General features: G+C 41.1%; 2 long non-coding RNA genes across 2 annotated transcripts, besides 1 other annotated feature; one reads left to right on the top strand and one right to left on the bottom strand.

Moving 5' to 3' along the window:
• Positions 14,253-14,791: an enhancer, noted in NCBI's record as "OCT4-NANOG hESC enhancer chr9:67520664-67521202 (GRCh37/hg19 assembly coordinates)". NCBI's record gives its function as "activates a minimal SCP1, AML or CMV promoter by ChIP-STARR-seq in primed H9 embryonic stem cells {active_cell/tissue: H9 hESC(primed)}" and the evidence as "EXISTENCE:reporter gene assay evidence [ECO:0000049][PMID:30033119]".
• On the top strand, positions 20,526-24,112 carry LOC105379439 (uncharacterized). Its single transcript, XR_950650.2, has 5 exons — positions 20,526-20,614; positions 21,606-21,902; positions 23,066-23,180; positions 23,532-23,739; positions 23,960-24,112. It is a non-coding gene; the product is annotated as an uncharacterized LOC105379439 (long non-coding RNA).
• A 28,072-nt stretch (positions 24,113-52,184) lies between these two features.
• On the bottom strand, positions 52,185-121,363 carry LOC107987008 (uncharacterized). Its single transcript, XR_001746516.1, has 5 exons — positions 121,212-121,363; positions 76,629-76,742; positions 73,988-74,067; positions 67,952-68,000; positions 52,185-53,892 (listed from the first exon to the last, which is right to left on the bottom strand). It is a non-coding gene; the product is annotated as an uncharacterized LOC107987008 (long non-coding RNA).
• Between the last annotated feature and the right edge of the window lie 3,147 nt (positions 121,364-124,510).

The raw sequence follows: 124,510 nt of genomic DNA, 5'->3' as shown, positions 1-124,510 counted from the left end.
TGTTGAGAATTCCTGGTACATTGTATATAGAAAAATAATTAATACTTCCTAGTAGGCATTTAATATCTTATAGATATTATAGTAGAGGTTTTGAATACTCATTTATGTCTCACAATATTCAAATAATATATTTAAAAATAGCAGCTATAATTTATTGCCCGTGTGCCCAGACAGTGGACAGTGTACCAAGAAGCACTGTAATCAATATTTTATATGAATAATCTGATTTATTTTTCTCACTAAACTCCATGAAATATTTTATTCACTTTATTTTGAAGAAGAGGGATGAAACAGTTGCAAAGTAAAACTTTAGGAAGCATCTATTTGTTTATAAATGTATCACAAAGATATTCAGCCCACACTCAGCAGAAGTTTGAACCACTGGGGGACAAGATGAGAAGATCTTTCATTTTGAGACGTGTCCAGGAGCATTTCCCTGGACTGTGAGAAGAACCATGCTGCCTGTCTGTGCTGGGGAGGCCAGAGTTTGTCTGAACCATGAACTTGCCAGGTGCAGGCCTAGGGCTACACTCAGAGCACTCTCCAGACAGGAGAGAGAGCAGCCCTGCTCTGCCTGAACTCTGCCCAGCAGCATAGTCCAGCTGTCCCAAGAGTGCAGCTCTCAACAGTTATTCCTCCTAATGCTGTCACTGCTTTTCCAAGTGTTGGTCCTTTGGAAATTAGTTCCTGCTGTCTTATACACTTGAAGGCACATGATTTTATTTCTATAAAGAGAGGCAAAGTATAGAGTTTATACCTAGTTAAGTTGGCTTTTTCTCCAATTAATTTCACTTAAACTTTATTTTGTACTAGCTTCGTATTAAAATAAATAACTGTTTCTGGAATTTTTCACACTCAGAAAAAAATGGCATTCATATTAGAAATAACATTAGAGTATTTTGATTTAAAATAGTTTGAAACTACATTTTATTAAAATATTTGAATCCTTTAAGGCACAGCCTAGCACCTTAATAAAAAAATTGAATATCTCCCAATATTGCTGGTTATGCAACATAAATGAATAAAAGCTTACTGTAAGAAAAAAAATTCAACTTTTAGATTCAGGGGATACATGTGCAGATTTGTTACATGGGTATATTGTGGGACTCTGAGGTTTGTGTACAAATGATCTTATTACTCAGGTAGTGAGCATAGTACCCAATAGGTAGCTTTTCAACCCTTACCCTCCCTCCTTCTCTCCCCCTTCTAGGAGTCCCAGTGTCTTTTGTTCCCATCTTTATGCTCATGTGCACCCAATGGTTTGCTCCCATTTATATGTGAGAACGTGGTATTTAGTTTTCTGTTGCTTTGTTAATTCACTTAGGGTAATGGCCTCCAGCTGCATCCAGGCAGCTGCAAAAGACATGATTTTTTTTTTTTTTTTTTTTTGGACGGAGTCTTGCTCTGTCGCCCAGGATGGAGTACAGTGGTGTGATCTCAGCTCACTGCAAGCTCTGCCTCCCAGGTTCATGCCATTCTCCTGCCTCAGCCTCCTGAGTAGCTGGGACTACAGGCACCCACCACCATGCCCGGGCTAATTTTTTTGTATTTTTTAGTAGAGACGAGGTTTCACCGTGTTAGCCAGGATGGTCTCGATCTCCTGACCTTGTGATCCACCCGCCTTGGGCTCCCAAAGTGCTGGGACTACAGGTGTGAGCCACCACACCAGGCCGATTTTGTTCTTTTTTATGGTTGCATAATATTCCATGGTGTATATGTACCACATTTTCTTAATTCAATCCACTGTTTATGGGCACCTAGTTTAAACCAAAACAGCATGGTACTGGTACAAAAACAGATACATAGACCAATGGAACCGAAGAGAGAACCTAGAAATAAATCCACATACCTACCACCATCTGATCTTTGACAAAGTTGATGAAAATAAGCAATGAGGAAAAGACTCCCTATTCAATAAATAGTGCTGGGATAACTGGTTAGCCATATGCAGAAGAATGAAACTGGACCCCTACATTTTACCATATACAAAAATTAACTCAAGATGGTTTAAAGATTTAAATGTAAGACCTCAAACTATAAAAATCCTAGAAGAAACTTTAGAAAATATCATCCTGGGCTGGGTGCGGTGGCTCATGCCTGTAATCCCAGCACTTTGGGAGGCCAAGGCGGGCGGATCACGAGGTCAGGAGACCGAGACCATACTGACTAACACGGTGAAACCCCATCTCTACTAAAAACATAAAAACAAAATTAGCCAGGCATGGCGGCGGGCTCCTGTAGTCCCAGCTACTCGGGAGGCTGAGGTGGGAGAATGGCATGAACCCGGGAGGCGGAGCTTGCAGTGAGCCGAGATCGCGCCACTGCACTCCAGCCTGGGTGACAGAGGGAGACTCTGTCTCAAAAAAAAAAAATAAATAAAAAATAAAAATAACTAAAAATAGAACCACCATTGAACTCAGTAGTCTCACTACTGGATGTCTACCCAAAGAAAAAGAAATTGTTTTATAAAAAAGACACCTGCACTGGTTCGTTCATCACAGCACTATTTACAATAGCAAATACATGAAAACCTGCCATGTTTGTTTTATGTTTTTGGAATCAGAAACACCAATCAGTCAGGGCCCTTTCTCTGCACTGTTTCTAATCATCCATCCCCATCATGGCAATACAGCCTCATCTGTCCCCAGTAACCTCCAGTTTTCACAGAGCTTCTTTTCCCATGTATCCCCTCTCATGAGAGGCTCAGCGTTAAATTCAAATGCTCTGTGTTACTGCCCACCTCCTTTGAGAGGGAAGATAGCATGAGCTCATTGAATCCTCTTCTGCGGGGTGGCCCAAAACCTGAAAATATTACGGAATATCCATAATAGGTGATTTATTGATACACCATTCCAGTTCGTGATATTACATGGCATGAGATACGTAATGGTGTTGATCTGCAATAGCAACAAAAAGTCCAAGATACTGTGCAAAACTACAGTCACCATGGTGCCTTAAGACACACCTTCATCAACCCCTCAGATGTTCCCCATTGAGACATTGCCTCAGATGATTGGTGCCTCTGATTTTCATTGAATAAACCCGCACTTTTTGCATATTCCAGAGAAAGTAATCACGAGGGTTCCGAGCTGAGGAGCATGCAGCCCACTCCTCAGGGCTACATTGTCCATCTCAGTTTTGGAAATTACCAACCATCTGGTTCCTCCCTCCCTTGAAGGAACGGGTGGTATATCTTCTGCGGGAAGCACTCCAGGAGGTGTCCCTTAGCTCATCAACAATGAGTGTTATTGCAACTTAATATGTGAAATATATTAAACACTTGTTTATTTTTCCAAACTTTTGTCCACCCTGTGTTAAGTAGAATGCCCATCTGATCAATGAAGTTCAATCATGATTTTCCAAGTAAATGAAAGACTCAGTGAGTTAGTTCAGCAGTCAGCCAATTCATCAGAAGGCAAGGTCTGTGTTTCTTCCATAAAAGTTAGACCTAAGGGGTAACAGAACTGGACCCATTCATTAGTGAGTTTTATGAAACTGTTTTCATTATGTGTGGTGATGACCACCTCACTTGCTACCTCACAGGTTTTACATACGGCAGCAACAAATGCAGCACCACACTTTTCTCTACTGGTTTTTAACGTGGGTTTCCTGAATGAGTAGTGATAGCACCACACGGGAATTTGTTATAAATGTAAATTCTCAGGCTCCCCTGAGACCTACTGAATTAGGAACTCTAGAACTGGGGCCCAGCAATCTGTATTTTAGTAAGTCCTCCTGTTAATTCCGACATACTCTGAAGTTTAAAAGCCATTGTCTCACATCTCCCCTAGACAGATATTAGTGGAGAATCTTAGTTTTACACTTGGCTGCCCTCACACGGAGCTACAGTGTGATGACTGTCATAAGCAGTGGATTCACAGGCTACTGACCCATTAGGAAGTGCTCCATTTAATCTGAAAGCAAAGCTGAATACGTGAGCACACATTACACAGGAATTTATGCCCTGCAGCATGAACAACAACAACCAAAAACAAACCTAACTTCAAATGTTTAAGTCATTGGCAATTTAGCTGACTGTATGTTCTGAGGAATCAGGCCATGAGTGAGTAAAATATAATCATAAAATATTTGATAAAATATCCAATCTCTATCTTAAAAGCAATGAAATTCTGATATTTTAGGGGAGTTTTGTTTGTTTTTTCAAATAACCAAGTATAGATTGTTTGGATACAGACCTTTCGTAATACAAAATAGTTCATTCATTTTTGAATATTTCTGCTTATTTATTGCCAAATAAAAATTGCATACATTTATCATGTAAGACATGTGGTATTGGAATATGTATACATTTTGAAATGGCTAAATTGAGCTAATTGACATATGCATTACATCACATAATTTTCTGTGGTGAGAAGACTTAAAATCTACTGTCTTGGCAATTTTCATCAGTATAATTTTTTATATTAACTATAATATAGTCACCATGTTGTACAACAGATCTCTTGAACTTATTCCTCCTCTCTAACCTAAATTGTGTATCTTTTTTTTTTTTTTTTTTTTTTTTGAGAGAGAGTCTCGCTCTTTCACCCAGGCTGGAGTGCAATGGCGTGATCTCAGCTCACTTCAACCTCTGCCTCCCAAGTTCCCACCATTCTCCCACCTCAGCCTCCCAAGTAGCTGGGACTACAGGCACCTACCACCATGCCTGGCTAATTTTGTTTTTGTATTTTTAGTAGAGACGGGGTTTCACTGTGTTAGCCAGGATGGTCTCGATCTCCTGACCTTATGATCCGCCTGCCTCGGCCTCTCAAAGTGCTAGGATTACAGGCGTGAGCCACCGTGCCCAGCCTAAAATGGCTAAGTCTTTAGGAGAGGAAGAGTGAATAGTCATTCCTCCTTTCATCTCATATTTTAAACAATACTTTCCTTCCTTAAGTTAAAAACAAATCTTTTCCCCCTTAAGTTAAAGATTTAGCAGCTGTCGTGGTTAGGACACAGGGTGATTGATGTGTGAGAGGAGATGAGTGGGAAGACTCAGGGTGGGGCCGACTCTTTTCCAGACTGTGTGCAGGTAGAAATGCCATCAGTCATCGCTTCCTCTGGACAGACTAATTTTTGTCTGTCTCTTCATAGATGCCCATGAGGTTACTCAAAGCCCCATATCGGATTTCCCTGCCCAGGACCTCTGTTTCCAGGACTCTTCAGCCCACATCTCTGACCCACCGTTGCCCTTGCACCGGGTTTGTAATGCTGATCACTTCCAATCAGCAAACTGTAGTGCTTGAGGGCCTCCTGTCCTCTGCCCTTGAGTCAGTCGTTTCCATCTCAAAAATAATCACAAGGGAACTGAGACACACAGCCAGTGTCTTATGACATCATTTTCCCCCTTCCTTCCTGTTTCCCCACCGGGAACAGGCCAATATAGTTGCTGCTTATTAAAAGTTTGTGGGAAGAAAAATAAACGCAGACGGTAGTTTCCCTAAATCCTAAATGTTTCTACAGACTCTCTTTGAATTATCAGTTTGGGAAGAGCGTTTAGAAGCTGGACCTGGAACTTTCCAGGAAGCTGGCTTAAACCATCCTTACCTGTCTGTCCACTACTAGAGCAGCCTCCAGAACATCTGCTTCAGAGGCCAGGAGCGCTCTGCGCAGCGGTGCAATCTTCAGGTTGTTGGCCCAGGAAATCTTCCAGGACTCGCCATTCCCATTCTTCAAACGCCTTCAGGCAGTGGCTGCATATTGTTCCCACTCAACTTGCCCTCCTATCTTGGAAATATATTTTCATTTTCTTATGCTTTTATTTAATTGTCTGTGTTCACGCTGTTTTACCTCAGTACGTAGCTGCAAACCTTGTAGAACGATACCATATAAAATAGTTAACATCCTCTTGGCAGCACTCTCAACCTCTCCATCTCACTGAGAAACAAGTTGACATACCAGGTTGGAGATCAACACAAACTAACCAAGAAGCTACACTGTTCTAAATTAAATGTTCATCACACTTTAACCGAGATTGCTACCTAAGTAACTTTAATTGCTGAAGTTGCCTTCATGGAAAGCCCTCAGGTAACAGCAATTATAAAGGACACATTTATGACCAGGTAAGAGTCTATCCACATCAGCAGAGAACACAATGACTGTTGTTTAAGTACTTCAGTGTAACAGAAACAGGACACACACTGATGCATGCATTAAAATGCTTATCATCCATGACCTGTGACGGTATCTGATTTGGGCAGCTACATTTGGGGATTGGAGGGTAGGTGACTCAACCAATATGTGGCTTAATCGAGGCACGATAGAGTAGAGAAACACCCTGAAAGGCCAGAGTGAAGTGAATCAAAAGACGTTCTGTGATTTTGGGGGCACCAGGATTCTCCCATGGTCCCTGGCTTCACTTTGACACTGAAGTCCAATGGTTCTGATATTCCCAGAACATCTGTTGCAGCAGTTAGAATCACCTATCTTAGTTCTCCCTAATCCACAGCATGTGCCTGCTGAATTAACTGCTGTTGACATCGAAGTGCTTATTTCAAAAGACTCTTCTGTGTGCAAAGTTCAATCAGAAAAACACAGCGTAGACTTCTGCCTTCCTTCACCAACCTCAGTCTAAGGATAGGTTATTTCTGATCGAAAAATCTCCTCAGACTTGTGACTCCTCCAGTGTAAACAAATGTTGCTGTTCCTTTAGGACAAATGATGGATTGACTTTATGTTTGATGCTATCGGGCCAGAAAATACTTGCTTGTAAATGTGACATTCAAGGTGTTATCTTGGTCAGCCTATGGATAAGATGGGGACAGAAGGCGTACCAGGCTTTCCTCTTTTCTACAGATCCTTTTTGCTAGAGCTATTCCTTTTCCTTGGGATCCTGGCAGTTCACCATCACCATTTAGTTTTCTAGAAAATCCATTAATTATCACAAATATTATTTACTTTCTCAGGGTTATGCTAGAATATTGTTTAAATCTGTAACAAAAGAAACTCAGGCTCCTTGTGACGCTTACATGTGTAACAGAGGAGTTTTGTAAAAAAATCAATCTGTAGGCATTGATCAGAAATGCAATATGCTACAAAGTTTACCTCTACTGTCTGATACCCTATCATTAATCTACAACAGGATTGTTTAAAAACTGTTACAAACTATTAGTACCCCATTCTGTAATCTCCCTCTCTCTGTCTCTGTCTCTTTCTCTCTCTCTCTCTCTCCCTGCTAACCCCATGACATTTATTCAGTAATGACAGCCACAATCACCCTTGGTTCTTTTGGCTGCAGTTTAAAATCAACCGTGACTGAAGGCAGGATTATTTAGCAGGAGAAACGTTGGCCTAGAAAATGTGTGTATCCAGATATTTAACTTCCTAATGTTTTCCATTCATTAACAAAACTTATATACATTATTTGCCACAACCTATTAGTTTTTGCAGTCTGAGAAATAGAGACAAGAGTTATATGATCAAATCCCGACTGCCAGGACTTGAATAAGTTATTTAGAACCTCAAGTTAGTTTGTTTCTTTTAAATTTTTGTAGAATTAGCTGACTTTCGGGTTGCCCGTGCACATTAGAACAAAGGAGTATAAAATTGGCAGAGGAAAGAATAGAACATGAGGCAGCACTGTCTCATTCTTATTTACTCAGGGCACAGCCCAGTGACTTTAGGCACTCAATAATCATTTTGTGTATAAATGAATCAATATTTGTGGTTAACACTTTATAAATGTCAACTGTTATTATCGTTTAATACATCATTGAATGTCTTATTACTCTTAATAGAATTTCAAGAAAGATACAATTAAGTTAAATCAGGATTTATTTGGGATAAGCTAAGAATTATTATTATTATTATTTGAGACATAGTCTCGCTCTGTCGCCCAGGCTGGAGTGCAGTGGCACGATCTCAGTTCCCTGCAAGCTCCGTCTCCTGGGTTCATGCCATTCTCCCGCCTCAGCCTCGTGAGGAGCTGGGACTACAGGCACCCGCCAGCACGCCCGGCTAATTTTGTTTTTGTATTTTTAGTAGAGACAGGGTTTCACTGGGTTAGCCAGGATGGTCTTGATCTCCTGACCTTGTGATCCACCCGCCTTGGCCTCCCAAAGTGCTGGGATTACAGGTGTGAGCCACCGCGCCCGGCCATTATTGGCCTTAATTTACAATCATGGATATACCATAAAAAGAGTATTAGTGTTTTAGAAGTACTGTATCCATTTGAAGAATGACGGGTGACTAAATGGTCATGGGTCTTCCTCCTCATGTCTTGCTGTGTGCTGTTCCGACTCTCCTGCAATATGGATCAGACTCTGAGCCTATCGTATGGTGAGACTCCCAGGTGGATGCTATGTCTAAATACGATGGGTGGTTATGTGTGCACAACCTATGGCATGTACACCACCATACAATATCTGTTACCCCTTAGCCTCCACAATGACGTAACCCATCCACATTAAGCAAAAGTCTCTCTTCATCTTTTATTTTTCTAATTTCCCTCTTTCCTATTTCTCTCCTTCAGTACAGCTTTTCCCTTTGATGCATTGTATTTTTCTCCTGCTATACCTTAGGACAGCTAGTGGTATTTTTGGATGCTATTTACCCAAACATGGAGTATCTTAGGGTTAGGAATGTTTTAGGGTCTTGGTCTATATTTAATATAATCATGTGATAAATATATATCTAGTATCAAAATGGGTAGAAGCATTGAGGTTACAAAGCTTGAATCTTACATAGTATTTGATGACCTCAGTGTCGAAGAGAACAGGCAAACGAGTAAGTTGGTGGCCCCAGCATGTCGGGTAAGGGCTGGAATTCTGAGAGTAGTGAGGAAACCCAGAGGAGCAGGTGTGCAGAGTGATGAACCTCAGTAAACATGTGGTTAGCAGCGAGCTAGCACTCATTTTATTTTGAAAGAGATTTTCCTATCATGCCTTTCCCCCAGATAAAATTATTCAATGGCTCCCCACTAGTAAAAGAAAAACTTCAGCCAAATTAAATTTGAAGGAGTTTAATTGAGCAATGAATGATTCTCAAAATTAGGCAGCCTTCCCAGCCAGACTAGGCTCCCAGACTCCAGCTCAGCCACATGTTGGAAGAAGATTTATGGACAGAAAAAGGAAAGTGAAGTACAGAAAATGGAAGTGAGGCATAGAAACAGCCGGATTGGTTACAGCTTGGCATTTACCTTATTTGAACATGGCTCGAACAGTTGGCTACATTTGATTGGCCAAAACTCGTTGATTGGCACTAGGGTAGGCTACATTCTGCTTACACTTCACTTGTTACAGTTCACAATGTACAGAAAAACCTTTAGGCCAAACTTAAATATGTAAGGAGGCAGCTTTAGATGAAACTTGATTTAATACCATGTTCCCTTGAGTAAATTTTAAAATGTATTTCTTTTCAATGTTATCCAATGTCATCTTCCACGTGCTCCCCTTCCCCTGACATCCTCCCAGTCACATCTACTGCCTGCTGCTACCCACAGCCAAATATCCCTCTGTATGGGCCTTCACATATGCTTCTTATCTGCGAGTCCTGACCCTTTAGCTCATACCTAAAGGGACCTTTCCTCACATTTATGTAGATGGAATGCTGCAAATCTCGGGTTAAATGCTACTTCTCCAGGAAGCTGGCTTTTATGCCCCCATAGTGATTTCTCCATAGAGAAATGTTTACTTCTCCTTACCATTTGTGCCAGAAAATGTGAGACTCACTAGAACAACCCTGAAACAATGGGTTTGGAAAGAGGAAGAATTAAATTAAAAGGCCAACAATGAGGAAACTTTGATTTTTGGGGGGCCACAGGGTCACCCCGATATAAAATTGCATCTGCGTTGTGATCAGTTTCTAAAGGTAAAAGCCACCCATGGAATTCGGAAATAGTGATAGACCCAGCCAATGGAATTGAGAAACAGTGATAGACCCAGCCAATGGAATTCAGAAATAGTGATAGACCAGCTTCTAAAGAGTTGATCTATTGGATGTACAGGGAAGTGCAAAAAAAAAAAAAAAAAAAAAAAAGGAAAAAGTGAAATATATAATCCCTTGGTTCTTGTTATAATAGCTAAACTGAGAGAAAAAAAGGGTGCTGACACCAACCTCAGATTTTGGTCAGTCTGAGATATGGCCACTAGTCTCAAAGCCATCCTCGAAGGGAAAAAATATGCTGCAATATGCTCTGAAACATCTGGTCATCGAAAAAAGAGTCCAGGTAAGACAGGAAAAATCAAGAAACCACTGAAACCAGGGGTGCAGCATGACGAAGTTATATCAACAGTTTATGGAAGAACCTTTACTGAAATAAATGTAGGAGTAATTAATTCAGAGTCAAGTTTCTTTGGTTTTTGAATACTGCAGAATAGAAAAGCATGTTTGGGTTGATACAAGATCCACAGCTCACTATGGAACAATCATAGATCACCACACATGATCCAGACACATAGCAGGTTATTCCCTAGGGAACAATTAGCCTACTAGGCTAAATAAAAGACAGTACAAAGTTGTTTACCATGAGGAGGACTATCCTATTTCCCCTATAAATGCCCATTGGAACATCCCAGGTGAAGGGGCTGGTATGTTTTGTGTGCAAGCCATGCTGGATTGGCTTTATGATGCTCAGGATATTCATCCACTGTTTGTTTCCCTTATGCAGGGCATGGTTAATGCTATGGTTAAGGGGCCCCCTTTGTATAATCACTCAGTGTAGCTTTATTGCTGCAAAATCAAGCAACAGTCCAAAGAGCCCTATGGATTTGCTATCTCTGCTTCCCCTTATGTGTCTTAGAGATACACACAACAACAACAAAACATAATTAACAAGAAAATGGAGAGAGAAGAGAATCAAGAGATTCATTTTAGCAGGGTGGAAAACTTTAGATGACAACAAATTGAATAAATAAAGTAAACGTTAATGGTGTTGAAACAAAGGTCTGAATGCAGTGCTATGGAAGGTTGCAGGGACCAGCAGGAACCATTGCTGATCCCCCTTTGGTCGGTTTCCCCATTACAGGGCCCTACACAAGTCTATTTGTGTCAGTTTGGAGTAATTTTAAAGGCCAGAAAACAAAGATTCCAATGAGGAACCCAGCCTGGAATCACCTGGACAATGGTCAGGCAGATTAATCAAGATAAAGTTTATGGAGGGGCCAGAGTCCCATAGCTGAACCCCTTGCCGTTTGAGTGGCAATTACTAGCTTGTGATCAGACTTTAATTGAAATGGACTCTATAACTGAAGGACACAAATTAATCTTGAAACCTAAAATATGATCATGGCTTGAGTGATAGTGAAGAAAGGCTTTAATAGGAAGGACAATAAACAGAAAATTTTCGTAGTCAAATGGAATTGGTTTATGGGGACATGCTACCAGGGTGTTTTAGTCCCTTTCTGCTGCTATAACAAACTACCTGAGACTGGGTAATTTATAAAGAACAGAACGGGCCTTTGCGGCTTTGCCTCGTGGAAATGATTTTTCACAGTTCTGTGGACCAGGAAGTCTAAGATCAAGGCTAGTGGAGTTTGTGCCTGGTGAGGACCCATTCCTCATAGTTGGTGGCATCTAGGTGTCCACACATGGCAGAAGGTGAAAGACCAAAGGCCTCAGCTAGATCCCCCCAGTCCTTTTTGTTCTGTTTTGTTTTTGAGTCTCACTCTGTTGCCCAGGCCGGAGTGCATTGACATGATTTTGGCTCACTGCAAGCTCCGCCTACTGGGTTCACACCATTCTCCTGCCTCAGCCTCCCAAGTAGCTGGGACTACAGGCACCCGCCACCATGCCTGGCTAATTTTTTTGTATTTTTGTAGAGACAGGGTTTCACTGTGTTAGCCAGGTTGGTCTCCATCCCCTGACCTTGTGATCCGCCCGCCTCGGCCTCCTAAAGTGCTGGGATTACAGGTGTGAGCCACTGTGCCTAGACACCCAGCCCTTTTATAAGATGCTAGTCCATTCTTGAGGACAAAGCTCTCATGACTTAGCCACTTTCTAAAAGGTCCCACCTCTTAATACCACCACAATGGGGATTAAATGTCAACATATGAACTTCAAGGGACATCCAGATCATAGCACAGGTCAATGTAAATTTATCCAGCGTGTTCACAGGCAGAGCGACTCTTTTTCCCCTAGGATGGACTTTGGGACCACCTGGGGGTTATGCAGAGGGCAATGGAAAACTGGCCTATGGAGGGCTTGCCTTGTGGAAATGATTACAGGAATTTGAGGGGTGCATTGAAGTGGGACATGCCAATGCCTATCAGAAACCCCCCTTCTAGGATTAGGAGGTACTTGGAGCCAGCAAGAGGATATCCTGGTGTGCTCGCTTGAGATGGCCACTGGGTTCACGTAATGAGTGAATATTGTGAGGCTGCAGCAGCCCAGAGATGGGCTGAATTACATTTATTCCTTTGTACCTTCTGAGGCACAAAATGCTCGTAAAGATTCTTCTTTTTGTTAACAAGAGAGACACAGACTATAGATGGCTATGGAGCAGAGAAGCTGGGAGGAAGGCCCTGTAAGCCGAATGGATGACATTAGTCCTGGGGGGTGGACGAAGGGGTATAGACAGGAACGAGACACTTGCTCGAGACTTGGCTTTGCTTACCAAGAAACAGATGCAAATGATCAGAGACAACGGAACAGATTATTCTGCACCAATTTGAATGAACAAGTCATATTTTCTTAGTTCAGGAAACACTTTTGTCCTAACAGTAATGGTTTGATAGAGAATTGAAATGGACAATTAAAACATTGGTCATCGGCTGGGTGCAGTGGCTCATGCCTATAATCCTGGTACTTTGGGAGGCCAAAGCAGGCGGATCACCTGAGGTCGGGAGTTCGAGACCAGCCTGACCAACATGGAGAAACCCCGTCTCTACGAAAAATACAAAATTAGGGCTGGGCACGGTGGCTCAAGCCTGTAATCCCAGCATTTTGGGAGGCAGAGGCGGGAGGATCACGAGGTCAAGAGATCGAAACCATCCTGGCTAACACAGTGAAACCCCGTCTCTACCAAAAATACAAAAAAATTAGCCAGGCGTGGTGGCGGGCACCTGAAGTCCCAGCTACTCCGGACGTTGAGGCAGGAGAATGGCATGAACCCGGGAGGTGGAGCTTGCAGTGAGCCGAGATCGAGCCACTCTGCACTTCAGCCTGGGCAACAGAGTGAGACTCTATCTCAAAAAAAAAAAAAAAAAAATTAGCTAGATGTGGTGGCACATGCTTGTAATCCCAGCTACTCCGGAGGCTGAGGCAGGAGAATTGCTTGAACCTGGGAGGCAGATGTTGCAGTGAGCCAAGATCGTGCCGTTGCACTCCAGCCTGGGTAACAAGAACAAAACTCCATCTCAAAAAAAAGTAAAATAAAATAAAATAAAAAATTTGGTCATCTAAAATGGGGATAAAAATAGGCATGAAGGGCTGCCTTATATGTTTTCTTGAGTGTGTGCTCACATTCAAAATGAGGGCGCCAAGCGGGTGGTCCCACTAGATAGATTCCTCCACTTTTCTGAGAGTCCTAAGGAAGAGGTAGGGCAAATGTTGTGATGAGTATACAATTCTTCTTACAAAGGAGTTGTGATTACAGCTTTCTTTCTTCCCCACATCACCTCAAATTTCTTTTACCTACCTGCTATGGTGGTCTCGGGCCCAGGGCTGCAAAATACCAGAAGGAGGGATAATTCCTAAGTAAAAGCTGTAACTGTGCTTCCTAAGGACCAGATGGGGTAGATTGTGTCTTTACCCCATCTGGCAAGACTGAGGTTGACAGGAAATGCAGATGTATTGCTTAGTGGTTGACACGCCCCCTAGTTCTGTACCTCATCCTATATGAATGGGAGTCCACTGAGTGGAAGGCACTCGCTAAACTTGTATTGCTGCCAGGAATCTAGACCAGCACAATGGCTGAACCTAATGTGCTTTCTAAATGTGGAAAAGCTTAGAAACTCATAACTGGTGAGAAGAAGAAACACTAGTAGATTATAACAATGAATGTCTGGGTTACACAATGAGGAAAATTCAATATTATATTAATACTTTAAGAGGGGCTGAAGGCAAGAGATGATATTGTCTCTTAGCTCAGCGATTCCAGATGCTGGAAAGAGTGAAGCCATATATTGCTGAAAGCACTCCTGCTTGTGGAACTTGAGAGAATTGAACAGAAGCTGCGAACGTGAGTGATGTCACCCTGGGAGACATTTTGGTTACACCATATGATGATGGGCTGTACTAATTATTAATGACTGAATGAGATTCTAGTAATATGTCAATATTTGTTACTCTTATTTTTCAGATTATTTTACCATATTGAAATATGGTCAAACACTGGCATAATCGGTAAAATTATAATACTGGTAATGACAGTCAAATATACTGGGAAATTGAGTTAAAAGCTTTTTATTCGTACTCTACAGTAGCTCCTCCACATTTTAGACATATAAAAGAACCATAGTCAAAAGCCACAGGGTCACCTGTTGTGTAATGAAGAATTAGACTGGCCTTTGTCCCTGGCCCCTGGAAGACTCTCAAACTCTTGGGAATTCCTGAGTAATAGGAGTGTCATTGTTATTCATGAGCTCCTCGGATCACACCTGAATTTGTGCTTAAGAAAAAGGTAAGCTGTGCCAAAAAGAGCAGCCAAGTGATTGGAGAGTCGGGCTTTGAGACACCAGATGTTAAGTTTGACCTCCAATCTCTGAGGGGTGGGGCTAGAGATTCAGTTAAAATATGTGGCCAATGATTAAGTCAATCCTGCCTTTGTGACACAGTCTCAGTAACAACTGGGGACGCCGAAGCTCAGGGAAGCTTCCTGGCTGGTAAACATGTGGATATCCTGAGAGGATGACAGGTTCAGATTCCGCACGGAGGGGCATGGAGTCTCTGTGTGTGGACCCTCCCAGACTTTGCCAAATGTGTTTCTTCCTTGGCAGGTCCCAATTTTTATTACTTATAATAAAACTAAGCATAAGTATTTCCTGAGTCCTTTGAGTTGTTCTAGCAAATTATCAAACTCGAAAGGGTCATGGTGATGCCCACATTTCTAGCCAGTTGTTCAGCAGTGCAAGAGGACTGGGGACACCAGAAGTATGGCTGGTGTCTGAAGGAAGGTCAGTCCCTTAAATCTGTGGCACCTGTAGCTAACTCCAGGTGGTAAGCATCAGAACTGTGTTGCAGTGTTCGAACTACCATTTGACATAGTTTTCCCATTATGTTACAACTTCTCATTGCAATCCCTGTAAGCTCCTTGAGGGCAGGGATTATATTTTACACTTCTTTGCCTTGAATGTAGTAAAAATTTAACAAGTGGATTAATAGTAGGTTAAAAGGCATTTTCCAAGAAAAAGACTTGTTTTGCTAATTATTTAGTTATAGAATGCTCTTATTTGTTCTAAAGACAAGGAATAGCCAAACTGAGGCCCGGGAGGTAAGGAGATGGGCTTGGAAGGTTGCTAGGCCTCTAGTTCTGGCAACCCAGTGTAAAATCCCAGGTCTAAAATGCGCTAGCTGAAGGACCTTGGGCAGGTTATTGCATCTTTTTACACCTCAGGTTGCTCATTTACAAAATGGAATAAATACTAATTTTAGGCCATTTTGTGGTGACTATGAAATGCAAGTTCTTAACATAATGCCTAGTTTTATGCTGAATAAGGATTAGCTCATACTAATGGTTAAAAGAAAAAATTGACTCAGGGAAATATGAAGATTGATATTTTTTTAAATGGGGGTTGGTGGTTTGGAAACCAATAAGCACTGTTAGTCTTTCTATTTCTTTTTAATTGAATAAGCAGTAAGCCAAAACAACTATGACTTGCTTGATGTTTTAAAATGCTTCTATTATGTAGACCAAACTTAAAACTGTAAGAAAAGCTGTTTGAGACACCATCCTAAAGAATCACACAATTAAAATTCTAGTTTCTCAGATGCTAATGTTTTTTATTATTTTATTATTTTAACCCATCAAGTCTATGAAGAAAGACAAGAAAACTGTAAAACAAATCGAACAGCAAATTAAAAAGAAAGTGGTGAAAATTTACAGTTGAGAAAACAGTGCCCACTCCTGACATATACTCCAGAATAGCTTTATTCTCTCTTCCAATATTTGCATCTTAATTTGTAAACAAAATTATTCATGCAGCTGTCCATTGACATTCCAGAACTTTAAAGGTAGGATGCAAATTAGGATCCAAATTAGGATGTAAAGTCCGTGAACCACTCAAACAAGTTGCAGTGAGATTACACTCCTACCTGGTGATTATTCCTGATTCATCAGAAGAGGCAGTATCTGTTCATTTCAAAACTAACTTGACACTGATTCCTTCCAGGTGCTTAAAAAGTCAGTTTCCAAAGCAATTAAACATGAACAAAGTGCATCAGAACTTCATCTCAGTAATTCATCATAGTAACATAAATTTTTTTCATGCAAAATTATAAAATGGGGATTGGAAATTGGATGCCAAATATTGTTTGAGAAGTCATTTTTGATAGCCACATGAGCAGATGGCTGCTAACAGTTGCAAGCAGGGAACCAGGAGCCAGGCAGTCTGCGTTTAAGTCCAGCTCTGCTGCGTACTAGCCCGGCTCCCTCTGTGTCTGTCTTTCAGTGCCTCAGTGTTCTCACCTGTAAATCAGAATCAAAACAGGACCTCCCGCACAGGGCTGTGGTGAGGATTAAATGGATTATTCCATGTCATCAGTATAATGCATGGCACCAAGGAGGCCTCAGGAGATGTTTTGATCATGATCCTGCATATTTATCTCTAAAAGATGAAGACAACTGTTTCAGAAATTACCATGAGATAGACTATTACATTTTCAAATTCCTAAGGTGAAGAATTGAATAGAAAGGCTAGAAAAGTACAGTGAAGCCTTTGTGGACAGAGAGGGTTTACTTCCTCAAGCATTTGTAGGCCCCCAGTCCTGCTGTCATTCGTTTTTTCCCACAAGCAGAAATGTAATTGCCTATCTCCAGTGATAAATAAAGGGTGCTGAGCACCAACCCACTGTGCAGTCTGAGGACTTTCTTCAATGTCACAGGGCTGAGCTTCTAGGATGTCCATAGGAACGAGGCACACACAGGGCTGGAGGGTGTGATGGCTGACTCCCTGTTTTCATGAGCTGCAGGGAGGGTGGGATCTGGACCTGGGCCTCAGACCCAGCGTCACCCTCTCTGCTGCTTTTGGGGCCCAGAGTGCATCAGAGAGAAGACAAAGTCCTGTCCCTCCCTGAGCGATGTGGATACACCATCCAGAACTTTGTAGTTTTTTGTTGTTTTTGTTTGTTTTGTTTATTTTTTTGAGACAAAGTCTCACTCTGTCACCCAGGCTGGAGAGCAGTGGCACGATCTTGGCTCACTGCAACCGCTGCTTCCTAGGTTCAAGCAATTATCCTGCCTCCATCTCTGGAGTAGTTTGGATTACAGGCACCCACCACCATGCCTAGCTAATTTTTTCTATTTTTAGTAGAAATGGGGTTTTATCATGTTGGCCAGACTGGTCTCGATCTCCTGACCTCAAGTGATCTGCCTGCCTCAGCCTCCCAAAGTGCTGGGATTACAGGCGTGAGCTACCGCGCTCAGCCCTCTCAAGAACTTTTGTAATAAGAATGGGTTGTGCATGAAAATAAGCTCCAGTTGTTTGTATCAGAGACTGACATTCACCTAACATATAATCGTTATACATGTGGATGTAAAAGTTATACTGATTATACTATTCACAATAGCCAAAAGGTGGAAACAACCCAAACTTATCCACTGATGAATAAGTGAACAAAGTGTGGTACATTGGCAAAATGAAATATTCTTCAGTCATTTAAAAAGAATGAAGTGTTGGGCCAGGTGCAGTGGCTCACACCTGTATTCCCAGCACATTGGGAAGCCGAGGTGGCTGGACCACCTAAGGTCAGGCGTTCCAGACCAGCCAGGCCAACATGGCCATACGTCGTCTGTACCAAAAATACAAAAAAAAATTAGCTGGGCGCAGTGGTGTGTACCTGTATTCCCAGCTACTAGGGAGGCTGAGGCAGGAGGATCGCTTGAACCTGGGAGGTGGAAGTTGCAGTGAGCTGAGATCACGCCACTGCACTCCAGCCTGGGCAACAAAGTAAGACTCTGTCTCCAAAATAATAATAATAATAATAATAATAAATAAAAACAAAAGAATGAAGTACTGATACAATGTAGATGAACCTCAGAAACATGATGTTTTATGAAAAAGCCAGGTACTGTATGGCCCCTTTACATGAAATATGCAGAATAGGTAAATGCATAGAGACAAGGGGCAGGCTAGTGGTTTCCCAAGGCTGAGGAAGAGGCAAAGGGAGGGATGGCTTTATGTGTATGGAGTTTCCTTGTAAGCTGATAACCATGTTTTGGAACTAAATAGAGGTAATGGTTGCCCAGCACCATGAATGTAGTAAATGCCACTGAACTGTACATGTTAAAATGGTTAATTTTATGTTGGGTAAATTTTACTTTGATTTTTTTAAAAACTGATTTTTATTTATTATTATTATTATTACTATTATTATTTTTTATTTATTTATTTTATTTTATTTTTTTGAGACGGTGTCTGGATCTGTCGCCCAGGCTGGAGTGCAGTGGTGCAATCTCAGCTCACTGCAAGCTCCGCCTCCTGGGTTCACGCCATTCTCCTGCCTCAGCCTCCCAAGTAGCTGGGACTACAGGCGCCCGCCACCACGCCTGGCTAATTTTTTTGGTATTTTTAGTAGAGACGGGATTTCATCGTGTTAGCCAGGATGGTCTCGATTTCCTGACCTCGTGATTCGCTCGCCTCGGCCTCCCAAAGTGCTGGGATTACAGGCGTGAGCCACCATGCCCGGCCTAAAAACTGATTTTTAAAAAATCAGGCTCGGTCTGTAAGAATGAGTTAATTCTTCCTGTGAGTGTCAAACGTCCCCTATTAGAGATAACAGGAGTCCTGCAGCTGCTTGGTGAGAAGTTAGACCCGCAGCTCTTCACATTCTTGTGCAGTTTTCAGAGGTCAGAAACATCTTTATCGCACCAAGAAGCCCCCTCACCACCACCACGAAAAATAAATATAAATGCCAGATAAAAAACAAAAAGCAGCTACTTGCCGGTGTCAGAGAGTGATCACAAAGGCCAGGAATGGAAGGGCCAAGAATCCAGGGAGAAGGGAAATGCGTTGAATTGTGTCAGCGTTCTCCCTGCACGTATTTGCTGCTTGTTCAGTATTGAAGGTCAGAGAGACCGAGCAGAATGCTTAGAAACTGTTGACAGTTTCCTAGGTCTGGGGAGATAAAAGTGGAGTTCAGGGCTATAGAGGCAGTGAGCGAAGGCTGGAGGCGCTCAGATCCTCCCGCGGGGAAGGGGTTCTGAGCTGCATCCTAAGGCACTCACCGTTGTCAGTCCGACGAAACTGCTGGAGAGAAGGTGAGGACAAGAGTTCTGAGGGTATTAACTGTGGCCCAAGAAAACTCACCAAGATCCTGGGGAAATCAGAACCTCCAAACAAGGAGGGCAGGCCCCGGGCCTCTGGTGTTGCAGTGGTGGGGGTCCCATGTGGGTACAAGGACAGCTGAACGGACCCGCTCTGTAGCCTCTCGGGCACAGGGTATGGTGAAATACACACCTCCCCATGGCACAGTGAACCCTGAGAGCACTATTTCTAGTCCCTAACGTCCACTCACCGCTGCATGGTTTGGGCTTTCACCTGACCACCTGTCCCTACAGCCTGCCTTTGCTCTCTGCCTTCTCCACCCTCTCCCCATAGCATTCCTTTCCCTGGCTTCCTTCCTCTGGGTTCAGGAGTCGCTGAAAGGCCTGGAATCCCACAAAGGGTCAATATCGTCGTGCCCACTTCAGGCAGGAAGAGATCCATGTTCGCTCCCCACATGATGATAGAAACAAAATCTGTCGGCTGGGCACGGTGGCTCACCCCTGTAATCCCAGCACTTTGGGAGGCCGAGGCGAGCGGATCACGAGATCAGGAGATCGAGACCATCCTGGCTAACATGGTGAAACCCCGTCTCTACTAAAAATTACAAAAAATTAGCCGGGCGTGGTGGCGGGCACCTGTAGTCCCAGCTACTCAGGAGGCTGAGGCAGGAGAATGGCCTGAACCCGGGAGGCGGAGCTTACAGTGAGCCGAGATCGCGCCACTGCACTCCAGCCTGGGAGACAGAGGGAGACTCCCTCCCAAAAAGGAAAAAAAAAGAAAGTCTGTCAGGAGGAGAATTCTGTCCCCTCTGAATGAGGGGAGCCTGGCAGGACCCTCTGCTGAACAGATGCCGAGGGCTTTCTAACCGCAGGCGTCTGTAGCAGGGTGGGAGCGTGTAGGTGCTTCGGGAGCACCCGAAGCAGCTACAAAGGCCCTGGCTGGTGGCTGGTGAGAGAATCCTACAACATCCAGGTGTCCTGAGCAAGGGTGTGCAGGCTGCGGGGAGGGAGCTATGAGTGTTGCTGAGGCCAACCTGGAATGTCTTCTTTGTGAGCACAGACTCCCACCTGGCGGTCCCCCAGGTGCCTGGCTGTCTGTTGGGAAGCCGTTCTCTGCCCCTCGCCCCACCCCCACCTCACCAGTTAGGAAACCTGGCAGGAATCTCCCCACGGATCCCTTCACACCTGCTTGGAAGGTTGGGGAGCAGGATGCTGACCCCTTTGTGTGGTTCCAGGCTATAATAGCTAATTAACCTGGTAAATAACAATTAATCTAGTGAACCTAAATTTGAATACCCTTTATATGAGTTTTCTTTTAATGTGTAGTATTTATCAAAAGAAATAATCTTCTTTAAATTGAACTGTGTGGGGTATCTGATATTTGTGCATACACACACACAAACACACACACACACATATATTGCATGTTCCATGGTACAGCATAGTACAGGAAACCAGGTGAATGGAGGGTCTGCTCTCAGCTGATGACTGGCAGACCAGCCACTGAGGAAGTGAGCAGGGCTGCCGGAGAGCCTGGGAAAGCACTGCATATGGGGAGGGGCGGGGAGGGAGAGGGCAAGGGAGGCTTTAGGGACAGGTGGCAGGAGATGGGGTGGGTGATGTGCGTGGAGTTTCCATCCACCTCTACCTATGAGCAAGAGCAGCCAGGAGAATGCCACACATGCCCCATGTCCTGGGCCTTGTGTGAATAACTCTGGATTCTGCTTCTCTGTAGGTTTTTTTTTCTCAGTTGAGTTTCTCACTAATTCTCTACTGTATTAGTCCATTTTCACACTGCTAATAAAGACATACCTGAGACTGGGCAATTTACAAAAGAAAGAGGTTTAATGGACTTATAGTTACAAGTGGCTGAGGAGGCCTTACAATCAGGGTGGAAGGCAAGGAGAAGCAAGTCATGTCTTACATGGATGGCAGCAGGCAGAGAGAGAGAGAGTTTATGGAAGGAAAATCCTCCTTATAAAGTCATCAGATCTCATGAAACTTTTTCACAATCACAAGAACAGCATGGGAAAGACCTGCCCCCATGATTCAATTACCTCCCACTGTGTGCCTCCCGCAACATGTGGGAATTCAAAATAAGATTTGGGTGGGACGAAGCCAAACCATATCATCTACCCCCACAGAAAAAGATGCATGAGGAAGGGAATCTCAGGAACAAGGAATTGATTCCAGTGTGAAACTTCCTCCTGGATGCACATGCAAAATCTTTAGTTTTGTGTTTCTTCAGGACACAGCTTGGGATCATCTGTGATGTCCTCCTTTCCCCGGCAAAGCGGATAATGCTGCCATGGGGCCAGGCCTGCCCTCATGCAGCTAGGGGTCACATCTGCCTGCACACAGCATGGGAGAGTGTGGAGGAGGAGGGACAGGACCCTATTTCCAGACAATTGTCTAACAGGAAGAGGATCATAAAATCCTAAGATTGGCTAATCAACCTCCCTGTTCTACAGATGAAGAAACTCACACTCCCAGGACAAGTGACCTCTCAGGACCACACAGAAAGAGAGTTGATGTAATAATTGTAGTAAGTGTTAGAACTAGCCAACTCTGATTATGGGCTGACTCATTTCATAGCACCTTATATAAATTATGCCTTTTAAATCTAGAAATTGGGTTCTGCTGTCATTATTCAGAATTTTAAAATGACAAAACTGAAGCCAAGTGAGATGAAATAATTTTCCTAATTTTCTGAACTCAGAAGTGGCAGAGCTGAGCGTTCCACCCAGGCAGCCTCGGCACTTTCAGCTTAGGGACCCAGCCATGTATTCAGTGCACCAGCACGCAAAGCCTGCCATTCCTGAAGGCTGTTTTTGAAAATGTGCAGGTTACTTCCTTGAGACCCACATTTGGCAGACCTGACCCTTCTCACCATAGTGTAATCAATGTTCAGCCCCCTTCTCCAATTTAAAGTGACAATTAGTAGGCTCTGTGAAGAATGAGGCATTTTCAGATGTTTTTGGAGAGAGGGGTCGTGATGCACTTATCTGGAGATTACTTGTCTAGGAAACTAACTACTGAAGTGTATGCAAATGAAACTGTTGCAGACACAACAAAACAGTATACAGTCAACAGCTAGACTATACTCAGCAAAGCACAATAAAAATCCAGTACACTTAGATTTGCCTAAACTTTAAATGAGTTTTCTTTGAATACCTAGTATTTATCCAAGGGAATTGTTTTTAAACTTAAATGTGTATACGTATCTTGTGTTTGTGTGCACACACACACAAACACCCCCCCACACACACATATTCCATGTTCCATAGTATAGTATAGGAAACAAGGGAACACATCAGCTTTTGCCATCTTCATGACAAGCCAGGAATTAAAACTAAGTAAATTAAATACTAATGAAATATAATCCTTTAATTTCTAAGCAAACATTACTTTGACTTTAATTTAATCAACAAGATTATTTAACGTTCATTGAAAAATCCATATTCCTGCATTTATACTCATGAAGCTTAACCAATTACAGAAGAATACAATACAAATAGTTTCTAAATGGACATAGAATTTAAATTCAGATTTTAATGAACTAACTTCTGGACATTGTAGAGTAGATAATGTAGTCAGAATTTTGCAAACGTTGGAGTGTATACTTAGTAATGGAGTTGATTAATAAATGTAAATGCAGTAAGATTGAGAATGGAATAGATTAAAACTTTATTTTATTCTTCTTGCCAGCTCTGTGGCTACATGGGTGTGAACCAGAACGAGGCAGAAGGGATCTATTTTTCTATTTAGTGCCAATGAGCCCCCATGGATCTATGCAGGGGCAGGGTGCTTTGTGCAGATGAAGGTAAAATCCCTCCCTGAGAGCAGGTCTGTGCTCAGGGGTGTTGGCTTCTCCATTCACAAGCGTCAGGTGGAGCTTGGGTGGAAACCACCTTGATTCTTCAGGGCAGCTGCTCTGGTTTGTTCCAGTTTTAGAGTTAGATTGTTTCCTTTAAGAGCCCTCTACCTCACAGTAACAGACTCTGGTATGGATTTGCATTAGTTGTTTATTTTGTTTTGTTTTTGCCCAAGTAAGAAATTGCACATTTTTCCTTGCACTCTAAAGTCAAAAAGCCGAAGTGGGAATCATTATAAATGCAACATCTGAGTTTCTGTTATAGCTCCTTGTTCTTGGAAATGTTTCATTTGCATCAAGGTCGTGCCAGACATGGTAATGAAGGCCCTGAACAGAGGGAGAACCATCAGGGACTGCTGTGTGAGCAAAGCGTGGACTTTCATCCTGAAAAATGAGTGCATCCGTAACAACATCCTCAAACATAGACGGCTCTGATTAGCGCTCCAGGAGCCCTCTCTCTAAAAACATCTGAAAATGCCTCCTTCTTCCCGGGGCTCACACGAATGGGGTAAGTCTCACGAAGGAGGGGCCTTGGTGCTCAGGAGGTGAAGCGTGCGCCGTTCTCCAGGTGTGCACGTGGGTCCGAGGAATCAGGAGCTCAGGCCGCACAGCCCCGCTGCTGCCGATCACTGCTCACAGCCCCTGAGCCCTGCTCAGAGGCAGCAGCATTTCCTACAAGGGGCAAGGTGCGGCAGTCACCAGGACACCCTGGCTCTTATTTGCAACAGCTGCTGCATTACCTAATAGCCACCCATGGCTTCACGAGGAGGGATGCTCACAGCCCCCTGCAGAGCAGCCGCCTTGTTCCAGCGCCACAGGGAAGCGTCTGCCTTGACTTCCACCCACGCAGTGTCCGCTTCCACACAATCACCCTGAACGGCAAAGGCTAAACACTTTGGTAATCCAAAACAGTAAACCCCAATTGTGCTACTCATAGTCCAATTTCTAAACTTTTACACTACAGCTGTTGAAAAATTCTAATGTTTATTTCACTGCCAGAATCAGCAGGGTAATGGATGTTTCAGCAATAAACATCATGAGCAACACATGAAATCTAATTAGCATCATTCCAATTTGCAACAGTTAAATAAATTATTACTCTGGGCTTTCTCCCCCCTAGATACCAATGCTTAGATTCCTGTAAAAATGTCAACTCTAGAAAAATCCTCTTTCCACTTCCAATTTTTTCTAATTCAATCTGTTTTCTAGTATTTCTTTAGAAACAAACTAATGAAATTCTCTATCACCCAGCTGTATTTACAACAGAGTAAGCTTTGTGACACCCTATACATGGAGTTTGCACAGCAGCAGTATCCATGGGAAAAAATAGTGGGACTGTGTCCCAGTGATCACAGACGAAGGATGCCAGGACACTCTGTCAAAGGAAACTCAGACCTCCACATAGGATGCTTGACTCAGGTCCCAGGTACTATCACCATGACTGTCCCCCACAATTTTCCCAGGAGGGAGGCACGAGTAGGAGAGAACAGCCCCTGTGATGTCAGGGCCAACCTGTCTCCAGCCTCCGTTCTGCTAAGTGACTCTAGAAGTTCCTCTCCCATCTCTGGCCCAACTGACCATGTGTCGGATGTCTGGGAAAAGGGAACACAGACTTGATGATGATTCCTGGTTCCGAGCTCATGTCACTGTGCTCCCAGGCTGTTGACACAAGCAGGAGCCCTGGGTTTCTTGGATTCTAGCACATAGTTAATAACACAAACCCTGACAGCCTAGGTTTGAGCTGGGGTTGGTTAGGGGTGGGCGGTGGTAGGGGAATAACTTGGGAAAGTTATTTAACCTGCCTGGGTCTAAATTTCCTTGTCGCAAAGTAGGGAAAATAGTTGTATTTACATGGCACGTCTGTGATGTGAATTAAATGTCTGGCACCTAGAACAGTGCCTGGCCCCCAGGATTTGGTGTGTAAAGAGTCCAGGTATTGGTACGAGTCCATGTCAACTGTCTTCCCTGATCCCCAAACCCAGCTGCACCCATTAGTAACTAAAATGAGGCGGGCAAAGGGGATGAGTGGTGAGTGGCAATGATTGCTAAAGATAGGTCCAGAGACTATATTTCTTAAGACATTCTGGGTCAGGAATAATTACATATAATCCAGCCAATAATTCCAAATCTATGTATTTATTTAATAAACTTTTATTTAGGGCACGAAGGTGTCAAATTTTGTCCCAGGCACTTTACATATATTTAATCATTTAGTCTCCTCACAACCCATGAGAAATAACCATACTGTACTATCATTATCTACAAAGAAACATGAAGTAAGACCCTAGAGAGAGCCTCCAGCAAAAGGACATCTGTGGTCATCATACATTTTTCAAAAAAAGTTCAATGACAAAAAACCAGTTTTATAAAGTGTATGTTGAACTGTGATAAACTAGCAGTGCATTTAAGAGTGAAACACTGGCGTTAAAAATGAAAGCATCCTTGGAAAACAATCCAGCCCACCTTTTTGTCTCTGTTTTGGTACAATTGTGTTTTTTGTAAACTTCACAGCAAACAACAATATTTTTACCTTTGCATCCTTCTGTCCTCCCTGAAAGCTAACTCTCTAGAGGGAGAGAAAACAATATGGGGTTTGATGCAAGGCAGTGCCTAGCGCCAGGGCAGAGGGATGCACGTGCCTTATAGGAGCCCTTAGGGGCAGCGGGCGGGGCAGCAGCACAGATGCATACTTGGCGCTGTTCGGAAGGAGGGATGTTCCAGGTGCTGGGCGAAGCAGAGGAGGCGCAGCCGTGGGGCAGGGCACAGTGAGGCTGGGCATGTGGTGGCCCATGGGCACCTTGGTAAACCTGCTTGGGGGCTTCTGAGCCTCCACTTGTTGAAAAACAGAAGAAAGCCAAGGGTTAAGCCAGTAGAGGAAGGAACCACAAAGGTGTTTTTGCATGGTTAAAACAAGGAGATGGTCGAAGTATGATTTCATGGATCTGTGGTTTATCCACATGCAAAGAGAATTTTTTTCTTAGGTTCAGAACACTAAAAGAAGATAACATTGTGAACAAATCTCCCAGGGAATCCACTCGAGAGATGAGGCACACTGACCACAGATGAGTGAGGTCCTCAATTATTAAAGTCTAGTTGCTCCATTAGGATGAAAGTCTCTGTGGGAAGTAACTTCTAATTAAAGCTGGAGGTGTTCCTTTATACTAGCAGTTCTTGAGGGAAACTGGGTTGGCCATCACAGTGGAGACTAGAGAAGGCTGGGGTGGTCCCTGGATACTAGAGGGAAGTTGGGGAGAAGTGGTGGACAGTGCAGCCCTGTCACAGCACAAGCTCCTGGTCATTGGAGAATGGCTGACAGAGGAAACCCTGCCATGACCTAAGCTCTTAAAGTGTCTGTCAAACTCTTAGGTTTATTAGACTTGAAGTCCAGTAGTCAAGCTCAGTAACTCATACCGGGTCTGATAAGCTGTGATGTCACATTCCCGAGGGGAGGAGAAGTAGCTCCAAGTTCTCATGTATGGGGTCTGATAAGACACCTTGTTCTCCAAGGGAGGGGAAAATACACTCCCAGTCCTTACTAAAGCAAGGCATATGTTGTCCAAAGGACCACCAGAATGGCTTGAGAGTAGAAAAAAGAGTTTTATCAGCAATATCAGTTTGCAAACCAGGGAGAGATCATCTCTGGTGAGAACCAACAGAGCTCTTGAGAGGTGAAGCCAGCTGGACTTCCTGGGTTGCGTGGGGACTTGGAGAACTTTTCTGTCTTACAAGAGGATTGTAAAACGCACCAATCAGTGCTCTGTAGCTAGGATTGTAAAACGCACCAATCAGCGCTCTGTGGCTAGCTAGAGGTGTCTAAAATGGACCAATCAGCACACTGTAAAATGGACCAATCTGTGCTCTGTAAAATGGACCAATCAGTTCTCTGTAAAATGGGCCAATCAACAGGACATGGGCGGGGACAAATAAGAGAATAAAAGCTGGTCACCCTAGCCAGCAGTGGCAACCTGATTAGGTCCCCATCCACACTGTGGAAGCTTTGGTCTTTCGCTTTTCACAGTAAATCTTGCTGCTGCTCATTCTTTGGGTCCGTGCCATCTTTAAGAGCTGTAACACTAGGCTGGGCACAGTGGCTCATGCCTGTAATCCCACCACTTTGGGAGGCGGAGGCAGGCGGATCACGACGTCAGGAGATTGAGACCATCCTGGCTAACACTGTGAAACCCCATCTCTACCAAAAATACAAAAAATTAGCCAGATGTGGTGGTGGGCACCTGTAGTCCCAGCTACTTGGGAGGCTGAGCAGGAGAATGGTGTGAACCTGGGAGGTAGAGCTTGCAGTGAGCCGAGATCACGCCAGATCACGCCACTGCACTCCAGCTTGGGCAACAGAGCAAGACTCCATCTCAAAAAAAAAAAAAAAAAAAAAAAAAAAAAACTAACACTCACCAGGAAGGTCCGCACCTTCATTCTTGAAGTCAGCGAAATGACGAACCCACCAGAAGGAACCAACTCCGGACACATCTTGGAGACCACGAAGGGACTATCGCCAAGTGGTGAGTACCACTGGAACCCTTTTGCTTGCTATTCTGTCCTATGTTTCCTTACAATTTGGGGGCTAAACACCAGGCACCTGTTGGCCAGTTAAAAGCGACTAGCACAGCCACCAGACTAAAGACACAGGTGTCAGGCTTTCTGGGAAAGGGCTCTCTAACAATCTCTGACTCTTCAGAGCTGGGAGCATTGGTTTGCCTGGAACCAGCTTCCGCTTTCCCTGTACTTCTGGGCTGAGCTGAGGGTCGATAGAGAGGAAAGCCATTCAGCTCCGGGGTCCCAACAAAAAGTTGGCTGACCCTGCAGCCATGAGCGGAACTCTCAAAGGCATGTCGCCCAAGCAAGACTCACCCATCTACCCTATCTATCCTGACCCTTGTCTCCTGGGTCCTAACGCCTGTCAGACAAACTTCCTCCTGTCTCTCTTCTCCGAGGCTAGTCCTGCTTCTAAAAACCACTCCCTGTCTCTGGTGCTTTTCTAGATTCTCCTATAAGAATGATTTCTAGTATAAATTTTGGGACTCTGTTCCTTTCTTTAGGCACCCAGGCTCACCAATCAGAAAGATATAATCTTTGCCCAAAGTCTTGTTGTGGGGTGGGGGACTATCTGGGATTTTAGGATCCCTCCTCAGACTAGCAGACCTAACAAAGGTGATTCCCGAAGCTAGGATATGGGTAGCCTCAGAAATTATATCCTTCCTATTCATATGATAAGTGAGGACAAAATGTGTTACTCTTCCAACCTGGGAGATTCCTTCCCTCCTTCAGGGTATAGCCCTCCACTCTGTTTTGGGGGCATATCATCTTTATAGGACAGGGGTAAAGTCCCAATACTAACAGGAGAAAACTCTTAGGACTCTAACAGGTTTTCGAGAATGCATCGGTAAGGGCCACTAAATCTGACATTTCTCGGTCCTCTTTGTGGTATAGGAGGAAAACTAGTGTTTCTGCTGCTGCTTCGGTGAGCGCAACTATTCTGGTCAGCAGGGTCCAGGGACCGTTTTGGGTTACGGGGCAGGGCTTTCGCTCTTCACAATAAATCTTGCAGCTGCTCACTCTTTGGGTCCATGCCACCTTTAATAGCTGTAAAACTCACCGTGAAGGTCCATGGCTTCATTCTTGAAGTCAGCGAGACCACAAACCCACTGGAAGGAACCAACCCTGAACACACTCTCTCTGAAGAACGAAGAGAAGGTTAGAGGTTTTATAAAAAGGAGAAATGTTATGTATTCCTCTTTGAGTAAGTTCATTGGCACTAGGAAGGGTTTGGGGAGCTGGCAAGCTCTGAATAATGAGCAAAGGTGGTGCGAAAAAGTAGTCACAGAATTGTAGCAAGTTATCTCAGAAGCTATGGATAAAACTGGTCTCAAAAGCAGTTCCAGTAGTCAGGCTTTCAGAGATTACATTCTTGGAGCAACATTTTGTAACATGAGTGCTTTATCTCCTGGCTTCTCAACTCTGTTTTAGTTGGATGTGATAAGAATCACATGCACATGTATATTTATTGCAGCACTATTTACAATAGCAAAGACTTGGAACCAACCCAAATGCCCATCAATGATAGACTGGATAAAGAAAATGTGGCACAAATACACCATGGAATACTATGCAGCCATAAAAAAATGGGTTCATGTGCTTTGCAGGGACATGGATGAAGCTGGAAGCCATCATTCTCAGCAAACTAACAGAGGAACAGAAAACCATGCTCTCACTCATAAGTGGGAGTTGAACAATGAGAACACATGGACACAGGGAGGGGAACATCACACACCAGGGCCTGTCCGGGGGTAAGGGAAAAAGGGAGGGAGAGCATTAGAACAAATACCTAATGCATGCAGGGCTTAAAACCTAGATGATGTGTTGGTAGGCGCAGCAAACCACCATGGGACATATAAGAAACCTGCACATTCTGCACATGTATACCAGAAGTTAAAGTAAAATTTAAAAAAGAAAAAGCTAGAAACTGATCTCAGGGCATCTAGAAACAAACAGACAAAAAAAGAATAACCCAATTTGTACAATCAACCTTCACACATGTATCATTCAGGTAGCAAACTATGTAAATGTTTGGAGTAATTTCATAGCTGCATAACCAAAGTAGAGCAGGAGGGCCCAGAAGGGCAGAAGACAGGAACAGGTAGGGACATGCCCAGGCAAAGCCCTGTGGCAGCTTAACAAGAGTTGGGGAACTGAATCCATGTGTGATACGCCTCAAGGAGAAACACTTTCTTTCTTTCTTTTCTTCTCTTTTTCTTTTCTTTTCTTTGTTGAGGCAGAGTCTCACTCTGTAGCCCAGACTGAAGTGCAGTGGTGAGATCACAGCTTACTGCAACCTCTGTTTCCTGGGTTCAAGCGATTTCCCTGCCTCAGCCTCCTGAGTAGCTGGGATTGCAGGCACACACCACCATTCCCAGCTAATTTTTTTTTTTTTTTTTTTTTTTTTTTTTTTTGAGACAGAGTCTTGCTCTGTCACCCAGCCTAGAGTGCAGTCACGTGACTTTGGCTCACTGCAACCTCCACCTCCTGGGTTCACGCCATTCTCCTACCTCAGCCTCCCAAGTAGCTGGGACTACAGGCACCCACCACCACACCTGGCTAATTTTTTCTATTTTTAGTAGAGATGGGGTTTCACTGTGTTAGCCAGGATGGTCTTGATCTTCTGACCTCGTGATCCGCCCGCCTCGGCCTCCCAAAGTGCTGGGATTACAGTCTTGAGCCACCGTGCCCAGCCGAAAATCTTCTTTATTAAAGTAGCTGTGTTAGTCTGTTGGGCCGCCTTAACAAACTACCAGAGACTGAGTGACTTAAACATCAGGAATTTATTCTCACATGATTCTGGAGGCCAGAAGTCTGAGACCATGATTTCAGCAAGGATGGTTTCTCCTGAGGCCTCTCTCCTTGGCTGGCAGGTGCCGTCTTCTCCCTGTGTCTTCACACGGGCTTCCCTCTCGGCATGTCTGTATCCTAATCTTTTCTTAGTAGGACACCAGTCCAGTTGGATTAAGGCTCACCAGATGACCTCATTTTAACTTAATTACCACTTCAAAGACCTTATCACCAAATATAGTCATAGTCTAGGGTACTGCAGGTAAGGGTTTCAACAAATGAATTTTGGGGTAGGAAAAAACTCATCCCATAATAGTGAGATAATTTTATTTGTAAAAAGGTAGTTATAGGTCAAGAAATGCACCTGGAAGTTAAACTTTTCTTTGGAAATAAGAACCCATTAAGAACCCAATTAGGCCCATACAGGCTAATTGCCTGATAAAGATCCACAAAATTATTGTCTAAATAAATGCCTTCACACTTCTCCAATGCTTTACCACAAAAACTCAACATTTTGTGAATTTGGAGTGATTGGGTTCACAGCAAACTTTCCAGCTATATGTGAATTTTTTTGTTACTGATGCCTTATTTAGTAGATTGACCCAGCAGGACTTAATCATTGTTTAAAATGCTTTTTAAAAAAGTGATCAAAATGTATGTCATGGTGTTATAGGCGGTCGGGGGAACGCCATCATTATGCTGTTCCCAAGCTTGTGTCTTTTTAAAATTATTATTATTTCAATAGCTTTAGGGGTACAAATGGGTTTTGGCTGCATGGATGAATGGTATAGTGGGTGAAGTCTGAGATTTTAGTGCCCTGGGCACCTGAGTAGTGTTAATTATACCCAATATGTAGTTTTTAAAATCCCACATCCCTCTCCCACCCTTCCTGCTTCTGAGTCTCCAATGTCCATCATAACACTTTATGCCTTTGTCTACCCATAGCCAAGCCTGCAGCTTAAAGGAGTTTCCATGAGATAGGAAAACAGCATGTTCTGATTATTTCTCAAACTCCAAGACAGAGGTACAGATGTGGTAACCTGGATCTGGAGAAAAAATTCCATTAGTTTTGTTCCAGTGGTTTCTGTCCTCTATGCCAGTTGAAATCTAAGAAAAAACAGTTATTCCATCCTAATGAGTTAAGAATGCTTATTAGAAAATGTATTAATGAGCATGGAATTTAGTAAATATTTGGGGTTTGAAAATGATCTTATATATAATGACATTTAAAAGACTTTCCTACCAAAAATAAATCACATGGATGTACTAAGTAATCTGGAATGAAAGTAACACATATTATTTTTCATTTCAATAGATTCGGGTTAACATTTTGGTCACATTTTTCTCTAATTAGCATTTGAGTGTTAATGTGAGCTTTCCATAAATAGGTGCAAGTTACTTTAACTTTTCCATTGGTTCCCCATGAGAGATCATTGTTGTTCTTATATATGGATCTATTGAGCCCTATACTGTATGTGACACTAAAGCCCTGGGTCTCAGACTTCCTGCTCACGTTAAATATTTACTCTTCTTAGTAAGAGGAGTAAACAAAAATCACAGATGAAAAGCACTTTGAAGGACTCAGAAGATGTTAGAGCAAACTTTCTTTCCCTGTCCTCCTGTTTTCCATGTGGACGCTTCCCTAGTGTAATACTGGCCATCCCTTTCCCTCCAATAGGAGTGAATTCTCTGATTAATCAGTAACAAGGATCTGGCATCCATCTGTTGACATACCTTGACTCAGTGCAGTTAAGGATTTATGAATGAAACACCTCATACATGTTTAGTCACCCTCCCTGTTAGCCAGCAAGCAAGGCAGCATCCTCTCTCGAAGCTGGCTGCCTTCAGAGGGTCTGTTCTGTAAACCAAGGCTGTTTCTCGGACCAACTATCCCAAAACTAGGACGTGCCGAATAAGTAGAAAGAAGTATTTGTCTTATGTTTTAGTCAGAAGTTTCAGATACCAGGATAAAATCACTTTTGTCAGACCTGGATAAAATAAAGTCAGGATAGTATGAAGGAGAGATGGCTCATGCTCACATATGGGAGATAAAAACTGCTTTCAGGGACTTTCTAAAAACCCCACAAGAAACCTTTTTGCATCCTTCATGCATCTCCTGTTTTGACAAGGTTTATCACTAGATATTCTTTAGTACTGCAGTAATTCAGATAAGATATCTCAGAACACTCGCCCAGTAATGACATCTCCACCAGTGAACTGACAACAGCTCTCTGGAACCAATGAATTCTATTTCTAAGCTACTTCTATAAAACTCTCTGTTTTTGCTAATGAAAGCTTCCCTTTGCCCTTCTCTCACAGATACATTAGTGGTTTACCATGCCATGCATTCCAGTTATAATAATTGATTCTTACCCCTGAGTAAACTCAATATACCATAGAAATAAATTTTCTCTAGTGTCTTTTTTTAGGTTGACAACAGAGATGTATAGTAAGATATTTATGAGAAATTGGCTCACGTGCTTATGGAGTTTGAGAAGTCTCACCATCTGCTTTCTGTAAGCTGCAGGCCCAGGAAAACTGATGGTCTGGTTGTAGTCCAGACTCAAAACTCTCATAACCTGGGGAGTCAATGATGTAAGTCTCCATCTGAGTCAGAAGCTGGAGAACCAGTAGCACCAATGTCTGAGGGCAGGAGAAGGTGCAGGTGAGAGCAGGAGCTGGTGTCTCAGCTCAGGGAGAGAGCAGATTTTTCCTTCCTCCATCTTTTTGTTCTCTTCAGGATCTCAACAGATTGGATGGTGCCCACACGTATTGCTGAGGGTGATCTTGACTCAGTCTACCTAAACGTTAATATCTTCCAGGAACACCCTCATAGATGCACCCAAAAATAATGTCCTACTAGTTTATCTGGTCATCCGTTGGCCCAGCCAAGTTGATACATAAAATTAACCATCACAACCTAGCATTCCAACCTCATTCTTTCATCCAGCAATACTATCAAAGGTGATAGACTCTCCTACATCTGTTCCATTCCATTAACCCTAAAACCCCAACAGAAGTCTCCATAACTATGATACTGAGTTAGAAGGCAACAGCCTGTGACTTACTGGGCTGTGTCCTTTGGTGCCAATTTGTGCTGTAACCATATCAAGTCATCTGATGCTCAGAAAGAATGCTTTAGGCATACCTCAACTCAAAGTTCAGTTCTGAACATGGGATAAAGCAAGATGAATTAACATAGATTGTAAGAGCACTTCTTTTGAGAGGCCAAGGCAGGCAGATCACGAGATCAGAAGATCGAGACCATCCTGGCTAACACGGTGAAACCCTGTCTCTACTAAAAACACAAAAAATTAGCTGGGTGTGGTGGCGGGCGCCTGTAGTCCCAGCTACTCAGGAGGCCGAAGCAGGAGAATGGCATGAACCCAGGAGGCGGAGGTTGCAGTGAGCCGAGATCACACCGCTGCACTCCAGCCTGGGCGACAGAGAGAGACTCCGTCTCAAAAAAAAAAAAAGAAAGAAAAGAAAATGAGGCTTTAGCCCCGACATTTATTCTTTTTTTTTTTTTAATCATACTTTAAGTTTTAGGGTACATGTGCACATTGTGCAGGTTAGTTACATATGTATACATGTGCCATGCTGGTGCGCTGCACCCACTAACCCGTCATCTAGCATTAGGTATATCTCCCGATGCTATCCCTCCCCCCTCCCCCCACCCCACAACAGTCCCCAGAGTGTGATATTCCCCTTCCTGTGTCCATGTGATCTCATTGTTCAATTCCCACCTATGAGTGAGAATATGCGGTGTTTGGTTTTTTGTTCTTGCGATAGTTTACTGAAAATGATGATTTCCAATTTCATCCATGTCCCTACAAAGGACATGAACTCATCATTTTTTATGGCTGCATAGTATTCCATGGTGTATATGTGCCTGAAAGGTCGGGTTACTCTCTAAGGGTAGCCCATCAGACTAGACATTTATTCTTTCATCTCATTTGCTGAGAATGCACGAAGTCCCAGGTCCTGTCCTAGGTGCTGACATCAAACAGTGAACAAGCAAAAGTCCCTGCATCCATGAGGTTTCCATTCAAGTGAAGGAGTCAGGCAATAAATAAATAAATATGTACAAAATTGTGACAATTTTATGTATTAACCTGACTGGGCCACAGGATGCTCAGATATCTGGTTAAACATTATTTCTGGCTGTGTCTGTGAGGGTGTTTCCGAAAGAGATTTGTATTTAAATTGGCAGACCGAGTAAAGCAGATGGCCTCCCCAATAGTGAGCGGACATCTTCAAACCCATTCAGGGCTGAAAGTGAACAAAAAGGTCGAGGAAGCCTGAATTCTCTCGCTGCCTGATTGCTTAAGCTCAGACATTGTCCTTCCACTGCCCTCAGACTGGGACTTATCATCCCACACCCCTATTTTTTAGGCCTTTGGACTAGGACTAAACTAAGCCACTGGCTTTCCTGGGTCTCCAGCTTGTAGACAGCAGATTGTGGGACTTAGCCTTCATGAGTTCATGAGCCAATGCCTTGTAATAAATCTCATTTTACACACACATGCACACACACACACACACACACACACACACACATCCTTATTGGTTCATTTTCTCTGGAGAAGCCAAATTTAAAAAATAACATCAGACAGTATTAAGTGGGGACAGAAATCCAAATAAAGTGACAGACAGGTCATCATGTGAAATCTGGAGGGAAAGTATTCCCAGCTGAAGAAACACCAAGTACAAAGGCCCTGAGGTACAGGCAAGAGTGGCATGTCTACTGTTTTGCTACCTTGGTAAAACAAAATAAGAAAAAACAACAAAAACAAAATCACACACACACACACACACACACACACACTACAATAATTTGGAATGGAAGAGAAAATATTAGACACCATGAAGGTAACTTTCTACTCTAGCCAAACCCAAGGCTGTCCAGCTACAATTTACCATACTCTAGAACCATTAAGAGGAGAGAAGAAATTGACTTTTAATACTGGTATCTATTAATTAGTGAGCACCTACCATGTACCACAGCGTGAGGCTATTTACATATACAATTGTATATGTACAATACATACGCATATACAATTAGGTCCTTGCGGCCATCAAGTGCCGTAGGAGTTACAATTTCCATTTCATTCTTGAGAATTCCAGAGCTTGTCCTGTTTCCTAATATCAAATTATATACCCTTTGCTGTTTTCAAGGACATATGCTACAGATACATCCTGGCACAATTTGAATTTGGAATAATTATTGTTTTCCTCTTTTATCTAATCTGAGACTAGGCTAAGTGTGACAGAAAGCCATTTCTCTCATACTGCTATAATGTTTGCTTGTATTATAAGTTTTCTGTGTTTTAGTGATGTATTAGAGTGCTGTTCTACAGGGATAGTCAATAAATCCACACATAGTGTGCCATGTGAATCATCATATTGCTTTTTGAAAATCTGTTCTCAAATAGGAGAAAATATAGATATGTGCTAATAATGGTGCATCAATTATTCATTCTTAAAATACACATTAGCTAGGTTTAAAGTTCTATTCTTATGTATAAAATGTCAGAAAGATTAAGAGCTCAGGTTGCAATTCCTGAGAATAACCTCTATTCTAATTTTCCTACACTAAGAAAAATTTTCTCTTAGTGGTTGCATTAGTTTCCTACTCCTGCTGATAAACTACCACAAACTTAATGCGTTAAACAAAAATGTATTATCTTACATTCTGCAAGTTATCAGACCAAAGTAGGTATCACCAGGCTGCAATGAAAGTGTTGGAGGAGCTGCATTTCTTTCTGGAGACTCCAGGGGAGAATGTTGTCTTCCTGACTTTTCCAGATTCTAGAAGCTGCTCACATTTCTATGGCTCATGGCCCTCTGCCATCTTCAAAGCCAGCAATGGCCAACTGAGTCTTTCTAACGTCAACTCCCCCTGACTCTTCCATTTTTCAGGACCCTAGTGATTACATTGGATGCACCTGGGTAACCAAGCTCATTGACCTATTTTAACATTAGTGATTAGCTACCTTTACTCCACCTGCAACCTTACTTCCCCTTGGCCATGTCAGGTAACATTCATAGATCCCAGGGCTTAAGGGCATGGGCATCTTTTGGGGGCCATTATTTTGTCTACCACAGTGATTTTCATTCAAATTTATTCAATTAAATTTTGCTTGTCATCATGGCCTGATTAAACAGAGGTATTTTGATGGACTGCTGTGACTAGAGAGGTGCTATAATCTTCCCCACAAGTTTCCTTTATTTCCAGTATACACAACAGATTTCCATTGATTCTAAGGTAAAAATGCACAATTTGATTTAATTGCTCAGATTTGAACTGTAGCATGGTAGTCTCTTAAAAAGTTTTTTAAATAGCATAGAATTTGGGAGGGGGTTATGCTTGAAGACTGCAATGTCCATATACTTCAGGGTCTCCGAAGAGAATGACTTCACTGCTCATAAATCAGCATCTTTCTATTGATTTAGTATCACTGTGAGTTTGGTAGAGTTGGGCAGCTTGCTGATAGTTATTTGTTTTCAACTTTGCCGAGTATAACAATTTCTTATCTATTTCAGCGGTTCCCAGCAATGCCTAAAACAGCTTTACAGTTTCTAAGTCATGTTTCAATAAAAACAGTCCCAGGGCCCTGAAGTTATAAACTGATTGTAAAAGACAAGCAGTACATGGAAGCAAGAGGAAACATTAACAACAAAAACAACAGCAACAAAACCTGCGTCCTTTCTCCTCTCAATCTTCTGTTCTTTTCTCCCCTCTATGGCATTGTCTCCTATCAAATGGGCCATTGTTGTGGTGGCAAGGTGACCAACTGGTGGCCTAGAAGGCTTCTCGTCCTTTCAGAACCTTTTCACCTTGTGTAGAACCTGGTTGCCTTGATTATCTATGTAGATCTTTGCACAATTTATGCATTCATGGGCCATCTAGAATTAATGACTGACTAGATGCTTTTGTTTTTGAACAAATGTATTAGTCCTTCCACAGCATCGTGTAGTTGTTTCTGCTCCTTGGAAATGATCATAGGCTACTTTCAAATTCTCACAGATTTTTTTTTATTTGTTGTACAAATTTATGGGGCACATCTGCAATTTTGTTACCTGCATAGATTGTGTAGTGGTCAAGTCAGGGCTTTTAGGGTATCCATCAACCAAAATAACGTACATTGTACCCATCAACTAATTTCTCATCATCCACTCCTCTCATTCCACCCTCAGCATTCCAAGCCTCCATTATCTGTCATCCCACTCTCTACATCCATCTATACAGGTTACTTAGCTCCCATTTATGGGTGAGAACATGTGATATTTGACTTTCTTCCCCTGGCTTGTTTCACTTAAGATAATGAACTCTAGTTTCATTCCAGTTGCTACAAAAGACACCTCACAGAATTTTGTTTCTTTGTTTGTTTGTTTTGAGATGGAGTCTCTCCCTGTCGCCCAAGTTGGAGTGCTGTGGCGTGATCTCGGCTCACTGCAACCTCCACCTCCCAGGTTCAAGTGATTCTCCGCCTCAGCCTCCCAAGTAGCTGGGATTACAAGCATGCACCAACATGCCCAGCTAATTTTTGTATTTTTAGTACAGATTCGGTTTCACCATGTTGGCCAGGAGGGACAGAATTTTAAATGCTTATACATACACATATACCTCTTTATATTTGCCTACACAGAACTAACAAACCTTTGTGAAATGTAACCTACAGGAGATATGATCATATCCAATGCTGGACATGATGCAGATGCAATATACAAATCCATGAGGTAGACCCAGGTATTTCAGATCCTGACCTCGATCTCAGGTTTACTTATTAGACCACAGACCAAAGACTCCCACTGATGTCCCCACAGATTTCACCACCTATTTCTCTTGTCCCACACAGTCTACTCCAAAGTCACCCTCCTCTAGTCCTGTAGGGGATATTCACCTGAGATACTTCAGTGACCCTGCTCACCCTGGAAAATCAGGTGACAGGAATCATCAGTTAAGCCTGTGGACAGTGAGCATCTGTTGGCCTGGATGGTGTGGTGGGTGGAAGGCAGGACCTAATAGGGGCTTTTTATGGTTCCAGCTCCAAACCTCTGATCATGCCAGTCCATGCTGCAGGCTCCCATTCTATTTACGGTCAGGGCCACACGATTTACACTTACTGTCTCAGGTGCTTCTTATAACACTGTCTCCTCCAATTTTTGATAAGCCAATGCTTTTTTGATGGCCCCCCAAAATGCCTTTATCCTAGGCATTTTGATGTTCCCCAAAATGCCTAGGATAAAGTAGTACACAGGATATTATTTGACACCTGTTTTAGAATATATGGCATAATTCTGTTTCAACCTTTGCAACTGATATTCACACACACAAGATGAACTGATGAGCGTTTGGCCTCTCTCGAAACTACAGCTTGGACAACTAGGCTCTTCCTATGAGAGACTTTAAAACTCCTCCCGTGGTTAACAGCAGCTATGCTTATTAGGGCCAGAATGACTTATCTTCTTTTGATCACTCATGCTTGGAGCCTCAGCCTTGTCAGGCAAATTGTAGTAGAGCTGCGGGGCTTCCTCTTTTCATAGTAGAGGTTGGAACCCTGCAATCAATTCAGCAACATTTCTGAGATTTAATTTGCTATGTCTCAAGTGAAATCACTGAATCTATTATTACTACAAAGCATTGTAGTCTAGTCTCGCTTTTCAAATGCATTATAAATGTGAACACGGCCATTTAATTCCCATTCTACCTAATATATAATGGTTCTGACTTTTCACTGTTTAGTAGAAACTGATGTCTGTAGTGGTCTCTTCTACAGAAGAGTCTTCATAGTGACTTTAGTTCTCAGATTTCTGGGAAATGCCATGAAAAGACTTCTGAATATGCCACATTATCTTCTTCCTTGGATTTGATGCATTCTATAAAAGATAATTTTTCATATCCTTATAAAACAAGGATTATATATATTATATTCAAATTCATAGCTTTTAGATGTATTATCCAGCAGAAATATATAAAATAACCACCTCTGTCTATAATCAGAATGGTAGGAGCATAATTGATATTTTCTCTAGGTGAAAAATTTCCTGAGAGCACGCCTTTGGAACACTGGCACTGCTAATGCTGTTTGTAGTGGTCGGTCCTTCCCATTAGCTTGTTTTTCCCCTTAATTTATCTTCTCACTCAACCAATTTACATATTTGCAATCTCTATAAATAACTGAGCAGTAGCAATTTTATCAAATTTTTTAATTTAAAAAAGCTTTCACCTCTGTCAGCTTACTTACACTACTGCAGGCTTTTCTAATTCTTGCCCTGTTTTGTAGAAAAATGCATTTAGGCAAAATACCTTTAATCTTCTGATTAGTCATACATTGAATACGCTCAAAAACAAAAGGTAGTGAGACGAAGCATCCTGAAACAGGGTAATTTTCAAAAGTAGAAGAGAAAGCTGCACTTCCTAGACTTTTGTATTATTAGACTATCTCACAGTCTCACCTCCACACAGCAGTGAACAAACTACATTATTGCTTTTAACAAAGAAATGGACTTCTTAAGAGACTTCCAAGAATTTTTTCCTTTGTTAGTGGAAACTCACAGTCAAAATATGAATTAACTTACTCCATTAAATCAAATGACTTGAGTTAATAGGATGACTGAGTCTAGAGGAAAAACAGAAAAAATAAGCATAACAGTATTATTATTATTATGTTATCAATAATGGGAAAGGATTATTGTCATTCCTGTAGGGTAAAAAATGGCTACATAAATAATAAAGAAGAATTCTTAATTCACGTGAAATTGTAATTAATAATATGCACATGATTTTTCTTTTTAGTATTATTTGCACTGGAAGAAGAAATGGCTATCCCAACAATAAATTCTAATTATATAATTCATCAAAATATCAATGGGATTGTTGTGGTTCATATAGATTTGGATTATAACTTTTAAAAATGTAATGAAGTTACTATGCTTGTACTATGTTTCAGACACTGCGCAATGAATAAAACATTCCCTCTAAACTCAAGATACATACAGAATTGTGGATTTAATAAGCAGCACAGTGGAATTAAAATATACAAAAGGAAAAGGAACCAACACACATGTGGGAAATCAAGTATTGAAATTTAGTTGATTTTTCTTATCTCTGTACTTTTGTAAACCCGCAACACCTAGCGCAGCATTAAGTCGGCCTTAGGTAGTGAGCTCTCCCTCCCTTATTCCAGATGCCACTCTCTCCAAATGGGGAAAAGCTTTCCACTTACAGAAGGACCAGTCTTGAGTCAGGAGTAGCCATGCACTCCTGTGAGAATCACCAACTAGATGCAAATACGTATTGACTGACTTGGGATGCCATATGAGGTAAGTGAAATTAGATGCCTGTTGTGGAAGCCCAACTCACAATTTTTATTCATGTGGCCCTGAGGAAATCATTAAGCCTCAGTATCTCTTTTTTTTTTTTTTTTTTTTTGAGACGGAGTCTCGCTCTGTCACCCAGGCTGGAGTGCAGTGGTATGATCTCGACTCACTGCAAGCTCCGCCTCCCGGGTTCACGCCATTCTCCTGCCTCAAGCCTCCCGAGTAGCTGGGACTACAGGTGCCCGCCACTATACCCAGCTAATTTCTTTTTGTATTTTAGTAGAGACAGGGTTTCACCGTGTTACCCAAGATGGTCTTGATCTCCTGACCTCGTGATCCGCCCGCCTGGGCCTCCCAAAGTGCTGGGATTACAGGCGTGAGCCACCACACCCGGCCTTTTAACTTTATTTTAGGTTCAGGGGTACATGTGTAGGTTTGGTATATAGGGTTTGGCATGTCATGGTGTATTGCTGTACAGATTATTTCATCACTCAGGTACTGAGCCTAGTACCCAATAGCTGTTTTTCCTGATTCTCTCCCTCCTCCCACCCTCCACCCTCAAGTATGACCCAGTGTCTGTTCCCCACTATGTGTCCATGTGTTCTCATCATTTAGCTCCCACTTTTAAGTGAGAACATGTGGATTTGGTTTTCTGTTCCTGTGTTACTTTGCTAAGGATAATGGCCTCCAGCCCCATCCATGTACCTGCAAAGAATGTGATCACATTCTTTTTTATGGTTGCATAGTATTCCGTGATGCATATGTACCATGTTTTCTTTATCCAGTCTATCACTGATGGGTATTTAGGTTGATTCCATGTCTTTGCTATTGTGAATAGTGCTGCAAAGAACATATGTGTGCATGGGTCTTTATGATATAATGAATTATATTCACTTTGGTATATACCCAGGAATGGGATTGCTGGGTTAGATGGTTGTTCTGTTTTTAGCCCTTTGAGGTATCACCACACTGCTTTCCACACTGGTTAAAAGAACTTACACTGCCACCAACAGTGTGTAAGTGGCTCTCAGCGTGGCTGTTGTTGGTTTATAAGAATGCTAGTGATTTTTTGTACATTGATTTTGTATCCTGAAACATTGCTGAAGTTGTTTATCAGATTAAGGAGCTTTGTGGCAAAAACTATGGGGTTTTCTAGATACAGAATCATGTCATCTGCAAACAGGGATAGCTTGACCTCCTCTCTTCCTATTGGATACCCTTTATTACTTTATCTTGCCTAATTGCCCGGTCCAGGACTTCCAATACTATGTTGAATAGGAATGGTGAGAGAGGGCATGCTTGTCTTGTACCAGTTTTCAAGGGTAATGCTTCCAGCTTTTTCCCATTCAGTATGATGTTGTCTGTGTGGGTTTGTCATAGATGGCTCTTATTATTTTGAGGTATGTTCCTTCAATACCTAATTTACTGAGAGTTCTTAACATGAAAGGATATTGAATTTTATTTGAAAGCCCTTTCTACATCTATTGAGACAATCATGGTTTTTGTCTTTAGTTCTGTTTATGTGATGAATCACATTTATTGATCTGTGTATGTTGAATCAGCCTTGAATCTCAGGGATAAAGCCTACTCAATTATGGTGGATTAGCTTTTTAATGTGGTGCTGGAATTGGTTTGCTAGTATTTTGTGGATAATTTTTGTATCAAAGTTCATCAAGAATACTGGCCTGAAGTTTTCTTTTTTGTTGTGGCTTTGCCAGGTTTTAGTATCAGCATGATGCTGGCCTCATAGAATGAATTGGAAAGGAGTCCCTCCTCCTCAATTTTTTGGAATAGTTTCAGTAGAAATAATACCAGTTCTCTGTATATCTGGCAGAATTCAGCTATGAATCTGTCTGGTCCCAGGCTGTTTTTGGTTGGTAGGTTATTTATTACTGACTCAGTTTCAAAGTTCATTATTGATCTACTCAGGGATACAATTTCTTCCTGGTTCAGTCTTGGGGAGGATGTATGTGTCAAGAAATGTATCAATTTGTTCTGGATTTTCTAGTTTGTGTGCACAGAGGCAGTCATAGTAGTCTCTGATGGTAATCTGTATTTCTGTGGGGCCAGTGGTAACATCCCCTTTGTTGTTTCTAAATGTGTTTGTTTGGGTCTCTCTCTTTTCTTCTTTATTAGTCTGGCTAGCACTCTATCTATTTTATTTACTTTTTCAAAAAACCAGCTCCTGCCTTCATTGATCTTTTGAATGGTTTTTTTGTGTCCCATTCTTCAGTTCAGCTCTGATTTTGGTTATTTCTTGTCTTCTTCTAGTTTTAGGGTTGGTTTGCTCTTGCTTCTCTAGTTATTTTAGTTGTGATGTTAGGTTGTTAATTTGAGATCTTTCTAACGTTTTGATGTAAGTGTTTAGCGCTATAAATTTCCTTGTTAACACTGCCTTAGCTGTGTCCCAGAGATTCTGGTATGTTGTATCTCAGTTCTTATTAGTTTTAACGAACTTCTTGATTTCTTCCTTAATTTTACTATATACCCAAAAGTCATTCAGGAGCAGGTTGCTTAATTGCCATATAATTGTATGGTTTCGAGTAATTTTCTTAGTCATGAATTCTATTTTTAATGCACTGTGGTCTGAGAGACTGGTTAATATGATTCTGATTCTTTTGCATTTGCTGAGGAGTGTTTTGTGTTCAACTGTGTGGTCAATTTTAGAATACGTGCCATGCGGTGATAAGAATGTATATTCTATTATTCTTGAGTGGAGACTTTTGTGTATGTCTATCAAGTCTATTTGGTTCAGTGTTAGTTCAGGTCCTGAATATCTTTGTCAATTTTCTGCTTCAATGATCTAATACTGTCAGTGGAATGTTTCCTTCTCCCATTATTACTGTGTGGTATTCTAAGTCTCTTTGAACATCTCTGAGAACATGCTTCATGAATATGGATGCTCCTTAGTTGGGTGCATATATGTTTAAGTTAGTTAGATCTTCTTGTTGAATTGAACCATTTACCATTATGTAATGCCCTTTTTTGTCTTTTTTGATCTTTGTTGGTTTAAAGTCTGTTTTGCCTGAAAGTAGGATTTTTACTCCTGCTTTTTCTCTTTTCCATTTGCTTGGTAGATTTTCCTCCATTCCTCTATTTTGAGTCTATAAGTGTCATTGCATGTGAGATGGGTCTCTTGAAGACAGCATACCATTGAGTCTTGCTTCTTTATCCAGCTTGCCACATTGCATCTCTTAATGGGGCATTTAGCCCATTTACATTCAAGTTTAACATTGATATGTGTGAATTTGATTCTGTCATGTCATTAGCTGGTTCTTATGCAGACTTCTTTGTGTGGTTGCTTTATCAAATCACTGGTCTGTGTACTTATGTGTGTTTTTGTAGTGGCTGGTGATGATATTTCCTTTTTGTATTTATTGCCTTTTTCAGGAATTTCTGTAAGGAAGATCTGGTGGTAACAAATTCCCTCATCGTTTGCTTGTCTGAAAAGGATCTTGGTTCTCCTTTGTTTATGAAGCTTAGTTTGGCCAAATATGAAATTCTTGGTTGGAATTTCTTTTCTTTAAGAATGCTGAATATAGTCCCCCAATCTCTTCTGGCTTCTAGAGTTTCTTTTGAGAGATCCCCTGTTATCTCATGGACTTCCCTTTGTAGGTGACCTGTCCTTTCTCCCTAGCTGCCTTTAACACTTTTTCTTTCATTTCAACCTTGGAGAATCTGATGATTATGTGTCTTGGAGATGATCTTCTTTTGAAGTATCTTGCAGTGGTTCTCTGCATTTCCTGAATTTTAATGTTGGCTTCTCTAGCTAGGTTTAGGAAGTTCTCATGGATGATATCCTGGAATATGTTTTCCAAGTCGCTTCCATTTTCCCCATGTCTTTCAGGGATGCCAATGAGTAGTAGATTTGGTCTATTTACATCACCCCATATTTCTCCAGAGGTTTTGTTTGCTTTTTTTTATTCTTTTTTCTTCATTCTTATCTGACTGTCTTATTTCAGAAAGCCAGTCTTTAAGCTCTGCAATTATTTTCTAAGCTTGGTCTATTCTGCCATTAATACTTGTGATTGCATTATGAAATTCTTGTAGTGTGTTTTTCATCTTTATCAAGTTGGTCATCTTCTTCTCTATACTGGCTATTTTGTCTGTCAGCTCCTATATCAGCTTTTGTGTGTGTGATTCTTATCTTCCTTAGATTGGGTTTCATTGTATTCCTGAATCTTGATGATCTTCATTCATATCCATATCCTGAATCGTATTTCTGTCATTTCAGCTATCTCAGCCTGGTTAAGAACTTTTACTTGAAAACTAGTGTGGTTGTTTGGTGGAATGAAGCACCTTGACTTTTTGAGTTGCCAGAGTTTTTGCACTGGTTCTTTCTCATCTTTGTGGACTGATGTTCCTTCAGTCTTTGAGGTTGCTGACCTTGGATGGGTTTTCTTTCATTTATCCTATTTGATGACCTTGGGGTTTGATTGTGGTTTAAGGTGAGTTCAGTCAACTGGCTTCATTTCTGGAATATTTTAGAGGGCCAAGGCTCAGCTCAGGACTCCTGGACTGCATATTCTAACTCTGGGGGCTGGGATTAGGCCTGGCTTTGCTCTTTGGCTCCTCAAGGGGAAACTGCTGTTTTTGAGGGTCTGAGGTGCTCCCAGACCACAGGTCACAACACTCCAATAAGTGATACCAGCCAAAGCACTTCATAGGGTGGTGACAGTGGGATCCAGCCTCATTTGCATGTGCCAGCAGCAGTGGCAGTGGCAGTGTGGTGGAGTTTGTGTTCATCAGCTGTGGCAGAGTGCTAGCAGTTGCTGGGATGTTGGCCTCCATGTGGAGCAGTGGTGGCACCATGGCTTGGGGATAGAAGGCCCCTGCCAATAATTGTGTGTGTATCCACACTGGTGGTGGTGTTAGCATGGCAGTAGGGCACTGGTGGACACAGGACTGTATTGCCCTCTGTGCACATTCACACAGGTGGCAGTGCCACTCAGGGCAGGGGTGAGTTTGCTGTTCTCCATGTCCAATTTTGCACTGGCAGCAGTGTTGGCACAGGGGCAGGGTGCTGGTGGAGGGAAGGCTCATAGGCTCCATGCCCACCAATCTCCAGTGACAATAGCAATGTTGCAGTGGGGAGGTGGGAGTGGGCAGAGTGCATTAATGCCAACAGCAGTGGCATGGCCAGGTTTATGTGCACAGGTGCAGTGGTGGGGAAGGGAAGGCAAGGTCTGCCCACACACACACAAACCGGCAAAGCAATGTTTGGGTTGGCCATGGGCTACTGCCTGCAGGCAAAGCAACACAGGAGAGGCTACAGTTGAGGGAGTTTGCAGATGGTGTGTATTCACAGGGATCACTCTGCTAGAGCACTCTGCCAGTTAATTGTAGTCCACCAGCACAGGACCTATGGTTCAATCCCCCAGGAGGTACCTGGGGCCTGCACTGCAAGCAGGCATGGCCAGGATGGGCCCCAGGGAAGGCTAGCAGAACCATGGGGTTCTCAGCTCAGACCAGCCTAGTCTGATGGGCAAGACTGCCCTGCAGAGTTAAGGTCCCACAGATCTCACAGGGCTGAAGTTTCCTATGGGAGCAAGCTGAGCCTCGGGGGATGGGTATCCCTGGTGATGCTCCACTACAGAATTTCCCACACCAAACCCTCTGGGCTCTGCACAGTCTGGGGTTCTGCCACTAATACGTCTCCAAGCTGCTCTCCCTGCCAACTCAAGTGTCCACGGTGCTCAAGGGGTCTCCTCCTGCTGCAATTCCAGAGGCCCATGGTGAGAGCAATTTGCCTATTAAACTCACCCCTTTCGCAAGAGTCACTGGAAGCCAGGAAGGAGTCCTGGTGTGCAGTAGCCCCATGCAGGGTTCCCAGCTTCCTCCCCCTTCAGCCCAGCACCTGTGTCTTCCCTCCATCCACTCTCAATACCTTCTCTCTGAAGATCTGCTAGAAGCGTGCCAGTCTTCCCAATGTCCCAGACCCTCAGTGGGAGATGTTCCTCCTGGCTGCGTCTAGTCAGCCATCTTGGAGCAGCTCTGCATTCACCATTTCTGTTCATATCCCATTGCCAGAATCTAGTCACAAGGCTGCACTTAATGATAAAGGATGTGGGAAATGCAATCTTTAACTGGGTGGCTCTATGCCTACTTAAAACTTAGAGGTTCCATGACCAAAGGAAACAGAAGAGGGTGAACACTGGTCTATAACAAGCAATCGGTCACATCTACTTTTCACACAGTGCTGTGCATATGCAGATATGAGTAAGGATGGGGGTTATTAAGCACTTGTATTTCACCAATGCACAGCTCTGACTTCTTTCTAGTTCCTATCTTGGGACCCCGGCAGGCGTTATTTCTCTGGGAACTCTTTTGCCATTTCTGCTTTGTTGGTGGTCTCCTGCAGTGCCACTGCCTCTGTGAGGTCAGCTTCATGATGGGCTCATGAGATGATGCTTACAGTCATTCCATGATCCACACTAGCAAGTTCACCAGCTAATCAGTGACTCTTAGTTTTGCATCTTTCAATGTGTATCACTGCAGGACTGTCTTTCATCAAGTTCTTAATTCTATTTATCTTTTTTTTTTACTCAAGCAAAACATAATAAAAGAGCAAAGCCATTTACTGTTAAATGATAGAAAGCTACCTTGTGCCATCAATCAGACTTAGATCCTGTTTCTTTGGCCAGGAGCCAAGGCATAACAATTATAGTTTATTTTTTAAAGTCATCGTTATAAGGTGCATCTGTTGCCCATGATATCCAGTGATAAGGCACTCATAAATCTTGAAAGGCATTGGGGAGGCAAACTCAGCATGTGCCTTCTCATAACTGATGTGAAGGTAATTACTTTCAGTGAGATGTGTTTGTGAGCCTGTGAGCTCAAGAGATTATCTTTCTTCTGAAACCAAGAAGAATGGCAACACTTGATTCTAGAGTTCCTTTTATAACGAATGAAGCATAGCTGATGAGAATGTATTCAGACGTAAAAAAAGCCACGATAAGCAAACCATGACATCCTAATGGTCCAAAATGCCTATTTAAAACACTTGGCACTGACATCTTTCTACCTGTAACAGCTTTCCATGAGTCATTCAAAATTCCCAGGCTGGCACCTTAGTCCTGTCTTTCTGATCAGGAAAATAACCCTAGTCCTCAAGGAAAAACTAAATTGGTTAAGTGTTTGTTTGTTTGTTTGTTCGTTCGTTTTTAGACGGAGTCTCGCTCTGTTGCGGAGGCTGGAGTGCAGTGGCACAATCTCGGCTCACTGCAAGCTCCGCCTCCCAGGTTCACGCCATTCTCCTGCCTCAGCCTCCCGAGTAGCTGGGACTACAGGCGCCCACCACCATGCCCAGCTAATTTTTTGTATTTTTAGTACAGATGGGGTTTCACTGTGTTAGCCAGGATGGTTTCGATCTCCTGACCTCGTGATCTACCCACCTCGGCCTCCCAAAGTGCTGGGATTACAATCGTGAGCCACCGCACCCGGCCCTAAATTGGTAAAGTATTTTACCAAAGATTAGGAACATGGGTGTTTCGTTTTGCTAAAATCTATCCAAGATTAATTATTTCCCTCTCATGCCATCTTAAAGAACCAGAAAAAATTGGAAATGGCAACAAGCCTTCTCCTTCTCGCTGTCTTAAATCCACCCATTAGATGATTTGAGCACTCCATCTTCGCTGGCAAGCATTTAGAAATGAATAGTATTATTGCAGCCTTCCATGCTGCAGCAAGAGTAACAGGAGACAAGCTAAAGCAGTGAAGCAACCATCATAGTCAGGGACTATAGCTCTGCTCGCTGTCTACCAGCAGAACCCCAGCATCTGATGGTCCCTTTCTTGTCTCCATTCAGAAGAAAGAGAGCAGCAGGTCACAAGTGCAGACATGCAGGCAAGGTAGGACAGTATGAAGCTAATAATCACTGTAGCTCATCTCTACTGATACGTGTCTTTTTGACTTAGGTAATAAATTATCCAGTTTAAGTGATAAGTGGTTGGGATTGCTAATCGATAATTTTTTTGTTTTTTCAGCTGACACATGGGTGGAAAATGATGATAAATAAACCCCCAGGGTTCGAGGGGAACAGCCAATCATTATTAAAGCTTGGACCTAATCTCAGATGCTAGGCCACAAATCTGAAGCAAATACCAACAGCAGAGTTATTATGGTCAAAGAAATATTTTTATCTCCAGCATTCAAGGCGCTCTTAGGACTGGTGAATTTTGTTTGCTGAAAGACCTCTTCCCACCAAAAGCAGTCGCCAAACTGAAACTCACAAAAATAGTCTTGCACATGCCACACCAGTATCAGAGGCAACATCTTCCTTTACATACTCAGGATCATAAATGGCATTTATAAAAACATATATGAATGTAAGAAAACATACATGTTATGAATATCCCTGTTAACAAAGGTAGCTCAGTGGATCGGAAAACATTGGTTCCATTTTCACAGAATCCAGATAACGTCACACAAAATGTTCAATGGCCCATCTCTTCATCATCTTTTTGCTTTATAATGTGTTTTAGTTTGGTTTAATTCTGCTTGACAATGAGGATTCATTCTCATTCTCATCTGTGCACTTGTGCCTGTCATACAGTCTAGAGAGCCAGTGCCTGCCTTTCCCAGAGTTCCCTTCCTCTAGGGTTCTCAGTGCAACCTGACATCTCTCGATGTCAACGAGATAGACTTGCCTGAGATGTAAAAGCACACACAACACTATTCTCCCTCCTCCCACAGCAAGGAACAGAATTGCTGTCTTCAGCAGCCTCTGGGTATTGCCTGTGTCGCCTGTCTCCGCAGTTCTGATGCAAGGTAGCTGGAGTCCACTGTGATTCCCTGCAATATTCTCTCCTGGGCAGCAGCAGCAGCTTCTTGGACCACAGTAACAGTGGCCACCCTGAACAAGAGTGGCAGCCTTCCCTAGCTTTCCCACTCCAGTCCTATCAATAAACACATAACCACAAATATAATCCCTTTCTGCTTGAAATATTTAGAATGCTTTCTATTTTCTGGGCAAACCTGACTAGTATATGATATACCGTCTACTCCCATGACTCAGAAAATGAGCAAGAGAACATTAATGTTTTGTTTTTTAAATCCTCATTTTTAAAAAAGCACAAAGTTAATACCCACTGAAGATGAGTTAATACACACAGTGTTCTTTACACAGAATAATACATGTGCTTTGAATCATCCACTAAAGTTCACATTTTTAAGATGTGAAACCTTGCAATATATATAACACAAATCAGAATCACTGCTGCCCTATTTTAACTCTATTCGTAACATTTATTTTGTGCTTTTTAAACTTCTGACATTTAAAATGTAGTTAATACCGTAAACCCACATGAGTGAGAAAGGAGATTGGGGTTTCCTCATCTGAAAACTTAGTACTTCAGCTCAGTGGTCCTTAGCCTTGGTATATAATATTTCCCTTGGCTGCTTTAAAAAAATGTAGGGGTGGCCAGGCGCAGTGGCTCACACCTGTAATACCAGCACTTTGGGAGGCTGAGGCGAGGGGATTGCCTGAAGTCAGAGTTTGAGACGAGTCTGGCCAACATGGTGAAATCCCGTCTCTACTGAAAATACAAAAATTAGCCGGTCGTGGTGGCAGGCACCTGTAATCCCACCTGCTCTGGAGGCCGAGACAGGAGAATCACTTGAACCCGGGACGTGGGGGTTGCAGTGAGCTGAGATCGCGCCACTGCACTCCAGCCTGGGCAACAGAGTAAGTGTCCATCTAAAAAAAAAAAATGTAGGGATGATTTTAACCCAAGAACAATTAAATCAATCACTGGGGATAATAGGTTGGCCGTTATAAAGGCAGCCCAGGTGTTACTAATGCATTGCCGAGACTGGGAACCACCGCTAACACCAGGGCATCTGCAAAGGACCTTGCCTACCTGGAGACCAGAGGACTTGGACTAAGTGATATCCGCTCCTACCTATCACGTCTACAGTTTTATGGCATATCACTAGCTGCTCTCTTCTAAGGCTACGTAAGATGAAGGGAATAATGAGCATGTTTGCAACTGAGCCAATGTATTGCCAGCTCTAGAAGAAGAGTATCGAGTGAAAACTTTTTTTTTTTTTTAAGACGGAGTCTCGCTCTGTCGCCAGGCTGGAGTGCAGTGGCGTAATCTCAGCTTACTGCAACCTCTGCCTCCTGGGTTCAAGCAATTCTTCTGCCTCAGCCTCCAGAGTAGCTGGGATTACAGGCCCACGTCACCACCCCCCACTAATTTTTGTATTTTTAATAGAGATGGGGTTTTGTCATATTGGCCAGGCTGGTCTCGAATTCCTGACCTTAAGTGATCTGCCCCCGTCAGCCTCCCAAAATGTTGGGATTACAGGTGTGAGCCACTGCGCCAGGCCAACTTTTTTTTTTTTAACGCCAAAGAAAATATATGCAGGCAACCAAAAACATTGGACTAGAGTTAATGTTAAGCTTAGGATGTCTGCCTTCTGGAAGACTCGCCAGTTAATAATATGCTGTTAGAGAGCCTTAAAATGAGCCTTTTCAAGAGGTTTGGCATAGTTATGATATGAGCCAACTTAGAAATTGTTTAAGACAAAAGGTCATCAAGTGGGACTATCAGAACTGAATTTACAACAGAATTAACTTTTTTTCACTGAGGTTACCTCCGGTTATCCCCCAAAAATGTGACTTTATAAATACATGTGGGTGTTCTAGCTCTGAAGATTATTACTAGACAGCTCTGTTTTGTATTATTAATCTTTTGTTAACTCTAAAACTTACCTGTTTGTTACTCAACAGACAAAATAAATATACACTGCCAATGGGGTAGTTTGTAGTGACCCAAAAGGATTTATTGATCTCTGATATGTTTGTTCTATAAGTGTTTCAAGTTTATATACTGATGGTATACAGCATACTAACTTCATTTTAAAGACCAGAAAATATGTTCAGACTGTAGGTAAAATTTTCCATAAAATTGTACCTTTAAAGACATTGATAAGTAAGCATTGGTAAAATTACAGGTAAGTGAAATTAAAATTATGAACCTACTTAGGCACTGCTTGTGTTTTTATCTGTCATCCTAAAGTACGTAAAAAGTCACCCTCCAAAAATCCAATAAACATTTAAGTATAATTATTGAAACAAAAGTTTTCTTTTTGTTTAACTAGAAAGTAATAGGGGCACACTGAATCAACTCGGTTTTTTTTATTTTATTTTTCTCTATTGTGTTGCTCTTTTCAAAGTCATTCATTTCTGATCTTAATTATTGCATTCCTTTTTCTTTGCTATGGTATTTTATTTGTTCCTTCCCGCCTCCCCCCCCGCCCCCCACCAGGTCTTTACTGTAAAACTATACCATTAACTTGAGGACTTTCTTCTTGTCAAGTATAAACATTTAATGATATAAATTTCCCCCTATGCACTGCTTTACCTGCATCTCCCAAATTCTTGTATTTGATGTTTCATTTTCATTCAAAATATATTTTAATTTCCCTTGTGACTTTCTTTTTTGCCTATGGGTTGTACAGAAGTGAGTCATTTCATTTCCAAATATTTGGAGGATTTTTCAGACATCTTTCTGCTATTAATTTCCAGTTTGATTCCACTATAGTAACAGAACATTCTTCATATGATTTCAACCCTTTTAAATTTGTTGAGGTTTGTTTTATGTCCCAGTATCTTGGTAAATGTCCCATGAGCCCTTGAAAAGAATGTGTATTCTGCTATTGCTGAATAGAGCATTCAATAAATACCAAATTTGTCAAGTTGCTTAACAATGTAGTTCTAGTCTACATATTTTACTGATTTTCTGTGCATCTGTTCTATTACTGAGAGAGGAATGCTGCAGTCTCTAAGTGTAGGTTTGTCTATTTTTTCTTTCTGTTCTATCAGTTTTGCTTTATGCATTTTAAAGCTCTGTTGTTAGGTGCATACACGTTTAGTCTTTTTCTTCTTGATGAATTGGCCCTTTTACACTATATGTGGTGGCTTTTTATTTCTGAAGATATTCTTTGTTCTGGAATTTCCTGTTATCTAATACTAATAGAGCAACTGTTTGCATGGCATATATGGTATATTTTTCATCCTTTTACTTTTAACCTGTATACTTTTATATTTAATGTGAATTTATTATAGATAGATTATAGTTGATTCTTGCTTTTTTATCTAATTTGATCATCTCTGTGTTTTAGTTGGTATGTTTAGGTCATTTAAATTAAATACAGCTACTGATACAGTTGGATTTTAATGTACTATCTCATATCTTGTTTTTATTTGTTATATTTGTTCTTTGTTCTTTTTCTAACTGATTTTGAATTATTTTTAATGATTCCATTTAATCTCCATTTTTTGTTTTTTTATCATTTATGCTTCTTTTAAAAATATTTTAGTGGTTCCCTAGGTTTATAATATGCACCTTAAAAAATTGTTTTTCGTAGAGACAGAGTCTCACTTTGTTACCCAGGCTGGTCTCAAATTCCTGGCCTCAAGGGATCCTCCTACCTTGGTATCTCAAAGTGCTTGGATTACAGGGATGAGCCACTATGCCTGACCCATGCATCTGTAATTAATGACACCTTACCTATAAATAATAATATACTGCTTCTCATATTGTATCAGTCATGATTCAACTGAGAAACAGAACCAATAAAAGATTTTATGTTTGTGAATATAGGTGTGGAAAAATTTTTATGATATTTGCTATAGGGCCATGATGTTGTTATAACTGTGGGAGCTGCTTAAAGCAATCTCTGCAGGATGTTGTCTTCATGTCTGATGCTGGAGTTTGAAGTCCACAGCACAGACAGGAAGGAGACATGGATGTAGAGGGTAAGACATCAAAGACAAGCTGTATCCCACAGGCAGGAGCCCCAGAAGATGTACTGAAATCCATCAGTTCTTGTTGTTTGTATCTTGATGCTGTCATGGAGCTAAGTACACAAACTTGGCCTAGACGTCAGAGACGCTGAAAGAGTATTCAGGGAAGGTGGAGCTGTTTCAAAGCCAGCCACTGCTCTTAGCCGATGGTATGTGTCAACAGTCAGCAACAGCATGCGTAACCTACAAGACCAAGAATAGATTAACATTACCAGGGAATAGCAACCTTCTGACGGCCTTCAGAGTCATAATAAACTTCCCGAATGCAGGCTTCTTATTTCATTTCTGGTACTGAAGACAGTGCCTAACTTGTAGATAATACTCAGTGACTTGGACACCCTAAAATACATCACATCCTGCATCTAACTAAGTGGTTTTCCATACATCATCTAACTTGTGAGGTAGCCAGTGCAGGTGCACCCATGCTGCTCTTATACAGGAAAGAATGAACAACTCTGAGCAGTTCAGTGATATGTCCAGGACCAGGCAGGCAAGGGGCAGAGCCAAGGCCAGAGTGCAGAACTCATATCTGCTGACTGTTAGGCAAGCAGGGTGATTCTCAAACTCTGTGTACAACAGAATTATCTACAGATCCATCATTTAATTTAATCAAAACCCACATTTCATGGATTTACCCAAGAATTACTGAGTTCAAATCTCTGGAGGTGGAGGCCATGTAATTGTGATATACACCAAAGTTGAGGACCCCTGTGGCAAGACTTTCAGATAAATTGGAAAGATGACTTGGGGCCACATAGTGGACGACTTGGTCTCTGAGATGGTGGCTTTCAGATGTTGGCACATAAGAATGACCTGGGGCCCTCCCACAGTCACCACACTCTGGTTTTCCGGGACAAGCCAGAAATCTGTATCCTAAGAAAAGTATACCATGTACCACACTCAGTAAACACAGCTCTAAGGAGTTTCTTCCCTTTGGGAAACAGAGGGTTGCTGAATATTTCTTGAGCAAACTTTTTTTTTTGTTCAAGACAGGGTCTCACACTGTCCCCCAGCCTGAAGTACAGTAGTGTGATCACTGCTTACAGCAACCTCAACCTTCCAGGCTCAAGTGATCCTCCCACCTCAGCCTCCCACAGAGCTGGAACTACAGGCATGCACAACCACATCCAGTTATTTTTTTTTTTTTTTTTAGTTTTTGTGGATATGGGGGTCTTGCTATGCTGCCCAGGCTGGTCTCAAACTCCTGGGTTCAAGTGATCCTCCTGCCTCAGCCTCTCAAAGTGCTGGGATTACAGGTGTAAGCCACCACGCCCAACCTATACACATATTTTATATAATGTTTCCATTCTCCAAATATCCAAGCATCTATCATAGAATTTCACAGTGTTAAATGCTTCTAGACATTTTAGTTCTCTCTTAATCTTCATTTGTTTAACCATCAACCAGGTGGGGACACTTTTCATTTTTTTACTGAGGATATAGTCTAGTAATCCAATGGGGAAAAGGGTTCCTCCATAAAAATTATCTTTGTCTCCCTTTGGAGAAAGAGCAAACATTATTATTTTTTAATGCTTTGTTTAAAGTGAATTCAATAATAGTCTTTGTGAAGTCACAGAAAGTACCTTAGAGGCCTCAAAACATTTTGATGATTTCTAAATGTTTTGTTTCTCTCTCTACAGAGAAATCAGATGTTTATACTCACAAAAAACAATCCTATTGTATTGTTTTTGTCCTTGGAGTATTTTTCCTTGGAGAGGACACATGTACACTGTATGGGGAAAGCCTCAGAGGGTACCATCTTGCTTTCTCAAGTTCATTTTTTTTTTTTTTTTTGAGTGCAGTGGTGCGATCTTGGCTCACTGCAACCTCCACCTCCCTGGTTCAAGCAATTCTCCTGCCTCAACTTCCTGAGTAGCTGGGATTACAGGCACCCACCACGATGGCTGGCTAATTTTTTTTTTTGTATTTTTAGTAGAGACGGGGTTTCACCATGTTGGCCAGACTGGTCTCAAACACCTGACTTCAGGCCATCTGCCCACCTCGGCCTCCCAAGTACTGGGATTACAGGCATGAGCCACCGTGCCCAGCCTCTGAAGTTCACTTTCTGAGATTCCTAAGGAATTAATAAAATAAAACCCTGGAAAATAGCCTATGTGTGCCTGAGTGTAAGAAGGAACGCACATGCATGTGCATATGGAGACACAGAATTCCACCAACCCTGCCCTGTCACTCGGTGGGCTCTTGTCACTGTCACACACGTTCAAGAGCTAAGCATGATGCATTCAACGAGAATATGATTAGTCTCGTGCATAAGTCTACAACAATAATGAGCAGCAGACAGAATGACAGTAATAGCAGTTCTTAATTCTCCCATTTATAAGAAAGAAGATTGACTAATGAAGCTGTCTGCCAGTGGCTGCATTGTCTGAATTACTATTAGTTTAGAGGGAATTATGTTAAAAATTTTAATAACATGCAGTATAATAATAACAAAGGTTATTCATCACCAAACAAGCATTTTCAGTGCCAATGAAAGGCCCCTCCACAGCGGCTGCACTGGTGAATCCAAGCAGCCTTTTTCTGTGTGATTGCTCTGCACGGGGTCTTTGGCAACAATGAAGAAACTGGTTAGAGAGAACTAAGTTTGTAGACTCACATTTTTCAAATATAGTAATGTAAATATATTTTCCAATCACATTCCATAAGAGATGATTCATGAAATCAGACAAAAGTAAATTATCACAGGCAAGAGTAGAGCTTCCTTCCTCAGATTGGTGTTACCATAAAACATCTTTGGAGCCTTCTCTAAACGATACCAGCTTTTAGCTCATAATTTATGCTCTTCTCTGGAGTTTTTCTCTAGAGTGGAAGCCACAAATTTCTTTACTTGTGATTTAAGATATAGTTTCTCAATTAAATGGCAAGCTTCTACTGCCACCAAAAGAAATGGTAATTCAATCTACCTTAAACACTCTCATTTCTAAAAATGCTCTAAAAGCTTTGGGTAAGATTAGCACAGTTCCTGAGGCAAAAGCTTAACTTTGTTTCATACCTGTTTAAAAACTGGTAAAAAGTCGTATAGATATACTCTACAAGAAAAGTATTATGAAGAGACCCAGTGAGGAATGCTCAACAATGGAGTTAAAGGGGAAGATGTGTAGTTGTTTAACCCTCTATCTAAGATGTGGTCTGTAGCATGTTTGGGCTTATGCTGTTTGGTTGCAAACTCAGGCGTTGAAGAAAGAGGCTGTAATTTATTAAAGCCCGATAACCCCAACCCATGATGTATTGGTTTCCTGGGGCTTCACTAACAAAGTACCACAAAATGGGTGGCTTAATAACAAAACTGTATTTCCTCACAATGCTGGATACCAGAAGTTCAAAGTGCCGGAGGGCTGGTTCCTTCTGAAGGCTTTGAGGGAGAATCCACTCCATGCCTCTCCCCCAGCCTTTGGCATTGTTTGGCTTGTAGATGGTTTTTCCTCTATCTCTTCACATTGTATTCCCTCTATATATGTCTGTCTCTGGGCCCAGATTTCCCCTTCTTATGAGGACACAGTCATATTGGATTAGAGATCACTCTGATGACCTCATCTTAACTTGATCATCTGCACAGATCCTATTTCCGAAGAAAGTCATATTTACACATCATGAGGGTTAGGACTTCAAACACTTTGGAGGGCAAAATTCAACACATAACATATGCTGATGATCTTGTAGTTTACAGATGATGCTGTAACCTTCTGTTTATTTTTTTATTGAAAAACACATGACAAAGTTTATCGTCTTAATGATTTTTAAATGTATAGTACAGTAGTCTTAACTACTAATGTATGTTGTTGTGCAGTTACTCTCCAGAACCTTTTCATCTCTTGTAAAACTGAAACTATGTACCTACGAAACAACCCCCTTTTCCCTCTCCACCCAGCAATCACCGATCCACTTTTTGTTTCTAAAAGTTTGACTGATTTAGATACCTCATAGAGGTGGAATCATGCAGTATTTGCCTTTTTTGTGACTGGTTTATTTCACTTAGCATAATGTCTGTCCTCAAGGTTTGTTCATTCATGTTGTCATGTGTTTAAGAATTTCTTTCTTTTTTAAGATTAAATAATTTTCCATTGTATGTTTATACCACATTTTCTTAATCAATGGGCATTTAGGTTCCTTCCACCTTTTGGCTACTGGGAATAATGCTGCAATGAATATGGGTGAGCAAATACCTCTTTCAGATAATATTTTCAATTCTTTAAAATGTATACTCAGAAGTGAACTGCTGAAAGTTATGAAAATTCTCCATCATACTGCTTCCCATAGTGACCACACCATGTTACATTCCTGTTAACAGTACAAAAGGGTTCCAATTTCTTCACAACCTTGTCAATAGTTGTTATTTTCTATTTTCCTGATGGTAGCCATCCTAACAGGTGTGAGGTGATATCTCATTGCAGTATTCACCTGCACTTCCAGAATGGTTAGTAATGCTGAACATCTTTTCATATGGTTGTTGGCTCTTTGTATGTCTTTTTTGAGAAATGTTTATTCAAGTTCTTTGCCCATTGTTTAATTGGGTTGCTTCTTTGTTTGTTGTTGAATTGTAGGAGTTCTTTATATATTCTGGCTATTAACCCCTTAACAGATGTATGGTTTGCGAACATTTTATCTCATTCCATAGGTTACCTTTTCACTATGTTGATTGTTTCCTTTGACATGCAGAACATTTTTAAGTTTGATATGGTCCAATTTGTCTATTTTTGCTTTTGTTGCCTGTGCTTTTGGTATAATTACCATAAAATCATATCCAAGTTCAATGCCATAAAGTTTTTCCCCTGTGTTTTCTCTTAGAAGGTTTGTATTTTCGGGTCTTACATTTAGGTCTTTACAGGACTTCCCACACTATGTTGAATAGAAGTGGCAAGAATGGGCATCATATGACAAATATCTGCCCAATCCCTGCAGCCCCCATCCCTGGCAACCACCATTCTATTCTCTATCTCTATGAGTTTGACATTTTTAAGTTCCAGATATAAGTGAGATCATGTGGTGTTTGTCTTTCTGTGTCTGGCTTATTTCACTTAGTATAATGTACTCCAGATTATCCCAGATGACAGGATTTCCTGACTGGACAGAATTTGCTTCTTTTTTCAAGACTAAATTACTATTCCCATTGTGTATATATGTTACATTTGCTTTATTCTGTCATTTGTTGATGGACACTTAGGTTGATTCCAGACCGTGGCTATTGTGAATAACATGCTGCACTGAACATGGGTGTGCACATACCTTTTTGAGATCCTGATTTCAGTTCCTTTGGCTATATACCAAAAAGTGGGACTGCTGAATTATATGGTATTTCTATTTTTAATTTTTTGAGAATTCTTCATACTGGTCTCCATAATTTCTGTACTAAAATTCTCACCAATGTAACAGAATTCTTTTTTTCCGCATCCTCACCAACACTTACCTTTTATCTTTTTGAAAATAGCCATTCTAACTGATGTGAGGTGATATCTCAATGTAGTTTTAATTTGCATTTCATTAATGGTTAGGGTGATGTTGAGGATTTTTTCAAATACCTGTAGGCCATTTATATGTCTTTTTTTGAGAAATGTCTGTTTAGGTCTTTGCTCCTACATATATAGATATAGATATTGATATAGATATATACATATATCTATATATAGAGAGAGAGAGATTTTTTTTTGGAGTCTTGCTCTGTTGCCCAGGCTGGAGTGCAGTGGCGCAATCTTGGCTCACTGCAAGCTCCGCCTCCCAGGTTCACGCCATTCTCCTGCCTCAGCCTCCTGAGTAGCTGGGACTACAGGTGCCCGCCACCATGCCCGGCTAATTTTTTGTATTTTTAGTAGAGACGGGGTTTCATCGTGTTAGTCAGATGGTCTCAATCTCCTGACATCGGGATCCGCCCTCCTCGGCCTCCCAAAGTTCTGGGATTACAGACGTGAGCCGCCACGCCCGGCCAGTCCTTTGCTCCTATTTTTTAATTGGGTTATTTGTTTTCTGGCTATTAAATTGTGTGCTTTTTATATACTCTGTTTATTAACCTCTTATCTTCATGGTTTGCAAATATTTTCTCCCATTCTATAGGGTGCCTCTTCTCTCTCTGATTGTTTCTTTCACTGTGCAGAAGCATTTTATTTTGATGTTATCCCATTTTTTTTCAGTTAAACAGGAGATATATTGTACAACATGGTGAGTATAGTTAATAACAATGTATTGTATACTTGAAAATTGCTAAGAAAGTAAATTTTAAGTGTTCTCATCACCAAAAATAAGTTTTTGAGGTAATGCACATGTTAATTAGTTTGATTTAGCCATTCCACAATCAGTATATTTTTCAAAACATTGTGTTGTACACCATGAATATATATAATTTTTGTCAATTGAAAAATAAATAATCTTTTTAAAAAATAAAAATCTATAAAATTTTTTAAACAGTGGGCATTCTTGCCTGGCTCCTGATCTTAGAAGGGAAAGAATTCAGTTTTTCACTACTGAATATAATATTAGCTGTAGGCTTGTCATATATGGCCTTTACTATGTTAAAATAATTTCTTTCTCTTTCTAGTTTGTTGAGTGTTTTATGATGCAAGTGTGTTTAATTATGTTAAATTCTTTTTCTGTACCAATTGAGATGATCATATATTTTTTGTCCTTAATGTTGTTAATGTGATATCTTACATTAATTGATTTTCATATGCAAATTATCCTTGCATTCCAGAAATAAATCCCATTTGGCCATCACATATTATCCTTTTAACATATAGTTGAATTTGGCTTGCTAGTATTTTTTTAAGTATTTTTCCATTAATACTCATCAGAGATATTGGCTTGTAGTTTTCTTTCCTTGTATCTTTCTCTGATTTTGATATCAGGATAATGTTGGCCTCATAAAACGAATCAGAAATATTCCCTTCCTTTCAACTTTTTGGAAGAATTTGAGAAAGATTAAAAATTCTTTAAATATTTGGTAAAATTCTCCAGTGAAGCTATCAGGCCCTGGTATTTTCTTTATTGAAAGATTTTTGAATACTGCTTCATTCTCCTTATTTGTTACAGGTCTGGTCAGATTGTCAGTCTTGACAGGCTGTATTCTTCTAGAAACTTTCCATTTCTTATATATTACTCAATTTTTTGCCCATAAGTGTTCATAGTAATTTCTTTTTCCTTTTTCTTTTTTTTGGGAAGGAGTCTCGCTCTGTCACCCAGGCTGGACTGCAGTGGTGCGATCTCGGCTCACTGCAAGCTCTGCCTCCCGGGTGCACGCCATTCTCCTGCCTCAGCCTGCCGAGTAGCTGGGACTACAGGCGCCCGCCACGACTCCTGGCTAATTTTTTGTATTTTTAGTAGAGACGAGGTTTCACTGTGTTAGCCAGGATGGTCTTGATCTCCTGACCTCGTGATCCTCCTGCCTCAGCCTCCCAAAATGCTGGGATTACAGGAGTGAGCTACCGCACCCAGCCCAAGTGTTCATAGTAATTTCTTATGATTCTTTTTATTTCTGTAGTATCAGTTGTAATGTTTTCCCTTTCATTTCTGATCTTTGTTATTTGTGTTTTCTCTCTTTTTTCTTAGTCTAGCTAAGGGTTTGTCAATTTTGTGGATTTTTAAAAAAACGCATTTAAAAGTTTTTTTCTATTATTTTTCCGTTCTCTATTTTATATTTTATTTAGTTCTGCCCTAATTTTTATTATGTTCATTCTTCTGCTAGCTTTAGATTTTCTTTTTTTCTTTTTCTTTTTTTTTGGAGACAGAGTCTCACTCTGTCGCCCAGGCTGGAGTGCAGTGGCACAATCTCGGCTCACTACAAGGTCTGCCTGCCGGGTTCACGTCATTCTCCTGCCTCAGCCTCCTGAGTAGCTGGGACTACAGGCACCCGCCACCACGCCTGGCTAATTTTTTTGTATTTTTAGTAGAGACGGAGTTTCATCGTGTTAGCCAGGGTGGTCTCGATCTCTTGACCTTGTGATCCACCCACCTCGGCCTCCCAAAGTGCTGGGATTACAGGCATGAGCCACAGTGCCTGGCCAATTTTTTTCTTTTTTATAGGTCCTTGAGGTGTAAAGCTAGGTTGTTAACTGGAGATCTTTCTTCTTTAATGTAAGCATCTGTCGTTATAAACTTTCCTCTTAGTACTGCTTTTGTTGCATCCCATAAGTTTTGATATGTTGTGCATTTATTTTCATTATCCTCAGGATAATTTTATAATTTCCCTTGTGACTTCTCCTTTGACTTCAGTTGTTTAAGAGTGTGTTGTTTGGCTGGGCGCGGTAGCTCACGCCTGTAATCCCAGCACTTTGGGAGGCTGAGGCGGGTGGATCATGAGGTCAGGAGATCGAGACCATCCTGGCTAACATGGTGAAATCCCGTCTCTACTGAAAATACAAAAAATTAGTGGGACGTGGTGGCAGGCGCCTGTAGTCCCAGCAACTCGGGAGGCTGAGGCAGGAGAATGGCGTGAACCTGGGAGGCGGAGCTTGCAGTGAGCCGAGATTGCGCCACTGCACTCCAGCCTGGGTGACAGAGCGAGACTTTGTCTCAAAAAAAAAGAGTGTGTTGTTTAATTTCCACCTAATTTTGAATTTTTCGATTTTCCTTCTGCTGTTTATTTCTAGTTTCATTCCATTCCATTGTTGTCAGAAAAGATACTTGCTTGGTCTGATTTCAATATCCTTAAATTTGTTCCATGGACATGGAATATGTTCTATGTGCACTTGAGAAGAATGTATGGTCTGCTGTTGTGTGGAGTGTTCCGCAGGTGTCTGTTAGGTCTAATTGGTCTATAGTGTTGTTCAAGTCCTCTGTGTTCATATTAATCCTCTGTCTGGTTGATATATTCATTATCGAAAATAAGGTATTGAAATCTTCTAATATTATTGTGTTCCTGTCTATTCAATTCTACCATTGTTTGCTTCATATATGTCTGTGTTCTGATGTTAGGTGAATATTTATAATTGTATCTTATTTTATTGATCCTGTTGTCATGTATTGTTTTTCCTTGTCCCTTGTGAAAAGTTTTAGAATTATAGTCTATTTCATCTGATATAAGCATCACAACCTCTGCTCTCTTTTGGTTACCATTTGTATGGAATATCTATTTCCATTTTTTCACATTCATTCTGTGTGTGTCCTTAGAGCTAAAGTGAGTCTTTTGTAGACAGCATACGGTTGCATCTTGTTTCTTTTTCAATCCATTCAGCCATTCTGTGTCTTTTGATTGGAGTGTTTAATTCAATTACATTTAAAGTAATTACTGATAGGAAAGAAATTTTACAATCTCCTGCTGTCTTCTCTTGTGATTTTTTTCAGTGACATGTTTGTATTTCTATCTCATTTTTGTACATCTTTTTAAGATATTTTATTTGTAGTTACCATAGAGATTACATTAAACATCTTATAGTGAACTTGATGAACTTACATGAACTTATAATTATGAACTTAACTTCAATCACACACAAAACTTTACTTCTTTACATGTTACCCTACACACACTTTATGTTCTTGGTGCTATCAATTACATTTTTAACTTTATGTATCAATGTATATAGATTTATAGTTTAGTTATTTTCATGCTTTTATATTTTTAACTACACTAGAATTAAAAATTATTTATGCACCACCATCATAGTATTAGAGGATTCTGTGTTTGCTTAAATATTTACCTTCAGCAAAGAGCTTTATATTTTCATATGATTTCATGTTGCTAGCTAATCTTTTCATTTCATTTTGAAACTCCCTTTAGCTATTCTTCTAAGCCTAATCTAGTGGTGATGAAGTCCCTCAGCTTTTGTTTATTTGGGAAGGTCTGTTTATTTTTGAAGGACAGTTTTACAAGATGTAGTATTTTTGCTAGGCAAGATTTTTTTTCTTTCAATACTTTGAATATATCATCCCACTCCCTTCTGACCTGTAATGTTTCTGGTGAGAAATCCACTGATAATCTTATGGAAACTCCCTTGTACATGATGAGTCTGTTTTCTCTTGATGTTTTCAAGAATCTCTCTTTGACTTTTGCTTTTGACCAGTTGGTTATTGTGTGTCTTGGTGTGAGACTCTGAGTTCAACTTAATTGGAGTCTTTTGTGATTCCTGAATTTGGATATCCATTTTCTTTCTCAGTTGAGTGGTTTTAAGCCATTATTTCTTCAAATAAACTCTCTTCCCTTTCTTGCTCCCTTCTCCTTCTGGAACTCTCATAATGCCTGTATTGGTCCACTCAGTGGTACCACATAAATCCCACAGACTTTCTTTATTTTCCATCATTCTCTTTTCTATTTGATCCTCTAATTCAATAACTTCAAATGACCTTTCTTTGAGTTCACTGATTCCTTCTTCTGATTGATCACATCTGCTGTTAAATGCTTATAGTGAATATTTCAATTCTGTTATTGCATTATTCAGCTCCATAACTTCTGTTTGGCCTTTATTCTGGTTTCTGTCTCTGCTGATATTCTACATTAGTTTGTGCATTGTTTTCCATTTGTTCTTTTTGTTTGTTTGTTTTTTGTTATTTTGAGATGGAGTCTGGCTCTGTCGCCCAGGCTGGAATGCAGTGGCATGATCTTGGCTCACTGAAAACTCCGCCTCCTGAGTTCACGCCATTCTCCTGCCTCAGCCTCCTGAGTAGCTGGGACTACAGGTGCCTGCCACCACGTCCAGCTAATTTTTTGTATTTTTTAGTAGAGACAGGGTTTCACCATGTTAGCCAGGATGGTCTCGATCTCCTGACCTCATGATCCACCTGCCTCGGCCTCCCAAAGTTCTGGGATTACACGTGTGAGCCACCATGCCTGGCTGTTTTTTTGTTTTTTTGTTTTTGTTTTTTTTTTAGATGGAGTTTTGCTCTTGTTGCCTAGGCTGGAATGTAATGGCGTGATCTTGGCTCACTGCAACCTCCAACCTCCACCTCCTGAGTTCAAGCTATTTCCCTGCCTCAGTCTCTTGAGTAGCGAGGACTACAGGCACCTGCCACCACGCCCAGCTAATTTTTGTATTTTTAGTAGAGACGGGGTTTCATCATGTTGGTCAGGCTGATCTCGAACTCCTGACCTCAGGTGATCCACCCACTTCAGTCTCCCAAAGTGATGGGATTACAGGTGTAAGCCACCGTGCCCAGCCTTCCTCTTTGTTTAGTTATATTTCTGTGTTCTCTTGTAATGCATTGAGCTTCTTTAAGGTGATTATTTTGAATTCTTTGTCAAGTAATTCACAGATATCCATTTTTAGGATTATTTTTTCTGGAAGTTTATTTTATTCCTTTGATTGAGTCATGTTTCTATGTTTTTCCATGTGTCTTGTTATTTTTTGCTGTGATGTGTGCATTTAAATATACAGCCACCTCTTCCAATCTTCATAAACTGCCTTCATACAAGGGAAGAGCTTCACCAATCGGCCTGGTTAGAGATTCTGGGGTCCTCCAAAATCTTTTCTGGGGATACATCTTTTCTGAGCTTATGTATCTGATTTCCCAGTTAGAGAGATTTGCAGTTTCTTTTTCAGGAGCTTCTAATCTCTTGCTGACACTGATGTCTGTCTGCAGTACTAGAAATTCTCTGATGTAATATGCAAGCTGCTGAATACCCTATTGTTTTCTGTGACCATAGGCATCCAAAGCATGCAGGTTCTGTCAATGCTCCAAGTCAGGTAAGACAGAACTCTGTTTGTAGGGCAGCCCCCTGACCAAAAAAAAAAAAAAAAAAAAAATACACTGAATTGCTGGATGCATGTTCCACTCTTCTCTTTTTCTTCCAAACGAGTAGTCATGAGCTGGGCATTTTCTCCCAGTCACTCCAAGCTGTACCAGCTCTTTCATGGTGATAAGGTTCTCTGGGGCCGCATCAAACTGCTGAGCAACCTTTTCTTCTCAGCAGTCCCAAGACATCCATACTATACTGGTTCCTCATCACTGCTTCAAGCCAGGTGAGAGGGAAACCAGTCCCTGAGCAGCCCCCTGAAAAGCTAGAACATTAAACATATGTTCTACTCTTCTCTTTCCCTCTCAAAGGAAAAGGCATGAGCTGGCCTTTTTCTCCTAATTTTGCTGTGTTGTGCCAGCTTGGAGGAGCTACTAAGGTTGAAATAAAATAACCTTTCTTACTCATTATAATGTGGCTGTTCTTGGCTTTGAGCTTGCCTGAGGTGCAATGATTTCTTAACTACTTTCTGGAGTTCTCATAAAGGCTTATTGTTGTCAAGTCAGTTTATCTGTGAGTGAATGAAGCCTGGGGCTTCCTAGTCTATCACTTTACTGACATCACTCTCTACTTTCTGTTTATTTCTTAACAAATTCCCAGATACTTCCTCTGGGCCCAAAAGTACCGAATCCATTTAATCCCATCACTTATTCATTATAAGGAGGAAAGCAAGGAGACCATGTTCTACAAGTCATTTCTGGCACTTTATTTTGCATCCACTCCAATATAATAAGTTCATAGTGAGCAGTGGTGGAGTAAAAACTTTAAAAGATGGAGAGAAAAATCTCTGTGTTAATGAGAGTTTTTCCAATTGACTGTGTTAAAAAAGAACACTGACTTTAGAATCAGACAAATAGCAGACTAGCAATCCCAGCTTGACTACTCAGTATGGAATATGGAGAAATTGAAATTCCCTGAGCCTTAATTTCTTCAGTAAATAATGCTGCCTTCACATAAAGTTGATATGAGTGTTCAATAATGAATGCAAAGTTTCTAGCCTAGAACACAGAACACAGTAGGCATTCACAGTAGGCACTCTCCTCCTCCAGTTAGCCAAATTAGATGAAAAGTATTATAGCAAGGAATAAATCATGTGAATAAGTTCAGTATATACCATATACCTATGGAAAAATATTGTATAATCTAAAGACAAAATTTATATGTGCCTAAACTTTCAAATGATGTCTAGTACCTACTTTACATTTTTATAAACCAGCTGCCACATGCCAGGTAATTTGGTTGTTTGTTCTATGCCAACTAAATACCACAGTGAATTAGTGAGGTTTTTTGTTCTTTTTTTTTTTTGCTTCTCACTAGAAAAGTATTTTAGAATATAAAGCCTGAAAAGAAAGGCCAGATATTTGTAACTGACTGAGCAATACCTGGAAGGTTAAATAGGTACATTGAGGGATGTTGGCCAGAAAGGCTTCAAATGTATACCAAGAGAAAAAAACAAACAAACATAGGTGACATTTTGATATCACCATCAGCTTTACTTTAATAAGTAATAATAAAAGACATGAAGACATTGACATGTCTCTATAAATGTACACAATGCCAAAAGAGTTGTACATTATTTATTAGACTTGAACTGAAAAATATGTAAAGTAAATTTGCATATTGATTCAATCTACCATTGACTTTCAATATGATTTTTAAAATCTCAAAGAAATATTTCCAATTTGAATAATTAATACAATTCATCCTTCAGATCCTGATAGTCATTTAAAGTACCATTAGCAATACCTGTCTACTCACTCCTACCAATTAGGTGGCAAAAAATAAGCCAGAGTCTAAATACCCAGGAATTTTTAAAACTCACTTCAAAATAAATCATCTCATTAAGGCTTTGCACTGCCTATTAAAGGCAGTAATGTAGATATTCAGCAGAAAATGTAACATGGAAAAGGGGCTGAGTCTGACTATACGGTAAAAACCCGTTATTAGAAAACTCTGCAATTAGCTCTCTTCATTAAGATCTGCTGGCTGGGCCGGGCGCGGTGGCTCACGCCTGTAATCCCAGCACTTTGGGAGGCCGAGGCGGGCGGATCACGAGGTCAGGAAATCGAGACCATCCCGGCTAAAACGGTGAAACCCCGTCTCTACTAAAAATACAAAAAATTAGCCGGGCGTAGTGGCGGGCGCCTGTAGTCCCAGCTACTTGGGAGGCTGAGGCAGGAGAATGGCGTGAACCCGGGAGGCGGAGCTTGCAGTGAGCCGAGATCGAGATCCGGCCACTGCACTCCAGCCTGGGCGACAGAGCGAGACTCCCTCTCAAAAAAAAAAAATAAAATAAAATAAAAAATAAAATTAAAAAAAAGATCTGCTGGCTGATGGACCAAACACAAAAAAGCAAACAGGTTTTACAGGACTTAGTGCAAATTAATGACAGTTTATATTGCAATTTATTTTGCCCTAGATAACTTCCTTTGCAAAGATGTCAGAGAAAAGGGAGAAGGCAGTATTAACAGACAAATTACAAAATGTGTTACAAGTAACATACAAATATGTGCAAAAGTTCTTTCATTTATTGGTTTATTCACCTTTATGCAACAATTATTGAGCACTTACTATGTGCCAGGAAAGACTTCACAGGACAAGATCTCATGGACAATATATCCTAGTGGGCAAGACAGAAAATAACAGATAAGTAAATATATAAAATAATTTTAAATAGTGATGTATGCTATGAAGAAGATAATCTTATGTTACTGTCCTATCTTGGTAATTTAGCAGTCTCAAACTTTATGAAGCAGGTATAAAGAAAGGCTAACTTACGTGCTTTCATCTGAATCATTACATCAAATGATTGAACCAAGAAAAAGCCTTCCTCAGTTGGCTTCTTCATGAAAGTGACCACATCCTCCTTTCATGGAAACCGTTGGACTCACTCACTGACAGGATTTGACTTATCCTTCATGAATGTTGAAAATAAAATTACAGTTTTTTTGAAGTTTAGGAAACAAAAAAGAGTTTATTCAAGAAATAATGCCTGTGATAAAAAGAGCTCATTTGCACCATTTCTACCTGATTCTGAGTAGGCTAGTTAATGTTTTAGAAATTGCATTTGGGACTCAAGCAAAGCCTTTTGAAATTTAATATTCTGTATATTCATAAAAGCATAATCAGATGTGTATTATTATTAAAAGTTCCTCTCATGGTTTTCATTTATGGTAAACGGCAATATGAAAGGACATAAAGAATACAAATTGATAAAAAATTTCCCTTAAAAAAAAAAGATTTTAGGATCCCCTTCCTCCTGCAAGACAAGTAGTTTCTGATGAGATTTGATTGACACTATGAGGTCTATGCACCTGGGTTGATATTCGTGTCTGTTTTTGCAATTAGAATACGTATTAGTGCTGACAAGCCTGGAAATTCTTCAGCACTTTAAAAGAAGCACAATTTTAGTCTTGCAAAAAACCTAATTATAATAAACAAAAAAATTATAGCTCTGATCATAGTAACCAGGTTGCAAACTCCTACCCAATAGTAGGAGTTTCAAACAACCTTCATTTAAGTTATTGTATTCACTTCACAGAGGAAAGAAATAGGGCAATTGAGCATTAAACAGTGTTGCAAATATGACTGGAAAACCTCCACCTGATTCAAGGGAAGTGTCTGTCCTCGGTGAAATGGGAAGATTGGTCAGGGGCCTATCCCCCTCTTGGAGGTAAATGAGGCCAAGTATTAATATTATTCTAAGCAGGTGGAGGTCTTACTATATTAATCGGATAAATTCTAAAAATTAGGTTTATGCTTTAATGAGCTGCAGAAGGTTTGATTTTTTTAATGCTTCAACTGATCTGAATTCCTAACTCACAATACAGAATGGTCTTATGAAATGTCCCTATTCATAAAAGGTGCGTATTTCAATTTCTAGACAATTCATTAGACATTCTTCTCTGTTTAATCCATAAAAATAAAGCCTATTTCATCATGATTTGGATAATTTTGCAAAGGACGATGAGGCATCCCAGAGCTGGTTGCTTGCATAAACTGTTTTCATTTTCATGAATTTGTAAATAAATTACTGCCTGAACAACCAGACTTTTATAAGTCTTCAGGGTAGCTGTATTTAAAAAATTATACATAGTACTCTGACAGTACATTTCTCTAAAGGAAGTCAGAAAATTGTTCAAAAAGTATTTGGATTCAGCTTCTAGGACATATTTAAGGTAGCAAACCTGCCCACCACCAGAGTATGAAGTAAAACAAGGCTAAGAGTGATAGAAGCATTTTTTTTTCTTTGAGATGGAGTTTTGCTCTTGTTGCTCAGGCTGGAGTACAATGGCACGAAGTTGGCTCACTGCAACCTCCAACTACTGGGTTCAAGACATTCTCTTGCCTCAGCCTCCCAAATAGCTGGGATTACAGGTGCCCACCACCATGCCCAGCTAATTTTTGTATTTTTGGTAGAGACGGGGTTTCACCATGTTGGCCAGGCTGGTCTCAAACTCCTGACCTCAGGTGATCCACCTGCCTTGGCCTCCCAAAGTGCTTGGATTACAGGTGTAAGCCACCACCCCCTGCCAATAGAAGCATTTTTTAACATGAGAGTCATTTAAAATTGCATGAGATCCTACCACGTAACAAACGCTGCATGCGTGCACTTTATGGGTGCATTCACATATGGCACCTCTTCCAAAGGGCATGCGATTTGGATTCCATGAAATTGAATGTTGCAAACTCATCAAAATGCAACCTTTAAAACTAGTTTTCCAAATGAAGAAACATCATAATACAATTTTATAGGCCGATGTGGAAAGGCTGTGTTAAAGACTGAATGCCTGCTCTCTGACACGTTCATCTTGTCAAGGCTTCCCAAAGGCACTGCAGACTTTGCAGCTGTATTAGCAGTGATTCCTTCGTTTGGAATGCCTGTTCCCATGCGCACACACTCTTGCTGCAGCCACATCATATTTAAAATCTGCCCTGATCCTCCTGGTTGACATCAATGTTGTCACTCCTCTTCATTTTCATAGCATTAAGCCCTATTTTGTACTTAACAGAAAGTAAGTTCGGCACAGAGGGAAGAGAATTGGGCCTATTTTGTTCATATCCCATCTCTGGAGCTGAGCATAGTGACAGGTACACAGAAAGCTCTCATCTGGTATTTTGAATACATTATAACATTTTCCCAGTCTTTTCAACATATTGTCTCAGCACTGGTGGGGGAAAAATGCTGCAAAGGCCATGCTTTTCCAGCCTAAATCTTCCCCAGGACTGGCACAGTGAGTGGCACATAGTAGGGGTATTAGTCCCTGTGGCTGCTTAACAAAGTATCACAGCTGGGCTGCTTAAAATAACAGAAATTTATACTTTCATAGTTCTAGAGGCCAGAATTCCAAAATCAATGTGTTGGCAAGACCACACTTTTCCTGGAGTCTACGGGGGTGGACTGGTTCTTTGCCCCTCCCATCTTCTGTTGGCGTCCCTAACTTGTGGCTGCATTACTGCGGTCTCTGCCTCCATGGGCACTTAAGTTCCTCCTCTCCTTTCTGTGCTTTCTCCCTTTGCCTCTCTTTTATAAGGACACTTGTGATCATAATTCAAGGCCACCTGAATAAAGAAGGTTCATCCCCTCATGCCAAGATCCCTAACTTAATCACGTCTACAAAGACTCTTTTGCCAAACAAGGGAACACTTCCCAGTCCCAGGGATTAGAATCTGAGATCTTTGGATGACCATCTCTCAATCTACTACGGTAGACGTGGAGTAAGTACACGGAGTTTTACCAGTACAAGCACAGTGATACATGATCTGTTGGTTGATTCCATATATCTTGTTTTTGATGCTGTTTGCCAAAAAATATCAAAAGATCACAGCTCTTCTGCAAGGCAGTCATTTAAGCAGAGAAATAAATCCACTGTAACGGTGTTATTTCTCACTGTTGTTTTCTTAGCTGAGTGGCTGGTTTCTTAAGCATAGCCACAGCATCCGATGAACCCTAGAATTTCTGTTGCATTTGCAATCATCTCTCCAGTCACTTGGGTCCTTCTGCACTCGCTTCCTGCTCTGACTTATGTGGCACCATTCCACCATGTGGCAGGACTCCCCATCTTTTTTGTGGCACTGACACGATAGGACACTACACATTTCTAACCTTTATTTTCAACAGATTGTTCCCTCACTCAGCATAAAATTTCATCCAGCATTCTCATCACACGGTGAGGGTTCACTGATTTCAATGGTGTATGAAAATGCAGCTCTGGGCTGGGTGCGATCCGAGCACTTTGGGAGGCCGAGGTGGGTAGATCACGAGGTCAGGAGATCGAGACCATCCTGGCTAACACGGTGAAACCCCGTGTCTACTAAAAATACAAAAAATTAGCCGGGCGTGGTGGCGGGCGCCTGCAGTCCCAGCTACTCAGGAGGCTGAGGCAGGAGAATGGCGTGAACTCAGGAGGTGGAGCTTGCAGTGAGCAGAGATCGTGCCACTGCACTCCAGCCTGGGAGACATACCAAGACTTCGTCTCAAAACAACAACAACAACAACAACAACAACAACAATGACAAAAGACTCTCTGTTGTATGTGGCGTCAGAGACAGAAGCAGATGGCTAAACTGGCCTGTGCTGGGATCCCAGCACTAAAAGCCAGATGGTGTGGATTTCAGTCAGATCTTTCATAACCAACAAATTTGAGAAACAGATGAGGCAGGGCCAAGAACTACTAATTTTTTCATTTTATAAATAAGCACCATTAAGCTTTTCTTCTATAAAGCCTCTTGATCTAACCACTAACTAAGCTATTTGTCTGAAACCCTCAAGTCAATGTAGTAAATAAGCATTTACTAAATTTAAATTTAATAAAATAAGCATTTTTTTTTCCTCTTTTGGCCAATTTAGTTCTTTAGAAGTTGGGTTAACAGAAGCCAACTTCACCACCGTCAAAACATATGTTTGCTTTTACATAAGTAGAGGCATGCTGTTACTTCTTTTTAAAAATAGTTTAGGCCAGGCGCAGTGGCTCACGCCTGTAATCCTAGCACTTTGGGAGGCTGAGGCGGGCAGGTCACGAGGTCAAGAGATTGAGACCATCCTGGCCAACATGGTGAAACCCTGTCTCTACTAAAATTACAAAAATTAGCTGGGTGTGGTGGCACAGGTGTGTAGTCCCAGCTACTCGGGAGGCTGTGGCAGAAGAATCTCTTGAACCCAAGGAGGTGGAGGTTGCAGTGAGCCAAGATTGCGCCACTGCACTCCAGCTTGGCAACAGAGCAAGACTCTGGCTCAAAAAAAAAAAAGTTTAGTGTAGAAAATAGTACTTTCAGATTGGGCTACCAGTGTACCATGCATAAATGAAAAGTGTCCTGTGTCATTAAACAGGTGCATTTAAAAAAAGAATTTTTTTACAGGTCCACAAACAAGTTTGAAATTAGAAGGAAATTGTGAGCATTCAAATAATAAAGTGGCTTAATACAATCCAAATAAGCTGAAATGTTCAATTACAGAGTATATAGTAAAAATATAGATCCATGCTCTCTCAGTGCAAGCTGTCATCCCATGTCACAGCATGCACTATACGCCCTCTTCTTTTCTCTTACTAATATCTTTAAAGCTGCACTTGCACCCTTACCCTCACACGATCCTTCCTTACTTGCATGCTTTTTTTTTTTTTTGAGACGGAGTCTCGCTCTGTCGCCCAGGCTGGAGTGCAGTGGCGCGATCTCCTCTCACTGCAAGCTCCGCCCCCCAGGTTCATGCCATTCTCCTGCCTCAGCCTCCCGAGTAGCTGGGACTACAGGCGCCTGTGACCATGCCTGGCTATTTTTTTTTGTATTTTTAGTTGAGACGGGGTTTCACCATGTTAGCCAGGATGGTCGCGATCTCCTGACCTGGCGATCCACCCACCTCAGCCTCCCAAAGTGCTGGGATTACAGGCGTGAGCCACCGCACCCGGCCTGCATGCATTTTTAAACTGCATTCAACTCTTTAAATTCTTTTTAAATTTTATTTTTTAATTGACAAATAATACTAGAGGCAATGGTAACCATGAATTCTGAAAGAGATGACTGTTTTATTAAGAGCTTTTATTATTTTATTTTTGATCAACATAAAATAATTATACATCTCTATGGGTTACATAGGGATGTTTTGATACATACAATACAACCTTACTGAATTGTTTATCACATCTAATGGATTTTTGGCAGAGTGTTTAAGTTCTTCTATATATAAGATTATGTTGCCAGCAAATAGGGACAATTTGACTTCCACCTTTCCAATTTGAATAGGCTTTATTTCTTTTTCTTGCCTAATCACCTGCATAAGTTGTTATTGGATACCCACTAGATACTAGGCTGTTTGTTCTATGCTAGATGCTATAAGAATAGAAATATGAAAAAAAAATACCTACCACAAGGAATTTTAGTCCCATGGGCCAGCCCTAAGGCAGAGAGCTAGCTATGAGAGATATTGTGAATGGTACTAAGTGGCCAAGGAACACAGAGAACAGAGATGTGAATTCACATTCACAAGGGCTGGAGGAGGAAAGAGGCAACTGGTAGGTACGTGGCATTTCTAGGCCATTTGGTGTTGGTTAGGCTTTGAGTAGACAGATAAGAAAATAAACGGGTTTTCAGTTGGGAGAACGGTATACCCACAGTATGAAGGCAGAAAGACTCGAAGGTTGTCTACCAAACAGCTTTCCGACCAGTGTGATCCAGGAGACTGGGAGAACTCTCTGAAAAAAAAAAAAAAGAAAGAAAGAAACAGCATAAGTCGGATAACAAGGACCAGACTAAGGTTGGAAGTTTATTCATTAGACCCTAGAGACCCATCAAAATGTTTTGAGCAGCGTTATATTAGATGGGTATCAAATACTTCTGGAATCCATTGGTACTGGATTCATTATATTTTAACCACTCCACCAGGCCTACCATTAGTTACAACATGAGAAGCTAAACGTTATATTCTAACCAACACTTTATCTCCAGTTTTTGCAGAGAAAGCAGTCTGAGCTGCTGCTTTGACTCCACTCAGTAGTTTGTGATTAGTCTGAAATGCTCTACTGCACAGAGCAGGGTCAAGCACATTTCATACACTTGTTTAACAAGTAGCACTCAGGAAGTATATTTTCTGATCCACTTCATAGTATCACAATGCAAGCCGAAAACAATGACTGAAGATGGCAAGATAAAACTATTTGTAATGGAAGCAAATATAAGTTATCCACTTTTATTATTCAGTCCTCTGTTTGGATGGAACACATGAATATTAAAATGGCTGTATTTCATTCCTTTTCAAAAGTAGTAAGAGAAGGATAATCATATGCAATAAAGCATTTTCGGCCTGGGTCTTTATGACAGCTCTAAATGCCTGCCACATTTTAAATACCACAGGTGCAAAACAAATGTATAAATTCCCTGTTACATAATTTTCCATTTATATTGTAGAGAAACAAAATACAGTGTAATGGGGAATTTAATTCTCTGAATAGAAATTATATAATCTCAGCAAGAAAATTCAATAACAGCTTCTACACAGATGGCAAAAATCTGCTGAAAGATCCCAAGAGTAATGGAAGACAACTGGAATTTGCATATAAGATTGGATATCACCTTTCCAAAGCCGTGTCAATAATTTAGTTCCAATGTTTTCTGCGTGATTCACTAATTTTATAATTATAATTTTTGGCAGAATATGGGCTACTCAAAATGGTCCAAATGCAAAAAGTAGCTTTAAGCAGAACATGAAGTAATCTATCATCTTTTTATAAGTAAATAAATAATAATCACATTTGCTATTATTCATATGCTTTGCAAGTTTAGTATTTCTTTGTGTCCTGTAACATGTTCCCTTCAAAGTAATGGAAGATGGAAAATAACAACAATGAAAAGCTGGAACGTGCTCAAAATTTTGACACATCAGCAACACCACCAGTTAAATCCACATACTGCACTAAGATATACAGTTTAGTGAACAGTTGTCAGGCAAATCTATTGTGTGAGTGAACCAGCCAATGTGTTCAGCACTCTTATAACAACTAGTTTAGAACATTTTTTGATTGAGTAACCTGAAGACTCTAGGAGACTGAGAAGTGTGCAGAGACCCAGCCAGTAAAGATCTGGGACAGAAATTAAGAACGTTAGACTCCAGGTTGAGTGTTCGCTCCACGACACAGCAGAAGGGAATTGGAAAGACCCTTGTTTTTATAGTATCTTCATTGTCATAGGCTTCCTAAGAAGAAGAGTTCTAGGGGTAAAAGTCACCAAACGCAGAGGGAAAGTAAGTTTTCTTTCAGTGCTTTTTAATTAGCAAACTCAATAATGTTGGCAAATACATATATTCATCCCCTGAGCTGAGTCAACACAATCTAAATGAAAGAGAATCTGGGGGAGCATAAAGGAGGGAGGCTGTGAATTAAACAGCCTGGGGAAGCCTCAGACATCACTGATCAAGGTGGCCTAAGCATCTCCTGCATCCCAGCACATGTTTGGCTGTGGAGACACACTGTTTCAGAAGGCATACACACAACCACCAACAAAAACAGGTCTAGGTGGGTATTTTGCAGGGGAGACTCACAGGGCTTTCCTGCAGTACCATCTCCTCTCTTTATAAAAATTTAGAATCTTGTTCTGATTAGTCCAAACCCACAACCATGCCCTTCTCCCATTTTATCTGTTTCCCCCCCTATTTGGGAATAAATCTTATGGTTTAAATTACTTTGACAGGTAAATGCCAGTCCAGCATCAGCAAACCTGGTGGGTTGCCATAAGCTACTGGCAAAGTGCAACCACCAGGGGCGCCCGAAACCTGTGGAGGCGGAGATTGTGAGTTTGTCAAAAACAAGGACACCCTTAAAGCAGGCGCATTGCTGGGTGTGAAGCAGGGGAGGGGGCTTTAAAAAGGCCGTACCTTGGTCGGGCTCGGTGTTCACACCTGTAATCCTAGCACTTTGGGAGGCCGAGGCGGGCGGATCACAAGGTCAGGAGATAGAGACCATCCTGGCTAACACGGTGAAACCCCGTCTCTACCAAAAATACAAAAAATCAGCGGGGTGTGGTGGCGGGCGCCTGTAGTCCCAGCTACTCAGGAGACTGAGGCAGGAGAATGGCGTGAACCCAGGAGGTGGAGCTTGCAGTGAGCCAAGAATCGCGCCACTGCAGTACAGCCTGGGCGATAGAGCAAGACTCCGTCTCAAAAAAAAAAAAAAAAAAAAAAAAATCCTGTCCTCTATATATTGTCTCTTTTGGGATTCCACGAAGATGACATGCTAGTGTGGGACTGGGTCTCACCTCTCACCTGAAACTGGGAGCTGGAGGTCAATAGTCGTAACCTGGAAGTGCTGGCTGGCAAGGTTTTGGAGCAGGCTCATATAAGGGTGGTTGGAAGGTGCAGTTCTTGAGGGTACGGCTGCTACAAAAAAAAATACAATAAAATGCAATGCAATATTTGGGACATACTTATACTAATTAACAGTATTTGTCATTTATCTAAAATCCAAATTTAACTGAGTGTCTTAAATATTCATTTTCTAAATCTTGCAACCCTACTTGTGGTAGAGTGGGGAGGAGTCACAAAAAAAGGAGGTAAAAAGTCTCCGGGTCTGCTGTGTCGGAGAAACAGAGGTTAATACAGCAAGAGTCTGGGCTGGAAGTGGAGAAGTGGCTGAGATAAGAAGGCCCCTTACCTGACTGCCCTGGATTTAGGGGAATGGATGCTTCACAGTCTGCCCTGGGCATAAGAGTCAAGCAACATTCCTATGATAACCTGAAGAGTTCCATTTTTAACATACTGAATTTTGGATGGTGCAATTAATATCTGTTACACAGTTACCACATTGCAGTGTATCGATCATTTGCACTAATATCTAATTAAATTGTAAGTTCTGGCATTTTATCTTTCCATACCCATATCCTTGGAAAATGCTAGGTACATATTTGTGCTTGCTGATTTTTGAAAAAAAATTCAAAAAATTTTTTAACACATTTACTAATTAACCATAAACTCAGTATCAACCAGTGCTAAAACAGGGAAGAGGGCATGCAGCTACCTGGATATGGCACACAGCTACCTGAACAGACAATATTACAGGAAAGGCAATATACATGGAAAGTCTCTTCTCTCTGCACAAAAACGTATCTCAGAAAATAGTTTTTTCCCTGCGTTCCTGGCTCTGACATTAACAAAGGCAGACTGAGGGTGTCCCAGGTGACATACATGATGGTGGGGGCTACTGACGCCTTTTCATGTGTAGAAAGATTAAAAGAAGGAAAGACAGGCCGGGCGTGGTGGCTCACGCCTGTAATCCCAGCGCTTTGGGAGGCCGAGGTGGGTGGATCACGAAGTCAGGAGATGGAGACCATCCTGGCTAACATGGTGAAACCCCATCTCTACTAAAAATATGAAAAAATTAGCCGAGCGTGGTGGCGGGCACCTGTAGTCCCAGCTACTCGGGAGGCTAAGGCAGGAGAATGGCATGAACCCGGGAGGCAGAGCTTGCAGTGAGCCAAGATCGTGCCACTGCACTCCAGCCTGGGCGACAGAGGGAGACTCCGTCTCAAAAAAAAAAAAAAAAAAAAAAGGAAGGAAAGAGAGAAGACAGGAATTAGGAGGTCGTTAGAGACTGTGACATTCACCTGCCAGATCCAGATCCAGGTGAATCTGACTCTTTTTCCAGAAGCCCAGTTTTAAGCATTCAAAGTGCCCAATAATGCAAGACAGCCTCGCAACGGTAACGGGGACCAGGGCTCCTGGCCACTGGAAAAGCTACAGCTGATTCTAGGGGAACAGCCAACAGAGATGTAATACATACCTGCATTTGGGAGGAAGCGAGGACCAGGCATCATTAAAGGCTTGTCTACATTTAAGTGTCTGTGGTTCCAGATGAACCTGTCCCAATGCTTCCCTCACCATTCTCTCTTCCTCAAATCAAGATGGACATAAAACTGAATCACCTCATTACTTACCAAACATTACAGTGAAAGTCTCACTCACCCTCATAATTACTTAAAAAAACCTGCACTTACATGATTCTGAATGGGCAGATAAAAACATTGTATGTTCTGGCTTTATCAGAGGACTGAGGTTAAATGTGACAAGAACAAGCTCAGCTCTGCCCGGGGATGAAGGGCCTGCCTGTCACCCACACCCCGGGGATGTGGACTCCCAAAGGTATTCAGACACCTCTATCGCTCCCTGCTGTTCAGGGACCAGTGAATCTTGCTTGTGTCCTGCCTTAATTCCACTTACGACTTTTCTGACGATTGGACTTTATCATCTTTACATTTGCATCACTGCATCTGTGTATATGTCTGTAATATTTTTATGTTTCTCAAAACACTTTATGTTGTTTTTATTTATTCTAAAAATCGTAAGTGGAACTATAACAGAGTAATGATGCAAATTTCACTCACAATTGAAGATTTAAAAATCCAAGCCTCGGTTTTCTTTTCTTTTTCTTTTTTTTTTTTTTTTGACATGGAGTCTTGCTCTTGTCGCCCAGGCTGGAGTGCAATGGCGCGATCTCGGCTCACCACAACCTCTGCCTCCTGGTTTCAAGCGATTCTTCCGCCTCAGCCTCCCAAGTAGCTGAGATTACAAGCGCCTGCCACTACGCCCGGTTAATTTTTGTATTTTAATAGAGACGGGGTTTCACCATGTTGGTCAGGCTGGTCTCAAACTCCTGACCTCAGGTGATTCGCCCACCTCAGCCTCCCAAAGTGCTGGGATTACAGGTGTGAGCCACCGTGCCCGGCTTGGGTTTTCTTTCTTCTTTCCCACAAAGGTCAGTAGGAAACTGTTTGCAACAGGAAATGCCCTGGTCTCCAGGTGCTGCTCCAAGAAGTGGCTGACCCATTGCCATGTGTCATTCAAGTGACAGTGTTGAGGGACTAAATATGTCATTCCACGGTTAAAGTTGGCTACAACAAATTTGGCAAGAATTAAAGTGTAAACATTTCGGGGAACATTGTACAGTTAAAGCATCAGAAATAAATGGCAAAACAGTTTGCTGCTCCTATAGTCAACCAAATGAAAGTTTAAAACAATAAAGAAACATTAAAGTTTCAGGCCAGGTCACTACTATTAAAGGTTTGTCCATTTCACTTAGAACTCAGTTTCTCTAGCTCAGTATTATTGATATTTTGTACCTGATAATTTTTTTGTAGCAGGGGACTGACTGTCCTGAGTGTAGTAGGACTTTGCAGGCCCTCACCTCTGTCGACAAGATGCCATTTGACTTTGATGAAAATAGGCTACCATGGCCGCAGTTGCCCTTGGATTCCAAGGCAGCGGAACATGAGCAAAAGCTTGGAGCCCTGTCACTTGAGATGGTCCTCAGTGATAAAGAAACAAATTATTTCTGGCCAGGCGCGGTGGCTCACGCCTGTAATCTCAGCACTTTGGGAGGCCGAGGCGGGTGGATCACGAGGTCAAGAGATGGAGACCATCCTGGCCAACAGGGTGAAACCCCGTCTCTACTAAAAACACAAAAATTAGCTGGGTGTGGTGGCGTGTGGCTGTAGTCCCAGCTACGCAGGAGGCTGAGGCAGGAGAATGGCGTGAACCCGGGAGGTGGAGGTTGCAGTGAGCTGAGATTGCACCACTGCACTCCAGCCTGGGCGACAGAGACTCTGTCTCAAAATAAATAAATAAATAATAATGGTAAATTCTATCATGTATATTTTACAACTTTTACAAAGGCATAAAACTTCATAAGAAAATACCTTCTTTGGAGGCAACCTCTGCAAAAGACAATGTGGCTTTGAGGGAACAGGGCATGGTACTGCTGAGGCCCAGCAGCGGTGCCAGTGGCCAGGCTCCTGCAAGCCCATCTGTACCCCGATCCCAGCTCTGCCAGCCCGGGGCTCTGCTCTGGGCTCCCCACCAGGGCTGCAAATTGATAAAGCAGCTCTACACATATGAAAATATCTAAGAAACATAAATGATTCTCTAACTTGTATATTATGAATAATTATCCCAAAAGAGCATTTCCTCTTATGTGTGACAGGTGTCAGACCATCAATATAGGAGTGTATTAGGGTTCTCTAAAGAAAGGGACCCAATAGAGGAGATATAGATGTATATCGGGTCCCAGAGATAAATACACAAATATTTGTATGTGTACATATGTATATATACAGGAATCAGTTCACGGGATTCTGGAGGCTGCGAAGTTCCATAATCTGCCAACTGAAAGCTGGAAAATCAGGAAAGCCCACAGTGCAATTAAATCTGAGTCCAAAGGCCTGAGAATTAGAGCACTGCTGTCAGAGGGCAGGAGAAGAGAGATGTCCCAGGCCAAATACCAACAAGGGATTCCCCTTTCTCCGCCTTTTTGTTCTACTTGGGCCCTCAGTGGTTCAGATGATATCTGCCCACATTCGTGAGGGTGATCTTCTTTACCGAGTCCACCAATTCAAATGCTCATCTCTTCCAAATCACACTCACAGACACACCCAGAAAGAGTGTTTGGCCAGCTGTCTGGGCATTCCGTAGCCCAGTCAGGTTAACAGATAAAAGTCACCATTATGAGGGGAAAGAGCAAGTGGGGACGTATGGACTATGCACCCTCACCTTCCCAAAGTGGGGACTATCAAAAGTAGATTGAGTTAATCATGCATAATGCAAAACGTAAATCAAGGCTCTGCTTGTTTCATGATAGTATGAAAGATAGTATAAAAGTTACAGTTTTGGCCGGGCGCGGTGGCTCACGCCTGTAATCCCAGCACTTTGGGAGGCCGAGGCGGGTGGATCATGAGGTCAGGAGATCGAGACCATCCTGGCTAACAAGGTGAAACCCCGTCTCTACTAAAAATACAAAAAATTAGCCGGGCGCGGTGGCGGGCGCCTGTAGTCCCAGCTACTCGGGAGGCTGAGGCAGGAGAATGGCGTGAACCCGGGAAGCGGAGCTTGCAGTGAACCGAGATTGCGCCACTGCAGTCCGCAGTCCGGCCTGGGCGACAGAGCGAGACTCCGTCTCAAAAAAAAAAAAAAAAAAGTTACAGTTTTTAAAGATAAAACAAACACAAAGTAAACAACAAACAAACAAAGCTCAGAGGTTGGAAAGTTTTGTATGAACCAGAATTAGTAGAACTTGTCCTAAACGTGAACTCCGGACCTCCTCATAAGTAACTTAGTCACGCAACAACTGTGCTGAAGATGAACAAGCATAAATGTTGAGAATTGTTTGGTTTTCAAATGCAGAATCAAATTAGCTGTAAAGTCATTTCATTATGTAAGCTACGCTGCGTCTCTCCCTATGGTAGTGTATATATGATATTATGGTAAAAGGAAATGCAATAGAGCAGCCTTAAAACCCTTGATTGAATCCAACAAGTCTGGGACAATTACCTCATTCCTCAAATATTTTATTTAATGTCCTGGTGGTATTCACACTCTCATCCCCTAATGTAATTCTGTTTTATAATCAGTATTATCAATGATAAATTGGTATCTTTAATCATAATGAGAATTGTAGGCAAATCTTCTCCCTGCTTCAATAAGAAATCTAATTTTTCTTTTAGAAAAGAAAGGATGTTTTCCTCTAGTGATACATATAACTACACTTCTTATTAAATAATTTCAGCTCTCTTGTGTTTTCTAAAGCTTTCATTTTGCAGTTCAATAGTACTTAAGGTAGGATTGAGTCCCACATCTGTTTTAGCATGCTGGTGCCGCCAAAGTACCACAAACTGGAGGCCCCAGACAACAAAAATGTATTAACTCACAAGTTCTAGAGCCAGAAGTCCAAAATCAAGGCTTTGGCAGTGCTGGCTTCTTCCTGGAGGTTCGGAGGGTGGCTCTGTTCCCTGCCTCTCTCCTGGTGCTTCCCAGCAATCCTTGGCCTACAGCTGCACTAGTGCAGTCTCTGAGCTGTGGTCCATCATGCTTTTCCCTTTGTATCTCTGTGTCTCTTCCTATGAAGACAGGAGTGATTGCAGGAGGGCCCACACTGATCCAGGATGAGCTCATCTTAACTTGATTTTTCTGGCAAAAACCCTATTTCTCAATAAGGTCCCAAGCTGAGCTTCCAGCTGAACAGGAGCTTTGGAGGGACACTATTCAACCCACATGACCTCCCTCTTCTGAAACCAATTTCTAAATAACCTTTCTTGTTATATTTTCCATTGATTTCTGGTTTCTTGCTTCAGTCCATCAGTGTGGTGGTGGATGAACAGCAGTGGCCGAACAGTTTCCATGATCCTGTTAGCACTTGTTCTTGTTACACTCCTTGTCCCTTTCTCTTTCATGGCCTTTGTCACTGTTCAACAGTCAGAGGACTGATGCTAGGTGGACCACCAATACAGCCTGTCCACCAAACCTCAGTGGTCCATCCAGATGAGCAGGGGCGAACTAGAACCCTTACCTGGGACTTAATCTTAGAATTACACAGAAAAGCCTTTTTTCTCTCATCAAAAAGCCTCAACACTTCAGCTGCTATGGCATCAGCCTTATGAAGAAGCTGACCTGGGAGAATAAAGCCAGCACAAGAGAGAATCATAAATGAAAGATAAGAGAGTCCCAACAGCACCCATGTTCCTAACTTCACACATTAAAGCCAGTTTCAAATGACCTAAGATCAATCCACTTTTTTTCTTAGTATTTGCTAATTGCAACCAAAGAATTCTGACTAAAATAGACATCGGAGGTGTTGTGTTATGTTTTCCCAGAGTTGCCACAACATATTATCATAAACTAGGTGGCATGTAAACAGAAATTTATTGGCTCACAATTCCAGAAGATCAAAGCCTGAAGTCAGGTGACAGCAGGGCCATGCTCCCCCTGAAGGCTCCAGCGGGGAATCCTTCCTGCGTCTTCCTGGCTTCAGGTGGTTGCCAGCAATTCTCGGCTCACAGCTGCATCACTCCAATCTCTCCCTTCATCACTGCATGGCCTTCCACCCTCTCCGTGTCTCTCTGTCTTTCTGTGTCTCCAAATCTCCCTCTCCTTGTAAGGACACCAATCATTTCATTTGGGGCCCACCCTAATCCGATATGACTTCATCTTAACTTCATTACATCTACAAAGACCCTATTTCCAAATAAAGACACAATTCCAGGTTTTGTGTCTACTACATTTACAAGTGACGAACACTAAAATTTGATCTTGGCTGATTCAAGGTGTGACAGAGAACCTTGAATAGGCTCAAGGAGGCAAAACTACTTTGCTGCTTAGTGCACTGTGCATTAAGTTCTTCCCTTTTGTCTCTTGGGAGTCAATCCCCATGCATTCTGAAATGATTTAGGGGACCTTGCAGAAATCAGTGTAGTCAATTGTGTCAACTACTTCCTAAGAAATTCAGTAAGATGCAGTGGAAGCTCTAGAGAGAAGCCACAGGCTCAGCCAACCTGCCTAGACACAGAAATGGAACAGGTGAGCAAACATGCATGGGGAGTAGCATTTAGCCCATGTCCAAATAGCTAACACCATTTAAGGACAATCGTGCAGTGACCAGGAATGAGGACACTCAGGAAGCAGCAGAGTGGACTCCCTTGGGCAAAGGGCAAGGCAGCTGCTGCTGTCAAGGGGCAGAAAAATCCCAGGCCGATCCAGACTTAAGATGTGGTTTGTATACTCTCCTTGCTGTGGGAGATTGGATTATGGTCTATCAAAGATTCACTCTATTCTCTTTAACCTCCATGACAGAAGCATACTTCTCTCCCCATTGATGTTGGCCAATGAGCATTAACAGACTTCACCCAAGCAGGGGCTTGAAATGCTCATGAAATGCCTGTCCCTTGTGCTTCTGCCATTGCCCCAAGGAGAGCACATGCTAAGCAGCACGGCACGGGAACAGCTACATGAAGCTGACTTGAAACCCACCTGCAGCCTGGAGCCAAGCCAAGCCCTGACTTAATCAGCTTAACTCCAAGCAACCTGCTGATGTGCGAGCAAGAAATCAATGGTTGTTGCCATAAGCCATTGAGTTTGGGGGTGGTTTGTTATGCAGCATATTTGTGAGAATAGCTAACTAATAGAATAGCTAATAGAGCTCTGTTCTCGAGATAAAATGGATAGACAACTGATTAGAGCTTTAGAAATTGTATCGTTTTCCAATCCTGGCAAACAGGAATTCAAACCTTATTGTAATTATATTTGCTGAGCCAGAAACATTTCTCTGCCAAAAAAATAAGTTTAAAAATGAATATTCTTAGCGATCCCTGGCCCAAATAAAGCATGATACACATGCTGAGCTAAGTTGCATGTTCTTTATACATTGCTAAATAAGAATTTTCATTATCCTGTTTTTCCTCTACTGTTTCATTTCAGATGGTTGGGTAGCTAAATTTGATATGTGGCAGGATCCCATGAAGCTATTCATCCAGAACTGACCCAGAAAACAAACCTTGGCCACAGTTCTGAGCTCAGAGTTAGACCCAAAGCTGCCTTGCTTTGACATTCATCCTTCCTCATCCTCAGCCTGCCTGTTCCCTGGAGGGTGCTCCTGCGTGCCCTCCTTACGTGGTGCTTGTGTGCCCACCTGCACCCCAGAAGGAGCTCCCAGCTGGCCTGTTGCAGCCCCATGTCACCTCCTACCAGCTTCTGCCCGGGGCAACCCAGAGAACCTCCTCTCAAGCTGGTGAGCTGCAACCACACCTCCAATGAGTCAGAGGCCCAGTCTTGGGGAGTGGGGCCCCTTTTCAAGTTTGTTTCTTCCTTGGGGACTCTCCCAGAGCCCAAATATTTTCTTCAGGTACCCCTTTATTGTTAACCCCATATAACATTTAATATTATTTATATTGATTTTCCTTTCCAAATTACTATGTGGTTTCTGTTTCCTCATTGGATGTTGATTGATTCAATTGCAGAAACTGATACAAGTTTTTCCTAAATAAACATTAATTTTATTAGTGACAGTTACTATTCTCTGGAAACCTAAATGACTTAGTTTTCTTTATTAAAATGTTTTGTTTAACAGCCTAAGCTAGGTAATTTCAAGCTTATTAATTTTCACTACATTTTATTTCAAATACACACTGGTGTATGCAATCTCTCCATCTCAGACTCTATTTAGCTCTCCCAAGCTCCACCGGCCTCACTGTCTCCCTCTGTTTCTAAAGTGGCTAACCCACAGCACAATGTACACAGAGTTTGCGAACACCCTAACCATACTGATCTGAGGAGTAAAAGAAAGGAACTAACAAAATTTTTTTGATTTCTATATTGTTGTTTAATTTCTATAACAACTCTACATAATAAAGTTATATTGTGAAAAAAGCTTCAGATTAATTTGCTCAGAATCATGTGATCATAAGCAAACCTCTATCCTTCAAAACATTTTTTCCACTGTCATGCAACTTTTTCATTAATATTATTTTTAATTGAAAAATCATCATTGTACACATGTATTGGGTACAAAGTGAAGTTCTGATATATGTACATGATGTGGAATGTTAAATCAAGTCAATTTACGTATTCATAATGTCACTTATTTTCTGTGGTGAGACATTTGAAGCTTACTCTTTGAGCATTTTGAAGTGTACTTTTAAAATGGTGGGATCATCATCTGGACTATACAAGAAATCTGTCAGTATGGTTATAGTTTCATAGAATTCCTTATATATGTGCACTAGGCAAAGAGATGGGAACAGAGTATTATTAAACTGGTGACTAGCACACAGTAGATTCACAATAAATACTTATTGAGTAAATAAAAGAAAACAGAAGAGTACAAAGTGAATCTTAGAAGTTACAAAAAAGGTGGCAAATTTGGTCTGGAATCCAAGCAGCAGAGGAACAGGTGGATAATACGCATTGTTAATTTCAGTATCTGAAACTCAATGAATAACGAAAGCAATAAAAACAAAAATGGCTGCCACTTATTGAGGATTTACATATGCCAGATCTCTGTCATATTATTTAACCTTCAATGAAAACTTATTGGAATATAGCCTGTCATTATTCCCAGCCTGCTGATGAGAAAATTGCGGGACATGACCTACCTGGAGACTCAGATTAAGTGGCAAAGTCATGACTGAATCAAAATTCAAACTTTTGGCCGGGTATGGTGGCTCATGCCTGTAATCCGAGCACTTTGGAAGGCCGAAGTGGGTGGATCACCTGAAGTCAGGAGTTCGAGACCATCCTGGCCAACATAGTGAAACCTCGTCTCCACTAAAAATACAAAATTAGCCAGGCGTGGTGGCACATGCCTGTTATCCTAGCTACTCGGGAGGCTGAGGCAGGAGAATTGCTTGAACCCAGGAGGTGGAGGTTGCAGTGAGCCAAGATCATGCTCCATCCAGCCTGGGCAACAAGAGCAAAACTCCATCAAAAAAAAAAATAAATCCAAACTCTTAGCTACTGCCCTTATACTAATTGTCAAGAAAGAAGAAAACACAACCCAAATTCTTGAAAGGAACAGGGTGTGGGCAGCCAGGGAGTGCTCCCAGGTGTGTGGGCCCAGCGGCACCAGACTCTGCACACAAGAGTGCCTCCTTTCCACCCAGGCCTGGTTTCATGGAATGCCTGCTTCACCTGCCAGCATTTGCCTCAGACACATAAACTTCCCATGGAGTATATGAGTAAGCTCTGACAGCTCCATTGTTGGTGAGCTACTAGATAGCAGGAATTATAACCCAATTAAATTCAATACTCTATGGAAAAGGAAAAGGCAATGCAGTCCATCTTACTGATAGACAATTTTAGAATAGGTGTCTGTGATAGAACACACACATTATTTAATCCCCAAATAAGGGTAAAGTTTTAAAAGACAGTAAACCATAGCAGGCTCAGATATTATCTCTAAAGATTTTATTTGATATCCAGGATCCAAGAATGAAAAACATCCAACAATTATGAAACCAGCTTTTGCAATGGCTATCATCACCCAGGAAAAGGCATTGTTTAAAAATCCAAAGAAAATGGAGCAATGTTAAAACCAATCAAGCATTCAAGAACAGGTAAGGGATTAAATAAATAATGGTGAATCCATGTTATGAAATATTGGAGCTGTGCAAATGATATTTCAAGTAATCTTTATGACATGGGGAATATTTTCACTATATAATGTCATCTGAAAAAACATGCATAACGCCAATCTGTTTACACAATTTCATCTCAATTATTGAAAAGAACACATATCTATAAGAAAAAAAAAAAAAGGAAGAGGCAGACTCCCGTGGAGGGCAGTTGTGCCAAGCAGAGGCATGGCCTGATGGGCTCATTGGCACCACAGACGTTGCTCTGTGGTGGGAAGAGGAGGCTGGGGGGCCAAATTCTAAGACGTGTGGCTCTCTGCATATATAGCTACGCGCGCGCACACACACACACACACACACACAAAGGATTTTCAACAGAGATGCAATCTACAAACTTCCTAGTGACAGGTATCATGTAGTGAGTAAACCCCCAAAAGAATCTTATGCCTATGAGGCAGAAAATTACAGATTTATCAAACTTTCCCAATTATCCATATCTGTCCCTGTCCCTTTCCTCCCCTCGGCAGAGGATGTCTCATGCTTGTCTTCTCAAAAAATGATAGTTTTGGAAAGGCCCAATGGCTTCATCCGTGAGTTGCTAAGGTGCCAGAAACCTTGCAGGATTTCCCGTGGTCTTCTGCTTTTTCAGTCTCTTTGAGTTCATATTTAGGGGCAGAAAAGCAGGAGAGCCTGAACTTGAGGCCCTGGAGCTGCTGTCAGTAAACCTGGAGAGAAGGGCTGTGTGTCTACACTCCGAGGTGCTAGATCATTATCCCCTTCAGTCTGGGTGTCTGAGAAGCTTGGTCTATCAGTCTAGCAGAACAGACTGAAGATTCCATAGGAACTCAAGGGGAACTGACTCCCGCCCTCCCTCCAGCCTCCAAGCGTGAGAGGGCATCACTAAGTCCTCCTGGGGCTCTGGCTAGAGTTCATCTGGGAGGTCTTAGAAGGCTTAATTTTTCCAAATTCTCCTTCTGCTTTTACAGAATAATCCCAAAGTTGATTTTTTATTGAAGAAAAAAGATCTATATTATAAGGGTTCTTATGTAATTATTACAAAGGTAGCCTACATAGTGCAGAAATTGGAATTTGATTAGTATAAATGCATTTTTATCTGAATTTTTGCAAAGTAAGTTCAATAAGTCATTTGATTTGTTGATATTCAGTGTTTATAATTTTGTAGAGACGTGTTTTAACTTTTACTCTGTATTTCTGTGCTCAGAGAGTTGTTTGATAAGCCTGTGCAACTTGACTTCGGAGTTTTATTTCAAGCATATGTAGTTTGTATCAGGAAATCATATTTTTTTAGAATTATGTATTCATCATAGAAAAATCCTTAATTAGCAGTAGTGAAGGAAAGCTCTTAGACTGAAGACTGATTAGCCCAGCCTCCAGAGGAGATGTACGTTAGTGGGACAACGTCCTCTAATAAAGGAACATTCAAGTCAGAAATCACAGCGAAACACCTTAAATTGTTAACCACGAAGGAAACAGCGCCTCCAAATTGATAAGGCATTTAGATCTGCCTAGGCGTTAAAGAAAGTTTCATAACTGCCCACACATGTATTGCAAATATTGAATCATTAGCAATTACTTTAAATATGTTCTTTGTATTTAAAGTGACAAGAATGTTTTCTCCCTGTGGCATGCTCACCCTGGGTTCTTGGAGAACTTTAGACCAATGATGTGGCCAGCGAGTCCCAGCCCAAATCATGAAATTCAAAGACGTGAGAATATGCTGGCACTTACTGCATGCCGGGAGGGTCTCTCAAAAGGAGAAGGAACTCAGTGGTCACCTGAGGCAGGATCTTTCACACAGCAGCTCTTGTATGCAAAGAGAACATGGCGCAACTCTTTATTAACTACACTGATTTTTTTATTTTTATTTATTTTTAATTTTTTCAGAGCTGCCCCTGCTGATTATAAGGGAAAATTATCTATTAAGATTGAAAACATTAAACTCATAATTTACACTGGTTTCTCAGTTAACGCTCAGTATCCTGTAGGAAAAAGGCCAGTCTGCCAATGTTCTAGGTTACCCAGCCTCGCTGTGACTAGTCAAGATGGCATCAGAAAGGCATCATAGCTCGCCAATAGCAAATGTGTGTGTGTGTATGTGTGTGTGTGTGTGTGTGTGTGTGTGCACTCTGTTCCTAGGCACTGGGGACACTATTGGGAACAAAATGTCAAACTCTTTGTCTTTACACAGCTCATATTTTAGTAGGGAGTTGAAGAAAGAAAATAAACAAATACATGTGTCATATGGTGATAGGTGTTAAAAAGAAACATGGGACCAGGGGCTATAGTGAAAGTAGTGCAGGGAGAATCATTCTAGAAGAGGTGGTCGGGGAAGCCACACTGATGTGGTGGTGACTGGGAGCAGAGATGTGAATGCAGTAAGCTGGCCATCTGGGCTATGTGGGGAACACATTCCTACAGGGCAGAAGACATAATAGGTGCAAAGGCCCTGAGGTGTGAGGGCACCCCCACCCTGGGTGTTTCACATACAATCTTCATGAAAAGCAGTGGGGCTCATGGGACCTTCAAGCCAAGGGAGAGAGTCAGGATCCTGGGTTGCCACGTCCGGGACAAAGGACCTCCCCATGTCATTTCTTCTTGCCTTGCTGACGTTCTCAGCTAGGTCAAGGCTGGGTGTTGCTCCTGATTTATTTCACTCTGGCCCAAAAACTCAGCAGCCTTCCTGGCTGGTGCAGCCCTACCCAGGTGCACCCTGGCCCTACATCTCATATCTGGCTGCACCTCCAGTTTGGGTCTGGCCCAGCTGGGCCACTCTTCAGCCTCTTCGTTTCTGCCAGGTTTACCCCTCTTGATCCCATATACGTCCAGGAGCCAAGAGAAGCTCAGGCCCCGCACCTCAGGGCCTCTCACTTGTTGGCTGTGCTATACCACCTAAGGGCCTTGGCTGAGCCTGAGTTGGCATGGGGGCTGCTTCAGGAGGCCAGTCTTTCCCGGAACCTGAAACATGAATGGGGCGAGGGCCACCCTCCCCACACCAGGACCACAAAGGAGTGGGCTTTCCTTGCATTTCCCCACATCACGTCCTCCACCCTCACAGCACCAGCTCTGTGCTGACAGCAAATGAAGATATTTTCTGCACACATTTGTAGAATGTGTAGGATTGGAGTCTTCCAGGCTTAGCCCACTCTCATCCAAAGGAGGCTTATTATACTGTGAAGCTTCAGCCAACAAATCAGAGGCCAAATATGACATTGTCCAGCTTCAGTTCCATTTGCAAAATATTTCTGCCTTTAGGCCGCACTGCCTGGTGAAGTGTGCCCTCTTCCCTGCCTGTGCCATCTTTTGACTAATAGTCACGTATGTACTGCTACATATTTTTATTAGAGAAGTTACAGCCCCATTCTCACTGTTATCTTAAATTTGAAATTACTACCTCAATTTAAACTAAAGATTTAATTCTTGTAAAGCAAGAATTTTAGGTATGGTCACATTGGTCAATAGTGTAATAAACAATTGTTGTGTAAGAAATAAACACTATACCTATGTATACAGTCTTAAGATTTTATATGTCTTGCATATAGTTGATTGTATCACTTAATGGACAATTTTTAAACTGAAATTTGCATATATATGATAAACGATAGAAAGATAAATGATAGAGAATAGGTTATATATACGTGTGTGTACAAATATATATATATATAGAGAGAGAAATGTATATAATTCACTGAATGATTTCCTTCAGTTAGAAGGAATCTATGCACATCTATTTTTTTTTCCATCTTGTATTAGATGGAAGTTATATTTTTTCCTTAGGCGTTACCATAAAAGGATGAAAGGAGATCAAGGGAGGCCAGAAGGGAGAGTGTCTGTAGCTACATTCCCAATAAGTTCTTTCCAACTGCCACTTAGGCAATTGCTAGAAAAACTATCAGCAAAGAATGGGGCTTGCTTTGGCTTAAACTGTCAACGCTAGGTTGTTTGGGTCCTCACGCTGATCTGTGCCAAGGTGCAATGCTTTATCAAGGCTGCAGACACCTTTCTAGTAGAAGCGCCACTTCAGCCTGGAGGAAGCAGCAGGGAGACACCAGGGCAGGACCCCAAATGCCACAGCCATTCACAGGCCCTCAGGCAGCAGTCACCAGTCCCCATTACTGAGAAATGACTTGCAGTTGTTTGTTTCTCTTATTCTGTCTTGGAAGCCACATTGTGGTTCTTACTGGAGTCTGACTCATTTATATTCATGTTTTAAAGAAAAAATTTTTTTTTTTTTTGAGATGGAGTCTTGTCCTGTCCCTCAGGCTGGACTGCAGAGGTGCAATCTTGGCTCACTGCAACCTCTGCCTCCTGGGGTCAAGCAATTCTCCTGCCTCAGCCTCCCCAGTAGCTGGGATTACAGGCACCCGCTACCACACCCGGCTAATTTTTGTTTTTGTTTTTTTTTCGTAGAAACAGGGTTTCACCATGTTGGCCAGGCTGGTCTGAGGAACTCCTGACCTCAGGTGATCCGCCCGCCTCGGCCTCCCAAAGTGCTGGGATTACAGGCGTGAGACACCACGCCTGGCCAGAAAACATTTTTTAAGTATAGAAAAATGAAATTAACTGCCGTGATTCAGGGTTGGAGGAATTAAGTCAGTTGTTTTGTTTTAAAAGTCTTGTGTTACCACAAATGTGTAGGGAAAGAGTCAGAATAAGAGGCCATTTCTATCCACTCAAGGATGAAACAGGGCAGATGTTCAGTGCCTGCTGCCTCCATTCCAATTCAGCAGCTGCCTGGGGTAACAGGGCCCATATTTCTTTATCTTCTAGATGAGAATAAGCCTGCTTTGAGCACGGCAGACTTTTTTTTTTTTTTTTTTTTTGAGACGGAGTGTCGCTCTGTCGCCCGGGCAGGAGTGCAGTGGCGCGATCTCAGCTCACTGCAAGCTCCGCCTCCCGGGTTCATGCCATTCTCCTGCCTCAGCCTCCCGAGTAGCTGGGACTACAGGCGCCCGCTACCACGCCCCGCTAATTTCTTGTATTTTTAGTAGAGGCGGGGTTTCACCATGTTACCCAGGATGGTCTCGATCTCCTGACTTCGTGATCTGCCCGCCTCGGCCTCCCAAAGTGCTGGGATTACAGCGTGAGCCGCCGCGCCCGGCCGAGCACCGCCGACTTCTAACCATGACTGGGCATCCTGAGCACTCATTCCCCAGCCTGACAAGAGGAACCAGGTGCGCCAAGCATTGGGGGGATGGTCACTATTGCTGACCGGTCTCCCTCGGGCGCTCCACTCTGGGCAGCTGAGCACTCTGCCAGGAGATGGGGCAGAACCACCCCAGTAACCACACACTCCCACTCTGTTCCAGGCATAGCGTCCAGCCTCTCTGGGCTTCCTCTGGCAAAGCCCGTCTAACTGCATGGAGCACAGATCCTGGGGCCACTTCTCTCTGCAAAGCCCTTTCTCCTTGTCATCTGAAGAAATCTGGAGAAATTTTCATAGACCTGAAACCCTGAAACCTACACTGGCCCCTCTGGGGTGCCAAGCTTTTTTCTTCTCAGTGGCCTGAATTTTTCTTTAAATTCTTTTTCCCACTTAAGAATGGGGAGAGGGAAGAGGAGGTTAAGGACAATCAGGATGTGAACACCTTAATACCTGAGTGGACTCTCCTCACACTAGATTCACAAAGAAAAATTAAACTACTTTTTAGTGATAGGATCATTTTAACTTTTCTTCCTGTAACATTTTCAAAAATGATATGTAAAAAAGAAAAACATTTCAGGTGTTTTCTGCTGGCAGCCTAGAGAAGTAATTGTTATTACTATTATTTTTACTGTTATTTATACACCCCATTATACTTCAGGGAATCTGAGATGAAAGAAACTAGTTTATAAAAACCAATACAAATTCTCATGATTCAAATAAACTGTTGGCTGGGCGTGATGGCTCACACCTGTAATCCCAGCACTTCAGAAAGCCAAGGCGGGTGGATCACCTGAGGTCAGGAGTTCGAGACCAGCCTGGTGAACATGGCGAAACCCCATCTCTACTAAAAATACAAAAATTAGCTGGCCGTGGTGGCACATACCTATAATCCAAGCTACTTCGGAGGCTGAGGCAGGAGAATCACTTGAACCCAGGAGGCAGAGGTTGCAGTGAGCCAAGATCGCGCCATTGTACTCTAGCCTGGGCAACAAGAGTGAAACGCCATCTCAATAAATAAATAAATAAAAATTTTAAAATAAACTTATAAAATTTCTTATTCTAATAATTTAACTCAGCACAGTTACAATTAAATAGTGTAAAGATCTTTTGGATTTGGTTTTGGCTTTTTTCTCAAATCGCTCTGGGTGGCTCCCTGTTGATGTTCAACCATGTCTGGTTTGGTGGAATATGTAAGTTGAATAGAATGGTATTGGTAGTGATTTTCTGTCAATTGGTAAGTTAAGAAATGATTTAATTATGCAAAAAGCAGACTGTGCTATGTTATGAAAAGACCTCCTTGAGGGCTTGGGGTCTTTTCTTTCTCAGCACTGCTGAAACAGTGGATACCTAGCAAGCTTGGGTACAGTGTCCAGCTGAGGCTTCCACAGCTTACAGAGCAAACCTCACTGCTATGCCAGAGGCTTGTCAGGAGAAGAGCTTGGATCTGGGATACACAATTAAGAACTCATTTAAAAGAAAGATCCTGGAATGTTAAACATCAAAATATCTGTGCATTTATATATACAGTACATACTTAGTATGACACTGGTTACCAACTTGGCTGAGTCTGCTGAGATGGAACACAAACACACAAAAGTCACGTACGTGGATTTGTTACTTACAGATAGGCAGCACCTGGGATTCATGGCAAGCTAGTCCTCCAAGGCTGGGGAAAACTGCTCGGGGGAGGTGTAGTCCTGTCTGTGCATGCCACACTTGTACCTCAGCTAGGGACCCGCAAAAGCAGCCCACCCTGGGTTTTATACTCCAAGGTGAAGTTACCCCCTGGACAAAACATTGAAAGACATTCTGTTTCCAAGGAACTGGAACAGGGCCTGGGCTGTTCTAGCCATTCCTTTCTTCTCTCAGGATGTTGCATTCCCAGTACATTCTACAGTTATTCTTGAGAACTACAAGAGACAGGGGAGAGAACTGGGTTGGTCCAAGGCCACCCAGAGAACTGTCCTGCACTTAGATCCTTCTAACCTTTGCAATTAAGATAAATGCTGCTAATTAGTCAACCTTCTGTTATGATAATTATTCAAACATAATCTTAAGTGCATTTATTATGTAACTAGAGAAATCAGAAACAAATAAACTGAGCATTGAACCCAAGAAGCTGGATGAAAATGCAAAAGAAATAGGGGAAAGATATTAAAAACAAGTTTATAAAATAAAAAAGAAACATTTTTAAGTGACATTTTCTGATTTTTTTCATGTTCATATCATTTGAATATTTTTCTACATGAATATTTGTAGTTTTAGTACTGACTTGTAGGAGCTGTAAATGGCAATTTATTGTTATATAGGATACAAATGTTTTTCATGTATTTATTCACTTTCCTATAAAGTTTATTTACACTATTCTCACTGATAATATTTAAAATTAGAACATAGAATTTAATATTCTTCAGATATACTCATCATAGCTAAATTTGATTATTCTCTTCTGTGTTATATAACTGTCTTCTGAGTTATCTGTTACTGGACATTTGGATGAATAGCTTCAAGGGCATGTGTTGGATATATTAACTAAATACTTACTGAGGTACATTGTTAACAAAAACAAAAGTTCAGTGGAGCTCATATTGATCAGCCAGTTTTCCACAGCAGTATCTTCATTCTGTGGATGACATAAAATCTAATCCTCCAAAAATACTGTTGTGTTTTTCCCTACATGTTTGTTCCTGACTTTAGTAAAGTGTTTAAATCCTTCTAAAAGATTCTGCCTTATATCAAATAATAGAAACAAATACCCAGATTCTTCTGTTTTTAAAGAGTTTAAAGTCAACTGCTTTTTATTTATTTTTTTTCAGAAATGAAAAGTAGGATGTTTTAAAAATACTTCTTAGGGCCGGGCACGGTGGCTCACGCCTGTAATCCCAGCAATTTGGGAGGACAAGGTGGGCAGATCACCAGGTCAGAAGATAAGAGACCATCCTGGCTAACACAGTGAAACCCCATCTCTACTAAACATACAAAAAAAAAAAAAAAAAAATTAGCCGGGCTTGGTGGCGGGCACCTGTAGTCCCAGCTACTCGGGAGGCTGAGGCAGCAGAATGGTGTGAACCCGGGAGGTGGAGCTTGCAGTGAGACGAGATGGCACTGCACTCCAGCCTGGGCTACAGATGGAGGCTCTGTCTCAAACAAAACAAAACAAAACAAAAAAACCTTTATAGGATGAGACCACTACACTTTTTTCAACTGAGATCACTAGGTCATTCTTTTTTTTTTTTTTTTTTGAGACAGAGTTTGCTCTTGTTGCCCAGGCTGGAGTGCAATGGTGCGATCTCAGCTCACCACAACCTCCGCCTCCCAGGTTCAAGCAATTCTCCTGCCTCAGCCTCCCGAGTAGCTGGGATTACAGGCATGCACCACCACGCCCAGCTAATTTTGTATTTTTAGTAGAGACGGGGTTTCTCCACGTTGAGGCTGGTCTGGAGCTCCTGACCTCAGGTGATCCACCCGCCTCGGCCTCCCAAAGTGCTGGGATTACAGTTGTGAGCCACCGCGCCCGGCCTAGGTCATTCTTATCATTGTTTTTACTTAGCACTTTCCCACTGTTGGGATGTAGCCGCTCTTAGATGATATGTGCCAATAGAGGAAATCATCAAAAATGGAAACTCTTCTGTTTCGCCAATATTTCAGTTTCACAATTAACTACTTCCTGATTTTAAGATGATGGCTGGTACAAAATAAACCCATTCCATTTTATTATACCATTTCCTTTTTGAGAGAAGTCAAGCATCAATGAAGATCTGTAAAACTTAGTTGAGTTTTCATTTCTCATACCAGAAGAATTTCCAGGGCTTTATAAACTTAAGAGAGAGCATTCTACTAATCAGTCCACTAAAATACGCTTTGAAAGTAGTTCCAAAATACCTTTTATAAGATTATTTACTATAAGTTTCTTCTGCATAAGTTTGTATATCACCTAACTTTTTAAAAATTATTAAGAATACATCATCATATCTTTCTTTAAATTCATCTTGGACTGATCCACACTATATAATACAAAATGAGAAACAACTAAAGTTGACACAGATAAAAATCTGTATCCATCAGTACTCCTTTTATTAAGCAAAAAATGGAAAACAAACTAAGATATAAGGTATTTTATGAAATTAGGGATGCTATTACGAGGAAAATGTAGTAGTACTGGACCTGTCCAAGGTGAAAAGTTCAAAGAGAGAAATTTTCGTCCACAAGCTAAAAACCCAAAATGGCTACATAGCCAGTGTAAGTGTCAATCTCATTTCTGGAGTGCTGTAAGAAAATAACTATCAGTCTAGAATTCTATATCCAGCACAAATATTCTTCAGGAATAAAGTGGAACATCAAGAAGAAAGTAGAAACAATAAAAAGAGCAAAACTTTGGGTAAATACAGGTTTTCCTTCTACTCTTGAATTTCCAAATTATGTTTGACTATTGAAGTAAAAATTATAATAATGTCTGATGTGATTCTCGATGTATGTAGAAAAAATATTTAAGACCATTATATTATTATTATTATTATTATTTTTGAAACAGAGTCTCCTTCTGTCACCCAGGCTGGAGGCAGTGGCACGATATCGGCTCACTGCAAGCTCTGCCTCCTGGGTTCACGCCATTCCCCTGCCTCAGCCTCCCGAGTAGCTGGGACTGCAGGTGCCTGCCACTACGCCCAGCTAATTTTTTGTATTTTTTAGTAGAGACGGGGTTTCACTGTGTTAGCCAGGATGGTCTCGACCTCCTGACCTGGTGATCCGCCTTGGCCTCCCAAAGTGTTGGGATTACAGGCTTGAGCCACTGCGCCCGGCCAAGACCATTATATTATAAATGGAGAGGGAAAGAGACACAAAAGGGGATATAATTTCTATACTTTAACTGAACTGGTAAAATATTGATACCAGCAGAATATGCTGTTACGTGTGTATAATTTAATACCTAAAGGACTCCCAAAAAGCTATACAGAGAGATATACCCAATAACACTAGAGATAACAAAAAAATGGAATTCAAAAAAAAAAAAATGAAGTAGCCCACAGTGAAACAGGAGAAAGAAAAACATAGATGTAAGAAACAAAGAATAGACACAAAACAAAAAAAGAAGACTTAAACTCTAAAATATCAGTAATTACATTAAATGTAAATAGTTTAATTTAGAAGATTCTAAAAAAAAAAAAACCCCAAAAAAGTATACAAATGAAGAAGAAATTTGAGCTTTCAAGGGATAGGAATCATGGGGGTAGGAAGGTGACAGTAAGGGGTTGCATGAGGGAGATCTCTGTGATGAGGGAGATCTCTGTGGTGAGGGAGATCTCTGTGGTGTGGGAGATCTCTGTGATGATGGAGTATTTCTGTATTTTAATTTCTGTGGTGGTTACACAAATCTACACATGATAAAATGGCAAAACTATACAAACCATATTATGCCATTGTCAAAATCCAAACTTTGACATTGTGCTACAGTTATGTAAGATACATCTATTAGGGAAATTGAGTGAAGGGTATGAGGAAACTGTATTATCTGTGAAACTTTCTGCAAACCTATAATTATTTCCAAGTAAAAGTTTAAAAGACTCTTACAAAGAAACACAGAGATAAAAATATCAATGATTCAATAAAAGGATGGCAAATATACTCTCAGATAAACAAGACTAGGAAAATTTTGCCATAATCATATTATTCTACATCACTAAAGGAATTTCTTATAAAAAGAAGGGAAGTGACAACAGATGGATGTTCCAGAATGCAAGAATAATTAAAGCACTGAGACTGATAAATATAGGAGTTAATCTAAGTGAACGTTGGCCATTGAAAAGCAATAGCATTTTACACACCTAGTAACAGATCCTCAAAATAGATGAAAGAAAAGTTGACAGAACTGAAAAGATAAATATGCAATTCTACAATAATAATAATTGGAGACTTCAACACCCCACATTCAATAAGAAATATATAACAAACAGAACATACGTAAGAAAATGGAGGACTTGAACAACACTATAAACCAGGTGGATCTAAGAGGCATACACAGAATACTCTACCCAACAACAACAGCAAACAAATTCTTAAAGGCACATGAGACATTTCTCCAAGACAGACCATATGTTAGGCCACAAATTAAATCTCAATAGATTTTAGAAGATAGTTGCCATACAAATGGTATCTTCTCAGACCACAACAGGATGAAGTTAGATATCAATAACAGAAAGCAAACAAAAAAGAAATGGAGATCTGCTATTACATGAAATGGACACTGCATTTCAAAAACTTAGTGTAATGGGAAAAGTTTCCTTATCCCCCAGCAGGGCGTGTGATGGGGGTGTGGCTCACTTCTTTGGTGCCCTGCTACTCATACCTCTAGGGGAACCATGCAGACAGGCAGGGCATGGGAAGCGCTGGCACCATGGCAGCCTCCAAGGTTGAGTGTTTACAACTTCTGAAGCCCCAGTGGGCATATATTACAGTTAACTCTTTCAGTTTTGTGGTCTGCAGGTGGCTTGTGTTAATTAGCTCAATTACACACTGTGCCTTATCGCAAGGACAGAGGGCTTTTTGTATCCTGGGTTCTTGCCTTGGTGTACCAGAAATATTAGATCACACGTGGGTTTGGAGAATAAGTGCAAGGTTTTATTGAGTGGAAGTAGCTCTCAGCAGATGGAGGGGAGCCAGAGGGGGGATGGATTGGGAAGGTGGTTTTCCCCTGGAGTGGAGCCGCTCAGTAGCCAGACTCTCCGACTGAATTCCCCTCAGCGTTTCGTCATTCCACTGGTGTCTGCCAAAGTGTTCCTCTGCCTGTGTGTTCCTCTCAATGTCCAGCCATTTGAGTGTCCTTCCACTTGTGTGTGTTCCTCTTGATGTCCAGCTCCTGTGTCTCTGCCCGCTAAGGTCTCAGGGTTTTATAGGCACAGGATGGGGGCATGGCAGGCCAGGATGGTCTTGGAAAATGCAACATATGGGAACGAAAGCAGAAATATCTGTCCTCACCTAGGTCCATGGGCACAGGCCTGAGGGTGGAGCCCTAGCCAGGGACCTTCTCCTCTACCCAACACTGCCCTGCCCTCCTCCTATATCATTAGTACAAAAGAAAGAATGTAAGATATCTCGATACTAATTTCTTTCATTGATGATGTATTGGAATGGTATGATAATACTACGAATATATTAAGCTAAATAGAGTATACTATTAAAAATATTTTTAAAGAAGGAAAACTAGAAAATTCAAAAATTTGTGGAAATTAAACAACACATTCTTAAACAAGCAATGGATCAAAAAAGAAATTGCAAATGAAATTAGAAAACAGAGATGAATGAAAATGAAAACACAACATACCAAAACTTGTGGGATGCACTGAAAGCTGTGCTCACAGGGAAATGTATAGCTATAAATAACTATATTGAAAAGGACATTCCAAATCAGTAACTTAACTTTCCACCTTAAAGAATGAGGATATAAAGAACAAATTAAACTCAAAACTAGAAGGAAATAAACAATAAAGATTAGAGCACAGAAAAACAAAACGGGGACTAGAAAAACAATAGAGAAAAATCAATAAAATCAAAAGTTGGTTTTTTGCAAAGATCAACAAAATTGACAAACTTACCTAGAAAGACTAAGAAGAAAAGGGAAAACATGCAAATGACAAAAATTAGACATGAGAATGGGGACAATACTAGTGATGTTATAGAAATAAAGAATTAAGAGTACTGTGAGCAATTGTATGCCAAACAAATAACCTAAAATAAGTGCATAAATTTCTTAAAACACACAAATTATCTAAACTGACTAAAAAGAAGAAACCAAAGTGATTAACAAATATAAATTTTAACAGATATAACAAATAAAGAAAGAGAGAGAGAATTCTGGAATGGCAAATTAAGAAGCACCGGGAAACTGTCTCCCCCAACTAGACACAATTGCATTGATAGAATATGTCTGACGTAATTCTTTTTTTTTTTTTTGAGACAGAGTCTTTGCTCTGTCAACCAGGCTGGCATTCAGTGCCACGACCTGGACTCACTGCAAGCTCCGCCTCCTGGGTTCATGCCATTCTCCTGCCTCAGCCTCCCTAGTAGCTGGGACTACAGGCGCCTGCCACCACACTGGCTAATTTTTTGTATTTTTTAGTAGAGACGGGGTTTCACGGTGTTAGCCAGGATGTTCTTGATCTCCTGACCTGGTGATCCACCCGCCTCGGCCTCCCAAAGTGTTGGGGTTACAGGCGTGAGCCACTGCAGCCAGGCTGATGTAACTCTTTTGGAACTCTAGAGTCTGTTAAAGGTTTGCGACTTCCAGGGAAAGGTTGGATGGTAAATTGCATTAATTTTGTCAATTTCAGCTCTTAGCACAGTAGCAACTATCCATCCCTTACCTCCACTCACATGGCAGGTAGCTGTGCATGCATTCCAATAGCAGTTTCCATTCAGCTTGCAGAGGCCAGGGTGGCCAAATAGTACCCTGTCCTCCAAATATCAGAGATCTATTCTCTGATTGCTAATTGCTGCTTCTGATCTCAGATATTCTGATAAAGGATTAATATCCAGACTATATGAAGAACTCTCAGATCAGAATATCTCAGACATTCTGATAAAGGATTAATACCCAGACTATATGAAGAACTCTTAATACTTGATATGGTTTGGCTCTGTGTCCCCACCGAAATCTTATGTTGAATCGTAATCCTCACATGTCGGGGGGACCTGGTGGGAGGTGACTGAATCATGGCGGTGGACTTCCCTCTTGCTGTTCTCATGCTATTGAGTGAGTTCTCACAAGATCTGGTTGCTTGAAAGTGTGTGGCACTTCCCCCTTCACTCTCTCTTTCTCTCCTACCACCATGTGAAGAAAGTCCTTGGTTCCCTTTCATCTTCCGCCATGATTGTAAGTTTCCTGAGGCCTCTCAGTCATGCTTCCTGTTAAGCATGCAAAACTGTGAGTGAATTAAACCTCTTTTCTTCATAAATTACCCAGTTTCAGGTAGTTCTTTATAGCAGTGTGAAAACGGACTAATGCAATACTCAACAACAAAAAACAAACAAACAAACATTTAAAAATGGGCAGACGACTAGAATAAACATTTCTCCAAAGAAGACCTACAAATAGCCAATAAATACATAAAGAGATGTCCAACATCATTAGTAGATAGAAAAATACAAATCAAAACCACGAGATACCATGTCACACCTACAAAGATGGCTATACAAATAATAATAAAAATAATAATTGAAAAATAATAAATACTGGTGAGAATGTGGAGAAATTGGAACGTGCATTAAGGGTGGAAATGTAAAATGTGGTGCAACTGCTTTGTAAGATAATTTGGCAGTTTCTCAAATAGTTAATCTTAAGACTACCAAATGACTCAGCAATTCCTCTCCTAAGTATGTATAGAAAACAATGGAAAGCAAGGACTAAAGCAGGTATTTGTGTACTAATGTTCATATCAGCATTATTCATAACATCCAAAAGGTGGAAGCAATCCAAGTGTCCATCAACAGATGGATAGATAAAGAATATGTGGCATTGTGATGGAATACTATTCAGCTATAAAAAGAAACAAAATTTTTATATTTGCTACAACATGAATGAACCTTGAAAATATTATGCTTTGTTTAATAAGGCAGATATAGCAGGACAAATATCGTACAATGCCATGTATATAAGGTACCTAGAGTAGGCAAATTTACAGACAGAAAGTAGAATCAAGCTTACTAGAGGATAAGGAGTGGGGAAATGGGTACTTATTGATTAATGACTACAAAGTTTATGTTGAGGATAATAAAAATTTTTGGTGTAGGGGCCAAGTACGGTGGCTCACACCTGTAATCCCAGCACTTTGGGAGGCCGAGGCAGGCGGATCACGAGGTCAGGAGATCGAGACCATCCTGGCGAACATGGTGAAACCCCGTCTCTATTAAAAATACAGAAAAATTAGCCGGGCGTGGTGGCGGGCGCCTGTAGTCCCAGCTACTCTGGAGGGTGAGGCAGGAGAATGGCATGAACCCAGGAGGTAGAGCTTACAGTGAGCAGGGGTCGTGCCACTGCACTCCAGCCTGGGCGACAGAGCAGACTCCGTATAAAATATATATATATATATATATATATATATATATATATATATATATATTTTTTTTTTTTGGTGTAGATAGTAACAATAGTTATATAACATTGTAAATATATATTTAATGCTACTGAACTGCATACTCACAAATGGTTACAATGATAAAAAGTATGTTATGTATATTTTACCACAATAAAAAATAGAAAAAAATAATGGCATCACCTTGTAGAATGTTTAAGATAAAAAATGAAATTTTATTAACAGCAGAATAAAAAGAGAGGAAGGAAAATAAAGTAAAAGAGTCTTCTAATGCTCCTTTATCATTTGGTATGAGGTCAAGATACAGATTAACTGAGACACTGATCAATTAAGTGCTGTAGTGCTCAATTTTATGTGTTCAACTTTACTAGGCCACATGGTGCCCAGACATTTGGTCAAACATTATTCTGGATGTGTCTGTGAGAGTATTTCTGGATAAATTAACATTTGAATCAGTAGACTGAGTAAGGCAGATTGTGCTCCCCAATGAGAATGGGCCTCATTCAATCAGCTGAAGGCCTAAATAGAACAAGAAAGCTGACCTTTTCTTTCATGCCTGACTGTTGGAGCTGGGATATGCATCTTTTACTGCCTTCAGACTTGAACTGAAAAACGGATTCTTTTTAGGTCTCAAGACTGCTGGCTTTCAGACTGTGTGTGTGTGTCCTGTTGGTTCTGTTTTTCTGAACAATATGGATATTAATATAGTATCTATGTTATAATTATTACAATAAAAATAAAAATATTATACAACTTCTAAATTACAAGGGGGGAAATTAGATAAGAAAATATAAACAACCTAAGATAAAAGAAAATGGAACATGGATAAACTACGAACACAGATATAATGGAAAATACACACCTATATATATCAGTAATTGTTTTAAACATAAACTGACTAAACTATTTATTTTAAAGTAAAAATGAACAGACTATAACACAAAACCCAATTTGCTCCTGTTTTCACAAGACATATATAAAACATTAGGATACAGAAAGGTTAATGATTTAAAAAGTAAAAAGGCATACCAGGAAAATATTAACCATAAAAGCTAATATAGACATGTTATTATTAGGAAGATAAAATAATTATAATATATATACATCTAATTACCTAGCCTCAACACTCATAAATAAAAACATCCCTAGAACTACAAAGAAAATCCTCTACTCTGATTATTTTTCTTTTTAACACATTTTTATCACTAATTAATAGAAGAAACTAAGAGGATTTAGAAGATTTGAACCTCATAAAACTGTCACTCAGTCAAATGCTGCCAAAATACACATCATTTTCAAGCACATACAGAACATTTATTTAAAAAGAAGCACACACTGAACCATAAATAAAATCTCAACAAATTTCAAATGATGGAAAATCTACAGATATTTTCTGATAAGGAAGCCATTAATCTGGAGAAAAATAAAAACATCAAAAATATCTAGAAAAATATGGAAATTAATAAACACGCATTTCATTTACCCATAAGTCAAAAAGAAATCTAAAAATAAGTAGAAAATATACAGATGTCTATAAGAATAATTAGTTCAAAATTACTGTAGGAAAATATATACAGTACATCTCTCTAATAAAAAAATTTACAATAAAAATCCCCTCCACGAGATGGGCCAGCCGAGATAGTCAAATAAAAATAACAAAAGATATCCAGATTGAAAAAGAAGAAGTAAAACTATCTCTACTTATACATGACCTAAGTTTTGTATACAGATAATTCAAAAGAACACCCCGGAAAACTATTAGAACTAATGAGTTCAGCAAGTTTGAAGGATAAAAATCAATATTAAAAATTAATTTTATTTTTATATGTTAACAATGAACATTCAGTGAATGAAATTAAGAAAACAATTTCATTTGACATGTGAGGTAATTCAGGAATGGAAAACCAAATACCACATGTTCTCACTTATAAGCTAAGCTATGGGTAGGCAAAAGCATACAGAATGTTATGATGAACATTGGAGACTCAGAAGGGGAAGGGATAAAAAACTACTTACTGGGTACAATGTACACTCCTCAGGTGTCAGGTGTACTAAAATCTCAGACTTCACCACTACACAATTCATCCATGTATCCAAAAACCACTTCTACCCCTAAAGCTACTGAAGTAAAATATATATATATATATATACACAATTCCATTTGAAATGACATCAAAAAGAATAAAATACTAAGGTATAATTTAACAAAAGAATTGCAAGATTTGTATACTAAAAACTACAAACCAGTTTTAAAAGAAATTAAAGATCTAAATAAATGGAAAGATATTACCTAGACAATATTTTTGTTGTTGTTGTTGTTGTTGTTTGTTTGTTTGTTTTGAGGCAGAGTTTCACTCTTGTTGCCCAGGCTGGAGTACAATGGCACAATCTCGGCTCACTGAAACCTCCCCCGCCTCTCGAGTTCAAGCGATTCTCCTGCCTCAGCCTCCCAAAGACTTAATATTGTTAAATGACCATACTTTGTAAGCTGATCTACAGATTCAACACAATCTCTATCAAAATCTTAGCTAGCTCTTTTTCAGAAACTGACAAACTGATCTTAAAAGTTCTGAAAATTCAGGGACCAAGAATCCCCAAAACAATTTTGAAAAAGAATAAATTTAAAGGATTCCCGTTTAATGATTTTAAAACATAACACAAAGCTATAATAATAAAAACAGTGTAGTATGGCCATAAGAATAACACATAGATCAGTAGAACAGAACTGAGAATCTAAAAATAAATTATTATATTTATAGCCAATGAATTTTTCAGAAGGGTTCTAATAAAAGTGCTTGGAGAAAGAAGAGCCTTTTCAACAAATGTGGCTAGATAACTCAATGCCCTATCTCACACCATACACAAAAAGCTTATTCAAAAAGATTAAAAGCCTAAGTATAAGCATAAAAATCTGTAAAACTTTTAGAAGAAAATAGAGGAGTGAAATTTTCTGACCTTGGGTTTAGGCAAAGATTTTTAAGGTACAACAGCAAAAGCACGAGCAATGAAAGAAAAAATAAATTCGACTGCATCAAAATTTAAAAGTTTCGTGCTACAAACGATACCATCAAAAAAAGACAAAACTTGCAGAAATGAATAAAATATTTGCATGCCATATATCTGATAAGGGTCTTATATCCAGAATATAAAGGAATCATACCACTCTCAATAGTAGCAAGGCAAATAAACCAAATACAATATAGGCAAAGGATTTAAATAGGCATCTCTCCAAAGAAGATGTACAAATATCCACAAACATATGAAAATTGGCTCAACATCACTATTCATTATGGAAATGCAAATCAAAATCACGTCTACAAAGACAGCTATAATCGAAAAGGCAGACAGTAAAAACTTTTGGCAAGGATTTGAAGACATTTAAACCCTCACACACTGTTGATAAATATGTGAAATGATGCAGCCATTGTGGAAAACTGACAATTCCTCAAAAAATTAAACATAGAATTACAATACGATTCAATAATTCCACCATTAGGTGTGAAACATGTTCACACACACACAGACACAAATGTGTACATGGGCCAGGCGCGGTGGCTCACGCCTGTAATCCTAGCACTTTGGGAGGCCGAGACAGGCAGATCATGAGGTCAGGAGTGTGAGAGCAGCCTGGCCAATATGGTGAAACCCCATCTCTACTAAAAATACAAAAATTAGCCAGGCATGGTGGCACGTGCCTGTAGTCCCAGCTATTTGGGAGGCTGAGGCAGAAGAATCACTTGAACCCAGGAGGCAGAGGTTTGCAGTGAGCAGAGATCATGCCACTGCACTCCAGCCTGGGCGACAGAGCAAGACTCTCTCAAAAAAAAAAAGTGCACATGAATGTTCATAGCAGCATTATTCCTAATAGCCAGAAGTTGAAACAACCCAATGTCCAAAATGCCCATTTATCCTGATGAATGGATAAGTAAAATGTGGTACATAAATACAATGAAAGATTATTCTGTCTTAAAAAGAAATGAAGTATTGATATAGGCTACAACATAGATGAACCTTGAAAGCATTATACTAAGTAAAAGAAGCCAGCCACAAAAGACCATATATTGCATGGTTCCAATTCTATTAAATGCCCAGAATAAGCAGGTAGATTAGTGGTTACTTCGGGTAGAGAGGTGAGGAGTTGGTGAAGTGGGGAAGGAGAGGAGAATAGCAAGTGACTGCTAACAAGCATGGGGTTTCTTTTAAGGGAAATAGAAGTATTCTAAAGTTGAATAATGGTAATGGTTTTACAAAACTGTGAATATAGTAAAAAACATTAAATTACATACTTTAAATGGGTGAATATTATGGAATGTAAAATTATATCTCAATAAAACTGTTTTTTTAAAAAACCTTTTCTTATAGAACATATCTTCCCACCTTTCATTATAAAAACTCAGTGCTTAGGCAGGAACTAAAAGGAACTCTGTGTTTGTTTAATGTGTGATTGGGCTTAGGGAAAAGTACTGAATGAGCACAACAGATTGTAACATCAGTTACTTACGGTTTACCCAAATTTTGTATACGTATAATCCAAAAGAATACCCCAGAAAACGATTCCTAATAAATGAGTTCAGCAAGTTTGAGGGATAAAAATCAATATTAAACAATTAATTGTATTACTATACACTCGCAGTGAGCACTAAGTGAATGAAGTTAAGAAAACAACTCCATTTGAAATGTGAAGTAACTCAGAATAGAAAACCAAAACCATATATTCTCACTTATAAGCTAATATGGGTAGGCAAAGGCATAGTGTGGTATAAAGGACACTGGAGACTCAGAAGCGGGAGGGGAGAGCGGATGTAAAAACAGGAAATAGGATAGAAGAGGGGTGTAGAATAATTTTTGTTTGTTTGTTTGTTTTTTGAGACGGAGTCTCCTTCTGTCGCCCAGGCTGGAATGCAGCGGCGCGATCTCGGCTCACTGCAAGCTCTGCCTCCCAGGTTCACACCATTCTCCTGCCTCAGCCTCCCGAGTAGCTGGGACTACAGGCGCCCGCCACCGTGCCCGGCTAATTTTTTTGTATTTTTAGTAGAGACGGGGTTTCACCGTGTTAGCCAGGATGGTCTCGATTTCCTGACCTCGTGATCCGCCTGCCTCGGCCTCCCAAAGTGCTGGGATTACAGGCGTGAGCCACCGCGCCCGGCCGAATAACATTTTTTTAATCATGTAGAAAAGAGAAGATATACACAGAATGTTAACTGAACAGGAAGAATATAAAATTCCGTGTATAATATCTGCAAGTGTAAAAATGTGCAGAAACAAAAAGCGTACAGTGTATGCCCTATTAAAATAATTCTATAGCAAGCTGGCTGGTTTCGTTTGGTTACAATTCAATTATTAGCTGGACAAAAACTGAGTTTTTTGGCCTATTCATGTAAGATCTTTGTTAAGAGGCATATACCATGGAAGTTTTTTTCTCTAAAAGGTTTAAAACCCAAAAGAGTATATGTAGATTCAAGAGAGCAGATAGGAAGCATGCCTTTCATTCTACTTACCCCTGAAATGCCACTAAGATGACAATAAGGGGGTTGTCTTTGTAAAAAACATAATAAACCCATAAGGATGAAAGAAGAGAAAACAGGAACTTGGGGATCTGGAAAAAAAGATGGATATGTGCCATTGACTTAGTAGTTTATATCACGTGTAGAAGAGGTTCGAATTATATGAAATGGTCCCACTCCCAAAGTTCAGGAATTGATGACATTAGGTACACTTGAGAGAAAGGACCATGTAAAGGACATTGCCAGGAGTCACATTACCAGGTCCCCCTCCCAGCTCTAGATAACTGCCTTTCCCCCAACATGTGTCCCATCTCAGGTCCTCTCAACCCCCTTTGACTTCAGCCATGGCTGCACTACCCTGAATGCTTTCTGCAATGAGCTTTACTGAAATTTCTCAGGACACAGCACACAGGTCTGCATAACCTGGGAGTGGAGAGGCATTAACTCCAAAGAAACAACCTGCTTCTGTTGGAGGACAATAGCCATCAAGAGGATGCATTTCATGTAGCTCCTCAAACAGTTCCAGCAGTATTCAGCCCTATCTGCAGAGGTGAGCCCCTATGTAATTTTTTTTTTTTTTTTGAGACAGAGTCTCGCTCTGTCGCCAGGCTGGAGTGCAGTGGCACGATCTTGGCTTACTGTAATCTTCTCCTCCTGGGTCAAGCAATTCTCCTGCCTCAGCCTCCCAAGTAGCTGGGATTACAGTCACCTGCCACTACACCCGGCAAATTTTTGTATTTTTAGTAAAGACAGGGCTTCACCATGTTGGCCAGGATGGTCTTGATCTCCTGACCCTATGTATTTTTTAATTGGCTTTTCCTTCTCTCGGTCATGTTCTCCAGGCCCTCACATTACTGTTTCCTACAGTCACTTCCCAAATAAAATAAAATGCCTACATACCTTTGTACTAGGCTCTGTTTTTAGAGAAAACCCAGGTTAAGAAAAATTTGGTTTAAATATTAGTAATAATGTATAAAAATAAAGTATAGCCCCCCAAACAAGCAATCATTAATCCCAAAGGAAAGAAAATGCTGTTCTTGAAAGGAAGAGTAATCATAGTACCACACACAGCTAAACTTAAAGTAGCAGGTGGGCAGTCATCACAACAAAGGCTGAGTGGTAATCTTACCTCACTGTTGTATGAGAAGATTAGATTGCTGCAAGAATGTGGATGAGAAGTGTGGATAGCTGTTGTATGGTACAATAAGAAACATCCCATGCCTGTAAGATTAATGATGGCCATAAAGCCCACTCAAACATCTCATGGGGTCTACACTATGTTTCACTTAGCAGTATGATGTAACCTGGCCTGGGGATTTCCAGCCCTGGCCGGGAGATGATTACTGGGTCCCTATGAAAATAAGACCTAAAAACCCTGATTGCCTAGGCCACCTCAGCACATATGCCACTTTCATGAATCTTAAAACAAAGCTTACCCTTATATGATTAAAATTCCTCTATGAAAGAAACACCTAATGACTGAAGCCAGATTAAATACAGGAATAAAAAAGGAGGAAGAATCCCCCAAACAATGAGAACAGTCTGTGGATGAAGAACCTCCCCATCAGGTGGTCATCTGACCCTGACTGTATCTGGCCTGTGCCGCCGGCCTGCTCCCGCTATCCCTCTCGTAAGAGCACTGCCAGAATGAACTGCTGGAGCATCAGACAGTGCTGAAGACTCACCTTGGATGCTGAATGAACAGAAGGTGAACAGCTGCGTCTGGAGAAGCTGGTTCACTAGGACCACCCGAGACTACTGAAGATCAGCTTCAGTAGTATCCAGTTATCAAACTGGATACAAGAATGAGATTTGTGTAAGCAAATGAGTAACCACACCCATTCTCACGGGAAAAGCAGGAGGGTAGAAAGGTGAAAAAAAAAAAAAAAACTTTCAGAAATACCCAAAATTAATATGTGTTAACAGGTTGCCACTGCTTCATTGTCCAGAGTTGGGGCAAGTCGTTTATCCATGATCCCACCTTTTCTGCTGGAATACAAAAAGAGTAATTATTGGCTGGGCATGGTGGCTCATGCCTGTAATCCCAGCACTTTGGGAGGCCGAGGTAGGTGGATCGCGAGGTCAAGAGATGGAGAACAGCCTGGCCAACATGGTGAAACCTCGTCTCTACTAAAAATACTAAAATTAGCTAGGCGTGGTGGTGTGTGCCTGTAGTCCCAGCTACTCGGGAGGCTGAGGAAGGAGAATCCCTTGAACCTGGGAGGCGGAGGTTGCAGTGAGCTGAGATCATGCCACTGCACTCCAGTCTGGTGACAGAGCAAGATTCCATCTAAAAAAGAAAAGAAGAAAGAAGAAAAAAGAAAGAAGAAAGGAGAAGAAGACGAAAGAAGAAGAAAGAAGAAGAAGAAGAGGAGGAAGAGGAGGAGGAGGAAGAGGAGGAGGAAGAGGAGGAAGAACAAGAGGAGGAAGAAGAAGGAGAAGAAGAGGAAGAAGAATTATTGTGAAAAGGTTATATTGTGAGTATAAAGAGTAATTATTTTGAAAATATTTTCTCACTTTCCATTTTATCTTTTAACTGTCTGCAAGAAAGATAGAAAATGGCACAAACCTAAATCATTCTCTCTGCTCTCCATCATCTATCTACTCTCCATATTACTCAAGAGTACTGCTTCAAGCCTTTTAAAATTCTGTATTCCAAAGAGAACCAGCTTCCAAAATATGAGTTGTCAGGTCCTCTGAGTCTTGTTTGACATTTGACAACATCGGATACATTCCTCCAATGGCAACAGACAAGTGCAATCTTTTTAGGAAAAATAACCCATGTCTATTTTTGTTGTAGCTGAATTTTTGCATCCTCTTTTTTACCAGAAAAGGGATCTTGATACAAACCCCAAGAGAGTGTTCTTGGATCTTACACAGGAAAGAATTCAAGGTGAGTTGCAGAATAAAGTGGGAAGGGAGAGTTTATTGAAAGCCTCTAGGTTATAGAGTAAGGTATCCTCAGAAAGCAAGAACAGGAATGCCCCATCTTTGTTTTAAGTTTTTCTTACATATACATCTTCTTTATGTAAAGAATAAACTAAGCTTTGCCTATGTGCAGGTGGACTGACAGAATGACAAAATTTATTATTCTATTGATTTAAAGAAAACGATCCTTGACATTTTAGTGTACGAGTACATCAAAGCGTAACTACAACTATCTTGAAAGCATATATTGTTATGGGCATTGGGACATCTGGACTGCCTGTTATTGTAGGAGTTTGTCCTTGCAGGCATTACCACGCTCTTTCCTTGGATGTGAACATGTTAGGACCATGAGTCATGACTGGCAAGGAATGCACCCTGCTAACTTGAAGACGGAGCTGATGTTAAAATGGTGTCACTCGGGCTCTCCTAGGCTTCTGCTTCCCTAACGCCCTTGAGGTGACTATTTTATTCTTGAGTATAAACTGTCAAATGCAAAAAGAAATGAAAGCATGTTCTGAAAATAGGATCCACTCTGTGGAATATACCCAAGTCATTTTCCTTCCTCATTCCCATGACCCGGATTCTACAGTTCCCACAGCAGAGCTGCCTGGACACTGGCCCTTCTAAGCCCACTTTCATTGATCTTTTTTATTTTTTATTTTTTATTACAACCATTGAATAGCCTCACACCTCACATTTTCAGGCAGTGAGCTCTGCTTTTTTGCATCTAGTGTGGGTTGATTTCCCATCTCAACATTAATCCCAAACTTTGTAAAGTACCTTTGTAAGGTGAGGCAGAAAGGCCGATTTCATCAGTTAGCCCAGGTACTCAAAGAAAATGTAGGCATTTATTTCTAAAACAATTGTATATGTTTAGGAAGGTAACTTTTGGATACAGTTACTGTCGACCTCAAACAATACTTGCCTGAAATCTCGTTGCATATTGACTACAGGGAATCAGACACTCCAAAGTTTGGGAGATGATGGTCCTGAACTCTAACAGGAATGATTTAGGTTGGTGTCATTTTCTGTCTTTGTTGCAGACAGTTAAAAGATAAAATGGTCTGGGTGCAGTGGCTCACACCTGTAATCCCAGCACTTTGGGAGGCCGAGGCAGGTGGATCAGGAGGTCAAGAGATTGAGACCATCCTGGCCAACATGGTGAAACCCCGTCTCTACCAAACACACACACACACACACACACACTAGCTGGGCGTGGTGGCACACACCTGTAGTCCCAGCTACTTGGGAGGCTGAGGCAGAAGAATTGCTTGAACCTAGGAGGAGGAGGTTGCAGTGAGCCGAGATTGCACCACTGCACTACAGCCTGGTGACAGAGCGAGATTCCATCTCAAATAATAATAATAATAAATAAATAATAAAATGGAAAGTAAGAAAATATTTTCAAAAGGTTATATTTTCTAGCAAACAATAAATGGATTAACTTGAACTCTCCAGAGTTACAAAAGGCAGGGAGCTCTCCATTGCTGAATGTGTTCCAGAAGAGGCTGGAAACTGAATAGAAAATTCATGAATCGGCTGGGTGCGGTGGCTCACGCCTGTAATCCCAGCACTTTGGGAGGCCGAGGTAAGCAGATCACAAGGTCAGGAGATCCAGACCATCCTGGCTAACACGGTGAAACCCCGTCTCTACTAAAAAAATACAAAAAAAATTAGCCAGGCGTGGTGGTGGGTGCCTGTAGTCCCAGCTACTCAGGAGGCTGAGGCAGGAGAATGGCTGAACCCAGGAGACGGAGCTTGCAATGAGCCGAGATCGCCCTACTGCACTCCAGCCTGGGCGACAGAGCGAGAATCCGTCTCAAAAAAAAAAAAAAAAATTCATGAATCAAAAGTGCAGTTGTGCTTCTAGCACATTAAAGCCTCTTCTAATCTCAAGACTGAAAAGTTAACAAAACCTAACAATTTCATGGGTGAGAAACAAGCGACTCCTATGAGAAAGTAATTGGTAAAGTGGGGAGAGCCATGCAAATAAAATATACTCTTGTCACCATTCAAGGTCACTCCAAACCATAAGCCTATTCTGGAGGCTCCTGGATTAACTACAGAAATTAAAAATGGACAAATGCTTTCCCCACCTACATGCACAGATTAAATCGAGTGTTTCGAAGCACCAAACAGAGGCATTTCTTTCTCTCTCCTGTTTTTGTTTTTGGCATCAGCTTCCATTCTCCCTACTTTTCCAGCCATGTTCCTCAAGCAGGAACTCAGGGAGAGGCCTCCTCCCTTTGGTTGATGAGTGTGATGAATGCGATGGGGTGACTCCTACCGGACCCCAACATGATTGTCTTTGATTACAAGCTTCCACTGCTTTTTTAAAAGGGGGAGCTAAAAAATTGAATACACTTTCCTTGTTATCCAAAAACATCAGGATGGGCAAGAACAGCAGAGCTGCCCCATGAGGTGAGGCCAATCTTCCCACCTTATCTGTCAGTCACTTTTCTCATTAGAAGCACTGATTGTCTTAGGAGTGCAGGCTTATTTCCTTCTGGGTTATGATCTCTTCAATCTGACAATCTGCAGGAGATTTCTTAAGAACCTAATTGATTTACTGAACATGACACGTAAAATTTAACAGCCCAAATAATCAAAATGTTTTTGTGAGCTAAGCAGGATAATATCATTTTTTTAAAAAAGTCTGGTTATAGTACTTCTTATTGTAAAAAAACAGTTGACATATGCTGTTTTTTATATTTCAAAGCAATGTTGTTTTAAAGAGAAATTTAATATGTCTTCCATAAAGAATGATACTGTAGGGGTGGGGAGAGGAAACTGGAGAAGGAAAGCAAAGTTGAGAAGTTTATTCAGTTTATTCAATACAGAAGCTAACACACGGTTTTATTATTTCACATACGAGTGTGATAATGGCAAGAATTCCAGGATGCAGCGGCTGGACCGCCTGCTCAGTCTCACAAGGCTGAAATAAAGATGTAAGTTAATGTTTTCTTCCCTAGACCCCAGGCTCCTCTTCCAAGCTTACTCCTGCTATTGGCAGGATTAAATTCCTGGCATTGGAGGACTGGGGTCCTGGTTTCCTTGTTGGCTGCCAGCCAGGACCTGTCTTGCACCCTTCAGGCCACCCTCATTCCTGCTCTCTTGGCTCCCTCCGTTTCTGAACAGCAGTACACACTGCGTCATTCTCATACTCTGAATCTCTCTGACTTCTTCTACCAGTCAAAAAAAACACTCTGCTTCGAAACTGTGTGATGACATTAGGCCCACCAGATAGTGTCCCTACTCTACAGTCAACTGTGCCATATGACACAACATAGTCATGGGATTCCCTATTCTTGTGGGCTCTGAGGGATTCGGGTATGAAATCATGGGATCACATTGCGAATTCTGTCTACCACACATACGTAGAGAAAATATTTATTGGTTCATTTTATTTCTTATCAGATTTTTCTTTCTTCTCAATGAAATCAATATTTACTGTGCAATTGTGATACACCCCGCATGGATCAAGAGCTCTGCAGGAAAACTCCCACTGATGTATTTTACTGCCACCACCACAGTGCATACTCACAGATCACAAAATAGACCTCAGCAAATGTATTATAAAATGTGACCCAACAGGCTGGGCACGATGGCTCACTCCTGTAATCCCAGCACTTTGGGAGGCTGAGGTGGGCGGATCACGAGGTCAGGAGATCCAGACCATCCTGGCTAACACGGTGAAACCCCTTCTCTACTGAAAATACAAAAAATTAGCCGGGTGTGGTGGCGGGTGCCTGTAGTCCCAGCTACTCTGGAGGCTGAGGCAGGAGAATGGCGTGAACCCAGGAGGCGGAGCTTGCAGTGAGCCGAGATCCAGCCACTGCACTCCAGCCTGGGAGACAGAGCGAGACTCTGTCTCAAAAAAAAAAAAAAAAAAAAAAAAAAAAGCAGAACTGCTCACAGCTGTCCTAAAACCTCCTGATTGCCCATCAAAGCCTCCACATGTGCCTCCACCAGGAAAGTGTGTTCTTTCCACATGCTTGCTGATATCACAGACTTAACCTTCAACCTCAGGCTCTGAGGTTCACCCTGTCCTTCATCTTCATTTCACTGATCAACTCACGTTTCTCCTTTACTCCTATATGTGGAGTCCTATATGTGGAGTCCTATCATGACACGCATGTTCCCATGTGTCATGACAGGACTCCACAGGACATGAGAGCTGTTTAACAAGACTGTGCTGGGCAGGCTGGGCGTGGTGGCTCACGCCTGCAATCCCAGCACTTTGGGAGGCCAAGGCAGGCGGATCATGAGGTTAGGAGATGGAGACCATCCTGGCTAACACGGTGAAACCCCATCTCTACTAAAAAAAATACAAAAACAAAATTAGCCGGGTGTGGTGGCGGGCTACTTGGGAGGCTGAGGCAGGAGAATGGCATGAACTCAGGAGGTGTAGCTTGCAGTGAGCTGAGATGGCACCACTGCACTCCAGCCTGGGTGACAGAGGGAGACTCTGTCTTAAAAAAAAAAAAAAAAAAGACTCTGCTGGGCAGTAGTGATGCTTGTGCATAGGCAAGCCTGCATTTCCCAGCCCTTAACATTAGGCAGGGCCTCATGACTAGTTCTGATCAATGAAATGTGAGCAAAAGTGAGGCCAATGCTGTCAAAGTCCCAGTGTGGTTCTCTGTTCTCTTTCTCCTGCTGCAGCGACCAGAAAGGCCACAAATTCCACCAGAAGCAGTGACAAGAGGATGGAGCCGTTGTCAGCCTAGACTCCTGAGTGTCAGTGTGAAACAGAGCTCCCCATCCACCCTCACTGGACATCTAGCATGAATGAGAAATAATCCTTTTTTTTTTTCTTTTTTTTTTTGAGACGGAGTCTTGCTCTGTCACCCAGGCTAGAGTGCAGCGGCACAATCTCAGCTCACTGCAACCTCTGTTTCCCAGGTTCAAGCAATTTTCCTGCCTCAGCCTTCCAAGTAGCTGGGATTACAGGCGCCCGCCACCACACCCGGCTAATTTTTGTATTTTTAGTGAGAAGGAGTTTCACCATGTTGGCCAGGCTGGTCTCAAACTCCTGACCTCATGATCTACCCGCCTCGGCCTCCCAAAGTGCTGGGATTACAGGCATGAGTCACTGCGCCTAGCCCCTTTGTTGTTTTAACCTACAGAAATTTTGAAATTGCTTTACCAGTGCTTAATGTAAATTGTCCCGATTAAAATAAAAACTAAAGAACAGTATTTAAATGTGACATAATCAAGCATTCTCTTTTACCTATGGAAATATTTTAAGTGAATTCTGATAATCCACAATTCATGTAATGTTTTAAATTTTAAATTTCAGTTTGTTTCACACTTCTCTGAAATACTTTTTTTCTCCATAGCTCAGCATACTGATTTTCACAAAGACATGTAATGTATACAGTAACATTTTAAACGTGGCTTTGAGAGATGAGATGAGAGGTGAAGCAGAGAGGTGCTAATGGCTCCAGTCACTGAGGGGCAGTGAGAAAGCAGTTCGAAGGGAGGAGGATGAGTGTGACGGTTACTGTCATGTGTCAGCTTGACTGGGCCACAGGATGCCCAGATAGTGGGTTAAACATTTCTGGGCATGTCTGTGAGGGTGTTTTCAAAAGAGGTATATATCTCATTAACTTTTTAATTGGCGTACTGAGTAAGGCAGATTGCCCTCCTCAATGTGAGTGGGCCCCATCCAATCCACTGAGGACTTGAATAGAACAAAAATGTCAGAGGAAGTGAGAATTCTGTCTCTGCCTTTCCCTGCCTGACTGCTTGATCCAGGACATTGCTTGGTTTCTGTCCTTGAACTCAGACTTACACCATCAGTGCTCCTGATTCTCAGGCTTTCGGACTCAGACTGGAACTATACCACCAGCTTTCCTGGGTCTCTGTCTTACAGACACAAGACAGAAGATTCTCAGCCTCCACAATTTCAGAAATGCCCCCAGTGAGTGCTGGAAATCTCTGATCAAGTGATTTCGGAGTGGTATACTGCCTAAGACTTCATTGTGTTGGAAAACCACTCACCATTACCCCTAGCAACTCAGTAGCAAATGTTGACTTCCTGTTTTCACAATCTTATGCTCTACTATAGAGGATATAGTAACTACCTAGAGGTTATAGTAACAGAGGGATGAATGCTCCCACCAGGAGACGCAACAACGACTCTACTGAACTGGAGGTTAAGAAAGTCACCTGGCCACTTTGGGTTACTCATGCCTCTGAATCAACTGGCAAAGAAGGGAGTTATTGTGCTGGTTGGGGTGATTAATCCTGACTACCAAGAGAAAATTGGACTACTATTCCACAATGGAGATAAAGAAGAGTATGTCTGGAACATAGGAGGTCCCTCGAGGCACCTTTCAATATTATCATGCCTGGTGGTTAAGGTTGATGGAAAACTACAACAAACCAATCCAGGCAGGAACACTCATGGCCTAGACCCTTCAGGAATGAAGGTTTGGGCCACCACGTAAAGCAAAGAGCCATGTAGTGCTAGAGGGCTTACCGGAGGAAACAGCAATAGTGAACTGTTAAAGGAAGAAGCTAATTATAAACACTAACTACAGCCACAAGACAAATTATAGAAATGAGAACTTTGTCACATATATATCTTTCTTTCTTTTTTTTTTTTTTTTCCGAGACGGAATCTCTCTCTGTCGCCCAGGCTGGAGTGCAGTGGTGTGATCTCGGCTCACTGCAAGCTCTGCCTCCCGGGTTGACGCCATTCTCCTGCCTCAGCCTCCCAAGTAGCTGGGACTACAGGCGCCCACCACCATGTCCGGCTAATTTTTTTTGTATTTTTAGTAGAGATGCGGTTTCACAGTGTTAGCCAGGATGGTCTCGATCTCCTGACCTCGTGATCTGCCCTCCTTGGCCTCCCAAAGTGCTGGGATTACAGGCGTGAGCCACCGCGCCTGGCCGTCATATCTATATATTTCTTATTTAATTATAAATACACTTGTGTGTGTGTGTATGTGTGTGCGGGTGTGTGCGTGTGTGTGTGTGTCCTATTGGCTTTGTTTCTCTGGGAAGCTCTAACACAAAGAGGGTAATATGGTAATATTGTGACACTGGTAAGTGGTACAAACATCAGAGGTGCCAGGCTTTTCAAGGGTAGAAAAAGAAGAAATGATTTGGAAGTCGTAATGAGGCCTATGGAATTGGAGGGGGGATGATGACTAGAGAGAGGCCAATTTTCAATTAAGGCAAGAAATGGGAGAGAAGGTTTAAGTAAAGGATGTCTATATGAAAACTATACTGATCAGGAATTCCACAGAGCACAGAGAAAGGGTTTGAAGAGGAGAAGACTGATGGAAGATGGAGTCAGATTGAGGAACATTCACAAAAGTGGTGAAGGGTAGGGGTGAGAGAGGGAAATTCCAGGAGCCTGTGACAGCGGTAGTGGGGGAGGTGAGGGTCCAGATCTGTTTTCATGGGGAAAGAGCATAATAGGTTTATCATTAATGTAAGTACCCAGCCTGCTGGTGTGGCTGCCTTATGGTAACTGTGCCCTCTAAAAGACCACGTCTCTCATAAGCACCAGGAGTGTTTTGAACATGGTAGGCAAAAACTATGAGTGTGTTAATTTGAATTTAATTTCTTAGCAAATTCTGTGAAAAGATGAAGATGATTAATTCCACTTTTTTTGTATTTTCTTGTGGGCAGGAAGATCCTCCCAACTGCATATCCTGCTGCAGTATTTCCTCCCCCTGTGAGCTCACAGGCTTCTTGGTGTAATAGAATGACTCTGTTACAATTCTGTTGGCTGGAGGTTTCACCTGAGTTTCACAGGGAAGGCCAGGAGGAACTTTTAGTCAAAGCAGCAGATGTTTTTTCTTTCCTGTATGTAAGTAGGAGTTTGAGTGGATCTTGGGACCTCATTGCACAAATGAAGCCAACTGAGATGCTTAAATATATATAAACATATGTCAGATGATTTTAACTTTTTCCACACTGGGCCAGGAGACCTCCAAATCAAGGTAGCACAGCAAGTTCATGCTTCAAAATTTCCCTCTTCTTTGCAAACAACAATAATAAATAAATCAAAAGAGGACACTGTCAAACAGACAGCAGGTCCAAAATGCAAAATAAAATGCCTGTGCCTTGGGATAGATGTGTGGAGAAGGAAGGGAAAGAACAGAGAAAAAGAAATGCCCCAAACACTTACCAATTAAAATCCATTTATATGTTATTAGCCAACCAAATATAGTATGGGTATTTTTTTAGAACTCAATAAACAGAGACCCCTAGAGGTATTTTTTCCTTGGTAGGTCCTTCATAGTTTTATGACAACAGTGTCCCTCCGTGCCCTGCCAGTCCTAACTCACCTCAAAAATGTCTAAATATTTTCATGAACAAAGTACCTAATTCTGGCCATACCACTAATTTTATTCACTTGCTTTTACATTTCTGGGCCTCGGTTTCTTTCTCTAAATGAGGATATTGGACTAGAATTTTTAAATATTTTTGGAGCACTCTAATTTTATCTTTCTACTTTCATAATGATATTAAAATATTTCAAATATGCTTGAGATTCTCATGGTTGTTATTTATATGTATTCGTTTAAGTAAGAAGAAATATGGTAAAAGTATTAAATATACTACAATAAAATGATTGTTTTAGTATTCCCAAACAGACAACAAACATAATTACACTGCAAGAAACTCAAGTGAAATATAGATTTGAAATTATTACTAATCACATCCAAATTGAGATTAACTTCTTAAACATGTAGAGGAAAATCTTAATCTATCCAAATAAATAATATGCCTCTAGCAAGAAAAAAGACTTCATTTTGGGTTGAGTTTTACAGATTATTCCCTTACTTCTCCTTAGTCAATACCTATCTAAAGCAGATGCATCTGACTCATTTAAAGTATCCAGTCAGGAATATGAAGGCCAAATCCACATCTTCCAAGCATGAAGCAAGGAAATAAGGTATAATGATTTTCTGTCAATGAAGCTCATGCATGAAATAAAACTGGGACTCACCATGCAGACTCAAAGCACACAATGACCAAAGGGCCAGAGATCAATCCAAGGTGACTACAACACAGCCCACAATGAAAAAGTCAGGAAAGTGCCTCCGTAAATCCATGCAAAGAATGAGAAAAATAGGAGGTAAAATAAAACTGATGAGTAATAGTATTAAACTTTGCACAAGTCCTGGAAATACAGCACAGTACAACCATGGATCCAATTAGGGGCATCTGGGCTTTTCTCGCCTCTTGAGTTAGAATCAGTTAGAACAGCATTGGTTCACAAAAATTGCATACCTGGCCAAAAAAAGTAGCTCTTGGTAATTATTTCCAAATGGCTGGAGAAAAGAAAGAGGTAACATAAAACATGTGATTGAAGAGTACTGCAGCCTTGGGGCAGAAGGCTGTAAGGAAGATGGTGAATAGGACTTTCTAGCTCTTGCTCCCCTGCAGAAACATCAATTGGAACAACTATCCATGCATAAAACCACCTTCACAAGAACTAAGGAAACCAGGTAGGAGATTTCAGAAAGGATGCACTAAAGAGATAGAAAGGACAGTTGGAGTAGTAGCCTGACTGTAGCTGATCAGTAGCCCCAGACTTTGGACAAACCCCAACTCCAGGCTATCCCCCACAGACTCAGGCTCTAGGCCCACCCCAGGGCCAGGCAGCCAAAGGCTCTGGACTGCTTGCAGCACCAGGCTGGTCCCCATGGTCCCAGGATTCAGACCTACCCAAGAACCAGGCCAACCGCTACAGCTCTCATCTCCAAACAGGCACCCACAGACCCACTCTTCATATTTTCCCCTGCAGCCACACATTACAGCAGAGCCACAGCCCAGTTTCTTCCTGGCAGACTCCAGCACTGGATTAGCCCCCATGGACCCAGGCTCCAAGATGACCCCTGTAGACTCAGGTTTCAGGCCAGCACCTGGAGCCCCCAGACAAAGGTCAACCCTAATGGTCCTAGCCTCCAGGCCAACACCCACACACCCAGCCCCTAGGACAACATTGTTTAAAGAAATAATCACTAAAAAATTCTTAAACCTGGGGAATAATATCAAGGTATAAGGACCAAATGTCTCCAATCAGATTCTATCCAAACAAGACTATAACAAAATGTATTATAATCAAACTATCAAAAATCAAAGACAAAGAGAGAATCCTAAAAGCAGCAAGAGAATAGAAATAAATCACATATATGAGAGTTCCAATAAGGCTAGCAGCATATTTCTTAGCAAAAACCTTACATGGCAGGAGAGAGCAAGATGATATATTCAAAGCCTCAAAGAAAAAAATATGCCAACTAAGAATACTGTACCTGCCAAAGCAGTTCTTCACAAATAAAAGTGAGATAAAGACTTTTCCAGACAAATAAAAGCTGACTTGTCTCACAAGAAATCCTAAAGGAAGCTCTTCAGGCTGAAAGAAAGAAAAGAATGCTCATTGGTGTCATGGAAACATGAGAAAGTATAAAACTCACTGCTAAAAGTAAGTACACAGTCAAATTCAGAATATTCTAATACTGCAGTGATGGTAAGTAAATCATCTGTGTCTTTAGTATGAAGATTAAATAAATATGTATTAAAAATAATAGCTATAATAATTTGCTAAGGGATATACAATTAAAAATATAAATTATGACATCAAAGCATAAATTGGGGGCAAGGGGATGGAGTAAAAGTGGAGACTTTTTTCTATGTGATCAAAGTTAAGTTGTTACCAAATATAAACAGTCCGTTATAAGAGGTTTTATGTAAGCCTAATGGTAACTACAAAATAAAAACTTATAGTAGATACGCAAAGCAAAAATAAACAAAGTCAAAAATTGTTACAAGAAATGAATTAAGGTCATTATATATTGATAACTCATAAATTTATCAAGAATATAAAATACTTATAACTGTATAGATACCAAAAATCAGAACTCCAAAATACATGAAACAAACATCGATAGACTTGAAGGAAGAAGTAGATAGTACTACAATAATTGTTGGAGACTTCAATACCCCACTGCATTTGGCAAATTATATGCCCCATATCACTTGAATGTGGCCTGGCCTTGCCAAAGCTCATGTGGAAACTTGTTCCTCCATGTAACAGTGCTAAACGGAGGAGCCCACTGGGAGGTGTTTGGGTCAGTGGGTGTATCTCTCTCTCTCTTGCTTTCTTTTTCACCACGTGATCTCTTTGCACACGCCCACACCCCATCCACTTTCTGCCATGAGTGGAAGCAGCATGAGGGAGGCCCTCACTAGATGCAGCTGCTCAATCTTGAACCTTCAAGTCACCAGAATCATGGGCCAAGTAAACCTCTTCTCTTTATAAATTACCCAGTCACAGGTAGTCTGTTACAGCAACACTAAATGGACTCAAACAGTCACTTTCAATAACAGATAGAACATCTAGACAGAAGATCAATAAAGAAATAGAGGACTTGAAAAACACTGTAAATCAACAAGACCTAACAGACATATAGAAAATACTCCACCGAGGCCAGGCGCGGTGGCTCATGCCTGTAATCCCAGCACTTTGGGAGGCCGAGGCGGGCTGATCACGAGGTCAGGACATCAAGACCATCCTGGCTAACACGGTGAAACCCCGTCTCTACTAAAGAATACAAGAAAAAAATTAGCCAGGTGTGGTGGCGGGCACCTGTAGTCCCAGCTACTTTGGAGTCTGAGGCAGGAGAATGGCGTGAACCCGGGAGGCGGAGCTTGCAGTGAGCCGAGATCTGCGGCACTGCACTCCAGCCTGGGCGACAGAGCAAGACTACGTCTCAAAAAGAAAAAAAAAAGAAAATACTCCACCAAACAATTGCAAAATACACAAAGCACGTGGATCATGTGTCAGGGTAGGCCATAAAACAAGTTTCAATAAATGTAAAAAGATAAAGTTATGTAAATTATCTTCTCTGACAAATACAGAATGAAACTAAAAATCAATAACAGAAGAAAAACTAGAAAATTTACAAATATGTAGAAATTAACACAATTTTAAGCAGCCTATAGGTCAAATAAAAAGTTATAAGGGATATTAGAAAATATTTTGAGCCAAATGAAAATGAAAACATGATATACCCAAATTATGAATGTAGTCAAATCATTGCTCAGGCCAGGTGTGGTGGCTCACGCCTGTAATCCCAGCACTTTGGGAGGCCAAGGCGGGCAGATCACCTGAGGTCAGGAGTTTGAGACCAGCCTGGCCAACATGGTGAAACCCCGCCTCTACTGAAAGTACAAAAATTAGCCAGTTGTGGTGGCAGGTGCCTGTAATCCCAGTTACTTGGGAGGCTGAGGCAGGAGAATCGCTTGAACTTGGGAGGCAGAGGCTGCAGTGAGCCGAGATTGCGCCACTGCACTCCAGCCTGGGTGACAGAGCAAGACTCCGTCTCAAAAAAAAAAAAAAAAATTACAAACTATTTTATGCCAACAAGTTAGATAACCTAGATGAAATTAGCAAATTCCTAGAAACACACAATCTATCAAAATTGACTCGAGAATAGAAAATCTGAATAGACCTATAACAAGTGAAGTAATTCAATCAGTAATTAAAACTTACCACCAACAACAAAAAAGTTCAGGACCAGATAGCTTCTCTGATTAACTCTACCAAACATTTAAAGAGGGATTCACACCTATTGATATAATCGTATAGTTTTTAATTTTGTTTATGTGATGTATCACATTTATTGACTTGTGTATGTTAAACCATCCTTGCATCCCTGATATAAAACCCACTTGTTCATGATGCATTATCTTTTTCATATGCTGTTGGATTCAGTTAGCTAGTATTTTGTTGGGGATTTTTGCATCTATGTTCGGGGATATTGGTTTGTAGTTTGTTTGCTTTGTTATGTCCTCTCCTCCTTTTGGTATTAGGGTGATACTGGCTTCATAGACTGATTTATGGAGGATTCCCTCTTTCTCTATCTTTTGGAATAGTTCCAGTAGGATTGATAACCAGTTCTTCTTTGAATGTCTGATAGATTTCAACTGTTAATCCATCTGGTTCTCGATTCTTTTTTTGTTGGCAGTGTTTTGTTTTGTTTTTTTAATCACTGATCAATCTTGCTGCTTGTTATTGGTCTGTTCAAGGTTTCTATTTCTTCCTGATTTAGTCTAGGAGGGTTGTATATTTCCAGCAGTTTATTCATCTCCTCTAGACTTTCTAGTCTGTGCATGTAAAGGTGTTTATAACATCCTTGAATGATCTTGTGTATTTCTGTGGTATTGGTTGTACTATCTCCAGTTTCATTTCTACTTGAGGTTATATGAATCTTTTCTCTTCTTGGTTAATCTCCCTAATGGTCATCAACTTTGTTTATCATTTCAAAGAACCAGCTTTTCATTTCATTTATCTTTTGTATTTTTTGTTTCAATTTCATTTAGTTCTCTTCCATCTTTGTTATTTCTTTTCTTCTGCTGAGTTTCAGTTTAGTTTGTTCTTGTTTCTCTAGTTCCTTCAGGTATGACATTAGGTTTTCTATTTGTGTTCTTTCAGACTTTTTGACGTAGGCATTTAATGCTATAAACTTTCCTCTTAGCACCAGTTTTGCTGTATCCCAGAAGTTTTGATAAGTTGTGCCATTGTTCTCATTCATTTCAAAGAATTTTTAAT

The sequence above is a fragment of the Homo sapiens genome, chromosome 9, assembly GCF_000001405.40.
Source record: "Homo sapiens chromosome 9, GRCh38.p14 Primary Assembly".
Taxonomy (NCBI): Eukaryota; Metazoa; Chordata; class Mammalia; order Primates; family Hominidae; genus Homo; species Homo sapiens.
This window is presented reverse-complemented; position numbering and strand designations above follow the sequence as displayed.